The sequence below is a fragment of the Rhinichthys klamathensis genome, unplaced genomic scaffold (genome assembly GCF_029890125.1).
Source record: "Rhinichthys klamathensis goyatoka isolate OS25496 unplaced genomic scaffold, OSU_Roscu_1.1 h1tg000090l_1, whole genome shotgun sequence".
Classification (NCBI taxonomy): Eukaryota; Metazoa; Chordata; class Actinopteri; order Cypriniformes; family Leuciscidae; genus Rhinichthys; species Rhinichthys klamathensis.
Window position 1 is genome coordinate 345,429 of NW_026606629.1, and position 127,072 is coordinate 472,500.

Here is a 127,072-nt window from a genome sequence, read left to right on the forward strand (position 1 = left end):
TCATGAAGAAACACTCCATATTTATAGCCAGTTCCAGTGACGTCAAACTGACATGCATCTAAATATTCACATGTTTCTAAATCAGATATATGTACAATAAATGTGTACAATTATAATTTTCGGCAAAAAATAAATAACATTACGATGTCCAGAAATCAATTTCAATAGTTCATTGGGTCATTTTGGGTACATTTGTCATTTAATGAGATCTAATAACATTTATTGTTAGTAGCCAACTTTCATGGTCTTGTGGTAGAACTTTTGCCAAGCGTGTCAGAGGTTCCCTTTTGAAGTCACTACGAGTTACGCCGTGACGACAAATGGGGTTTCGCTTAGAAAGCCTATCAACTTCGAGTATTACAAAACGAGCCAATGGCAAGGAAATGCCATGGGTCTGCGGAATTTGCATAGCGCAACTCCGCCCCACGTCTTTTCAAAGATATCTCGCCCGTGTATTTCTGGGTATGGTAGACAGATTAAATCAGCTGATGGGCACGCTGCCTGGTGTGTTTGGGCTTAAATCACGCTCAGGCAGCATTCATGGATGCATCATGTTCTCATTGCGGGAACATGACCATCTCAGACACCTCAGTCCGCTCGCCGCCGAGGGCACCCTCCTGCGACTTCTACCCCTCCCGCCCAGCCCCAGCAGCAGCCTTCACCCGGGCCGCTCCGTGGAGGTAGTCGCAGGAAGACACCCCAGCCCGTGCCAGCCCCGCAGCCTGCCGAACACCAGGCGATGCAACGCTCCTGTTACGGGCAGCTCAGAGATGGGTTGCAGTTCTTTCCAGGAAGTGGTTGCAGAGCCTCTTCTTCCAAAGAACTGACATTCCCATCTCTGAGCCCCCAGAGGGTGTGGACAGCAGTGCGTGCCGCTTACGAGCCTCGCCACTCTCATCCCCCTCTGTCGCCAGACCCCTGTCAGAGCAGACCCCTGCGGAACGCTGGTCCTTCCCTGGTCTCCTCTGTCAGGACGTGGCATATGACCGTGCCCCCACACCAGGACGCTCCGCCTCCCACGTCCGGGCCGGTCATCCCGCCTCGCTGCCCCATCGTGAGTACGTCTGTGGTTCACATGACCCCGCTGGTTCAGTTTTGGGAGCTTCCCAATCTGTCCCGCTGGCCCGCGAGAACCATCAGGCTCAGCTATGCGATTCAATTCGCACTGTCTCCTCCCCGCTTCCGGGGAATCCGCTACACCGTGTTGGGTGGCTATGCCCCTGTCATGCGTGTGGAGGTCGCCACCCTACTGGCGAAGGGTACGATCGAGACCACCCCTCCAGCCGAAATGAAGTCCGGCTTCTACGGCCCCTACTTCATTGTACCTAAGAAGAGCGGTGGGTTACGGCCAATCCTGGACCTGCGCATCTTGAACCGATCCATTCACAGGCTTCCGTTCAAGATGCTCACAGTCAAATGCATTTTCGAATGTGTGCGGCCACAGGATTGGTTTGCAGCGATCGACCTGAAGGACACCTACTTTCATGTCTCCATTCTTCCTCGACCGTTTCTACGGTTTGCTTTCGAGGGGCGGGCATATCAGTATGCGGTTCTCCCATTCGGGCTAGCCCTGTCTCCTCGCGTCTTCACGAAAGTCGTCGAGGCTGCCCTTGTGCCGCTACGGCAACACGGGGTTCGCATCCTGAACTATCTCGACGACTGGCTGATCCTAGCTCACTCTCGAGACCTGGTTTGTGAACACAGGGACCTAGTGCTCCGGCACCTAGCCCGCCTGGGCCTTCGGGTCAACTGGGAATAGAGCAAACTCTCCCCCGTGCAGTGGATCTCTTTTCTCGGTATGGAAATCGACTCGTCGCCATGTGCGCGCAGCTTACGAGCGCGCGCAGACACTGCTGACTTGCTTGAGACAGATCAAGGGCAAGAGTGCGGTTCCACTGAAGTTATTTCAGAGGCTCCTGGGGCATATGGCATCCGTAGCTGCAGTCATGCCGCTCGGATTGCTTCATATGAGACCGCTTCAGCTTTGGCTTCGCGATCGAGTCCCGAAGTGGGCATGGCAACTAGGCACACTCTGAGTACCAGTTACTCCGACCTGCCGTCAGACCTTCACCCTGTGGACGAACCTCAGTTTTTTACGGGCCGGAGTGCCCTTAGAACGAGTTTCCAGGCATGTTGTTGTATCAACAGATGCCTCCACCACGGGCTGGGATGCCATATTAAATGGACATGCTGCTGCGGGCTCCTGGACAGGACCCCAGTGCCTTTGGCAAGTCAATTGCCTTGAGTTGCTGGCAGTACGCCTGACTCTGCACCGTGTGTTGCTCAAGAACCAATACGTACTTGTCCGCTCAGACAATACTGCGACAGTAGCGTACATCAACCGACAAGGTGGTCTACGCTCCCGCCGTATGTCGTAACATGCCCGCCACCTCCTCCTATGGAGTCAGCAGCATCTGAGGTCGTTCGAGCCATTTATATATCCCGGGTGACCTGAATCGTGCAGCCGACGAGCTCTCACGGTTTCAGCCTCTTCTTGGAGAATGGAGACTCCATCCCCAATCGGTTCAGCTGATTTGCGAACAGTTCAGCGACGCACAGGTAGATCTGTTTGCCTCCCACGACTCTTCCCATTGCAGCCTGTTTTATTCCCTGACCGAGGGCACGCTCTGTGCAAGATCAGGGAGGATGAGGAGCAGGTCATATTGGTTGCGCCTCATTGGCCCAACCGGACTTGGTTCTCCGAACTAGTACTCATCGCGACAGCACCTCCCTGCCCAATTCCTCTGAGGAAGGACCTCCTTTCTCAGAGACAGGGCACCCTCTGGCAACCTCGTCCTGATCTATGGAACCTCCACGTGTGTTCCCTGGACGTGACGAGGTGGGTTTGAGTACCCTATACCACCTCCAGTGGTGGCTACCATCACTTCCGCTAGAGCATTGTCCACGAGACATGGCTATGCGTTGAAGTGGAACCTCTTCGTCACCTGGTACCCCAGGAAATACCAGATCAGTGTCGCGCTTTCCTTCCTGCAAGATGGGTTGGAGCGAAGGCTGTCTCCCTCCACTCTCAAAGTGTATGTTGCCCCTATCGCCGCACATCACGATGCAGTTGAAGGTAAGTCCGTGGGGAAGCATGACCTGATCATCAGGTTCCTGAGAGGAGCGAGGAGACTGAATCCTCCTCGCCCTCCTATCGTACCCTCTTGGGACCTCGCTGTGGTTCTATCTGCCCTGCAGAGTGCTACCTTTGAGCCTTTACAATCAGTGGAGCTTCAGTTCCTGTCAATCAAGACAGCGCTCCTGGTTGCATTGGCCTCCATCAAGAGGGTAGGGGACCTGCAGGCATTTTTGGTTGACAAAGCGTGCCTGGAATTCGGGCCGGCCTGTTCTCACGTGATCCTGAGACCCCGGCCGGGATATGTGCCCAAGTTTCCCACCACTCCCTTTTCGAGACCAGGTGGTGAACCTGCAAGCGCTGCCCTCGGAGGAGGCAGACCCAGCCTTGGCATTGCTCTGTCCAGTACACGCCCTCCGTGCTTACGTAGACAGAACGCAGTGTTTCAGGACCTCAGACCAGCTCTTTGTCTGTTATGGTAGGAAGCTGAAGGGAAAGGCTCTCTCCAAGCAAAGGTTGTCTCACAGAGTGGACGCCATTGCTTTGGCATACCAACAGCAAGGTCGACCATGCCCCCTTGGTGTGAAGGCCCACTCCACCAGGAGTGTGGCTTCCTCTTGGGCTCTAGTGCATGGCGCCTCGCTAACAGACATCTGCAGAGCTGCAGGCTGGGCGACACCCAACACATTCGCGAGATTCTATAATCTCAGAGTAGAGCCAGTTTCCTCCCGTGTACTCGCTTCAACTAGCCGGTAACTAGGATCTGCTCAGGTGTCTTCGCTTGCCCGCCATTCCACTCCTCGGACTGGATACGTGCGATATTCTCCTCAGGTGAGCTTCCCCGAGAAGCCCTGACTTCCTCCAGCACCATTGACGTCAACGCCAGAGTTGTGTCACCGGCAGCTTTCGTGTTGGCTAGTGCCTCCATGTGCATGGTTCCCCTCTGGCGACCCCCACATGTGTATTTCCACTGTAAGCCTCTCCGAGCATGTGTCTTTCCCTTGGCAAGGCACCTTGCCACCCCTGGGGTTGAAAGATTCCACCCTGCGGGCTGGATACCCCAGTGTTCTCCATATGCAGCCCCCCCTCGGCTCATATGTGTATTCTGTAAGTCCTCCCTTCGGGCAGTCATTGAGTTACATATTTCCACTGAGATATGCTTCCCAGTGTACCTTGGTATTCCTGGGTTAAGTAGGAGTCCTTCGTCCATGCTAGTCTCACGACAGGGAGCTCAGACTTACGCAGGGCACTGGAAGACAGCCGAGGTGGCGTGATTAGACTGGGAACCCCATTCGTCGTCACGACGTAACTCATAGTGACTACGAAAGGGAATGTCTCGGTTACGTATGTAACCTGAGTTCCGTTCCATTCCGTCTCCCTGTCACTTCCGCTGTACCGCTGGAACAGCCTGAGTTCAGTCTCGGCTCCTCAGCAGGTAACATAACTGCATGTTGCCAGCGTACTTCCTTATATACCCACGACGTGGGGGCGTAGTTACCCTATGCAAATTCCGCAGACCCATGGCATTTCCTTGCCATTGGTTCGTTTTGTAATACTCGAAATTGATAGGCTTTCTAAGCGAAACCCCATTAGTCGTCACAACGTAACGTCTCCGTTCCCTACTCAGGGAGTGAGGGTTACATACGTAACCGAGACGTTCTGGGTTCTAATCCACACTCGTATAGTTTTTTTTCTCTTCAAAAACAAATATGTTTATCAGTGGTTGTGTATCAAGCAGAGACACGTTTGTGTGCATTTTGTTTTGTGATTTCACTGGAACGAATAAAGAGTCTGCAACGGCGTTAAGCGATAGATTGAAGCGCACGTCCAAGTGAAGACTGTGTGCGAGGCACAAGAGAACACTGTATCCATCAATAGCATGATAGCAGTGGCAACGAGCTCAGCAGCTTGGTTTAAAAACAACACATTCAGCGCTAGAACACCTATTATTTAACACACAAACGAAATTAATGCTCTGCTAGTTAACTGGAGATGTTTTATTTATTTGTATTAGGTAGGCTACATCTGAATGTTTCAAAAGTGGTGGGGACAATATCGACCCTGGCAAAAAGTGGTGGGGACATGTCCCACTCGTAAATTACGATTACAACAAAAATCAGTTCATGACCATATTAATAATCATTTAGGCTACTTTATGATAATCTTTCTAAAGCATTGGTTAATTTAAAATATATAAAATAAATAAATAAAGATGTACAACATTAAACACAAAAAATAAAGAGGTAGCCTAGGGTACAACAGGGCTAAAGGCACATCTTAAGAAAAATGTGCTTTTCACTGCTCCCATAATGCATGATTGTAGAACATCTATATATGTTTGTATTGAACATTGATGGAGCAACAGATTTTGTGTGAAAATAAATCTTATAAATGAATAAATCCACACACGGGGTAAAACCAGCATGAGGCAAAAAGCACAAATCATTTATACAAATACATTAGCTAAAATAATATGTTTTTAATGATCTCCAAGTTAATATTGTTCACAACAATCACTTGAGCAAAGTTTGTACTATTTTCTGTTTATTTTTAGCCTGTGTTTCCCCATACTGCCTTTGTGCAGCGCGATTTTATTCACGCTGCTAGGCAGTCTGGATACCATGGACCAAATTTTCGCCTCAGCGAGGGGATCAATCACAGAACGGGGAGGGAGCAGCAAGATGATGACGACATCTATGCGACACACCGAAGCAGTTTGTTTATACCTTAGTATGGATCAAACATGGCAGCAGACGCGAAGTTACCTTTCGATGCAGCCTTAGATATTGTTCTAAGTAGTTTAGAACGCAAATAAATCTCTGACCCATCGTCTTCTTCCTCGTCTAATTTCTTTCGCTCTACAGACGTCATCTGGTATAATTGAAACATTTGGCTATGAGCTACGTACATTTGATAGACATTCGTAGCACCCAATAAACGGCCCTGGGCATTCGTAAACCACGCCTCAAATACGAGAAAATGAACATGTGGTTCCCAGACCACGTCTCAATGTCAATGAGACGTGGTCTGACGTTAGCCAGGCTAGTTTATTTTGATAAATAAAATAATTTATTTTTGTTCAATAAATATACTGTCATTAAAATATAAAATATGTTCTTTCTATCCTCTTGTGTTATATGTATGGATATATTATGTAGTGAAAATCTCTTTTAGGCCACTGATTACCACTTGATGCCCTGAATTTGGCTTACTGTACCACCATCCTGTAATAGAACATAACAATTTTGTGAAGAAAAAAAACCGCCAACATTTCTGCTGATACAGGACAGTTTTAAAACCTATTTGGTGGATAAGATGTCATTTAACATTATGAATATTCTTTTGTTTTCTTTTAGATTTTCAAGGTTGGATCATTCACCATATAAAAAAAAAACTATCCACAATCCTCATTCACATGCACTGTTTATACAGATGTGTGATTGGCGAGGTTTTCTCTTGGGTGATTTTGTCAGACAGGATGATCGTTGTGCTGATGAATGCAGGGAAGATGTGAAGGTAGTTCAGTCTGTCCCTCTGTCTGTGCTGATGACATATGGGGTTTCACTACCACACCTGAAATCTGTCATGTAAATACAATCTTGTATAAACATGAATGACATTGTGACCATTAAATGTACCACTGATCCTTTTTTCTTCTACTTCTGCTTGGCTATTTCTTCTGTCGGTGCAATCAAAAACACAGCTGAAGTAACAAGCATATGTTGTGTCTGGCTTGGAAGAAGAATGTGGCATCTTTTCTTGCTGTTATTTGCTGTTCAGTAGCAGAACCCTGATTTGAGAAGGACAGACACAAACTCAGTCATTAGAGTTTAGACTCACTCGTACAGGTCTTTCTCTGCTTCTTGCTTCGAGGTAAGTTTCCTCTCATGGTTCTGACAGCATTATTTTGAAAACTATTTCTATTAAGTAAGATTGATAACAAAAAATTACAGTAAAGATGTTAATAATCGCTTCTATAGTTCAAATAAATGTATTATTTAACTGAAAAAAAGTTATGCATTCTAGAGATCACTCAGTTTTTATCATGTTTCTGATGAATGTCCCATTGGTGTGACCAACTTCAAACTGATTCATCATCCATAAACTTGGTTTCTCATAGTTTTTGTCGAACCTTTGTTCTTGTGCCAATTCTACACTTAAACAGTTCAATGAAGCTCATTTATAGATCATTTTATCTTTCTTCTTTAAAGAAAGGAACTAAATAGCCTTCACCTGTCACCAAGAATAATAGACTGGGGACCTTACAAAAAGTAGTATTGAAAAGTTTTTTTTTTGGGAAACCAATCTTGGACTTTAGAAATGTGAATACTCGATACTTCAGGAAATTACAGTTTATTGCAATTTTCACCCTTTGTTAGAACAAAAATGTACTAAGCGTATATTTTCAAATCGCACTTAGAATGATTTTGTAAGGGTGACACAATATGCAATGAGTAATGACTGCAAAAAATGGAGCTTTCACTTATTTTGGACTGTATTTTTCAACTAAAAACTTTTCGTTTCTTCAGAAACTTGAATTCTAAACTTCTAAATGACAGTATATTGAAATCGCAGAGCTGCATTAAGCCTATTTGACTGATAAGAGCTTATTAATTTCATTATGTGATATCATAAACCTAATGAAATGGCACTTTTGCAATCATTCTCTCCCATGATCATTCGCACACAGGGGGACGTGATGTCGCATATCCGTATATTTGTGCTCCTCTGCACCTTCCTGACGATTTTCTTCTGTGCAGCAGGTAAGATCTCACTTCTCCCATCTGCTGATGTGATTAACCATTCTTAAGGATTTGTTTGATTTATTACTTATTTAGTCTGTTCCAGCTTTAGCCAGATCCATTAACACCACCGGACTAAACAGTCCAAACATTTGGCCAGAAATTCTGGCTCAAAGCATTATGGGAGCTAATTACACAGGCCTTTTGCCAATAAAAAGTTTAAAACTAACTGTGGAAGTAACTAAATGTTATGTAAGAGTGCTATATCAGTCGAATCAGCACATGCCTTCACATGTTGAAAAGGTCAGTTGAAGGTTATTCCTTTGGAATTGCTTGATTGGCTTTGCAGCAGTCTTAAATATTTCAGATTCTTCTCTCATTGTGTGTGTGTGTGTGTGTGTGTGTGTGTGTGTGTGTGTGTGTGTGTGTGTGTGTGTGTGTGTGTGTGTGTGTGTGTGTGTGTGTGTGTGTGTGTGTGTGTGTGTGTGTGTGTGTGTGTGTGTGTGTGTGCGTGTGTGTGTGTGTGTGTGTGTGTGAGTGTGTGTGTGTTTCTTTGAGAGCTATAAAAGAAACATACAGTATTTGTGTCAAATATGTAAGGGTTTCTTCAGTTATGAAAACTTTAAGCCCTGTGGACTTAATAATAAATAATACATTTTAAAAAAGCATTATTTGGGACAGAATAATTTATTGACACCACAACTGAGAGACAGTTGTTTGTGTAAAATTGATAGGAATAATTTTCACGCAATAAATAATAAAATAGCTTATTTCATTTCAATTTGCATAATTTAACACAAATATATAATAATATTTGGTTTCACATATTTTGATGGTCCCTTTAACACATTCTGTTGCTGTAACCTTGCACCTACAGTACATATAACTCTCATTAGAGTGTTAGTAGAGTATTAGTGGACTGTTAGACTTCTAGGGTTAGAATAAGTCAACATGTACTTGCAAAGTTACTTATAGTTAGAAGTATGTCTGTTGAAGGAGCATCATGATAAAGAGTTATCAGATATTAAGCAGACAGTCTACTAACACTCTAATGAGAGTTAGTTGACATGTAGTTGCACAGTTACTTAGTCAACAGAATGTTCAATCAAATTGAAATGTTACCTAATATTTTTATGATGGACTTTCATCAAATGTCTGGGACTAAGACATTTTGAAAAATAAATAAATGAACATAAATGTGCCTGAAGTAGAAGATATACCCTTGTTGTTTCTATGTCTTGAAGGTTTTCCAGCTCACAGGGAGATCCGGGTGAAGAGGAGTCTACCGTACTGGAACCTGTGGTCCTCTGATTTCTACGGCTGGGTGGACGAGTTGCGATCTCAGAGCGGATATGACACGCTGCTGGGCTTGGCCAGAAACTACTGGGCTCACTTTCCCATTGCTGGTTTTCTAGGTTACGGAAGCACCCCAGGGCAAGAAGACCATCCAGTGCTGGAAGTTGAAGACTTAAAATAACATTGTCTTTTCCCACTGGGCTTCCTCTGTGAAAAGTTTCCCCTCCATTATATGCCTGGGTTATACTGTATCTATTACATGTCTTTTCCTTATGGAGCATCCCCTTGCGGCCTTACTCTCACCTTTGAATCATTTTTACAGGTTTTTCTCTCGCTCACCCTTCAAAGATGTTTAATGTAAGCACAACATTAAGCACATTTTTGCAAATCAGTACAGAAATAAATGCACTTTGCGAAAGACATTTGTATTTATTTTGCCAGAGTTTTGGAGTCCAAACTGTTTTATAATTACATTATTAATGTGTTATGATCAGGGCTTTGACATTAACACCCGCCAACCCACCAAATGCGAGTTGATTTCAGCAGTGGTGTGTAATGCAGTCACTACTACTAGCCACTTTGGTGGGTTGAATGTCATATATAATATATACAATATATATCGTGGCTAATAAAAATGCTGGGTGGCTAGTAACTTTGGAAAACCGCTAGCCTCAGTGGCTGGTGAGCAAAAAAAGCTAATATCAAGCCCTGGTTATGATGATATAACAATAATTCTCCAAATTAGTCATGCTTTGACACCAGTGACACACAAATTACAATAAATATATTGTAGCAAATTAGCTCAAAGGGAAATATGAATAATTAAGCATAACTCGTTATAATTAATTATAAATATCTGAATCGGATTAGATTGAAGTAGCAGAATTAACATTACAATCAATTAACCTGTTCGTCTAGCGAACACTCTTTAATAATGAATTTTATAATTACTTATTCAAATTAAGTACCTACTCAAGAGAGTATGCGATTTCGGAAGCAGCCAAAGAATAGAGCAGGGTCACTAAGATATTGCCCTTTTAACTCAAGTTTGGCTTGACCAATGAAAAAGGTGTAATTTCAAGTGGGGCAAAGTTTATTTGTTTGGAAGCTGACTCATTTGGATAATCAGAGTGAGTTTGCAAATTTGTGTGCCATTAAACTCTGCCCAACTCAGCCCAATTTTCATGAAATTAAGATAGGATCACTTTGAAATGAAACATGATATTATATAAGGTTATATAAACTAGTAGTTCAATCATAATGCATTCATAAACGAGTATACAAAGACAATGTAAAATACAGTAATAATACACACAATGTCCTGGGGTGCATGTTAATTCAGAGAAAGGTTTGTCTTTTTATGGGCATTATGAGTCTGATCCAATTGGGAATGCAGTTGTGATATAAACTAAACATGATAAACATTTTGCAACCATTTTCTTTTAACTTTTATGTTTTAAAGCTTTCATCTATAACTGAATTTTATTAAGATCTGAGTTTATATGTCCACAAAAATACAATCATGAATCAAGAAAGTGTAAATGCTGAAAGACGATAAAAGATTTAAAATGTCAAACACACAGCCCTTTAAAGATGTTTTTTTTTAAGATGATTCTTCTTCAGATTATTTGACATCACTGCTGTGATACAAATTGTTTTCTCACAAGCCTGTACTAAGTCCAAAATTGTGATTTACTCCCATGCTGAGGGTAAAGCTCAGTTGCAGAGTAATTGAATGGCATTAATGTTACATGGTGTGTTCTGTTTACTGATTTACTTGTCACGTTTCTTCGTGTTCTTTTATGGCCTCCTATACAGCTCCATGTTTCTAGGTTTAATTTTCTCATCAGGCTCTGTTATCTGTCTTGAACATCCGGCTCAGAGGGCTTTCAGTGAGTCATCGTCCAATCACTTTCTCACCATTTGATCATCTACTGCGAAATGTCATCATTTTAATTGAATATTCCTAAGGTTAAGAAGGACATGATGACACCATTTTCACTTTTGAGCTGACTATTCCTTTAAAGTTTGCCTTCACTCGACTCGAGTACTTTGATGTGTTATAATTATATACAGCACACATTTTCCTCCAGAAAGTCATTTTGTCCCTTTTTCTCCCATTTATTTTTTATGTTTATTGTAAGTACAACATTAAGCACATTTTGGTTACACTATTGCACGGTGTCCTTGTTAGCCTATATAATTATGCATTCAAAGGGTTATTCAGCCTAAAATGAAAATTATCCCATAATTTACTCACCCTCAAGCCATCCTAGGTGCATATGTTCTTTCAGCCAAACACAATCGGAGTTATATTACAAAATATCCTGGCTCTTCCAAGCTTTATAATGGGAGTGAATAATATGAGATTTTGAAGCCCAAAAAAGTGCATCCATCCATCATAAAAGTAATCCATACGGCTCCAGGGGGTTAATAAAGGCCTTAAGTGCAAAGCGATGCATATTTATAACTTTATAAACTGTAGTCACTAACTTCCGGTAACATCCGTCCGCATGTTCACGAGAATCGAGTTCCGACGTATGACGTAGGATGTAGGAGTTGTGTAAGCTTGGGTGAGAGTAGACGCCTCTCGCGGTTCAAACATATAGGGCAGGGCAACAAACTCAAGCTCCTCCGGCATTTCTCTTTAAAAATTCTCTTTGTAGACTTCTAATTCGTGACCGGTTCCGCGTTTGTCAAAACGTCATGAGTCACTCTTCGTCCAGAGCTCTACTCACGTACGGAAGCCATTGTTTCTAGTTGATAAAGTTTTAAATATGGATATTTTTCTTACAAAAATGCCTTTATTATTAAAAATGCCCTGGAGCAGTATGGATTACTTTTATGATGGACGGATGCGCTTTTTTGGGCTTCAATATCTCAGTTTCTATTCACTCCCATTATAAAGCTGGAAGAGCCAATATATATTTTTTAATATAACTCTGATTGTCTTTGACTGAAAGAAGAAAGTCATATACTCCTAGGATGGATTGAAGGTGAGTAAACTATGGGATAATTACAATTTTTGGTGAACTAACCATTAAAGTACTGAGTAATATTAATTAACATCAGGTACTTATTAAAGGGTTATGATTGGGTTTAGGGTTAGTTGCATGTAATTATGCACAATTTATAGGTATTACTAAAGTAATCACATGCAACATCTAACAAGGACACTAAAATAAACTGTTACCCACATTTTTGTAAATCAATTATTTAAAATGTAAGCACAGCAGTAAATACATTTTGTGAAAAGATATTTGGATTTATTTTACCAGGGTTTTGGAGCCTACACTGTTTCATTATCACATTATTAGTGTGTTATGATGATATTACAAAGTAGACAATAAGCTTCCCCTTATGTGGTGGTGGTTTTGGCATGAACAGCACAGATGTGACTGTTATTTGAAATATGTGAAATAATATCCTCAGTATGACACATTGCTTCAAACTGATTTGTCTTTTTCACTTTTTGCCCGCAGTTGCTCAGAAACACTGTTTCATTATTATTTCTTGAAAGTAAAATACCTTGTATACATTTTTGGAAAAAAAAAAATCAAAACAGTTTCTGCTCGATGCTTTTCCTCTTTCCATCACACTCAAACATTTGCTCTGTCACTCTGTTTAACCCGTGATGCATGACATTCAAAAGAGTATACAGATCTTTTAAATGTATTTTTGTATGGCTGAGGACCTTTAACCCATTCCAAGTATTCAATATGACTTTCTTCTTAATGTCATTGTGTTTTTTATTGATGATGACACAAATTCAACATCAATATGTTGTGGACTTTTTTGCTTTTGAGTGACTATCTTCTTGTATTCAATCATGTAATGCCTAACAGCCAATGCAAATCTCTGGTAAATACTACTGACGACATAATTGTTGCAGGAAAGTCAATATTGAATACAAATTCCTTCAAGTTTTGCATTATGTAAAATAAGGCAACCTTGCCTGCCAGAGAGGAATGGTGAAAAATTGAACATTCACAGCATGGACCACATTCTCATGATGGTCCAAGTCCATGCTGTGAACTGCATGGAAATTGAATTTGTGAAATAAAAACCATTACTTTTCCTTCCAGACTGTGTTTCCTTTTATTAGAGTGAAGCAGTTCTGAAAGTCGCTAAGTTCTGCATGTACAATAATATTTAAAGTTTTCCATTCTGAGAATCACTGACTTTGAGCAGACCAAACATTCACTTATGCAAAGTTAGGATCCTTCCAGTTTCAATAAGTAGTTTGTGTCTGCCAGTCAGTCTACATCACATATTCTGCTATCATCTCTTCTCGAAAGAGTACAATGCAGTTGGTACATTTTACATTTCTAAAATTCATTTTCAGCAGTGTAAAAATCCTGTGATATTATACACAATGTTTCATATGAAACATCACTGCAAAGTGAAAATAAACTATCGAGCTGCACTAAAAGGCTGGTCTCTAAAGACATGCAGAAGACAATAGCTTTTGGAAGAAACAAATGTTAAAAAAAACACTAAGACAACACTCCAGATAATGATCACAATCCAAGCTTCAACCACTTGTCTTTAATTAAAAGAGCATTGGAAGGAAATTACTAACAGTGATTCATCAGATGCAAAAGAAATCCATGCATATTCACAATCACTAATCTGAGCGCTTAAATAGAGCAAGCGAAGCAACAACTCCACTATGCAGAACATACACTCTTCACTGCATCAAACTCATCATCAGGAATCACAGTGCTATTATATGAATATGATGCCGTTAGCATAATCACAAAATCTACCTTCCAGTAATCCACAATAAATCAAAGGAGACATCTTTGTTCCCCCCACCGAAACAACAGATGAATCTCAGGATCTGGTAGTCTGATACATGTCCTTCACATACTGGTGATCCAACGCTATCTCACGACCAATTCGTATGAATTCGTACGAGTGATTAAAAGGTGGCTAATTCGTACTAATTCATACGACCTCACTCGTACGAATTCGTACGATTTGTCTAAACCCACGTGATGGGTAGGTTTAGGGGCGGGGTCAGGGGTAGGTCATTCGTACGAATTCATACGAATTTGGTAACTCGTAAAATATGTACGAATTAGCAAAAATCGCACGAATTTTTACGAGTGAGGTCGTATGAATTAGTACGAATTAGCCACCTCGTAAAATTCGTACGAATTGCCGTGAGATCTGGCTGGGTGATCCGTTTTTATTAACGTTACTGGAAGAACTTTTGGTTCTTTTTTCTTTTGGCTGAACCATGTCAGAACTTTCAGCCAAATTTCTGGAGCGTTCCCTGTTAGCTGTTCGGTAAATGCCTGTGCCCAGTTTCTGCTATCAAGGAACACCATGGGGAGTGTCTTAAATTAATAAAGTGGAGGGACATGAGTCATGACATCCCTCTGCTGATACTCCCACTCATGCAAGCCCATATAATCCTGTAGTCAGAAAAATACTCTAACAAGGTGTCTCGGATTTCCTCGGTCACAGCTAACAACCAGCAAATTAGTGAGAGCTTGTACTTCCTTCACCCTCTGGGTTTGTAGACTTAGCCTTCTGACCACAAATTGCCATTGGCTGTTTCCAGGCCCATAGGGGGTCAGCTTGACGAAAGGGGCCAACTTCACCTCCACAATCTGAAACAAACAACTCCTACAACTCTGTTCAGTCCAAACAACTCCAAACCACACATGCATCTGATTTATACAGATCACAGTCTGCATGAGCTGATGCAAAACTAATCTTGATTTGCACATGATTTTTGATCAGTACATGATTACAATTTTGATTCATTTTGCACAAAGTGGAAGTAAGTTGTGGATAAAACAAAGATTATCGGATTCGGTGTGTTACTTGCTGTTTCTTTGTAGTTATTTGTGAAAGTTGCGAGCGTGAAAATTGTTTAAACGAATCACTCAAAGTAGATCATACACCATTTTTTCAAATCCTAAAAGCTGGTGAACCTTGAGGGTTTGGTCGTTTAAAGCTTTTGGCAACAGTTACCTAAACTCAAAATGATTCAAGATGAGAAGGCTTAAAGAAGTCAAACTAGTCAACATTTGAAGTGGATCAAAAAAGTTCCTCAAAGTTGTCCTAAGACAAGAACGGGTATTGTATGTATAACTTTGATGAAAGGTTTTGAATTGATCCACTTCAAATGTTGACTACTATAGAATCAAGGGCTGCAACTCCATTGAATGTGGAAAACTACTCACGCTGCACATGTGTATTCACTTAAATTTACAAGGAGACAGGGTCTTTCTGTTAAGCTTACAGTAATTTGCCAGCTGCAGTTTCCGTTGGGAATGTTTGCGTGGGCTTCCCTCAGGCTCTCTCCTCCTCTCTCCTCTCTGAACGTTTGCTTGCAGACCAGCGCCGTTGTGCAAATCGACGGAGAAGAAGACAAGAAGTCATGGTTTCTGAGAAGTTTTACCTGCGCCTGCTCACCTTTGTGGCCCTACTGACTGTACTGGCTCTCTCAGGTCATTTTTTCCTCTCTTTTTTTCTTGTTCGTTCGTGCACTTTACCGTTTTTTTTTTTGTTTTTTTTTAAAGTGTCTGCTAAAATGTGCTTGCTCTCTAGTTATGTCTGAAGTATGAACGTGGGTGATTTCACTTGGAATTGAAGTGGAAAAGGTGGGAAAGTTCAGTAAATGTAATGTGGGCAGAATATTTTTTTCTTTGTCAGATCAGAGTGAATGTGTATAATTTTTTTCACTTCACAGCATGTTAAATGTGTGAAAGGAACACTAGAGCGAGCAAACAGCTGGAGAGATTTTTGGAGTTTGCAGGAGTTTTTGCACTGAAAGTTATGAAATCTCTTGTTAGGACCACTTGTTTTTCATCTTAGGCTTGTTATAGTCTATGATCTTCCTCCCTCCCCCTATCTAAAGTGTCTGATGGAATCACACTTTCCACAGAGTTGGAATGCATGAGAAACTGTTCAGTCCTTGAATGAAGGCTTGAAAATACTAAACGTAGTTGAAAGTTATTCACTTTTTTTTTTGAAGGATGTTCATTTGTGATGCTATTTGTCTCTTTGTACTGTACTGTTTTGTACTGTTGAGAGTTTAAATGAGATGTTTTGTAGGCTCGATTATTACAGAAAGCTGCACGATGACAATGTTTGAGGGATGGTCATTTGTTTAGATATATATAATTAAGTAATATTATGTCAATATTATACCATATTATATTATATTATTATAGTATAGCCATTTAACCAAAAACTAACTACCATGATAAAAGAGGGTAAAACAGAAAACCACATGAATAATCGGAGTTCATGATAAGTGGCCTATTTGTAAAACATGGCCAATCATTTTTTTTTATTATAAATGCACAGGATCATCATACACACAAACACCATCAGGATAACACACAACACTAAAATAATGCAATAAATAACAGGAAATCTAACAGAAAAATGTTGTTTACCAATAAAAATGAGAAGAAACTAAATTATATAAAAAATGTAATCACATGTGATGTGATCCTTTGTTTTTCACAATAAATTAGACAGTATTTTATAGTAAATTTTATAGTGAAATTTTTCACTGTATATGGTAAGGTAACTTACAGGTAACCAATTAAAGATGTTTGTAATGTAGCATTTTTACTGTCAATATAACATTTTTACAGTGTATTTTTTTAAATAATATTATGCACACACACACACACACATGCACAAGCACAAGCACAAGCACAAGCACGCACTTAATGTATAATCCTTTTAATTCATTTTGTGATATTTTCTAGATGTTGCTAGTGAGAACACCCTGGAAAAACTCTTGATGAAAAGAGGTGACTTTTTTTATTTATTTTTATTGCATGTTTTATTTTGTCAGCAACAAACTGAACAAAATCACCAATAGAGTGGTGCATGACGTCCCTTTGTAGGTCGACCGGCCGTTATCATAACACCGGTTCCCTCGACAAAAATCCAATAGCATTTTCCCACAGGCTTTTGGATTATCGCTAAAAACAAGCTCTGTCATCAACAAAAGTTTATGATTTTGTCCATCAAGTTAATTATCACAGATTAACACAGCTTTTATACATTTTGAAGCCTAAATGCAGTTGCCAGAAGTAAAAAGCTAGACTATAAGCGAACTACACCATGCACGGTCCCACAAATTCAACGTCATCATCACTAAGTTTAACTATTTCAGTCTTTATCTAAAAACATTTTCCCAGAACGTTTGAGTTAGAATAGTTTATAAGAGCACAGTTATTAGCCAAATGAGCCCGTAAAAGCGGACTGAGTTTACCTGTTCAGCGGGATGACGTTAAATCTCTTCGACAGCCTCTGCAGTCCCATTTAGCCCCTTGTTAGCAACCGCCTTTTTCAAGACTTCAAAAAATCATGAGTGGGGTAACATTGATGAATTTTATGTTGTAGAATAAAACATGAAAGTGTCTTGAGCTTGTGTTCATTTCAGCCATTTAACCAAAACCCCATTCAAAAAACCCATTGACTTCGGGACGATGGAACCGGAAAAATGCTAACAGGCTTCCGCGTTTTGGCCTACAAAGTGATGTCATACCTGCACCACTCAGCCCCCTGTGTGTGTGCTTTAACCAAATTTGTGTCCTCCTGTCCCGTTGCTTTGTCTCCCACTAGTGGACGCTGATGTAAAGCCAGCTGCAGCTGTGGCTGTGACTCCCTCCAAGGCCAAACAGTTCCTGGCCTCCCTTAAAAGGCCCAGAAGAAACCTGTGGGACCGCAGCCGGCCTGACGTTCAGCAGTGGATCCAGCAGTTCATGTACATGGGCTTTGATGAAGCAGTGAGTACTTGTGTCAGCTTTTAATATACCATAAACCAATTTGATATATAACAGCTCTTAAAATAGCTTCGGGTATAGCTACACCTTTATGTCATTTTTTACTTCTCACCAACATCAATGTAAGACAAATTATGCTACAATTTAAGACAGAGATTTATTATGCGTTTGCCTTAACTTTGTCTAGAGGTGTTTAAGAACTTAAAAATACTTTATAGATTCATCATAAAATACTGTATGTTGCTTCTTTATCACCCTTATGTTTCCAGTCAGTTTGTTTTTGAATAGATGTTTGTGGAAAATTCTGTCTTGCACGGCTGTTTTTCCAGCCTGCATCTGAACGGTTTGATGTTGCTTGCACAAATTTTTATTTTTTATTTTTTAATTGCCAACTCTGGCCCTCGGGATCCACTTTCCTGCAGGGTTTAGCGCCAATCAAACACACCTCAAAAAGCTAATCAAGGTCTTCAAGATTACTAGAGTTACAAGCATGTGAGTTTAGGTTGGAGCAAAACTGTGCAAGAAAGTGGATCTCGAGGGCCAGAGCTGCCCAGCCCTGAAAAACATAATTGAATACATAATGGGCATGAAATATTGATTTGTCTGGCAATTATCTTGTAACTGTGGACCACTGGGAAACAGCAGTCAGTCAGGTATAGAGGGTTGCATACGATCTTCATGGACACAAAGAAAATGCGACTGCTGAATGTCGTAATTGACCAATCAGAATCAAGAATTCCTCAGGTCCGTTTGATTTAGTTGAATCAAATCCCATATGGGATTGACCTGTTACAAAAAGGCTACAGCCAATTTAGGCTTCCAACTTAAAGGTTCTCTAAGCGATCCTGGGTGACGTCACTTCTTGTTGACGTTCGAACTATTGTCAAACAAAACGGAGGCTAGCTAGACCCTCCCTCCTCCTCATCCGCACACTAACCCCCCAAACCACACCCCCAAACCCTTCTTGTCGGTCATTGGCTGGAACAGTTTGTTATGTTTCGGGGAGCGGGTCGCCGCAGTTTGTTTTTGTTGCTGTTTGTGGAGCCTGGGCTGTCTACAGAGATCGCGTTTCTTTACAGTGTGTTCAGAGGACAGGCAGCCAGCGGATAGTGAGGAGATGTTTGCTGAATGTGACAAAAAATGTGTTGGCCTAAAAAATGTGTGACATCGCTTAGAGCACCTTTAAGGTGCAACTTTTTATAAAAAGTTATGTAGGCTACATTTGAATAATTCCAAAAGTGTGTGTGTGTGTGCATGTGAAATCAATTTTGAACTCTCTTAATGCTCTACCTTAATGTAGTTCAAACATAAAGGTATTCACCAAAAGTAGGCTATTTTTCACAGATTCTCTATCCTTGAGGGATTGAACCCAGCTAACAAGGAACATTCAAGGTTGTCTTAAAGTAATGAACAAACGTTCTTCCAGTAGTTTTAATACATTGCATTCAGAGTTATCTGGTTCTTAATAATGTTCTCAAAGCACTTTTGTAAGCACAAAAAATGTTTGTTTTAGTTGGACATTTTTGAAATGTTACTAGTTTGTTTCAGAACATTCAAAATGAACGTTTCCATAATGTTTGAAGAATGGAATGTTTTCTTTACATTCACATTACAAAGAAATAATGTGTAAATGTTTTGGGCATTCAGAGAACATTCAGAAATAACATTTTCATAACTTAATGGGAATGTTAGAAAAATGTTCTTAGAACATATTATTGTTAGCTGGGATAAAGTTTTCAACTGAGAACCGCACATGACATATGCATAAATTATAGATCATGGCCACTAGTTAAGAATTCGTTCCCTTGTTTTAATAAATTGTGGCCACGAATTCGTTCCATCATTTTAAAAAATTGTGGCCACGTTGAATTAATATTTTTCCTCATTTTGATTGAACTAAAACAAGGGAACAATGTGGCCACGGTGTAAGGAGGGAACAAATTATTACAGTTGTAATCTAAACTATTCAACCCCCATTGCAACTCAGGTTTATTGGCAAAATGTACTGACTTTGCAAATGCAACAAAAAAAATGCAACTTTTAATGACTTCTGCAGTCTCAAAATTATTCAACCCCTTCATGGCAAGAATCTTTAATACTTAGTAGAGCACCTGTTTGCTGTTTAACCTGCTGCAAATGAGATAACATTTTCTGGCAGCGTTAACAGAAGACAGCATTAACAGTTAGTAGCGTTTCTTAGGAATCTTATCACATTTCTCATGAGCAATGGCCTCCAGTTCAGTAATATTCTTGGGTTTGCGTGCTGCAACCGCCTTCTTCAAATCCCATCAGAGATTTTCAATGGGGTTCAAGTCAGGTGACTGTGATGGCTACTGTAGAATCTTCCAGTACTTCTTCTGCAACCAAGCCAATTTGAGGTTTGCTTGGGATCATTATTCTGTTGGAAGCTCCAATGACGCCCAAGCTTCAGCTTCCTCACTGATGGCATGACGTTTTCACCTAAGATTTCGTGATACTTCAATGAATCCATCTTGCAGTCCACACACTGCAGGTTTACAGTGCCAGAGGATACAAAGCAGCCCCAGAGCATCACTAGCCACCATCATGCTTAACTGTAGGCAACTGTTTCATCGCTCCACAGAACAGAAAACCCCAAATTTATGTGGCTTCTTTATATGATTATGACTTGGGTCAGTAGTGGTATAGACTTGGAGTTCTGGCATGGAAACCATCTGCGTTTAGTACGCACATTACTGTGCAAACTGAAACCTCAGTGCCTGTTGCCACCAAGTCTTGCTGCAGGTCTTTTGCAGTCACTCAAGGGTTTTTCTGAACCTGCCTTCTCAGAAATCTGGTTGCTGTCGTTGATAGCTTTCTTTTTCTGCCCCGTCCAGGTAGTGTAACCACTGTTCCTTTAACTTTGAACTTGCGAACTATGCTTTCGATGGTGTCTCTAGGAACATATAGTGCCTTCAGTATCTTTTTGTATCCTGTTCCTTATTTGTGAAGGGCGATGATGTCTTCTGTTAACTTTTTGGACTATTCTTTTGACTTCGCCATATTTCTAACATGCAGTCAAACGTGACACTCAACAAACCTAGCCAGTTCAGATATTTCACGTGTTCTAGATCAAGCACACCTGGTGCAACTAATGAAGCCCTTGATTAGCTGCATAAGGTGTGCTTGAGACAACACCTGTTTTGCAGATTTTTGCTGTTGTGAGGGATTCTATTCAGGGGGTTGAATAATTTTGAGACTGCAGTAGTCACGAAAAGTTGCATTCTCAGTTAAATTTGGGGAAACCACTTGGCACATTTGTTGTGTTGAGCTATTGCAATTACCTTTGTTTGATTTGTTCATTGCAAACAGCTGAAAGCTTAATTTTCTGCCAAGAAACCTGATTTGTAATAGGGGTTGAATAATTTCAATTACAATTGTGTAATGTGTGCACGATTTAGTTAAAATGAGGGAACAAATTAGTAAAACATGCTGACATATTAGTAAGTAGTAGAAACAAATTGATTTGTGGCCACAATATACATATTTTTGTTTGTCTGACTGTCATGTGCGAAAAACAGCTATTGTTACTGCAAAAACAAATTTTATACATATAAACTCATTGTCCTTGACCCTTATCATTCACAAGGGCATAATTAAGCTCACAGATATCCGTCACCATGATTTTGTCAAGTAAGACACATTCCTGTGTCAACATATTTTGTTGATCCTGGAACAACATTCCTGTCCAAAATTCTGTCCTAACCCCATCCCTACCCCTAAATCTAACCCTACCCATAACTCATCCCTAAAGAGGGAAATGAGAGTTGAATAACACTGACATAGAAGCACCTAACCCTGGTTGTGAGCCTAAATGTGTGAGCATAAACTGCAAACTTGTCCCTCAAATCTGATTGGTTGATTAGAATGTTATTTCACCCACATATATCAGTTTTAAAAATGTTTTGGGCACATCTTAAATAGTACATTGATTAAACAATTAATTATACAGTGTGTAGTACAGAACGTCAGATGGTACAGAATGCCATTATTTAGTTGTGACATCTTATTTCAAACTTTGATTTATCTCATTGATTGGACCTTTTTCCCTCTCATTTCCTTCAGAGACTTGAAACTGATCTCGCCTATTGGATGGACCACCACCAATCCAGTGACCAAGGTCGCCAGCATCACTATGATGAAAACTCTCCCATAGGACCTCGGAACGCTGGGTCATACAGGCATGGAGCAAATGTCAACTATGACTACTACTAAAAGACCATGTCCTCCCAGAACCACGTCACTGCTGCCCAGAATACAGTTCTAAGACATAATCACTCTGATTTACTGCACAATGATGTCAGCTTGCTTATTTTGTAACTTGTACTCAATTTTGTAAATTGTAAGAACAGATAGAACATCAAAATAACATCAATTTGTAAGGAATAGTTCACACATAAATGAAAATTCTATCATTACTTTTACTCCAAAATGACAAATCCCAGAAAAAAATATCATAAAAGTAGGCCATATGATAAATTTGTGATAAAAGACTGAAATGTAGTTCATTACTGATAATATTGTCCTCCACTGTAGGATTTTAGAGCTTGAAAGCCCCAGTCTTCATTCGCTTTCATAATAATGAAAACACATTTTTTTTTTTTTATAATTTTTTTTTTTTTAAAACAACAACTTATGGGTTGGGAACATGAGGGTCAGGAAATGATGATGGAATCATTATTGGGTGAACTATCCTTTGTAGTTGCATAGACTGTCAATGGAGCAACAGAAATCTTTCATCAAAACATGAATTTGTGTTACGAAAGTCTTGCATGTTTGAAACAACTTGACATTTTTTTAGTGAACTATCCTTTAAGGTCTTCTATCTGGTGTAGTTTTAAAAGTCTGGAAGCAGTGTTACAATAAAGACCACAAAAACTAATTTTTCATAACCGTTTTTTTTTTCGTTCTCTTTTTTTAAAGAAATGAATACTGTTATTCAGCAAGGATGCATCAAATTGATCAAAAGTGACAGTATCGTGTTACAGAAGATGTATTTCAAATAAATGCTGTTCTTTTGAACTTTCTATTCCTCAAAGAATTTTCAAAATGTATCTCAGCTTCCTCAAAAAATATTAAGCAGCACAGCAAATCATCATATTAGAATGATTTCTGAAGGATCACGTGACACTGAAGACTGAAGTAACGATACTGGAAATTCAGCTTTTTGAAATGTTAATTATATTTTACAAAATTAATGTTATTGTATTTTGATCATATAAATGCAGCCTTGGTGAGCCAAAAGCGACTTCTGTCAAAAACATTAAATATACAGACCTCCATTTTTTTTATGCATCCAACAGTGGTAAAGGGAAGAGGGGAAAAAAGGGATTATGAATGGAAATGCAGCAGTGAAAAGCAATAAAAATGGGAAATGATCAGCCACTGAGCAGAAGGACAGAGATAGTGAGATTAAAAAGGGAATACAGTGAAAATCACAGTAAATATTTTATTAAAATATTCTTTTCACCTGAAATCAATTATAGATTCAAAGTTCTGTATGAAGTTTCACAAGGGTAACAATAGATTTTACTCAAAATCATCACAAAGGACATTTTCCAAAGCTTTTCTTTAATCCGTGTCCTCAAATTTCAGGACAGAGCTGGATGAGGTTTCCTGCTCCAGACCAGACATTCAAGATCTTTAAATAATATGCAATCGCTAATTTCCATAATTTCCTGCAGGCGTCCATTCAAAAAAACAAAACAAACACACTGCTAGCTTTGACAATGATAAAAAAAATCAAATAAAAAAAATAAGAATAAAATAAAAAAAAAACCTAGATCACATCAATTAAAACGGCACAGAATGTAAACACAACAAAAATGCACAAGATGATCTAAGCTTGCTTTAAATAACAGACAGATGACTGACAAACCAAAGTGCAAGGCAAAGTTTGTAAATTGGATATCTTTGAGGCACATTTGACTGAAAAACAAACTCTTTAGAGACAGCTTTTTGCCTGAGCCGCTTTTCAAAACATTTGCGCAAAAATCATGAGAAAAATTCCTTTTTTATCTTCAAAAAGATGTATCAGTAAGTGGGAGGTGGGAAACCCACACTGTAAAATGGCTGCTGGATGTCTAAGGTCCTCCAGTATCCCAGCATTCCTGAGATGAACACAACTGATCAGTTGTGTCTGGGTCTTCCTTTTTTCATCCGTGCAGCTTTGGGTTTGGGTATATACTGATTATTGGCTTGATGCTCCAGCTCTCTGCTGAAGTACTGGATGGTTTTGTTCAAGCCTTCCTCCAGTGGCACCTGCAAACACACAAATTACATTTTAATAAACAGACTGTTTCAACTCTGAATTATGATTGGATCAACCACAAATGAGACTGTTGTAAAAATGACATACATACTATGGGTGTGTCAGGAATCCTTAAATTTTGAGGTGCCCAGCCATTTATAGTGGTCTATGAAACCATAGTGGACATTATCGACTGCACGCATTCAATCCCACAATGCACTGCAACAGCTAGAGAATACCCACAATGCACTGCGAGGGTCATGCCGATTCAATTGCAGATATATTTCTTTGCTTGTTTTGGATCTGGGGATGCTGTACTATTGCAGAAGAACAGGACCCCCCTTCCAAACATTCATTTTGGCAATGATTGTAATAATCCAGTGAGATTTTTGTATGCACAATGAGTCTGACAACAGCCGGTATGATCTGATCTCACCATCATAGAGTCTGTATGTGATTACATGAAGAAACAGAAAAAACTGAGACAGACTAAATCCAGAAGAACTGTGGCAACGTCTCCAAGACGCTTGAAGAAACCTGCCTGCAAAGCTACAGTACTGTGAAAAGCTTTAGGCACTTGTGTAAAAATGCTGTAAAGTCAGGATGTTTTCAAAACTAATGTCATAAATAGATTTTATTTATCAATGAACTTTTATGAACTAAATCAAATCAATATTTGGTGTGACCACCGTTTGCGTTTAAAACAGCTTTTGTCCTCGGTACACTTGAACATAGTTTTCCAGATAGCTTTGCAGGCAGGTTTCTTCAAGCGTCTTGGAGACGTTGCCACAGTTCTTCTGGATTTATTCTGTCTCAGTTTTTTCTGTTTCTTCATGTAATCCCAGATGGACTCGATGATGGTGAGATCAGATCTCCGTGTGGAGCACCGGCTGTTGTTAGACTCCTTGTGCATACAAAAATCTCACTGGATTATTACAATTATTGGCAAAAGGAATGTTTGGAAATGTAAACTGATATTTCCTTCTGACACACTACAGCAAAAGATATAAATAACTGGCTTTTTTGTGTGAAAATAGTAATGTGCATGCAATAAGACTTTTGTACAGTACTGTATGCATGCATGGAAGAATGGATGGAAGAGTATGTATGGATGGACGGATATATGAAAGAATGTACTGTATGTATGTATGCATTTATGGAAGTATATGTATGGATGGAAGAATGTGTGTCTGTATAAATGGAAGAATGTATGTACGCACGTATGTATACTGTATGCATAGATGTATGCATGGATTGAAGAATGTGTGTATGTATGGAAGAATGCATAAACGTTCGTATATACTGTATGCATGTATGGATGTACTGTATGTATGATGGATGGATGAATATGTAATAGCTGATCCCGGTCATAAATCAAAAGTGCAGCAACCTGAGTTAAAAAAGTAAACCAAAATAATAACAAAATACAAGCACAAACAAACAACACCCCAGATGGACGGCCAGCCACACACATCGGCGCCATCTTGGTTGAACTTGCTGAAAGCTCATTTAGTGTTGGCAGCTCATAACAGTTAAACTCAATGTGGTATATGTGTCTCTGTGGTGTCCGATTTGTCAATATGTGCGTTTATTTTATTTTTTTAAATGTAAAGCACTTTGGTCAATCACGGTTATTTTAGCAGGACAAGATGAATATGGATTCATGGATGAAAGAATGTATGCATGTACGTTTGTATGTATGTATAGATGGATGGAAGTATATATTAGGGATGTCCCGATCAGGTTTTTTTGCCCTCGAGTCCGAGTCATTTGATTTTGAGTATCTACAGATACCGAGTCTCGATCCGATACTTATATAATACATAAAAAAAGAATAAAGAAGAGAGAAAAAACAGATCCAGTATGTTCCTTATTTTTTATTTAATTCACCTTATTTTAACATTCAACAACTCTGTTAACAAACAGAGCACTTCTGTGAGGTAGCTTGAACAATCAAGTAATAAATAACATAAAATCTTCACTTTTGGACTTTAGTGCAACAGTAAATATAGATTATAGAAAAAGTCTAATATAAAAACAAATAGCACCTCAACTTAAAATACCCGGCAGGCATGTAAACAAAAAATAAAAAATGTTTTAAAAGTGTATAAATAAATAATGAGAATATATATATATATATATATATATATATATATATATATATATATATATAAAATATATATATATATATATATATATATATATATATATATATATATATATATATATATATATATATATATATATATATATATATATATATATATATATATATATATATATATATATATATATATATATATACACATTAGGGGTGTAACAGTTCACAAAATTTGCGGTTCGGTTCGATACGATACAGCAAAAAGAAAGAAATGCCATAGAAATTTCCTATTTATTAAAAGAAAAACTATTTTTAAATAAGTTTGAGTTTTCCTACATCTTGAAACTTTCAGGTTTATAAATGGGGGTAATCTTTGAAGGATGAACAAATAATGTTTTGGTAATCACATTAAAAATAACATTTAAATATATATTTATATAATATTTGAGTTTTGAAGTGCAACATTAAATCCATGTTCATTCACGGCACAATGTTTCTCCTGGTTCCCACGTCAGCGCTGTTTGATCTAATAGAGATCTACGGTTAATAACGGAGACATTTGAATGCTTCTCACTAGATCTCGCAGCGATGTTATTACTTCAGTGGCGAATTCAAATGTTTTCTTCACTGGATATCTTAGCACAGTGTCGCTTGATCTCGCGCTGCACAGATGTTGCTGGTCCGAACTGATAAATGGTCCGTTAAGCACAATATAATGAGTAGCGCAGTTTCGTTCCGCTTTCATTACGTTTGCCATTTGATGTTGCGCAACGTTGTGGTGGTCGCGCCAGCGCGCAGGAAAAATGGTCCTAGGAATCGTTCGGTTTGTATGCGTACCGAACCGGAAGCCTCATACCGAAACGGTTCAATAATTACGAATACATGTACAGTTACACCCCAAATTTACATATATCCGAGTCCTGATCGGGAGGTAACGTCCGATTCCGATCGAGTCTGAAATCACGTGATCGGGCACGATTTCCGATCGCGTGATCGGATCATCCCTAGTATATATGCATGTATGGATGGATGGATGAAAAAATTTATGTATGGAATGATGTATGTATGTATGTATGTATGTATAGATGTAATGGAATAATACCTATGTATGGATGAATGGAAGAATGTATGTATGTATAGACGTATGTATGGAAGAATGGATGGATGTACTTATGGAAGGATGTCAAGTAGGTATTGAATGGGTAAAACAGTGAGATGTTATGATCAGTCTATAACTCACCACAGGTTCCCAGCCCAGAAGCATTTTGGCCTTGCGGATGTCTGGCCGTCTCCTCTGTGGATCATCCTGTGCTTCTGGAAGGAACTGAATATGACTGCGGCTCACTGAGGAGACATTCAGCGGCTGGGTGTTAATTCAGATTCTAACACCCCATTTGCAATTTTATAGAATTTCTACTTACCAACTAAACTCTTAATAAGTTGTGCAAACTCCAAAATGGTGTGTTCCTCTGGATTGCCCTAGAAGAGAGGAGCGGGCGGGCATGAGGAAGAGAGATCAATAGTGTTAGGTGGGAGAAGGTCTTAATATAGCCTTCATAATTTAATGACTAAAACTGAAGTTCCAAGCAATTCACCCTTTGGACAATGTGCCCAGGGTTAAGTGCTATCCGTTCAATTCAATGTAACACAAAGGCAGAATATTTCTGTAAAATGGGCTTAAACTAGCTCTGAAATGTGGAATGATGTGACAGGCAATAGATTGGTCTTTTTAGATTTATACTATCTGTCCAGTCCATTTAGAACAAACAGTCATTTACTAGGTTAACCCTTTAAGCCCTGAAGGCATTTTTAGAGTTGTTTTTTTTTCCGGAGTGACATACACAAAAGTAAAGACTCATAACTCCAAAAGTAAAGGAAGGAGAGTCAAAAGGTAGGTATTGATTGATAGAAAACTTTGTACTTTGTACAACTATGTACATTTCATAGAAAATATACATTTTAATTACATTTGGACATTCTGAGACATGCTGAGAAACTGCTGATAAAAGACACAAAAAAAGGGAAGGGAAAGCCACTTCTCTCCAGGAAAAACATCAGGGACAGACTGATATTCTGCTAAAGGGATTGGACGGCTGAGGACTGGGGTAAAGTCCTTTTCTCTGATGAATCCCCTTTCCGATTGTTTGGGGCATCCGGAAAAAAGCTTGTCCGGAGAAGAAAAGGTGAGCACTATCATCAGTCCTGTGTCATGCCAACAGTAAAGCATCCTGAGACCATTCATGTGTGGGGTTGCTTCTCAGCCAAGGGAGTGGGCTCACTCACAACTGTGCCTAAGAACACAGCCATTAATAAAGAACGGTACAAAAGCATCCTCCAAGAGCAACTTCTCCCAACCATCCAAGAACAGTTTGGTGACGAACAATGCCTTTTCCAGCATGATGGAGCAACTTGCCATAAGGCAAAAGTGATAACTAAGTGGCTCTGGGAACAATTTTGGGTCCATGGCCAGGAAACTCCCCAGACTTGAATCCCATTGAGAACTTGTGGTCAATCCTCAAGAAGTGGGTGGACAAACAAGAAGTTGATCGACAGCATGCCAGGGTGAATTTCAGAGGTCTTGAAAAAGAAGGGTCAACACTGCAAATACTGACCCTTTGCATAAACTTAATGTAATTGTCAATAAAAGCCTTTGACACTAATTAAATGCTTGTAATTATACACAGAAACATCTGACAAAAAGATCTAAAAACACTGAAGCAGCAGAAGTTCGTGAAAATTTATATTTGTGTTATTCTCAAAACTTTTGGCCACGGCTGTATAAAGTTTTTTTGTATTTGACTTAGTACATCAAGTTAAACTCTTGCCAACTAGCTGAAATAAAAAGTTGTATTATTTCATTTAAGTAACTATTTTTTATGGTTTTAGTTCCACTTAACTCTAATAAGCCCATACTATTTTTGTTTTCAATTTGTAGGGATAAAATTATAATTATAGCCATTCAACAATATTATAACAAGTCAATATGTGAATGGTCTGTAAGGCTTGTTAATTTAAGCAGAATTATAAACTCACCAGGTTAACTGGACTACTGATGTTACTGTTCATCAGGGACACCAGACCGTTCACCAGATCACTGGAGAAAAAGAAAATCGGCATCACAACACAGTGCAGTGAAAGAATGATGCAGATGTGATGACTTAATGTGAAGTGACGGGGAAATGAACGAAAATAATGAATAAAATGATAAACTATTGAAACTCATAAATTCAACAGAGGCATTTGGCAATTTGCAAATCCAGTTGAATGAACGAGTCACAGTTCATTTCCTCTTCAGGGCATTCAGACACGCATATATGAATTCCTTTAGTGTACGTGTGTGTGTGGGTGTGTGTGTGTGTGTGTGTGTGTGGGCATGAACACAGTGGGGCAGCAAAGAGCTCGCTAAATCACCAGCACAGCCATTCAGGTTCAACATCAGATATTCTGTTCAATGTAGGTTTTTCTGCAAACATCCAGTGCATTCAGTCTCACACGCTAAGACCATTTATAACACTTCCTTTCATCAACACCCCAAGAGCTGTCATCTACACATCTACAAGGACAAACCAAATAAACCCTAGCAGTACAAGTCCATTGAAATTATGATGCTTAAGATCACTTCCTTTTACATGCTAAGGGTTAATTGGATGCAATGGAGATTGTGAATAATGAATAGTTGAGGATTGCAAGGTCTGTTCAGGAACTGGGAAAGACTTTGCTAGAACTGTTTTGACTAGCACATTTATATTTAAGTAGGGCCTTGAAAAAAAAAAATTGGTGGGAAAAAAAGCATTGTGCAATTTCTCTCAGGTGTCTGCCTCCAATCCCTTCTCTAATAAATGCCCAATTACAATGAGAAGTGACAAAGCATTTCTTTTGAATTGGACCCAGTAGCCCTGCCCACTGTGTAATTACATTGGCCCAAAATTCCACTGTAGTTTAAACACCTTTTCTTTTGATTAGCAATTATTGTGTCAGGTGGTGAAGCAGTTTTGTGCTCGACACAATGATGGCTGTGTGGTTTGTTTTTCGATTTATGCCTGGTTAGAGAACTGTGTTAGTTATCATTCCAACATGTCCTAAAATTTTAAATGGAACTTTTATAGTATGACGTGTTTTGTTGTTGTTGAAAACATACCTCAAAGGATAATTTCAATATTTCTTTATCTGCCTCTTTTGCTCTGCTCTCTTGTTCCGTTATCCCCCACTGATATGAATGTGTGAACTGGTGATTTACATGAGCAAATGTGTGTAGCAGATTCATGCAAACTTCTAAATATGTTTAGTCAATAACTTACTAAATGGCAGTTGCCATCATTTGTGTTTAGCTATTCATAAAAGTCTAAGAAAGTGTATGACTTATAAACCAATAAATTACAGCAGGGAGCTTGGTGCCACCACACAGACCTTTATATTGTGGGAGGCAGTCCTAAAGCTATTATTATGTAGGATGGAGTAATTTGCATTTGTAAAAATAGCAGGAAACCAGTGGGCTTTGTGTTGCGCTTCTTACCACAAATTGTCTCAAGCTATTTGCTTCATACTCTTGCCTAATGCATGGGGGGGGGGGGGGGGGGGGGGGGGGAATCTTCAGAAAATCTTCGGAATAAACAAAAAGGTTGACGGAAACATCAAACATCACATTTACTCATACTTACAGTTATCAACTGTCTTTTTCAACCCCCCCTAAGTGTTAAATACTCCCTACGGGTTTGTGCTTCACACATGAATTAGACCTCAGAATCACATTGTGTGGCTTTGGCTTGTTGAGGAGAGGTTTTCTAGTTGCCAAATGATAAAATAGGTTAAAAAAAACCCTACGTTTTATACTGAAGAGGGGCTTGCACAGCATAGTTTGAAATCCAGGATTTCTTGCTTGCACGTGTCCAGTGACATCAGGCTGCTCTGTCCACATCCAAATTCACACAAACAAACCATCACATAGAGTACACCTAATTGTATGCAGGCCACAAATGCATACTTTAGAAGATCTAACAGCTGGTTTCATAAAAGTTTGCAAGGCTCATGAAATCTTTGATTTATTTGATATTCAAAGTCTTGTTTAAAAGATATAGATTTGCTGTAAGCTGACAGTATTAGAAGTATTATATTGTTTGCCTTTCATTATAATGCTTTTTTCACAGAACTTTTTTTCATAATTTTTCATTAGACAGAACTGTTAAACAAAGACAGTACCGTAAATGGACTGCATTTATATAGCGCTTTCACAGACAGTAATCTAATGAAGACACCTGTCTTTATTAGCTGTCAAAATAAAAGTCTCTGTGCTTTCAAAATAAACGCCCACTTCTGACACTTATCGCAGGGCCTAAAAATAACTTTTTGCCACACCTGCCAAAGGCCGATTACTTAAGAAAATGTACTGGCCATATTTTTTTACCGGCTTGAATTTAAGATACCAGTGAAAAGTCACAATCATCTATTCCAATTTTAATACCACAAATAAAACTACTAGCCTAACTAACATAAATTTAAAAAAAATTACAACTAACTAACTAAACTAACTAACTAACTAACTAACTAAACAGTCAGTAATAAAATAAAATAAAATAAACAGTGCTTTTCAGGTTTTTCCAGGTAGGTCTGACAGTTTTCAGGTACAGAAATTAAAAAAAAAATCTATAAAATAAAATTACACTAGATAGTCTTCACTGTATACATTAAACATCCATTTTAATTAATCCTTATTAAAGTTACAAAGGTTATTCGGTAAAGAGCAGTGAGTGACTTTTTCTTTGTCCTTTGTTGTTTAATTAAAAACACAGACAGCAGCAGAAATATTAGGATGCTGTCACTTTAAAGCCCCCCTGTAGTCAATCATTTTATCCCAACATGACACATTTAAATCTTTTTCCTGTGAAAAAAAAATATTCATGCCTTAAAATAGCTTGAATACAACTCTACAAACCTTGCTTCATTTAGTATACGTGGACCCATGAATATGCCAATTAGCCCCGCCTCCACTCACTCACGCCAGCTCACAAATTCACTCTGCCAACTTATTGAAGTGAACTATCCACAATGGTATCACTCTTTACAACGTCGGACACATAACGGTAATTAATATGATTAGCCTTTTGCTTGACTCTGTTATCAAACAGCAAATAATGTGTTGCTAATGTTACACAAACCATGTTCATGTTCACCATCTCAGAGTCAGACAGCTGCCTTCTAAAAATGGTCTTTTTGTGTTCCATACATCTAAAAAATACAGGTTTAGAATAACATGCAGGGGAGTAAATAATGACAGAGTTTTTCATTTTAGACGTGCATTGAACACTAGCCCCAAGAATTGCCTTTGATCTGTCTATACAGTAGGAAAGACGGATGGTGAATTGGTCTCTTTCCCTTTAATAACACTATGAGATCAATCATACTGGTCCATCCTCTCTTCACTAAGTGTACACTGCTTATTTGAGATAACACTCCCATATTTATCTTTATGATCAATCAGACAAGGGCTGCAAAGCTATCACCTTGAACGGCGTGGGCTCTGACCCTGGGAGAGGTATCAGAGCCTGTGAAGCGACGTTTCCAAACTATGTTTTCCTCCAATCATCTCTCCCATTCTTTTGTGTGATGGTTGACTGATGCCTTTTCCTCCAGAACAAATGTATATTAATATTTAAGTTTTGGTATTGAAACTGGTAAAAAGGATTGTAAAATTTCAATTTTTGTATCAACTGCTTTAATTTTGGCATTGTAACATCCTTATTTGTAAAGTAGGTAGGCTTCATCTTGAGTGTACACACTTAGCATGTTTGGTTTGATTAAATTAAACTCTGGTGTGAGTTTGAATAAGTGTGAACGCTGCCATCTGAACCCTGGTGTGCACCAACCAGCAAACCATGACCCACTTTTCCAAACAAACTGCTGCAGTTCGAGTGAAATATGAACGCAACACAGACCAAAGCTTTCTAAAAGAAACAAAAACAGGACTTGATGTGATAAGATCGCGCATTGGCCACCTAAATGCGCGCTCAATCACAAACAAAATGGCCCTAATAAACGATATCATCGTGGACAAAAATGTGACTTGTTTTGTCTCTCAGAGACCTGGCAACAACCCAGTGACTGCATTAATTTAAACATTGATGTTTAAATTGCTGCTTTCGATACCATCAACCACAATGTTCTAATCACCCGTCTGTCTGCTATTGGTGTTTCTGGCACAGCCCTGAATTGGTTCCAGTCATACCTCTCCAACAGAAGGCAGTTTGTAACACTTGGTTCACATCAGTCTTCCAAGTCCCTTGTCACCCGTGGTGTCCCCCAGGGTTCTGTACTTGGGCCCCTCCTCTTTCTCGTATACATCCTCCCTATTGGCCCAATTATACGCAGCCACGGTCTTAACTTCCACTGTTATGCAGATGATATCCAACTCTACTTTACCACTACCTCTCCCACTGATCCACCACCACCCTCCCTCACTGACTTAAAATTATGGATGCAAAACAACTTTCTTAAACTCAATACAGATAAAACCGAAATTCTGCTGATTGGCCCTAAAAGCATCCTCTCCAAATCTCACAGTCTCACTCTCAACATTGATGGTTCACCTGTCCACCCTACCCCTGTTGTTAAAAACCTTGGCATTTTGCTTGACTCCACCCTTAGCTTTGATCCTCATATCAAATCTCTCACTAAGACTGCCTTCTTTCACCTCCATAACATTGCTCGGCTAAAATCTCTTGGCTATCCCCCGCTCCAGACTTTCCACCCTGGGTGCAGGTCTTTCAGTGCCTTGGCCCCCAAACTCTGGAACCGCCTCCCACAACCTCTTCGTGACTGTGCTTCTCTTCCCTTCTTTAAAGCACATCTCAAGACTTTTTTGTTTAATGATCATTTCTCCTCAACAAACTCATAGCTTCATACAGATAACTTTTCTTTGTTGTATTGTTTTGGTTGTTTGCTGTTGTGTTTCATTGCCTTTCCACTATGTAAAGCGACATTAGGTTTGTGAAAGGCGCTATATAAAATAAAGTTATTATGATTATTATTAATAAAAAGGACAGAATGCTCAATGTGGTTCTTTTGTCATATGAGTTATGTTGCCTGTTACAGTTCAATACAGGCGTTGGAACCGCATCTCCTTGCATCAGATCTTCGTTTGTGTGCAACTGAGGAATTCCTGGAACTGTTTTGACTAATTTACTCATTTTAAAAGCTCTTTCTGATTTCTTAGCTGGAAAAAATATCATCATATGTACGCACATAAAACAAGAGCATTTAGCGGAGCACCCAGCATTGTTTTGGACGTTTGATAGGTTCAGTCGCTAATATGTCATAAAAGCTGTTTTGTTTTTTATCTTTAGGAATGGTGTTAAAAATGACAGTGTGAATACTAAGTGAACCAGGACTAACTGTATCATTTTCTTTTTTGGTTTGGACCAAAAGAAGCAAACTACAAGTGTGAAGCCTAAAACTGAATTAAAAATTGAAAGAAAGAAAAAAAATGTCTTGATAAACAGAGAAAAAAGCTGATGTTTATAACAACTCTAGCACGTTATGATGACTTACATAACTGATAAACATCACAGATACTGTAAGTTTAATCTTTCTGGCCAATATTATATGGACACCATGTGTTTAAGGGAGAGCAGATGAAAATATATGCTGCTTATATAGGATGTCTTTGATGTGCTAAACTGCTGCTTCTACATTGTTTTGAGCGTGATGCAACACAACAGCTAATCCTGAGTAGGTTAGGGCAATCCTGCTCTGATCTGTATCATGTCACAATATCTCCCAGTCTAAATATTTGGTGGTACATTTTGAATGACCTCATTCATAGAATTTTGTACAATCTGCTTATTCCCAACTGAGTAAAATATTTACACTTTCTCATGAAACTGAGTTGAAATGTTCTTCTATTTGGTTGGAATCTTTCATCTAGAATCACAAGTGCTGTACACCAGTTCAGTGATTTAGAAATATAAACAAGTCTTTAAAATATTCTAGAAATCATTTACAGTACATTGATGTGTTTGATGCATAGCCAAAGCACTGATACTGAACATTGATCTACTAGTTGAACTACAGGAACTTCTTTCTCAGACTGAAAAAAAACATTCTCTTAACCCACCTCATCAATTAAAAAATAAAAGAGTCAAGAGAGGTAAAAAGCAGATTTTTTCCCTTCTTCCCAGTAAATGCCTCTTAAAAGATAGCTATAGCTTTGTGTTTAAAGGATTGGCCTGTATCCAACAGTTTAAACCAGTGGCAAAAGAGATGTTTGATTACAAATTAGGATTTAAGCTGCTCTACGGCTCTGAAAAAATTTATAGCTTGCTAAAATGAAATAGATAAATATATATATACACACACACACATATTTATATATATATATATATATATACACATGCTAAAATTAAATAGATAATATATATATATATATATATATATATAAATATGTGTGTGTGTGTGTATATATATATATATATATATATATATATATATATATATATAATCTATTTAATTTGAGCATGTATATATATATATATATATATATATATTATTTTTTTTTTTTTTTTCACAACAACTTTATAAGAAACTCCAAAGACTATATAAAGAAAAACGTTCCTCTAAATATTAAACTCGAGGTAAAATGGCTTTGCAACATTGCCAGGCAGTACAAACTCACCCTTAATTTCCTTCTGAATTATTATGCTGTTTGAATTTGCCCGGATCATGACTTCAATGAACTCCCCAGTGTCATCAATGCCAAAAACATTACCCTCAGTAGAGTGGCCAGTAGTTTACATATGAACAGATGGTTAAAAACTGGGTAGAGCTTTTAGCAACTCAGCCAATGTCTGCCATTTAATACGGTGACCTCAAAGAAGAGTCTGAAAAAGATTCAGAGAGGAAAGTTGGAGAAATTCTGCGGTCATTCCCGTGTCTTATATTGCACAATCCTAATTAAGTGAACTTTGCACATCCAGGAAAATGTTTGATCTGCTGAATTAGTGAGACTTCAAATAACCCACGATGGCTCTGTTCTCTTACCCCACCGGAGTGTGGAAAATAAATACCTCTAGAATAGATGAAACTGGCTTTATTAAATTACACTCAAAATGTCGACTACAAACATTGCCGTAATTTCTTTTGAGATCATTTCTTCCTTTCTGTTCCCTGGAGGTGGAAAAATGATGAAATATATGTGATGGTCAGATGAAAAAGGAATTTAAACAATTCCGCACACAAATGGTGAAGGTCATACAACACTAACAAGGTGGCTCTGCCAGACCACTACCCATTCTTCCAAAATGTTATATTCAACCAGACTATTTTACTGCCACGCAAAAGAAAAACACAGTAACTATGCCAACAGACTAGGAAAAGTGGATATCCTTTTCCTATGAATCCGAGCATAGTTAAGCCAAACCTGTCTGCCCCCAAATATATACATCCCCCCTAAGTCACCCCTTCCAAAAAATATAAAGGCAGCTATATATTTTCCTGTATTAGAATCTATTTATACCATAAAAATTATGTGTAGAACATCTGGAAAAGTAGGAAAGAATGATTTTAAATGTGCTGCTCTTCACAAAATTACAGCTTTTTTTCAAAGATACATTCATATGTGATATGAATTGAAAGCGTAACTAAACGTTTTATCATAACATCAATCAATCAAGCATTTCTTTATGAGCTGGTATGCACCTTATGCTGGTAGTGATGATTGGCACATTACTAATAACTGATAAATTTGCTTCCAACAAACCACCCCATCATCAGTCTGTACACAAACACTGCAGCCGTTTAAAAAAAAAAAGTTCAGCCTTTGAAATACCTTCAATGCAATTACCAGAAAGCATAAGTAATCCCATCAAAAGCAGATCTCCGTCTTTAAAAACGCTATGGAGCAATCTGTCAGGAACGTCTGTTTTTTCACCAAGGTTCAATTCATTTAGACAAAAGATAGGACTGCGCTGAAGCAGTCAGGCTCATTTTTATACTTTTTTCCCTGTTGACGCGTTCCATTTATGCACTTTTTTTTGACATTACTGAGACCAGATGGGCTTTCTCACTACTCTTATCATTCACAATACCATTAGAAAGAATAATACACACAACTAGAGGCAACAAAGACAGATAGAAATGGAAAGGGACAGATGGATGTGTTGCATAATTCTTTGTTCGTGGCTGTAGCTTTAAAAAAAAAAAATCCATATTGCTTTAAAAACACTCCAAATGCCTTGAAGGTTACAACAGTGGAGTTGAAGCTTTCATTTAAACAAACAAAATGCTAGTATATTACTTTCCTATATTTCATTGTTTTTGTGTTTTCAAAGCATTTGTTTTGCTGTACTGTTGTACTGGTAATTACGCATCATCATTTCAACTGTGTCAAATACACATACTCTAAGAGCTCTTGGGAGGTATGAAACAAATGAAAACACAGCGATACTTCTATTTTAGTTTTATATTAGTGCTTACCTCACATATTGGAAAGCTCTTGTCTGAGAGCCTGAACCGTAAACCTGAAAAAGGTGCAGGAGAAACACACACAGAATTATAATCAGAGTCATCAGAGCACATGCAGCAAGAGCTGCTACAAAGCGACTGAGGAACAGTCAATCTGTGTGTGAAATCCTCATGTGACCTTAAGTGTTTACAATAAGGAAGCATGCACATTTAACAGAGTTTCTTCAACTTTGCACTTTTATATCCCTGGGGTGCATTTCTATATAAAAACAGATTTAAAGGTTTTTCTTTTTGTTATATGAAGGTCTTGGAAACATTTACCATGGCTTCATAATTTTTCGTTACTTTCCAATGCCTTATATGTATAGGACAAAAATAAAAAAAATAATTATAGCATGACATTATGCATAAATTGTGAAATATTATTTAATTGTGGGTATTTAAAATGAAATTACTTTTTTAAAATGTAATTTCCACCACTGTCATTTTCACCATAAAACAATTGGTGATTTGAGATGACAGTTTGTGATAGGTGAGAATTCTGTATAGATGCCCACTAGAAATTAATTGTAGATTTGATTAAATAAATGAAGTGTTTTTTTTTCATTTCACAAGGTTTTCACTCAATTCAGTTTCACACAGACACACATGAGTGTTACTTCAAAATGCAAGTAACACCCGTATGTGTGTCTCATCTGTGTGAAGTTGAAATGAGTTGAAATGAGAGTTGCTGTAGAGTTATGAGGTGTAATTAACACTGCACATGGTTCATAATTTTAATGAGGTGAACGGGTCTTACCGTCAGTGGCTCTCCCTGTAAAGCCTGCAGAATGAAATTACTGACCACTCGCCCATCATTCATGTGCATGCGAGATCCAAAGGTATTGAATATCCGAGCCACCCTCACCTCCACTCCTTCCTGCGAGACACAGCCACATGCAAACCTCATCAACACGAGTTCGGGTGCAAGTGTTAATTGCTTAGTGAACATGCAGCAATATTCAGTGAACAACACATTAGGATTACATGCAGATTAAGCTCAAAATGTATTCCTTTTTCTTGAAAATATTGTATTAATACTTGAGATCCTTGTATCAATACCTTCACATTTTTGTTTAAAGGTCCGAGGCCTCTAATGAAAATGCATCTATTTTGGTTTCTTTTCGGTTTGAATCAAAATATAAGCAAAACATTTATTGGAAGAATTCATGTAAATGTCCATGGATTTCAGAATCCATTAGTATTTGGTCTGTTCCTCTTTTGCTTTATTTACAGCAGCACTCGAGAGTCAAGCATAAGTGTCAATCTGTACAAGTATGTATGGATGCCATTTGTAATTTAACAGTGTCATACGGCATCTTATTTCAAGCAAATGTGACATAAATCATTAAATTTCCCTGGTCCACCTGTCAAAATTGTTGAAACTCTCCCATTAAAAACCACGTGGCCACACACAAACATTTCCAAGGTGTTGGTCATAGCTGGAAAGCCTGTAGCTCTGTAAGTAGTACCACAGGGGAAGACGTGCTTTTGCATCATGCACATTTCAGTGCTTCTGAATGGCTGGCATCCAATCTCACAATATATTTTGGGCTGAAAGTGCAGCTATGTTCATTTCAACAGCTATATTAATATAACAGTATAAGCCTTAAGGCAGCTTTAAGGTCATTGGAACTACTATTTCGGCTTCTCTGAAGTGGAATGATAAAACAAATAGTTTTCTAAGATGGTTCAAAAGGTTTGGAGTATCAAAAGACGGTGTGTTTCATTTCCACACTAATAACTACCAATACTCAGCTTACTGAAATAACCAATTTTACTGGTTTACAGGCATACCAATACCCCAGCAACACAAGAAAACCTTGATTACAAGAAGAAAATCAGGTTATTCCCCAGCAGCGTCGTCAAAACCTAATCATCCGTGTATCTGACTCTGAGTGTTCCACTTGTGTAGTCCATGTGAGCTGTGATGTTAAATAAAGCATTAAAAAACCAAAATGTTAGCAGAAAACATGTATGGACTCATTTTCCTCTCGTTTTAACAACTGTACCACTTAGGCTATACATCAGCTGGATGAGATGAGAACACATTTTTTGGAATTGTCTTGGGTCATGTCAGAGTCAGAGTACACATCCTCTTATTTCTTCCTTTTCTGTTTCTTCAATGCCATGTCAAACTGACACATAACAAGCCTATAAGTTATCCTAATTGTTATATGACCGGTTGTGAGGGACAATATGAGTATGACATTTTATACCAGTTCAAAGGAGAAACATTATGAATAAACAACAGGTCCAATATCAATATCCACCCTTAAATGATGTATATTTACACATATAGGGTGACATATTGGTACTGTACACGCCCAGCCTTTCTTGAGATTTTACTGTTTGTCATCTGGACAGATACTGTTCATATACAGTGGTAACACACAGCAATACCTTGACGTGCTGACTTGTGTTGGCAAACATTTATTTGATTGTTTTATATTCTGTTTGAATTTTATGTATAATAGGCTACTGACGCAGACCCTGTTTACACCTGGGATTAAGATGCGTTTTGGTCGATGGACGACGCTAAATACAGGTGTAAATGGGGTCTAAAACGTTTTGAGCTTGTCCACTTTTGACCGCTTCCAGAGGTAGTCGAAAACGCATTCAACTGGATTGCTTTCGTTGTGTAAACACTCATGTGATCGAATGCGCAAACAGACCGCCTACTGACCTTACGCGTAAAACATTATTATGGGAATCCCGCTAGACGGACGGAATTTAAACTTTGGCTGGAGACCCAAGTTTAGTTTTTAGACAAAAAAAAAACTTAAAGCACAATGGTCTCTCACCATTCCTGATTTCTAACACACACTCACCACGCTCAGCGTGGTCTTGTTTTTCCGTCGTCTCTGGTTGCGTTCGTGTAAATTGTGCGAGCTTATTTTGTCAATTAGATCAAAAAATCAAAAACAAAACAAAAAACATTTACCCGCCTACAGACCCTCCCCTCGAAGAAATCAGGACAGAATTGGACAAAAGAGAAGGATTGAAACACCAGGTGTAAATTGGAATGTGTCTCCCCCGTCTACTTGTGATCCGATCGACCAAATTGCATTTTAATACCAGGTGTAAACAGGGCCTCAGTTGATTTTAATAAAAATGTCTACATTGGCTGATGTTGATTAAGTGAATGCTTCAGTTTAATGTACAAAGACCATAATAAAAAGGCAAGCACATCATATATGACCTATTTTCAGTTTGATTCATAGATTAGGCTATATCAAATGGACAACAATCAAATGGATACAGACTGCTTCTCAAGGTTTGTTACAAGTCGGTTACAAAACTTCTGTTTAACTGCTAATAAAATTAGTTGTTGGCATGGCAATAAAGTATTGAATTATTATTTTTTAATATAAATGAAAATAGCATTAACATTACATTAATTTTTCCTGGACCTTGATAATCACAGCGCTATTTTTCAACTACTTACGACAATGTCTGTTCCTAAAATAATTATGAGAGACTGTTGACGTATATGTGGACTAAAAGTCATCCAATTATGCTGACTCATGCCTGTTTTTAAAACCAGTACAAATTTGTACAAGATGACAGTACAAATCTAGTCAAGTCTAAATTAGTACTTTTGGTTCCGCAGTGGAAAAAGACATGATGAACGACATGATGATATGTGAATGATTACAGATTCATTTTTTAATTGAACTATCCATGTAATGTTTGCTAATGTTAATAATAAAAGTAATGATGTAGTGTCAATCTGGCATGTTTATTTTATGGCATCCCTATAAAGACTAAAAGTGTGGTGGGACGTCCGAAATGGTTGACCACTTATGCTCTAAAACACTCTGGGTTTCTCATCACAAAGTAACAAATCACTATTGTCCACAATGGTTAAAAGGCCAGAACACACGGTTACACACACACATTTAAAACATTAAATAATAATCAAAAGAGAGATCACAGGGAATAAGCAACGTGAAGAAAAGGTCAATGATTAATTATTTCTGCACTACTAGCATTCTCATTCAATAGAGCTGCAAAAATAATGCTTTCCAAAGACTCATAAGGACCCTTCTGCACCACAGAGCCACAGTGTTTCAACTTTTCAGGGAATTTAAAATATGAATGGCTTACTTAGTCATCTCTGCACAATAGGCTTGGTCAGGGCAAAATATTTTAACATGAATATCTTACCACTGTTCCCATGAGCAATACGCAGTACCCACAGTCCCACACTACAAGAATGTCCATGTAATGACCATGAAATCGAAATTAACAATTCTTTTTTATGAAATGTTGCAGTGTTTATTAATGATTTATCTATGAACTGAACTAACAGCTCTAATATGAGCATGCAAATAAAACAATACAGCTTATAACTGCAAAATATGATAATAGCTACATAAATCATTAAACACAGTCCATGTCATTGTAAAGCCTGTACTTGTGTCCACATCAAGCACTGGCCTTGGAACAACGTAAGAGAGGTATAGAGAGTTTACCAAGAATAGTTGAATGTTTTAGGTTCAGTAGTTCTATAATTATCTCTGTGGGCATGAATAAAAACATGAAAACTCTCATAAATAGCATTATAAATGAAAGATGGGTGGCGAAAATGCCAGAAAACACATAAGGACAAAACAAGGACAGCCATAAGTGCCTTTTTAGCAAGGTAAGGCACCAGCCTGATTGCAAGGCTATCATGTGATTGCATGGGACGCTTTAGTTGCGATGATGAGTCTGTGTGTTACCACTGTTCAGACACAACGCCTGAAGCAAGTGTGTGATGCCACTGACTAAAATGTTAGGTAACTCGAGTAACCTTGATCCTTTTGATGAAAAAATAAATAAATAAATAAATAAATAAATAATAAAGTGGCCTGTGCACATGCACAATCGCAAACCAAGTTTGAGTCCAGCTCAAGTCATTTTCTGATCCCAGGCCTAGTTTTCCCATATGCACTATTCTACTATTCTTAAATTGTCACATTTGTAAATGAAAGTCGGAGAAAATAAAGAACAGACACACTCACGTTACGGACTGTAAAATCTCATTAACGTGTGGCAAAGCACATCACATTTCGACCTAAATTGAGATCTTCAAAATACCCTGGAGCAATACTGTGGGGGATACTTTGTAAAGGCTTTCAATCAGTTTGAATATGGACTGAGAGAGCTCTTTTGATCAATGATGGGTCTACACAACTCCAGAACATCTGATGCCTGGGGTGACGGTGGAGACACAGAGCTGAATAACAGGTAATGCCAACAGAAGAAGGAACCTCCTAAAGGAAAATTCCAGAAACTGGTGTGTTTGTGAAGGATGGTGATGTAATGGGAAGAGGGACAGCAGAAGGGACTGAAAAGGACTCATTAAGTAATTTAGAAAGAAAGACACAGATAGAGATTAAAGGTGACAGATCAGTGTTTTACCAACCTCATTTTAATACATTTATAAATGTGAGGGATCGAGATGAGACACCAGAGATTAAACCACATATGAAATATCTACAGAGTGGATTTCCAAGATAACCACTCCAACTAAAAATATCAAGTGCACACATCATGTGATGTGGTGTGTTTGTGGTAATAACACAATGCCATCAGAGCATATCGCACATGGTTTTGACACATTGTAGCTGCGGCTTTCACTCGGGTTAAAGAAGTTCCTGAATTCCGCTCCTCTATATTTATTCCTTTAGCAGACACTTTTTTCCAGTAACTTACAAATGAAAATAGTAGCACAATATATCGAAATGATCAGAATACTACAAATCATGATTTGCATATTGCAAAAGCTTGCAATAATTGAATGATTTCAATACTTCAAAAAGTTATGAAAAGTCTGTTTTAGGTAGCAGGGAACTGTTACTTGGCGTTGTGTGTGTGCACTACCGATGACTTATGCAAGACAATCAACAAGCCGGTGCTCTCATAAATCTAGTCTGAGAAGATAAGTTGGCTGCTGTCGACTTGTTAGTGCCAAAAGAATGTGAAACGTACAATCAGGGAATCTCCCGATCATTTGTTTTTTGATTTAATATTGAAATCAGAACAATTTGAAAACGGTGCCTTTTTCGTGTTTCATTAAAAGAAAAAAAAAAGAATTCCGCATGATTTCTTTCAGCTTGATAATGGTCTGCGCTTCACTACAATGTAAATACATTCGCTTCATGCTGCCCAGTGCGTCACGCAGCTTTGCCACACAGATTTTGATAGTTTGTCAGATTAATAAAACAGGCGATGTGCCAAAGATAGGCTAGGGAGTAGTTGTGGGAGCACATGGGAAGTAAATTAATATTTATGAGATAATCTAATATTTCACGCATAGTTTGCCAAATTTATGCCTACACAGAAGAAAGACTTGTCTAGGCTCTGCCCCAGGACGGTTTGTGTCGAGCCATTTGTTTCGTTTGGTTGTTTGATGAGAAAATGTAGTTGCAATGAACACTTTAAGAAACCTGACAACTGTAGCAGCGGATGACTATTATTGTTGCGCGGAACTGAGGAACAACCGATGACGGTTTAGTTATTCCAGCCCATGCAGAGGTTGAATATTCTAAGATGTTTATTAATTTTCTACCACTGAATGTATAAACTAAAAATCAAGTCGAATTCTTATTTGTTCAGGAAAACAAAGAAACCTTTAATTTTTCACATATTCGACCCGTTTTAATTAACTAGTCATGTTAATATCATTTATTGTCATCAACAACTGATGACGGCATAGTTTTATGTTTGGTTGACCAATCAGTGGAAAGGGGCGTTTAATTCCCACCCATGTAGAGATTGAATATTCAAGCTGTTTATCCATTGGTTTTATTGTGTTTTCATTTGGTGAAAGTGTGATGAAAATGAAAATAAAAACATGATCCAAAAACACAGACCCCCCATATTATGTACGTTGGTTATATTGTTTTCAGTTTTTAAATATATTTTAATATAAATTTAATTTACACACTCAAATCATGATCATCTTACATACCACATTTCGCATTATTTAACAATTTATTTTTTTAAATATCGTATAGCCCTAGTGAACAGCATAAGCAATAATTAGCGCTACCATACCACATGTCCACTGAGCATTAATATAGTATCTAGATAAATATTTGAATGGATTTATCCATTTAAACAATGTATACATAACAACTTTGAGAAGCATGTTTTTGAAAGTGTGAAATTAAGAGATTTCATTTATAAATCTTACTCCAATCACAAATGAGTGTTAATGTGTGGTCAGAGGAGAACGGAGTCTGTCTGTAGTCAGAAAAGAAAAGAGCAATCAGATGAATAGGGAAGTCAACTGCTATGGATGGAAGGAAGCATACAATTTCAAGAGTGAATAGACTGAAGATTAAGTCTTTATTGAGCATGAATGATTGCATGGAATGATTGCACTTCCACCAGCCCAATGATTTTGCCTCAGACACAGATGTTAAGATGGGTGAGAAAAAAAAAAAAATATATATATATATATATATATATATTGAAATAGCTAGGGGAGGGAGTTGTACAGAAATGAGACCGGTCAATTTCTAGGTCTACCTAATCTAATATTTGACTACTAGCTGCTGATATTGGTGAGATACTTCCCGGTGAAAAGTCAATTAATACTTTGAAGTAACAGGAGAATATTGCAGAATGGCTTGCTTCCTACAAATAAAAGGTTGTTATCTTAAGAGGAATAATCAGATGCTATTTTTAAACAAGACAATTCTCCTGCCCAAACTGTGAAGACAACCAAGAAGTGGCTTGAGAACAAGTCCATTAGGCTGATGTTTTGAGTCCAGATTTGAACCCTATAGTGCATAGCAATGGCATAGTATGAACTGCACTGTATGAATTACATATACAGATTCTTAATAAAGCTATGAAAAATATTTAGTCAAGAGTAGTAAATAATTATTTTTCTTTTGCTGTTTGATTAACATTAACGACAAGCTTACATGAGGCTGCTGTCACTTTAGGACCTTCTGCATCGATCCAATATAATGATAATTTCACCAAACGCTTTACTTTCACTTTAGACATAACTGACTGTGTTTACCTGAATACTCACCAAGATGGGCATTTTTGACAAATGTGTGTATTTGACTGTTCAAGTGAAATAAGCCATGAAAGTAAACTGAATTCAGCACTTGTGCTATTGTTAATATTTGGTCTCATATTAAACTCAACACGAGCTGGGAGACATTTTTCAACTACTCATGAACTGTTTGAAGCCATTAACATTGAGTGGAACAACACTGACTCTTCTTCCTGTAAAAAGCTGTCTGCAAGTTGGGGAAGGCTATTCCTGTGCAATTCTTTCTAATTTCCTGACCAATGATTTATGATTAAAATGGTTAAGACTATTAAAAGACCACTAAATATTTTGCCATTTTTGGCTTGGCCTATTTTTTATTTATTTTTTACACATAAGAAAGAAAGAAATACAGGTTTAAAATGAGAGTGAGTAAATGATAACAATTTTCATTTTTGTGTGAACTATCATTTTAAGTTGTGTTTCATTGGTATATGCCTGATGAAGGTCGTAAGACCGAAACGTTGCCGCTAAATTAAAGTTTTATTTGCAAGTACTGATAGCGTGCGGGAGTTCCTATTTGTAAGTTGTGTTTTATGCAAAAACAAAAAATCAGAAAGATGTTTGAACAAAACTGGCCTATTATCCTCACCTTGCATAAAGGGTGGTTAACAGATTATTTTTAAACAAACAAAATGACAGTTTTAAATAACAGAAAAATTACTTTTATTTTTCTCCAGTCAAACAGACTTTATTTTTCTCAAATGTCACCGAATTTCCTTTTAATGTCAGTGTCAGATGCCACATTTGCCAGATGCGACACATCACTGATGATATTCAAATCAAACTTGTGAGGCAGCATTTCTCATGTGTTGACATGTAGAGCGACAATATGTGGACTGGTGGAACAGTGAATGCGATAAAGACAATCTGAGAGTGACACCAAGTGAAGAAAAACAGATAAAATCAGCTGCACCAAAGGGTGGTGCCAATCAATCATATCAGAATGTTCAACCAGCAGACACAGGCAGCAAATGAAGCTGTCACAGAGAATCAGAGAGCCAGATGATCATTGTGATCTTGCCTATGTCTCTCAGAGCCCAAAGATATCAACATTTAGATAATGCCAAGGTGTGCAAGACTTCATTTTGTCCTAATTATGAATGTATTTATTATGTTTAGCTCTTTAAATGTAAGCATTAGTAAGTTTAATTTAGCATCTAATACTAATCCATTTTAAAGGTACACTATATAACTTTTATTTGTTCAAAATGTGCAAAATGTATATAATGAGTGAGTATCCATACTCCAAACAGTGTTTTTGTCTTTATAACACGCAATTCGGACTTTATAACTCGCAATTGTGAGTTTATATCTAGCAATTCTGACTTTATAACTAGCAATTGTGAATTTATATAATTCATATCAGAATTGTGAGATGTAAACGTACAATTGTGAGAAAAAGGTCCAAATTGTGATATAAAGTATCAAAGTTTTTATTTTTTATTCAGTGGTGGAAACAAGCTTCCATATAAGTCTGATGCTCTCACCTTGTGTTGACGTTGTGAAAATTCAAGGTCTATAAATTATGCGTGGTGGGCCACATCCCACATGTAATATATTTTAATAGACAAGCTGCAGGCCGTTTCAAATTCATACCCGGGCCACAGGCTGGATTTAGACACCCCTGCTATAAGGGCTTCCCGCACAACCTTTCCTTTACAGTCTTTCGTCAGTCCGCAAATATATGACGCTCTCTAAAGATGCACTCTTCCCTGGTTGAGAGCACGCGCAGCAAGATCCTCAAGCAATGCCAGGTGTGTCATCATCAAAACCAGTTCAAACTAAATAAATACCTTTTATACAGGCACAGATTACACATTTCATTCACCAGCTGTTTGCGTATCCGTGTTGGTATACAGAGAAACCTCGCAGATCAAGCTATAACAAAGATTTTCTTACTATTTTACTGTGTGTATAATGAAACATATTTAAGATGAAATATCTATATATAAAATGTAATCTTAACACGTTTATATGGCACCTAGAGTATGTGATTTTTTGCTTACGTGTGGTTTAAGTTACTCCTACTTTTTTTTTTTTGTGAATGTAGAATACATTTTAGTACAAAAATAATCAGTGAATCATGATTTTTGTTTTTGTAAAAACATTCATATGTACACTTCCAACACAAATATGTGCATATGAATGCTTGCTGAATAACAATAGCCAAAAATGCTGCAAATGGTTTGGCTCATCATTTATGATTCACATTCAGTTTTTCAGCTAACCGTGCTACTGTTGCCAAGCTCTCTTGTTTTTTTTCCACACAAATATTTGTCAGTCCTCCAAGCATCGAAATGCTAGCCCTTTGATGTACAATCAATAGCTGCAATTCTTGTATCATTATTTCAAGTTCTTAGCTTCTTCCTCTGGTAATTGGCTCTTACACAATACGTCTACTTCTATGGTATGCTGCTCGGGTAAGAATGCGACAGCAAAGAACAGAGTAGACTAGAATAAGAATGGGATGGCACATTTTTCAGCGCAAACTCCCAGGCGTCTAATTCTCTACATTAATACACCCAGAGAGCAGAGTGAAAAAAAAAAAAATCAAGTGCAGAAATCCAGTTGTGACTGTTAATTTCGTTAGCTATTTTTAAATTTAGTCTTAGCAAGTGGTAAATGTACCTTGCCCTGTTTTTGTTTAGTCAAGTTTTAGTTGGCTGTTTTAGTCACTAAAATGTCACATATTAGTCCTGCTGTATAATGGTTCAATTGATAATTATTCTTTTGTTCAAAATTATAAAAGCGACAATTAATGTCATTTGAGAAATTTATTTTTACATTTCATCAGAATTATTGCACTTTCACCTATAAACAAAAAAGAGAATGTCAATCCATACTCATGGTTAGGGTATCATCCACTTTCCTGATTTATTATATGCTGTTTATCACATAAATGAACACACTCTCTACATTATTAAAACTGGTAACACAAGAAACTTCTCTCAAAAATTAAAAAGGTGAAATTCCTAATAGTAATTCCTAGTGCTGGGCGGAATACTGGTTCATACCGAATACCGGTGTTTATTTTTGTTGTGAGATGAATTTTTAATATATAGCAAAACCAGTGTATGTCCCTTTAACAACGATTATAACGCGGCGCGACACTGTTTGAGAGGGGTTGCTTAACACTGTTGCGCTGTGGTATGTGTTCACTAAGCGTGACGGTGAAGATGGATAGGTTAAACTATAATTGATAGCTGTCAAATTATATTACAGTGTTTCCCTTACATTGGTTCACAATACCAACACAGCCTTTTGGAAAATCTATTTGTGGTTGGCATTGACATCATTGAATAAACATGAGCACTGCGCGTTTCAAAGTCACGGGTGTTTTCATATGAATGTATCTGAAGTGAACTGACGGTCTTTAGAAAAGTTTTGATGTTATTTCAATTGAATCTTTCTTTATCTTTATCAGATAAAGCAGCGTTTATGAGCGCTGCGCTGCTTTGTGTACAGCCGTTACCGGGGAAACCGCTGTTTCTGACGCTCCTAAAGCGCCTCCTGCTGGCCTGGCACCTCTTTGTAAACAGCCTTGCAAACCTGTATAGTGTGAATTGTTTCTACAATATTCACTCATGGCAGTAAAGTAGCCCATTCTAAGTCAATCTACAGCAGTATTTCCTATCTCTGTCAGTCAGAATATGTGGTTAACACCCAGTCATGCTTAAAAAAAAAAAAAAAAAAAAACTCATATACCGTGAAACGGGTATAATTTAGAAAAATACCGTTATATGGATTTTTGGTCATATAACGGTTATAGGTCATCGCTGAGAAGGTTTGATCGCCGGTTTAGTCGCAGCAAACAGCGCAAGCGGCTCGTGAAGGAACACAGACTGACTGAATGAAACTTTCATTTAAGCAGAATATCTCAAATGAGAACCGCTGAACTCCAGCTTGTTTGTTGATGATTGTGTTTTCAGATCATCGCCTGCGCTTCCGCAGTGCAGAAAAAGTTTGTGCGCATGGATGCCATATTGCAATGATTAAGTAAAACATTGGGCAGAAAAAGTAAAAGAAATGCTCTGATTGAAGGATTTAAACTCTAGAATTAAAATTTAGCAACCGCAAGCATGAAAGCTCGTAGAGCTGCAATATTTTGTCGACAGAAATAAAGAGTTTTTGCTAAGGTTTTTATTTTTCAACTACATTTTAGCCTTGTCCTTTTTCATCAAAGGCTTTGCATGCTGATATAGTCACAGACATTGTTTAATGACCTTGGTGTCGTCTCGTCATCGTCTTGGTCATGGACAAAAAGGTCGTTGATAATTTTTTTTTTTCTCAATTTCACTCCTACCTGTTTCATGTAGGCATAGCACATCGTCTCAGCAACACGCTTTCCCTCATCATAACAGGCCCGGGGACCAATAGGGTTCACATGACCCCAGTACTCCTCATTCTGGGGGTGCACCTCTGGGTCTAGCAGATGACACAAACACAGAAATATGATATATGATACACCGCCCTATGGATGAAATATAACAAAAATATTTAACATTTTAAAACAAGAGGGAGAACTATAAGTGAGGAAATTGAAATATTAACTAGAAACATATAAATCCTTCACATTTGACCAAAATGTTGCTCATTAAAAATATTTTTGTGATGATACAAACTTGAGCAGTGTGCTGGATATTATGTTTAACCCTCTGGTATTGTTCAGTTGGGAGTCACACTTGTAACTGAAATGTAACTTTCTTTGTAACCCAAATTCCTCCCTTTTTTTCATATTTTTTGTATTTCCCATTAATTTCCTATACAACACAAGTGTGACTAATTTATTTATTTTTTACGATCATTTAGCTTTTTTTTTTTATTAAAGGTATTGTAGGTAGGAATTTTATAAAAAACTTTTTTCCAAATTTGTTTAAACTTTCTGTATATAGCAATGCATAATTAAAATGTAAGTACTCTGAAAAAGAAAGTATAAAAATCGAGTGTTTGTAGACCTCTCACGACTGTTTTAAAGACAGCTCATTATTTCCATTCACTCCACCCCCTCCCTTCTGGGCTCCTCCCAAAGCCACGCCCCAAAAACACATGAACGCGCGACTCCGACCGCTGAGCTGAAGACGCATTATTTACCTGAGACGAGCGGAGAGGAAGGAGCGCAGTGCATGTAGTGACATCATATCAGAATCACATGTAATAAAAAAATCTAACTTTATCATTATGAAGATAAACAAATAAGATGTATTTTAGTACTCACTATCAAGCTAGCATATTGATATTGGTAAAGTTTAAAATATGTATTTATTGATTCGCTAACGAGCTAGTTATCTATAAGGCAAAGCTAAAAACAGGTTGCACGATACACGTTTTTCCATTGCCATCTTTTACACTGTGATGAAGATGAATTTCGTGTAACATTCATAACATAGGCTATGGTGTTCTGCATGTAAGAGTTTCCATGTTGAAAGCATTGTTGACTCTGATGATGAGGACTACACAGAGACAAGTACCGCATCGTCAGCTCGAGGACAGATCCGGGGTCGAGGGCGAAGCAGAGGAGGTCGTCACAAGGCGTCACTTTTCAGCCCCTTGAGGTCTCTCAGTTCTCGCCATCGCTGGAAAGCCACGCCGATATTGAAACGCGTTTTATTTCGTTGTTTATCCAAAGACTTTTTGTTCATTACCTTTTCTAGTAACGTTACTGTCTTCCTTTTTTTGCCTTCGCGAACTGCATATGTGAATTTTGATTGGTCTTTCTCTGCCATTGTTTTGCTATTCTTAGGTTCCGTGCCTCTTGAATTCCTCAAATCAAACGGGTATGGGCAAGTGGGCAGGTCCTGTGTGGCAAAAGGGTGGTTGCCATGGTTGCGAGAGAGTGACAGTCGCCTAAGCCAATCCTTTGTTTAGTCCCGGATGGAAATAATGAGCTGTGTTTAGTGCCGATTAAACGGTCTAGAGTCATTCGACTTTTATACTCTTTTTATCAGAGTACTTACATTTTAATTATGCATTGATATATACAGAAAGTTTAAACAAATTTGGAAAAAAGTTTTTTTTTATAAAATTCCTACCTACAATACCTTTAATTCCACAAAAAAAAATGTTGTGGTCACATAGCACCTGCCACAAAAGTCACTGAGTTTCATACCATTCAAATGAAGTAGAATTCTTTTAGAACAAAAACAAATTTTTGAACACCACCAGAGGGTAAAAAAAAAAAAAAATTGTGCATAATACATAGTCATACATGATACATCTGAAATAAATATTTAAATTTACATTTCTGGGTGAAGAAACAATTTTGACATTTTTATAAACAGTCTAAATGCATTTGTTTGGCCTTAGAACAATACCGTACACAAATAAATGAATTAAAAAAAATCAAAACATTTGATCTAGGTCAGTCATAATGGACTAACATTCAAACTAATGCTGATGATCAATTGACAAAATAAAGAGAGCTATGTCATGCTCTCAAGATAGATAATTGCAAGTACTTCTAAAGAACCTAAGACCTCTTATTTCTCTGTCCCTCTGATGTGGCTCTTAAAGACACTACTATCATAATTACTGAGATTATGTCAGACTAATGCACATGGGGATTGCTGTGAAACAGCCTCTTAGATCAGATTGCTGTACACACAGTGATATTTCTGAGGAATCTTCCGCACTGCACACTGTTCATTAAGTCAGCGCTCTGTGTATTGATAGATCTCAAAAACGAGTATGAGCAGACACTGAAGAGTGAATGAAAAGCTTAGCTATTTGTTAATAAACTCTGCCAAACGCATCCTATATGAAATTAATTAAGCAATAAGGTACGAGAGGGTGTGCTGTATCGTGAATAAGTCACGGCTGAAGGGCGTTGTTAGGCACGACGCAAAGCGGAAAACAGTTACCACACAATACAAATATTAAGGTTAAAAGATATGTATTAGCGCAACTTTCATGAAGTAAAATCACTAAAAGTCTTCCATCCGCTAGAAAAAATTAGTCCCTGACTGTGAACAGCAACAACGTTTCAATGTGTAATATGCATGAAAGCTCAAATAAAAACAACTTAGGAACCGTTCTCAAACGTTTTTTTTTTTACAACACAATATGTTATATTTCCTCACACAAATATAGCTTAACTCTCAGCATGAGAAAACTTTCATTTTCTGTTTATTCCGTTATTTTCTCTCTGCACTTATAAATAAACCTTACTAAATATTTACATAAATAAAAACACAAGGGCACATATTTTGATAAGTCTTTAAAGTCCCACTCCGATCATATTTTGAGCTATTTTTAAACATTCCCAGTGGTCTTTAAATTATGATTATGCCATATTTAGCCAAAATCACAAAACCTGTGCCGTTTTCTGGGACTTCGCTTCAGCAGAGCTGCAGTAGCTCATTAGCAATTCGCCTCTGCGTTGTGGGCGGAGCCGTTGGCACGGAGACGACCCTCCCCCTGCCCGTTGCTGAGAGCTCTGTCTCTCCCGCTAGCTTACACCCCCAATACCGGTGGGGCAACAGTATTATATACACGTTAATTATTATTATCCGAAGTTAATCAAAGTTATCACCGATCACCGATCATTATTTCACTCCAAGACGTCGCGTGTGGAGACGCCCAGTGGAGTTACTACGTCACAACTCCAGTCTATTTTAGCCGGCATTTTAGCGTCTGCTACTGATTCACAGCCATTTGAATGTAGAAATACTCAGAAATACAACTTTGAGCTTATTTTTCTCAAGATATGTCCTCTAACATCAGAAAAATGCCACAAGAACATGTTAACACCTAGAAAAACATTATTTTCATCGGAGTGGGTCTTTAATCTATTTTATTAATGTTATTAATTTAGTTGCTAGAATACTGCCTAACAAGATACATTTTTTTCATTGTTGTTTATTTAAATTTATTTGAACATCTCCGTTTATTGTGCATGCATTAAATATTTGTTTCATTTCAATCGGCTCCACTGTGGTGATATTTGACGCGGTTCTCCTTAGTTGGGGCTCAGCCTTTTAATTCTTACGTTTTCTTCTTTGTTTATGTTGATAAGGGTGGTTGCTAAGGGTGTTTTGCAGTGATAAATAGAACCGTTGGGTGAAGCAGTCATAGCCGTGTTTTATCGTGAATAAAGCACAGCTATTGACCAATCAGAATCAAGGATTGGAACGAAACGTTTTATAATCTAATATATACAACATAAAAGTAATTTTACAACTTGCATCTGCACAAAAGGATGCAAATGCGCACGTGAACTTGACCGTGCTTGTAACCGTCTGTTGTGGATGCGTTCTCTCCATAACAACGCACTGAAACACGAGCAACTAAATCAAATAATTTACAACATTATATTGCAATAGTGATCTCATTATAATGTTATGTATATGACTGCTTTCCTGTAGCTCAAACAGTAGAGTGTTGGTGCTTGCAACGCCAAGGTCATGGGTTCGATTCCAAGGGAAAGCAAGAACTGATAAGAAAGTACCTTGAAATGCAATGTAAGTCTCTTTGGATAAGCGTCTGGACCAGGGACGTGCACAGGAATTTTGTGGGGCAGTTGCTCTGACCTGAAAAAAGGGCACTACCCCCAAAACTCACGGGCTATATGAAGGAATATATTCAGTTGAATTTTGCCCATACAAATTGCCTTATCTGATCGTGTTTATGTCCAAACGCAATGCCTCATATTATGGTCTTATTATTATTTAAAAAGATTGCAAACGTCAAAGATGACAGGTTTATGATATACAACTTTGTAAACAGTATACAAAATGTATTAACAATATGTTAAATGTCACCAAAATACACATGAGAAAAAGAGTTCCTCATAGTATTGTTTATTGGTTTTTAATTATTATTATTATTTTTTTAAAAATAAATAATCTGGATTGAATTGACAGATGGGGGAAAACTCGCTTCTAATAAAAAAAAAAAAAAAACGCTTAGATTTCGGAAAAAATACAATCCTTTTTTAACCTTTTGGCTTCCCGTACATTCAATTGTGCTTTTTGCTCATCTGGGCAACTACGCATGATTTGTAGTATGATTGCGTAAAGGGAACAGGAATTCCGGTAAGGAACAGAATCGACTGCTACACCCAGTGCCGATCCTGACCTCCCTGGGGCCCTAAGCAAAATTCTGCTAAGGGGCCTCTACCTGACCTGTGATGTCGTCAGCTATGTAAACCATTTGCCATTGCCACAGTCACACCTGACACTTCAGCGCTCCCATACAATCCTCCCTCCTTTAAACAAAACAGTCAAAGAATAAGTACAACAATATAGAACAGAATGAGGTTCAATAACACAATATTTATTGAATAGAGTATTTTCTATAGAATGTTAAGATAATAAGTGAAAATTATTAAGTAAGTGAATATTAACGTAAACATAAATAAGAAGAAAATAATAAATTATAACCCTGAGCTTTGGCTTTTGGGATTAACTTTGGTTCTTTCTACAGCCTGGGCATTTTCGGCATCAGTATGATTTTTTAATTTTTTATTATGGATGTTGAAGCAATTCTTGATTTATGGTTATTATTTACTGAGGGATGTGCATCCATTTTGACCAGTATGTCCAGCTAATCAACATTTTTAATTCAATATAGCCTATAAATCAATAGTCAATCAATGTCAAATTGTCAATACATTGCTTATCTTGCATAATTAGTGCAGTTGTTTAGAGTTTTTAACTACACTGAGACTAGATAATCAGTGTCTTGTTTTAAAAGTATGATGTGTACTTTGATTGGGAGTGCCATCATTCACGTGCATGTATTGTACAGTATGTCTGGTCTCCACATATTTCTGCTTGAAAAATGCGAGTTTCATTTCGGCAACGCGCATATGAACGCACGATAACACACGCGACGCGGTTATGTTTTCCGAGCTGCAGTAAACAAACACCGTTGCACTTTGTCGTTTATCAAAATCAAACGTAATAAATAATTGTATTTCACTCTCACTTTTGTCAGCCACAAAGTGATGCAAGAGATGCACTGCCTGCCCAGCTAGGTTAGCAAGACCGAAAAACATCAAACTTTGCTGACATCAAACTTAGAGAGGAGAGAACACAAGTTTACCTGATTGTTGTTCCCGCAATGCACTCTCATGGTTTTTTTCTTCTTCCTCTTTTCGTGACCAGAAGGATAGTTTCGCTTCATTTTGTCGTGGATGTTGTAGCTACACATTTGACGGCGCGCTATGACTATGACACGTGTCCCTATGCCGGTCGCGTGCAGTCTATGGTCGCGTGCAGCGTTTGCCCTTCATACTGACTTTCACTTTCGGTGCCCGAATGGAAGTGAATGAGGCTTTGTGATTTTTTTTTTTTAATCTAGGCCTACGTGAAATTCTGCATCCATTGTACGATTTAATTTTTTTCTCGGAAGGGCAACTTGAGTGAGAAGGGCAACTTGAGTGAGAAGGGCATATGGGCAGTTGCCCGGGCAACCTGAGCAACCCCCCTGTGCACGTCCCTGGTCTGGACTGCATGCTGTCCTAACCAATCAGACATCTGAAACCACCCAAAATGCCGCCAAAAATCTTTAAAAAAATTATGTCTTTTTTTAAAGTCAAGGCGATCATCGTTTTCATGATTGATCGGCGCCATCATGTCAGAGTACTCGTGGATATCCCTACTAAGTAAGAAAATGGCTGCACCACCCAGGTAGGCCAAGAAAATATACAGTAAGCCGAACAAAAGAGAGGTAGCTGTAGAAAGGAATTCATCTCTGTTCACTGTACAGATAACTCACAAAATCAGAACTGTATATGGTCTGCTTAGGGTTACCAGGAAACAAGCGTGACAGTGGCGAGGGGGCGTGGTTCAGCGAGGTCTGCAACGGGAGAGTCAGGAGATGAGCGGTAAGTAAGTGGGTCAAGTACCAAATGACATACACCTGTGTCTCGTTGCAGTAATTGACGTGAAGGGAGCGGATAAAAGCCACCTGGAAATGGGATTCAAGGAGAGAGAGAAGCTGTGAATGCTCAGGAGAGCTGCCTATGAACTAAGTTGGACTGAGTTGGAGTTGGAGAGAGCGCTGTGAGCGCGACTTTTGTTTGGAAGTTTAAATTATCAAATTAAAACACACGAGTCTCAGCAAGCAGTGGTGATGAAACCAGGAAAGGAAGAAGAACACCGCCGCCATCATGAAGAACCCGTCAGGAAAGCCGTTTGCGGACATCATTCAATCACTCGAGGGACTCCACTAGGAGAACCATCAGGCGCTACTGGACCTGAGGGCGGATCAGGAGTTGCGATTCCAAGCCCTCACCCAAGCGCAGCAGGAGGACCGCAGGCTGTTCCGGAGCTCGCTAATCCCAGAGGTTCGCCCACTCACATGTTATTGAATAAGATCCCACAGGACGATCCCGAGGCCTTTCTGGACCTCTTCGAAAGGACTGCCGAGGCATGTGGGTGGCCACAGACAAACTGGCCGGTGCGCCTCATCCCATTACTGTGGGGGAGTCCCAGGAAGACACCCAGCAGTTTCCAGTCCAGAACCTCCTCGTATACGAAGATCTGAAGCGAGCCATCCTGCAGAGAGTCGGCCTTAGCCCAGCGTCAGCGCTTCCGGTCACTGGACCTGGGCGAAAGTGACAGACCCTGCGTGATGGCTAGCAGCTCCGGGATGAGTGTTGACTGAGGGAAGCGACGTCAACCACGTCATCGAAAAGGTGGTACTGGAGCAAGTCATCGATAAGGTGGTTCTGGAGCAATTCATTGCGCGGCTCCCCAAGAAAACGTTGCAATGGGTCTAGAGCCACCGCCCGACGTCGCTGGACTCGGCTATCCAACTGGCAGAAGACCAGATGGTGGCGTGCTGCGGGGTCGGCGAACCCCTACCAAAGGTTGCTCTCTCTCTCCCCTCCCCTGTGGTTCCCCCCTCTCTCTCTTTCCTTCCAAACCTATCCATTTCCCCAGGTCCAGCGGCAACCTCCCTCCTCGATCCCCGCCCCGCTGGAGGGGTGGAGTGCTCAAGAGACTCCGGGTGGACCGAGAGCTCCGCCCAGGGGGACATCAGCTCCCGTTTCTCCGCTCACATCACTTCAATCTCTTGACCCACTTCCTGCCACTAGGGCAGTGGGGAGGCCTGGACCGGCCTGTTGGCGTTGCGGGGACTTTATAGACAGGTGTTCAGTTATGGAAGTGGGGACCCTTATCCGGGTTCCGGACGTCCTGCCGGCCGCCCTCGATCAAGCCGGGTTGTACCAAATACCTGTGAGTATAAAGGGGGGTACCTATCAGGCTTTGGTGGATTCAGGCTGTAACCAAACCTCCAGTCATCAAAGCTTGATTCAGCCTGGGGCATTGGATAAAAGCCGCATGGTTTAGGTGAGGTGTGTGCACCGGGATATGTTGATATATCTATATTTCGGGGTCAAAAACATAAGGTAGAGTTGGCAGAGCGCATCAGACATCCGCTAATTTTGGGAACGAATTGGCCAGCTTTTAATCAGTTATTGGGGTGTTTAAATGCGGATATCTGTTGGAAAAAGGAAGAGAAGGATAGGATGGCGTGCAAGCAGGTGGGAGAAGCTGATCCGGGACCGGTGAGATATGAACCAGGGGCACAGAGCGCGCTGGAGAGGCTGAACCTCTCCAGCCGCGATGACTTTCCCCTGGAACAGTCCCAGGATGACACGCTGAAGAACGCGTTTGAACAGGTCTGTTCTATCGACGGACAGTTTCTCCAACAGGCTCGACCGCCCTCCTATCCTTATTTTTCGATTATAAAAGACAGGTTGTGTCGAGTGACCCAAGACGCTCAGTCAAAGCAAGATACAACACAATTGTTAGTACCAAAAAGCCGTCGGGAAATGCTTTTCCAGGCGGCTCACAGTAATCCGATGGCCGAAAATATAGGACAGGCAGCAACGTTAAAACGTCTAATGACCCGATTCTTTTGGCCAGGCTTCATGAGAATGAGCGCAGATGGTGTGCGGCTTGTCGTGAATGTCAGCTGGTAAATCCACTGGCCTCTCCAAAAGCACCTTTGTGCCCTCTTTCACTTATGCAGGTCCCCTTCGAGAGAATTGGCATGGAGCTCATTGGGCCATTAGAATGATCGGCACTTGGGCATCACTTTGCATTAGTCCTGGTGGATTATGCAACGCGATAATCCTGAGGTGGTTGCGCTTCACACCCTTTCTGCAAAGAGTGTAGCGGATGCACTTTGTTTAATCTCCCGAGTGGGAATCCTGAAAGAGATTCTCACTGATCAAGGCACAGCGTTTATGTCACAAACCTTACCTGAACTGTATGAGTTATTGGGCATTAAGTCGATTCGCATCAGCCACCCACAAACAGACGGTCTGGTGGAACGATTTAATCGCACATTGAAAAACATGATTTGAAAGTTTGTTCAAGTAGACGCAAAAAATTGGGACAAATGGCTGGAACCCCTCTTGTTCGCTGTGCGCGAGGTCCCCCAAGCCTCCACGGGGTTTCCCCCCTTTGAGGTTCTTTACGGACGTCAGCCCCGTGGGGTGCTGGATGTACTGAGAGAAACTTGGGAGAAAGGAACTTCGGATAGCAGAAACAAAATTCAATATGTCATGGACCTGAGAACAAAACTCCACACGTTGGGGCGGCTCTCTATGGATAATTTGTTACAGGCCCAGACTAAAAGCCGGTTGTACAAGAGGGGAACCAGACTACGAGAATTTTCACCGGGAGAGAAAGTACTTGTATTGCTCCCTACGTCCAGTTCTAAATTATTAGCTAAGTGGCAAGGACCTTTTGAGGTCACACGGCGAGTGGAAGATCTCAATTATTAGGTAGTTCGGACGGACAAGTGCGGGGCTCATCAGATCTACCACCTCAATCTCCTAAAAAAATGGACGGCAGTGAGCAGAGAGGAGGATCTTGGGCCAGAAGTGAGCACCAATATCCAATCTCTCGCTCTGGAGGTGGAGATCACCTCTCACCCTCGCAGCTCACTGATGTGGCCAGGGTGGCCACAATTTGCGGACGTGTTCTCGCTCTGCAACGGGAGAGAGAGGCAGGAGATGAGCGGTAAGTAAGTGGGTCAAGTACCAAATGACATACACCTGTCTCTCGTTGCAGTAATTGGTGTGAAGGGAGCGGATAAAAGCCACCTGGAAATGGGAATCAAGGGGAGAGAGAAGCTGTGGACTCGTGTGTGAATGCTCAGGAGAGCTGCCTGTGAACTAAATTGGACTGAGTTTGCGTTGGAGAGAGCGCTGTGAGTGCGACTTTTGTTTGGAAGTTTGAATTATCCAAATAAAACACACGAGTCTCAGCAAGCTGACCGTCTTCTTCCTTCCATACTTTGAACATTGTTACAGTGACTTTCCAGTAATCCAGCTGTTTTACAGAGTGACTGTGACTGACTGCAAAACCTTGAAAACAAAAAGTAGACGATCCAACTTTTTTCTTTCAGAGGGGATAAACTGGGCACAATTTAAAAGGCCCGTTCACACCAAGAACAATATAAGATATCAACTATAAAGATAGTTCTTACGATAACTATTTTAGCATCCACACTAAAAAACGATAACATTTTGTTTATTATAAGCGAGTACTGCAGTTATGTCGTCTGCCACTTTAAAAGCTCTTTAACGTCTGATGGATTCTGATTGGCAGTCAAAGCTTTAATTGTTTATCAACTGGGAATTTTTTTTATGTGATTCCAATGATATAATTTTCTATTTTCAAAGAATTATTATTTCAAAACAATTATTACAATTTTACAGTTACAGTTATCATAGTTAATCACATCATTGATCACATCACGCCATTTACACAGAGTAAAGCAACTCGGTTAGACAGAGATGTCATGATGGGCAAAGACACAAATAATCAGAATAATAATATTTGGACAGTGCAGCTTTGGTGGAAACCAAGTGGTAAGAGCGCTGTGATCCATAATCACGCTTGGTAATGAACACCCTTGGACACAACCGTAAAGATTAAAAAACGGAGCACTGCAATAATCTAAAATAAGACTGGGAAAACTGCAAACAAATTTGTCTGGATCAAACTGAAAGGTTATTATGTGTCAAAATACACTGAGTTGCAGAGCCATTACAGAAGTTGTTATTGATGCAGCTGTATAGATTAAGAAATTATGTTGCCAATTCTGGTCAATCATTTAACTCTGGTGAGAAGAAATTATTTTTAATGATCAGTCTGTACATGTAAAGTTAATTAATATTATAATAGTTTACATTCAAATTATATAATTCCCTCAAAGTATGTTTATGTTCTCAAAACAATTGTGCCATTCAGAGTAAAAGAGTGGTTCTTGGATTTCAATGCAATTCAGTGTTCTTGGTTCATTAAAAAGGCAGATTTTGAAGGCTTGAGCAATAACCCTAGCTAAAGCAAGATAAATTTTTTGCACATTCAAACAAACAATCCTTTAAAGCAGCCATCATGAAGAATAGTAACTCATAACCCTCTGGGGTTGTTCGTTTAACAGTCACACTTGGGGTGTTCGGGTCCAAATGGACCCAACGGGCAGGATTCATATTTAAAAAAAAAAAATCAAATTTTTTTTTTTACTTGTTTTTTATAAAAAAAATTATTTTCTTTTTTGGTGTTTTGAGATATTTTATGATTTATAATGAATATTTATGCAATAATTATGACCCATTTTTTCCCATTGAACATAATAGAATTTTTTTTTTTTTTATCAAAGCTGTATTACATTTTAGAGTGAAGCCTAGGCCTCATGAAAGCAATTTTTGAAAAAAATATAGATGCCATCTGGTGGACACACTGAGCATTTTTATCACACAATAGCACGTTTTTACCACTAGTGGATTTACAGCTCTCTGTAGAAAGGCTTGGGGATTCTAGTGATTTTTGCAAATATATACCAATTTTTTTTCAGGTTGTTGATTTTTAAAATATAATAACAGATTCTCAAAGACTATTTTTGTCTTGTTTTTTGTTTGTTTGGTTGGTTTAAATGGTAATTTGAAGTGCCAGTTTTACTTTATAATACAGATTATTATAAATATATAATACAGTGTGTGTGTGTGTGTGTGTGTGTGTGTGTGTGTGTCTGTGTGTCTGTTTTGCACTCTTGATGTTTTAGAGATTCACCCCTTCACCGTTGAGTCATTTTTCTGCTTTCTGGCTGATTTGTATATTGTATGCACAAAAAAACTGTTTTCATATTTTTGACAATTTCCCATTCATTTCCAATGGGGGTCATTTGGACCCGAAGGTCCTAAGTGTGAGTATTTTTTTTTTTTTTTTTTACAACCACTTAGACTATTCAAATAGACTATTCTATTTGAATAGTCTGTGTTTTCATATTGAATAATCTATGTTTTCATATTTTTGACAATTTCACATTCATTTCCTATGGGGGTCCATTTGAACCCGAAGGTCCTGAGTTTGACTATTTTTTTTACAACCACTTAGACTATTCAGATCCTGTCCCCAATTTTTGTTGTGTGTTCACATACCTAATACCATAAAAGTCACCTAGTTTCGTAACATTCCGATGAAGCTGTGATTTTAAAAAATTCAAAACAGATTTATGTAATCTGAATTTATGAGTGTGTATGTGTATAAAAGTGTGTGTGTGTGTGTGTGTGTGTGTGTGTGTGTGTGTGTGTGTGTGTGTGTGTGGATGTGTCTGTTTTGCACTCTTGATGTTTTATAGATTCACCCCTTCACTGTTGTGTGCTTTTTTTATGGATTGTGGCTGATTTGTAGATTGTACGCACCAAAAAACTCAGTTTTTTCACATTTTTGCCAATTTCCCATTCATTTCCTATGGGGGTCCATTTGGACCCGAAGGTCCTGAGTGTGACTATTTTTTTTACAACCACTTAGACTGTTCACATCCTGTCCCCAATTTTTTTGGGTGTTCATATACCAAATACCAACAAAGTCACCAAATTTCGGACCATTCCGAAGAAGCTGTGATTTTTAACATTTTTTTATTTGAATGATTCGGGTCCATTTGGGCCGAACAACCCCAGAGGGTTAAGCAGTTTGAAGGCAATCAATAGCACAACAAATAAATTGATGTCATTGTCACTTTCTAGTGATAATGGTTTATTTTCTTGCATGTGATAAATGGCATTAGCAAGAGAGAAAACAGAAAAAAAAATCAGCATGACAAACAAACAAAACATTAACTGCACATAACCAATTACTACGGATGGGTTGAAAATATTGATTTCTCAATTTTAATCGATTCTCATTTTGATAAACCAATATTGACTCTTAAATGCCTGAACAAAACTTCACCCATTTATAGCGTGCCAATAAAATAATCACAATAAGTTGTGCTGTGATAAATATAAGTACCATATTTACTTATGATATGAGACAGTCTCAGCTTTCAAATTTTGTCGGTTGTATTAAAAATTTCAAACAATAAATATCACTTTTGCACTCTTTAATGTGGCATGACAGATCTGTCCTATGACAGTTATAACAGCCACTGTTTAAATATTTATTTAAAAAAAAAACTAATTGGGAGAAAAAACAATTGTCATTAAAATTATTATAAAAACTACATTCTTTGTGCAATTAAAATGTATGTATACAAATTTTTTAATTTTAACCTTTAATATAGTAATGTACCAACTGACAGGGAGCCCTAAAAAGTTTACAGCATTAGTTGAAAGAGATTTCTTTCTTTGATAATTTTTTTTTATTGTACCCGATATATATATATATATATATATCCAAATGAACTGATATTGGAATTGAATCGAAAGCTTGTGAAACAAAATTTAATCGAATCATGACATTTGTGTCAAAGCCTAGCCCTATTAATTACCGGTAAGCTTTATTTCTCTCTTGGATAGAGATTCCTAATTCCCAAATGAGCTGATTATCCAACCATCAAAATGCTGAAGATCAATTGCAGTTTCCTCTCAGTTGTTAAAAAAAAGAAGTAAATATACTCATTTCAAAGAGATGTGGGATCACACAGAGAAGATGTGGGATCACACAGAGAAGGTGTGGGTGAGACGGGTCACATTAGGTAATCTGGTAAACACTTTTGCCATTTCAGGTGCCACAACCTCTCAGCAGTGTAATTATTGCTTAGTTAAGGGGAACTGTTTAATTAATTGACATGGCCATAATATTTAATTTCCTTTTAGGACAAATTATGTGTGTTGTGACAATTCAATATGAACTCAAAGAAGCTTCCACTACATCACTTCTATCACCATGCTTCACAACTGGGATCGGGTTCTTTATTATTACATAGAACAGCCATAGAATCCTACATTTACCAAAATCTTTTCAAATCCCAGACTCATGCACTCTCAAACTGCCTGAAGCACTTCATCCCTGTCTCTTATAGCCTTTGATCTCAACTCACATTCCTAAAGCCATATACCTAAAGTGCTAAAACTGCTTGACTACAGGTCCCTGATGCCTACAACCAGGTTCACAGATATTCTGTCAGTGTATGAAATTTTAGGTCGCTGTTCTGGAATGTGACTACTTCTACAACAAACATCTAATGAAAAAAACCAATAGGAGAACAGAAATTGATGTGTAAGTGCGTTTAAGAGAGATATAAATAATATGTTATGATATAATGTCCCCTTCCCATTACTGTAAGCATTAGAATGGAGACATTTGTACACATACCTCCATACACTTCTGAAGTGGAGGCAAGGAGCAGGCGAGCTCCGACTCGCTTGGCCAATCCTGTGGACAGAGAGAGACATGAACAAATCAGTTGTTAAATTGTATCTAACCAGATAGAGTCTGCCTCATCAATCAATATGTGACTCCCATTGGGTGAGTCAGAAACAACCAAACCAGACATCAATCAGAAAAAGGCTGCAAGGAAAAAGCAAAGACCACCCCGATCAGGATATCAGCCAGAGAAAAATAACATTCAACAAATCACCTCTTTCACAGCTTAATGTTTGAATTGAGGTGTTATATTCTCATTATTTTTTGAAAAAGAAAAAAAACAACATTTAGATTACAAAAGGTGTACAATATGAACGATTATCTATAGACTGATGTCTTGAGATTTGATTTAAGCTTATGTTTCCCTGACATAGTAGCCTGGGAAAACCCAGACAACTTCCGGCAAATTTAGATTTGCTCTGAAAGTTAGACTGGCAAAGAGCTCATTCAAGCCCATTTCCAATCCGTCGAAATTGCGGCACCAATCAGAAACGTTGGGGCGGGCTTTACATGATGACGACAGCGCTGGGATTTTGAAGCAGATTTTGTAGCCTACATTACAAAGATGGATGGCGCCGTCGAACATCACTCGTTCCAATCAGCTATCGCGTCTGTTTTAAGCAATTTGAACGTTTCCTTTTAGTTAAAAACCGAGCAAAGAACAACACACGGAAATGTTTTTCCGCCGCTCTGCATACGTCATCTCCTTCATCGCTCTGATTGGGTTTAGGTCTATCCGCGACGTCCGTTGGTGACGCCCCTCTGGAAATGATTTGTCTATGACACTTTGCCAGACCATAACTCAGTTACAACTGAGAATGGTCTGGTTTTAACCAGGCTACTGACATAGACAACTGGTTAGCAAAATTAACTTCAACGTAGTTAAAAACGAAAATGAAATGCTCAGTGAGTGGAGCTAAAAGGTTAATGCTCTATTGCATTTGAAACGTATGGAGCTGGTTATGTGACGCAAACCTCAAAATGTATTCGCTTACGCACTACGGTTAAAAGGTTTTGAGGTCATGGTACTGTGCAAGGAATTGTGTATAATCAATAAATCTTTATTAATGGAAAATATGTCCTTGTAATCACAATCTGAGTAAAAATGGCCAAATATATCTATCGTATATTTTAGCTGTTTTGCAAAAAATATAGCCAGTCACTTATTTCCAATGAGCCTGGGTTGCATTATCTTAAAATGTGTCCCCCTTATTATTTGTCCCAGTTGTCTTTTTTTAAACCGTGGCTGTTTTTTTTTTTTAATATGGCATGTCAAGTTTAAACTGTTTCAAGACCCTGCAGTCTGTTTCTTTCACTTCTGAGCACCCAGGTACTATACTTTAACTGGCAGCTTAAGGCAAAATCAAAATATTGATTTAAAGGTGACACATTATGCCCCTTTTCACAAGATGTAATATACATCTTTGGTGTCCCCAGAATGTGTCTGTGAAATACCACCCAGATCATTTATTATAGCTTGTCAAAGTTGCCCCTTTTTGGGTGTGAGCAAAAACGCGCCGTTTTTGTGTTCCTTTAAATGCAAATGAGCTACTTTTCCTAAGGGAAGTGTCTTTATAAGACAGCTGTGACATTTTTTTGGTCAAATAGTGTTCTGGGCTCGTCTGTGCAGCCATTGACGGGACAGTTTGCATGCTTTCCTCGAACTTTTGCCATCGTGTTAGAACTGGTTACACTGATGTCGCTTCCGAAAAGCAAATGGCGGCTCCGTGGGTGGAAACGTGCAGTTTAAGGGGCGGTAATATTATAATTAGATCCTACGTAAGAAGGGGAGCGAAATCTGATCTGTTTATTTTTTTACATGCTTGCAGAGAAAGTCCTTGTCAGTACTCCATAACAATTTTGGACCTTAAGACCTCTTTTAAGGGTTAAGATGCTTTCTGAATTACTTAAGGAACTTTTCTTTAATTGTAATAGGAAACACCCACATTTCTAAGTATTTTTCATGAATACGAGCCCAGATCTTTTGAATGGTCATTACAGATGAGACAGCTGAGGTGCAAGATTCGACCTAATCAGTAACAGTAGAAGAGCACAAGACAACACAAAAGTAAAATGGTAAAGCAAAGGCGCTGGTGCATCATGCTGAATTCAGATATTCTGTTCAGTTTGAAGCACAAGATAACAGGGAGCCTGATTAGGTAAGTAATACCTAAAACATTGGAAGTGTCTTTTCGTGGTGGATGCCAATTGTGAACGTCTTATGACAGCAGCCATTGGAATTGCTAACAGCTGTTACTATGGAGATAAAAGGACCCTTGATTTGGTCACTTATGGCAGATACCCTTTTCCATGACACATACACACACAAAATGGCTTTGCACTATCCCCTAAAACCTGCTGGTCTTGAACCAGAAACCGCTAATGTCATTCCACCAACGTTTCAAAAGTTCACAATAACTTTGTAAAAGTAATACATTTGAATTGAGCAGTTTAATCAAAGAGGCACAATCGCTTTATATGAAGAACAGATTTAATGAATATTCACATCTAAAAATTAATCAACACACATAAACATAGAACATAAAATACTGAAAACGGAAGCTCAAATGTGCTTGCTTGACTTTCAAGAACCGATGAGGTTTGTTATCCAAAGTCACACAAGTATTTCTTGAGCATCTAGCAAGTACGGGTGATATTTGATGTGCTCTATGTATGTGCATTGATCCACGTTTATGTGTATGTGAATAAAACCCTGAATTAAATATTTTCTTCAGAATTGAATTAAGCAGCTGTATTTCATATGGATTACGTATGATATGGATCATGGACATTTTAAAGTGTCATACTTTTGGTGGAATGGACTATCATTGGAGGGACAAAAATATCTTGTGTTTTGAAGATGAACAAAAGTCGTATGTGTGTGGAATGACATGAGGGTGTTTTGGTTACTGATGACAGAATTTTTATTTTTGGGTAATACTCACCAAGCATGTTGAGAGTACCAATAGTATTCGTTTTCAGTGTCTTGATAGGGTTGTACATGTAGTTGGGTGGCGATGCAGGCGAGGCCAAATGATATATCTGGTCAACTGAAAAAGAGGGGTGTAAAAAAACAGAAGTTGAAAAGTGAGAGGGGAATTGTTTATTGAGCCATTTTCCATTTAGAACCAATCCTCTTGCCAGAGGACAGATTGGACAGATAAAAATCAAACACACTTCCATTTACACCAATATAAACATCATCCAACTGTACAATGATTACAGATACTGAATATGGCCTAAAGCTAATCCAAAACAACAGCCCAAATAGATGGTTACCATCTGCCCATTCATATGCCCAAACAAATGAGCTGTCTTGTTAATGCAAATGATTATTTAAAGAGGGTTTTATGGGTAAATATCTTAATCAGTCTTTGAATCTATAATTAGGAACCAAATTTTAAAAATGTTGTGCTTTTCCAAGAGAAACTTATGAGTAACTCAGCAATGGGACCAATGCCACAAATATGAAGGCTTACTGCAACTCAAACTGGATGGAAATGCACACACAGACATGGCAGAAAGGTCATTCTCATTATCATTAGTAAATGTTCTGTCTACTATATGCAATCTGATGTCAGACCAGGCATAGGCAAGTCAATATAATGGATGGAGAACATAAACAGACAAGTTCTCATTCAACCTCCCCCAACTTAAATGTAGCGATGAGCAGAGATCAGTTATAGAGGGATGAGGAAGGAGATGAGTCAAAAGAGTAGATGACTGAGGCTCAATAGGAATGAAAAATCAAAGAGCAGAGACACACTGGTCCTATGGTTAAGTTGGCATGAAGGAATGGTGCAAGAGTCATTTAAGGTCAACCCAAGGAGTCTATCAGGCCAATAACTCATTGGTAAATAGAGAGATGTGTTACAAACTTTATTACATTGAGTGTTGCCCTTTTTAGCCTGGCCTATGATAACATGCATGTAGTACCATATTAATGTATTCACATACTTTATTATGTTTACTTTAGAATTACAAAGCCATTCAAGTAATCATTAATAATAAGCGATAATCCTGTACATTACATTTAATGAGACACTTAGTCTCATTTAGTTAAACATTAGACTCTTTAGCTTTGTTGATTTTGAAAGTGAACTTATTTTTATTTTCACAAAAATTTGTTTGAGATCAGACAAAATTTGGGCCCAGGTCTACCTAAATGGTCTTTCTTGAGGATATAAGTGGACACCCAAGAGCCAGTGTCACTTAGTCAGTCTCAGAATTTCCATCTGAAACAGAAACAACCAAATCGACAAAAAAGTGGGATATACAGTTGTGCTTGAGGACAAGTGCTAGTTTACTTTCTACTTGCAAGTTTAAGTGCCTCAAGCAAAACACTTTGGTAACACTTTATTTTAAGGTGACATAGTTACACGTTACTACGTGTACAGCTATAGTAATAACAATAAATTATGCATAATTACAAGTAATTAATTCTAAACTAAACTCTATAGTAAGTACATGTGGTTAACTAATATTACTCATATTACTCAATCTTACATTTAGTACAATGTAACTACGTCACCTTAAACTACAATGTAATCAACACCTGAATAGCTTTTAAAGACTCAATGACATGAACAAACCCTGCAACTAGCTCTTTTATCAGAAGGGCTCATTAGCTGCTTTTCCACTGTGGGGCCAGTGTGAGCCAGGGCTAACAACGTGTCGGGTGGGGCCAATAGCCTCGTACCTCAAGTGCAAGGCCAAAATCAAACTCATTTTTTTATGTTTGATTTATGAACATTTCTGTACCACCCCACCCAGACAGGTTGCTGGCCCCTGCTTGGCCACCCCTAAGAAAATATGCTGGCTCCGCCATTGCTAATTATTTAGCAATGGTTAGCATAAATCGCCTTTAGTATCGTGTATTAATATATTTCTGCCTCATATGGTGATCAGAATTCCCATCGGATCACAATTGGAAGTAATTTTAGACACTCGCTAGAAGAAGAAGTGACAGTGGTGATGCAAATGGCCCTGGCATGCACAACACAAGCACACTCGCTTTTGGCCCAACAGTGGAAATGCAGCTATTGTAGCAGCCTGGTCCCTTGTAAACCAAATTTTGACTGGCTGAAAAAATCCTGCTCATGGAAGCTGCCAGACAAGTATGAGACAGTCCATGGGCATGCTGTCAGAGGCTGAAAGTGACATCTAAAGAGCCTGCTGACAGACTATCTGCTAATTGACCTTTACGTCACAGTAATTTGACTGGCTTTATTAAATACAATCAAGAGTGACATCTATTTAGCATTTCCTGTGAAGCACAAATTCCATGATAACATATTACTATTAAAATCTCAGTACAAATGCCATATCTAACTCTTAAAAAACAATTAATAAAATAAGAAAAACATGTTCAGTTTCTTAGTTTAAATGTCAACATATCTGTGACAGATTTTAATTTGTGTACAATGGCACCACAGTAACAAAAACTAAACTAGGCATTTAGTTTGCTAAACTTTCGACAATTTGTTAACATAATGGTTATATGGGTTGCCAGAGACTGCCAACCAGAAGTAAAAATATGCCAGATAAAGAAAAAAGAAAGAAAAGTGGTTTAGCATATGAAGAGTTTGGTTCCAAAACGCAATAAATCCATTTAGATGAGTAAAAATGTGTTTTCTTTACCAAGAAAGTGGAAAGATGAAAACCACTATTTTCTGTTTCAAACTTTCACATAGCATTTGTAGGTCATAATAACAAAACAAAAAAAATTCAAATCCAGGTTTTGATTTTCAAAAAATTCAAAATGCAATTAATCCATTGAATCAATATATATATATTTTTTTCATATTGAAACTGTTGAAAATCCACAACAATGTAAGTTTATTAGTATAATATTTTTAGTAAGTTTTCACAGACAAAAACACGTACTTTCAAAGATTCACATATTATAGTATAAATTTTATATCACTTGTTTAGGCCTATAAGATTTTTTTAAAGATTTTTATTCAACCCACAGCCCTGTTGAGCAAGGTCACCACAAGCTATTGATAGGTAAAGGAATAGCTATCAATAGCTCACAGTGACCTTGCTCAACAGGGCTATGGGTTGAATAATGCCAGAGTTATGCTTCAAGTTTTAAACAATGAATAAAAAATCACATTCATTTTATACACTGAATTTGTTGTCTTGTGCATACTATAAATCCATTGCATTAATATAATATATGTGTAAAACTGTTCAAAATAGAACTGTAAAGAAGATTGAAAACATTTTTCCTCCTCCCGAGTGCCTCATCTTCTTATCTTCCTCACGTAAATGATTCGATTTCGATGCCTTACGTTTCTTACCCACCGCAGAAACAACCACAGGTTCATCAATGCCGTCAAAATTATTCATTTTTTTGTTTGTTTTTTGATCGAAAAGTACAAAATAGATAAGAAAAACTAGGAAGCCGGGTGTATTTAAGGCGCTGCCGTTACTGTTTACATTGCGTGGAATGGTGCGTTGTGATTGGTTGAGCGGATATATCGCATTCTGCTGAGAAGGGAGACTGGCGTTTGTCGCGGTTTGGAAAGAAAGGGAGAAAACATGACAGAATAACACGGCGGATATCGCATTTTACTTAAAATTAAACATTGACTTTTCAATACCAACCAGATACAATACCGATTTTTGCAGTAACTAATTTTTTTTTTTTTAAATGGCGTTTATCGCGTTTTGGAACCAAACTCTTCATATATAACCTTTAGGCCTGGTTTCACAGACGGGTCTTAAATTAAGCCAGGATTAGGCCTTAGTTCAAATAGGATATTTTAGTTGTTTTTATAAACGTGCCTTAGAAAAAAAAACATTACTGGTGTGCATCTTGAGACAGAACAATGGCACTGACATATTTCGAGATATGCAAGTGTAAGTTGATTTCAGTTAAAACAGCTAACACATGCATTTTAATCCAAGGCTAGGCTTAAGCCTTGTCTGTGAAACCGGGAGTTAATGTTATTTTTTAAGGTTAGAGGTCATGTGTGTACAGGACCCCATTGTGCCGGCTACAGAAGTTGTAACACTGCCAGACAAAAAGGTGCGTGTTGATTGTGTTAACAATGCTGTAAGATTAATGGTTTGAGCATGTACAAGATTTGGCCTAAGAAGTTTGTGGTCAAAGAGTTGGGCAAATCATAAAGTTCTGAACGAACTGTTGCAGTGTCGTTCATGCGGTTTCATTGTAGGCCTAACAATGTGAAAGTCAAAAATTGTGAATATCCACTCTAATCTAGACAAACACTGCCGAGTAATAATAGCATTTTGGCGGAGAATGAGATGTGTGGACCACTGCGATATGAAAAAAAAAGATGGAAAGCCATTGTGTTTGTGAATCGCTGTGGTACATTTACCGCTGAATTCAAACAATTTGACTGTAATTTAACGGTTTTCTTGTGTGAATGTGGTTAATGTCACAGTTGAATGTGTCAAACCTGTACTTCATCAGGGGTTGAAGCACACTGCTGAGATTTTCCATTACAGACATAGCAGTCATTGTTTTTAACTAGCTTTCCTCCAGCTTCTCCTGGTTTGATTAGCAGAAGTGGTAGGTGTGATGCTGCCTGACAAATAAGGGCAAAGAGAATGACCTGAAGGTCCTCTAAGCTCTACATCCCTTCATTCAAGGATCCATTGTCGAGTCAAATCACTGACAGTGACTGTCCTCAAACCGGACTGAATTTATGAAAGCAGCCTCCCTTTAATGCTAGTTGTTTTTGTCAGTCCCCAACTCTTGAACTTTCACATTAAATCTAAATAATTTCCTTTCTTTGACAGTCCTCTTTCAGTTCCCATAACAGTGAACTGAAACTTCACTGTTATTGGAACACTCTCATCCTTCACAGAAATACCTTGTAATCAGCAAGTGGATTTCACAGACAGTCATTGAGTGACAAGTAGTTTCTATTATTATTATTATTTTTAACTCACTGCTCGTACATACTTTGTACCTTTTACGGGGAAATAAAAATGAACATTGCCAAGTTTGCCTTCTATTATCTGTCACATTTAATTTCCAGTGTTCACTATTTGTATTTACTTACTCACTAATATTTCTTAAACATTTTGCATGTTCACAAGTGAAATATCTAAGGATTCTTAATAGCTAGTGCAAGAGAACAAACCATAACAAACCATACATCTGTGTTTTTTTTATAATAAATATCTGTGATTTTAATTTATAATAATTTAACCATAATCAATTATCATTCAATTATTCAATTCCTCTTTTCTGGTTTCCTCTGTCATTCCCTCAGGCTCATAGAAGACTTTTAGTTAATACAGTTAAGAGTTTCGTTAACTGATTTGGTATCAGAAAAGATTTGCTGTTAACTGGTTTTGGATATCAGACAAAACCCTGCTGGTTGGTTTTGGATACCAGACATGACGGATATCTTCTGACGGGGTCTGGTAAAGAGACTGGATCCAATATTCATGGTGTGGAGATTTGATTTAACATTTTACATTTGTGGTTGGAAGGATGTTGGCATGATCTAACACAAGGCAATGCTCTACAGTCCAAACGCATTGCTATTAATGTGTGTTTACTAGGGATGTTAATGATTAATCGATGATCGATTAATTGTCGATAATAATTTAATCGATAAAAATGTGATCATCGATTATTTAAGGTCATGCGCATGCCACGAAACACGTAAAGCAGACCCGAGGAAAAATTAAGAGAGCACGCCGGAGTTATGTTTGGGACCATTTTACTTTAATAGGCTACACCTTCATGAGCCTACACCTTCAAGTTTGCATGTGCATTCACAGCCTTTTGTTTTGTGCAAGTGTAAATTGTAATATTGTGTTTATTTTGTGTAGACCTATATATATCCGATTCATCTCATATATGATGCATTTGGTTAAGAATTAACGCTGTATAAAGCACGCCGGTGATCATCTTCAGCTTCAGCGCATGCAGCTCAAACAGCAATGCACAACTAATAATAACTATGATTGGGACTGTCAAATTACATACCATTATAAAGGGAACAATATTGTAAAAAAACCTTGTGAATTATTTGGGTTTAATTGCCGTGTTTCAGCGCGTTGCTCCAGGAAGAGTGCATTCACAACAAGAGTTACACATTCTGAATAGCACATAACTTAGTTCAAGCTCACTTGTGCATGTGTCATTTTTTGCAGATATCATTAGTAATATTTTGTATATATCTGATTAATCTCATATAGGATGCGTTTTGTTGAGTTAAATAACCCGCTAGAAAAGAGCTTCAGTTTACCGATGTTCATTCAGCGCTAGGGATGCAGCGATTACCAGATTCCACAATTACCCGCGCTTTAAAACGTCACGGTTAATTAATCGTAAAGACTATGCTACACCGAGTGTTCTGCACAGAACGGAACTTTTGCAACTAACACAAAACGAAAACAAAGTTACACCAGCAGTGCACCAGCTTAATGCCGTGCTCGTCAACCACTATGGCAGAGGGACTAGCAGCGATGCTCTATTTCCACCGAAAAAATGCCTTAAGGGCCTGTTCACAGGTCGCGTCTTTTGCGCGCTCAAGTTCGTTATTTCAAATGTAGGCGCACGGCATGCGCGCTCATAAGGGAAGCGACGCGCTCGTTTTTTCCAAGCGCGTCCGCGCCGCATCGAGATAAAAACATCTCTACTTTTCATAATGCCGCAAGCGCACCTTAGGTCAAGTGACAAGAACCAACACAGCAACGACAGACGCCTCCGGAGCGCAACCGCCCTAGCGCTTTGGAAAAAGGAGAACGCGGCGTGCAACTTTCAGCTTTCAGTGCAACGTAAAAAAACAACAACAAAAAACAGCGGAATGTTTTGGTTGCGCAAGTCTGTGGAAAACAGAATGTGACGTGCTCTCAAGAGTTTCAGTCAGTGAACATTTAACTTAATATCCTATTGCTTTCTCCTGTAAATGTTAGGCTTTGTAGTTTTAATATGCCCGGTGTGAAAACACTAACATAAGATCAGGGCCGTGTAGACTTCTAGGACTACCAATTAACTGCATTTCAGTTATTAATAACACTGCATGAGAGATGTTCTCAGTTTCTTTCTATAATTTTTACTTAAACTTCAAACAAACAAACCAAAATAATGAGATTATAATAGATGATTTTCTAAAGGCACATGTAAAATTTGGATTAATAATTTTAAAAAGAGTATTAAAATAAGTACAATAATATTGGAGTGGATAACATTTGGACTATAATTGTTTACTTTTAAAATAAATACATAGTTAATATTTAGCTTACATTTAATTCAATAGAGCCAAATATTTTGTTTATTCTTATTTTCATTGGGATTTATTATCCCTTTATTTGTTTTTAAGTCAAATACCAACAAGATATTGTTTTCATGTTTTCAAGTTTTCTACCTCAGGTTGAAAATAAATTTAGAACAAACTAAACACTTAATCATTTTGTGATCTATTTCAATCAAAGAGCCCTGGCCTGCAGCCATTGACTTAATTTGTTATTTTTTAAAGAAAAATGCTGGATGATTACAAAGCACTTCTCTTTAATTCCAAAGGAAGAGATTGATTATTGTTTGTCATTTTATAATTTTGTACTGTGTTGTGGCAAATAACACATTCAAATCTAGTGTTGAGTGTTCATGTGATATTATACATGTAGTGTTGTGAAATTAATTGATGCATAATAATCGTGATAATCGTTAAATCGTGATTATTTCTCAGACAATAATCGTACTTACAAAATCTGTAATCGTTGCATCCCTATTCAGCGCATGCAGCTCTAACAGCAATGCACGACTAATAATAACTATAATTAGGATTGTCATATTACATAACATTATAATGAGAAGAGTAATTTAATAAATCATTGTGAATTCTTTGGGTTGTTTGCAAGCAGCAGAAAGCTGCCTTATGCGACACACATACAGTAAACCCAAGTGTCGTTTACTGTGCATAATAGCACCAAATTAACCCGCGTTCCATTTTCTATCATGTGCTGTGCATGTTTGTGATGACGTAACGAATGCAAATGCACCAGGGTTTGACAGAATCAAGTTGAGTGTGAAACTAGACCAACGCTGTGGGGGGTACCAGGAACAATCCCGCTCAGACTCGGACGGCAAAAAAACAGGCCCAGTGAAGAAAAACCCTTAGTCTTTATAATCGATTATCTGTGATGAATCAAGCATCAAAAGCAATTGGTGGTGCTCACCTTCAATATAGAGAGGCTCCACCACATCATGGTTGATCAGCTCAAAGTTCTCATGGCCGATCCAGTGCTCTACATTGCGCTTGCGGCCAGTGAAGAAATTATCCACAACAGTGACCTCATGACCATCCATCATCAGCTTATCAGTTAAGTGGGAGCCCACAAATCCTGCCCCACCGGTGATCTACCAGAGGAAAGACTGTATATCATTTCATAAGCCAAAATTATTGACGTACATAGAGTCATACATGACTTTCTATTTACTTAAGTTTGAGAAATATTTTAACAAGTTGCAATCAGATGGGATTAAAAAGCATGGGGCTAAATCAGCACAGGGAGTAATCAGAGGAATTTGAGCAGTGTTTCTACTCCCTACTGTTTCTTGTTTCCTCAACGCTTCTACATTCTTCCACTCTCAATTATCTGTGTGCAACAAAGCCTGTTGAAAAGCTCCCTCTGAAATAACTCTAGTTATTTCCCAGCTGCCAAATTGGTTATGCTTCAATCTGACACTGTAACCTTATAAACGCAGGAGATTTTATTTAATAACATTTTCATTGGAGGAGGAAAAATGCCAGCGATCTATCAAAAAGTGGAAAATGAACAACGAAATGTCAATAAACTATGATGACCACCTGTATGCCATATATATCTTACAGACAGACAGACATGCATTATTGAAGAAGCAGTTCTGTACACCGAAGAAGACTTGAGAAAAAGAAAAAGAAAAAATCCTCACCAAAATCCTCTTTCGGTCCTTCTCGGATAAGAATTTTACAGGTGGGTACTTCTGGGTAAAGCTGTAGAATAAAAGAAAACCTTAAATGAGCAAGTTTCAAGAGTATTTAGATGTGTCTTATATATGTCAAAAGCACCACACTATTCAGTCACACACAAAAGCATTAAAAAACAAATTTTAGCTGATGAAAATTATCCACATTTAAACATTCCATTCTTCTTGCTACTCTATCAACACATTCCAGTACAAATTCACTTGTCAGTATTGAATATGTCAGTATCTGAGCACAGAAACTCAAAAACTCTAGGGGGATGACTCTGTGCTTGTGATTCTCTCATCCAATTACTCTTGAGTTTCTCAGCTCAGACACAGAGATATTGTAGACACTCTCCCTAGTCCCCAGACTTCACTGATAACGTCATCACTGATTATTTCAATTGTCTCACTGGTCCCAAAGAGGACACAGTCCCATAGAGATAACTCTGATCAGGGTTTTTCCTTTTTTTTTTTTTTGTATGCACTCACAGTGAAGCCTCATAGAAAAATCTGTACCAATGCATGTAGAAAATAAATATTTTCTTAAGATGATCTGGTTTAATTTCCTTTATTCTGTAAACCTGATTTCATGTCTGTAGCTTGTGTTGCTGTTGCTATACTTGTCTTGCATGGGGAGATGCATTATATCCATTAGTGCTATACGTCATATTCGAGTATAAAATATCTTAAAATATAATATATATATATATATATATTTTTTTTTTTTTACACTTATATATATATATATATATATAAGTGTAAAAAAAAAAATATATATATATATATATATATATATATATATATATATATATATATATATATATATATATATATATATACACAGGTCCTTCTCAAAAAATTAGCATATTGTGATAAAGTTCATTATTTTCCATAATGTAATGATAAAAATTAAACTTTCATATATTTTAGATTCATTGCACACCAACTGAAATATTTCAGGTCTTTTATTGTTTTAATACTAATGATTTTGGCATACAGCTCATGAAAACCCAAAATTCCTGTCTCAAAAAATTAGCATATCATGAAAAGGGTCTCTAAACAAGCTATTAACCTAATCATCTGAATCAACTAATTAATTCTAAACACCTGCAAAAGATTCCTGAGGCTTTTAAAAACTCCCAACCTGTTTCATTACTCAAAACCGCAATCATGGGTAAGACTGCCGACCTGACTGCTGTCCAGAAGGCCATCATTGACACCCTCAAGCAAGAGGGTAAGACAGAAAGAAATTTCTGAACAAATAGGCTGTTTCCAGAGTGCTGTATCAAGGCACCTCAGTGGGAAGTCTGTGGGAAGGAAAAAGTGTGGCAAAAACCGCTGCACAACGAGAAGAGGTGACCGGACCCTGAGGAAGATTGTGGAGAAGGACCGATTCCAGACCTTGGGGGACCTGCGGAAGCAGTGGACTGAGTCTGGAGTAGAAACATCCAGAGCCACCGTGCACAGGCGTGTGCAGGAAATGGGCTACAGGTGCCGCATTCCCCAGGTCAAGCCACTTTTGAACCAGAAACAGCGGCAGAAGCGCCTGACCTGGGCTACAGAGAAGCAGCACTGGACTGTTGCTCAGTTTTGCATGTCATTCAGAAATCAAGGTGCCAGAGTCTGGAGGAAGACTGGGGAGAAGGAAATGCCAAAATGCCTGAAGTCCAGTGTCAAGTACCCACAGTCAGTGATGGTCTGGGGTGCCATGTCAGCTGCTGGTGTTGGTGCACTGTGTTTTATCAAGGGCAGGGTCAATGCAGCTAGCTATCAGGAGATTTTGGAGTACTTCATGCTTCCATCTGCTGAAAAGCTTTATGGAGATGAAGATTTCATTTTTCAGCACGACCTGGCACCTGCTCACCGTGCCAAAACCACTGGTAAATGGTTTACTGACCTTGGTAGTACTGTGCTCAATTGGCCTGCCAACTCTCCTGACCTGAACCCCATAGAGAATCTGTGGGATATTGTGAAGAGAAAGTTGAGAGACGCAAGACCCAACACTCTGGATGAGCTTAAGGCCGCTATCGAAGCATCCTGGGCCTCCATAACACCTCAGCAGTGCCACAGGCTGATTGCCTCCATGCCACGCTGGATTGAAGCAGTCATTTCTGCAAAAGGATTCCCGACCAAGTATTGACTATTGAGTGCATAACTGAACATAATTATTTGAAGGTTGACTTTTTTTTTGTTGTATTAAAAACACTTCTTTTATTGGTCGGATGAAATATACTAATTTTTTGAGACAGGAATTTTGGGTTTTCATGAGCTGTATGCCAAAATCATCAGTATTAAAACAATAAAAGACCTGAAATATTTCAGTTGGTGTGCAATGAATCTAAAATATAAGAAAGTTTAATTTTTATCATTACATTATGGAAAATAATGAACTTTTTCACAATATGCTAATTTTTTGAGAAGGACCTGTATATTGTTCTTCACAATGAGAAAACAATATAGTTATTTTAAGACCTGTTCACTGAAAGATTCTTTGAGGAACCAAAAATAAATAAAAAAAAATCACTGAAAAAAACAAAACAAAAAAAAAACTTTTGGAACCTTGATTTTTAAGTGGCTTAGATTATCAGAAATAAACTAAAAAAATACACCCTAATAAAATACAAGGAAGCTGTGAATTGATGGTTTTGTTGAGCGATGCCAGAATGAATAAAATGGACCACAGCACATGCTGATAATGCTGGTGGAACCCTGTTACAAATGTCTATCCAAGAACTGTTTTTGTTACTTTGGCCAAACTAATTTGAAAAGTAGGTTCATTTCACACTGCTGCCATGACACTTGTGCCTGTTTGATGAATCTCCTAACACAGGTAATATACTCTGAGATTATGTCAGTGCCGGGTTTAGTCGGGGCCCGGGGCCAATCAAACAGCATCAAGTAATCTCCTTTAGGTCTGGCTGAGATGCGGCAAAGTGAAGAGAAAAAGACAGCCACTCTCTCCGGAGACCTCACACCTCATCACTGAGGAGGACTGACAAAATATCATGGTGCAATTTTAACCCCATCCTGACATGCCAATCAAAGCTTGACGCACATTGTGCCGCAGCTTCCTGTCTCTTCCTCTATTCAACCCTGCTTACACTTCTCCAGACTGGCTGTTTTATGACACTTCCTTCGTAATTACCGGCTGTGAAATGTGCTCATGTCATTTCTAACCTATTCAACTAATTACTTGCTCATCAGGGCTTTTTCTCACAATTGCACAATATATCTATGAAGTGTGGATACATAAAAAAATAGCAGATATAAAAAAGGAAATGTACTGAAATCTCAATGGGTTTTATTATGTGTAAAAGATCACGGTGTGATACCAAGCACGGCAGGACTTGAAGCTATAGCAGTGTACGTTTTTGGGTGCAGATGAAAAACATACCTAAGCTCAAGTTCCCGTATCTTCTCCCTGAGAGGTGCCACTGCCTGTGAGGAACAGAGTGAGATATGACAGTGAGAACGGGACAGGAAGGGCAAAGAAAAGATACATGAGACAGAGTAAGAAACAAAGAGAACAGTAAAAGAGGTGATCAGAGAGATGTATAGAGAGTGAGGGGACTGCATTAATTACCCAGTTGAGACTGGGACATTTAAAGCTTAAGGAAAACAGAACAGATTAAATGGCAGAAATTTATGTCTGACTTAGACACAGTCGTCAAGCACGATCAGCCCTCAAACTGATTTACAGATTAATCTGAGAACAGCTGTAAAGTTATGTGAAAGGAAGGAACAGAAATAGTTAAAGTCCCCCTGTGGTGAAAATCCAGATTTAAATTTTGTTTATATTTCTATGTGGTGTTTGTAATATGCTTTAAGACAAACCATGTGCAAATTCATAAGTCAATCAACACCACTGCTGAGTTTTTTTTACCTTAAAACTGCAGTGAACCAAAGACAGTCTCAAAAACGCAGTTTGAAATCGCTGGTGTTTCTGACGTCACAAACTACCTTGTAACCAATCACATCAACATGTGATCATCAACGAGTGGATCTCTGAGGTGGTGTGAGTGAGTGGAGGCGGGGCTAATTTGCATATTCATAGAACCGCGTATAGTAAATGAGGCAAGGGTGTAGACTTACATTCAAGCTATTTTAAGGCATGACGATTTTTTTCAAGGAAAAGCAGTTTAAATGTGTCATTTCGGTGAGTTTTATGGGATAAAATTATTGACTACAGGGCTATAACAGATTATTAATCTTGTAATCAGAACTCTCTCTTTAATTAAGCCACTAATAAGAAGAAAGTTAGGCCAGCACCAAAGAAAAAAAATTCAGGACTGACTACAGCCTGATACATGTAATTAACTTTGATCAATTTAACCAATTAGCATATCATGTAATTTATCTGATTGCTTTAATTAATTTAAGCATTATTCCTAATTATAAGTCATGGTCAATAAGTAATCCTAACTTCATTAACATTCCGAATGACAGTTGAAACATCAGACATTTGCCCCAGAACAACAAGATTTAAGATCTGGGTCGAAGGACATTTCCAAACTGTAACACTTCTTTAAATGAAATATCAAACATCAGACAGGAGAATAAATGTCATCGTTTCTAAAAGCTATCGGAGATGCTGACAAACAAGCCTCGGTAGGTGTTGACACGCTTTGAACCTTAAGGTCAGGCAGATATGAGAAAAGCGATTTCTAATGAGCTTCTGCAGGCGATAAGCAGACATTTGGGATCTATAATGAAATGATAGAGATTGCAGTTATAGCACTGACTTTTAATGTGAATCAGCCTCAGTCAAATTAAATGGGTTTCATCCAGTTTCAAACACTTTCGCAAACATGCTGCATGGAAATAATAAATATGACAAACTAAAGATATAGAAATCTACACAGTGGTTTTCAAACGGTTCTAGGTGGTTTCTTACAAGCCCAAGTCTCTATGATATTCTGGTTGCTAGTTACGGTTCGGTTCTCTCCTTCAATGTAAGCCAATGCAATATGTTCACCTGTTTTGTCATCCACTAGGTGAAAATGGTACATCTGATCGCTCATAAACATAACAGGTTACCTCACCTCAACAAGCCGCTTGATTTGAGGTATCATTCACATCAATAGCACTACGGTACAGGAAGAGTTACAATGTGTCAAATTTTAAAAGCAACATGAAGAGTTATTCGTTTTGTACTGTTGAGTGTACAAGGATATTTAAAAAGAAAAATAATAATGAGGACTGGATTTGATTGATAGATTTTGTATTTTCAGTCATCAGATTAATTTACATTGTGACTGTGTATCAGATGTAATCCACTCTGTCTGTGTCTGCAAACTAAAGGTGTGTGCCAAAGGTGTGTGCCCATTCAGATGTATGGCCCACAGAAACTGATTGGTGTGAATGACAAAGAATCAGGATTGCTCAGGGTGGATTAGCCAGTTAGATCGATCTCCTGTGGGAGGTCCTAACAGGTTTCTATTGTTTGTAGCCCATAGGCTATGTCTTCATGTATAAAGTTATGTCTCACAGACAGAACTTTGGGTTAAGATTGTTGAAGGGCGACATGCTAACATCGCTGGCTGCTGAAGGACTGCTACACTACAAACCTTCAATAAATTATTCTCCCCACAAGAACTCTGGTCAAGCTTACTTATTTTATGTATTGGAGAAATCTAATACATTGGCGAGCCACCCAAACCACTGCTCGGCCAAATACACCAACATCTAACAATTTGATCCATTTTGAACAAATTGGAGAGTGAAACGTTGATTCTGTATTCACTGACAGGTGGTTTGAAGGGCTTGGTGACGTCAGACCAAAAAAAAAAAAAAAAGTTTAGCATTTTAATGAAACCCTCTAAAACCAAACATTTTTTGAGAACTGATGAATCAATAATAATCATTAATACAATATATATATATTTTTTTACTTCATCGAAAGTTAGTGATATTTGTGGCAGCTGCTATGTGTGTGAAAAAACAAAAAATAATTGTGGACATGAATAGAAAAGGCTAAATGGCATTACAAAATCCTGATAAAAGTAAGCAATTATCTCTAAAAAGACTTACAAACAAGTGGGAATACACAGATGTTTAAACTTGACACTTAAGTAAGGAATAACAGAGGGTTAATGTTCCAGGTTGTTCCAGGTAAAAATAGCCTCCTTGGGTTTTACATCACGCACAGTTATTTTAAAATTATTTTTATATACAGCAGTGGCAAATTAAAAAATAAATATATTTTAAATATGAGGAAAGAACAAAACACTAAACTTGGTTAAGGTTTTTATCTGACAAAATTATTTGGCAACTACAGCTATAGATTTTATTTTAATATGCAAAATAAATGTGCATAGTTGCATAGCTCACAGGAAAAAACATACATTTACTACAACATAATTGTTAATATTTAATTGGTTATCTCTTGTTTTTGCATGTATTCATAATTTCTATTGTATGAGAGTCTGGCCAAAACGTATGTCCACACAATTTGGCAGGTTTCATTGTGTTATCACAAACAAAACAATTGACTCAAAGCACAACTACATAATATGATTACAAAATCTTTAACCAATTTTAAGTCATCTTTTAATAAAGGTTGAAGATATCATTTTTTCTAGGCCCGACATCACTTTTGGCCTCTACTGTATTGTATATACCTGTTTTTTTTACAAAACAGCTTAAAGGCCCATTCACACCAAGGACGAAAACTATAATGATAAAGATATAGATCTAAAAATCGTAAAAAAAAAAAAAAAAAAATTGTGGTTCACACCACAAATGTGACCCTGGATCACATAACCAGTCACATGTAGCACAGGTATATTTGTGGCAATAGCCAACAATACATTGTATGGATCAAAATTATTGATTTTGCCAAAATCAATAATCATTAGGATATTAGGTAAAGATCATGTTCCATGAAGATATTTTGTAAATTTCCTACCATAAATATATAAAACATTTATTTTTGTGAGTGAATGCAGCACAATCGCGAACATAAAATGGACAACTTTACAGGCGATTTTCTCAATGTTTCGATTTTTTTGCACCCTCAGATTCCAGATTTTCAAATAGTTGTATCTCGGCCAAATATTGTCCTATCCTAACAAAGCATTCAGATGATGTATACATCTCAATTTAACCCTCTGGGGTCCAAGGTGTTTTGGGCTCCTTGAGATGTTTTGACATGCTCTGACATTTCTGCTTTTTTCAGTTGCTTATATATGTGTACATTATTATGATATTAATGGCACAGGTGAAATTACACTCTATTTAGCACACACAGGACTACCATAATATGTGAGCAACATGTATGTACAAGTTTGTATTTTTGAGAGAATATTGTTTATGCGTGGTTATTGAAAAAACTAAAAAATAAAGTTTTTGAAATAAGGACACAAAAAACATACTAAATGTGTGTCCACAAGACTTTTGACTAATGGACGTTGTCGCCTAGAGTTTTTGCTTCAAAATGATCTGAAAATCATCCTTCCTAATCATTCACATAAAACAATAGATTGTTTTAAATTGTGAAAAACATTTTTTTGTTTGCCAAGGCAATATGCGGATGGGCGGAACGGCCCAACCCCTATCATGAATAATTAAGTGGTTCTCAGACAGTGACCCTGCATAATAATGAGCCTTTCATTCAGGGGTGTCACACAAGAAAGAATGCAAGGACAATATATATATATATATATATATATATATATATATATATATATATATATATTGTCATTGCATTCTTTCTTGTATATATATATATATATATACACACACACATATATATACACTCACCGGCCACTTTATTAGGTACCCCATGCTAGTAACGGGTTGGACCCCCTTTTGCCTTCAGAACTGCCTCAATTCTTCGTGGCATAGATTCAACAAGGTGCTGGAAGCATTCCTCAGGGAGTTTGGTCCATATTGACATGATGGCATCACACAGTTGCCGCAGATTTGTCGGCTGCACATCCATGATGCGAATCTCCCGTTCCACCACATCCCAAAGATGCTCTATTGGGTTGAGATCTGGTGACTGTGGAGGCCATTTTAGTACAGTGAACTCATTGTCATGTTCAAGAAACCAATTTGAAATGATTAGAGCTTTGTGACATGGTGGAAGTAGCCATCAGAGGATGGGTACATGGTGGCCATAAAGGGATGGACATGGTCAGAAACAATGCTCAGGTAGGCCGTGGCATTTAAACGATGCCCAATTGGCACTAAGGGGCCTAAAGTGTGCCAGGAAAACATCCCACACACCATTACACCACCACCACCAGCCTGCACAGTGGTAACAAGGCATGATGGTTCCATGTTCTCATTCTGTTTACGCCAAATTCTGACTCTAACATCTGAATGTCTCAACAGAAATCGAGACTCATCAGACCAGGCAACATTTTTCCAGTCTTCAACTGTTCAATTTTGGTGAGCTCTTGCAAATTGTAGCCTCTTTTTCCTATTTGTAGTGGAGATGAGTGGTACCCGGTGGAGTCTTCTGCTGTTGTAGCCCATCCGCCTCAAGGTTGTGCGTGTTGTGGCTTCACAAATGCTTTGCTGCATACCTCGGTTGTAACGAGTGGTTATTTCAGTCACTGTTGCCCTTCTATCAGCTCGAACCAGTCTGGCCATTCTCCTCTGACCTCTGGCATCAACAAGGCATTTCCGCCCACAGAACTGCCGCTCACTGGATGTTTTTTCTTTTTCGGACCATTCTCTGTAAACCCTAGAGATGGTTGTGCGTGAAAATCCCAGTAGATTAGCAGTTTCTGAAATACTCAGACCAGCCCTTCTGGCACCAACAATCATGCCACGTTCAAAGTCACTCAAATCACCTTTCTTCCCCATACTGATGCTCGGTTTGAACTGCAGGAGATTGTCTTGACCATGTCTACATGCCTAAATGCACTGAGTTGCCGCCATGTGATTGGCTGCTTAGAAATTAAGTGTTAACGAGCAGTTGGACAGGTGTACCTAATAAAGTGGCCGGTGAGTGTATATATATATATATATATATATATATACAAACAATCAAAATATAAATGAAAGCCAAAAGCACATTTTTGTCATACCTGGAAACAAATCCTGGTCAAATGCTATATGGGCCATTCTACAGAATTGGTTCAAAGTTACAGTTGGAAACATCTTGAAAAGAAAATAGTCTTTTTCCATAAATGTCTTATAAAGTATTATTTTTTTAAAGTAGACCAATACAATAAAAATAAACCAGTCGCATTTCAAAGTCGCTCGCGAAATGACCGCCAGGTGGCGCAAAGGGACATTTATCAAAACGTAAGTGGGGCTAATGTCAATTAACAGTAAGGATGCAATTCTACAAGTTATGGTAATTTGCAAATAAGCCTACAACAAACATTTATTTTTAAACAAATATTTTTAAATATGCAACATGCACGTTTAAACAACAAACAATACAATCTGAACCAGCGCTTCCTGTATTGAGACATGCAGCGCGTTTCAGTTACGATCCTGGTTCCAGTGGCCTTAATACATTCACGGCTTTTTAAAATGTCAAAAAGCGTTTTGAGATGGTTTTGAATGAAATATTGAAGTTTATTTTTAGGGTATTTTGGCACACCACGCCGAGTGGCTATGCATTATTCTAAAATCTGGCTTTATTCTGGCATGTTGAATTAGAGTTTGACAAACGCGGCGGCGCGTTCATTTGAATTTATTTTTCTCATAACAGCTAAAAGAACTTACTGCGTAATTGTTGGTCATACAGATAAGATATCATCTTTTAAAACTGTAAAAGGTCTACTTTTATTCATGTAGGCTAAAGTAGGCCTACACTCACTGGCTAACGAGAAAACGTTTTCTCGCTCATGTGAGAAACAGACGTTTGGGCATTTCTCAGTGAGAAAATTCATAGCCGAGCGGTAGAACTTACAGTCCGGTCATCAAGATGACACGGGTTCAAATCCCGATCAAACATGGTCTACTGTAAATTTTATATTTCTTAATGCAGAGAGATTTGTCTAGCTCTAAAACTCTGTTACACCATACAGTTTTTGCTTATATTTATTAAATAAAATTACCATGCATTTCCATTTTACACTAAGGAACAATAGTATCCAACAGAACGACTTTGCATCTGTATAATAATAGGCTACCAATCGTAATTTCAAAAGCAGTTCTGTTCTGTAAAAAAGTAATTTTATATATATAGCTAGCCTATATATAGGCTATATATATATTTTTTTATTTTTTTTATTAGGCCTATTATTATTATTTTTTGATTCCCTACAACCTAGAGTTTTTAAAAACATGGTTTTAAGTAAAGTGTGATTTGCCAGGGGGGACAGGGATTTCCTTCTGGTCTAAACATCCCTGCTTCTGCTGAATTATTTGAATCCCCACACCCCTCCCTCCACAGTAATCAATGCTATAGGCTACTTCACCAATAGACCATATCAAATATAAAATAGAGATATGCAACAAGCACGTTTAAACGACAAACAATAAAATCAAAACCAGCGTTTCAGTTGTTCATTAGTTCAAGTGGCCTTAATGCATGCACGGCTTTTAAAATTTCACAAAGCCTTTTGAGATTATTTTGAATGAAATATTGAAGTTTATAATTAAGTGTTTTGGCATACCACGCCGAGTGGCCCTATAAATTTTTCTAAAGTCGGGTTTTATTCTGGCATGTGAGTTAGTGTTCGACAAACGCGGCGGCGCGTTCATTTAGATTAATTTATTTTTCTCATTATTACAGCTAAAATAACTTAATAGGCGACTCCGTAATTTTTTGGTCATACAGATAAGAGTAGAGTAGCTTACATCGTTCAAAACTGTAAACTTGTATTCATATTAGGCTAACGACAAAAACAGTATATCTGTCATCTCTGTCTCCGGGAACTGCGCGTCACAAAAATGAACCGAAAGCCACTTCAGCTCAGTCACGATAAGAAATCGGCTATGTCTAAAGCCTTTAAATGTCTAAATATTCAGGCTAATAAATATTATCTGATTATGTAATCCATATGAAAACGAGAGGTACAGAGGATCTACTCAAACATACCTGTAAGCGCTTCCCAATGAGAAAATGACAAGACAAGGGTGAAAATCTCGCTCTAATTAAATATAGGCTAAATCGCCCTGAATTAAAATGTAAAAACAGATCAAATAATGTATTTGTCGAAATGTTGCGATATTGTTTCATTTAAGTTCATAATTATTCTATACATGTTATTTAATTTAGCAGCATTACCACGAAGCACCGTGGTTCGATATTTATTTGAATAATAAAAAATAAATAAAAAAACTTAATTCACAAATTGCATGCCTAAGGATCCAAAGATCCCTGTAGAATTTAATATTGAGTTGAACATTTTGTTCCTGACAACAAATTAACATGCGTTTTTTCAGATTATATTTAGTTTTGCTTGGAAAAAGCTGGCCCAAGCCAGTTTTATTTCATCAATTATTGAAATAATGAAATATTTAGTAATAAACTTTTATGACAGAAATATCACTAGGCTACATGTAACTTAAATCATTTAATTCCTTCATTATCAACACTGTCTAGAATAGCGATTTAAGTGTGAATTGCGACTTCTCTTTGTGTTAAGTCAGCCTCAGACTCAGATAGCCTGTGGGGGGTTGGAGGGACAGTTCAGTGTATCGTGCGCGCAGGACAATAGGCCTGTTAATGTTCCTCTTTCATATGGAGAGTGTCGGATAACGCAGCAACATATACAGTATTATCAGCTGATGTGTTTTTACCCTGTCCCTGAAATGTTTAATTTAGAGAGAGACTCGGCGCGCGCAGCGAGGGAGACTAAATAGACTTGTTAAAAAGAAATTCAGAGCGAGAGAGGCAAAGAAAAACGCATGTTTTTAATTTAATTATGTTTCTTTGGACAATTTTCGTTTTGTACTGTTTTAATTGTTTAACATAGCTGTCATTTCTTTGGCAATACAAATTTAAAATGTCGCAAGAATAAGATTAGCCTAGTGTTTCTTATTTTGCATCGCAAAAGAAATAAACTCCAAACCCGATGCAACCCTGTTTTAAATTAAAAAAACTGTCCCGACACTTTATTTAAACCTTGAAATGTTCGAACTTGGTTTCAAACTTAAGTAATTTTAGTGTTCTTTTACATTACACAATAATTTAGCAGACTAAAGACGAGCTTCTTCATTTTCATTTTCTGATGCAATCGGCTGACAATCTTCCTTCATCAGTTTTTGTCGTTTGTGCAGCGGCTGCGGTTCTACAGGAATGTAGCAAATTTATGTTGTAATGATAATTAAACAAAACTCTTGACTTTAAATAAGTAAACAGTTAGCTATTTAAGCATCAAGGTGGTCAAATATAAACGCTGTCGGCCAACATCGGTTAACAACATATATGCCACATTGAGATTCGATCTCGGGTCGCTTGAAGCTCATGTTATTGCGTTGATCACTGAGCTATCGTCTGTACACTGTTAAAACTGATGTCTTATGCTCTTGTAAAGCCTCATTGATGTAGCCTAAATGTTTTTATTGCAATGTTTTATGTTTTCATTATTTATTCAATTTCATTTCAGTAGCCTAATTTCAGTATTGTGATTATGAATTATTTTAACTACGTTTCACTTGTTGAATTCATCTGCTAACGTTACCAGCTTTCAATCGCTCTGAATGAGCCGCAGATCACGCATTAGAGAGAATAAACGAACACTTTTCAGAGTCTATGATTGTAGCGCCTCTTAGCGGTAAAAGGCAGCAAATACACCCCACATTTTACCGCCGCGGTGGAACGGCTGATGTGGGCATTGTCATGGCTTGCCTCAACATTTGCGTTTGAATAGCGCGCGTCCGTGGGCGTGTCAGATTAACGCGTAATGAAGTGTAATGAGCTGGGGAAAAAAATACTGGCACTCTCTTTTCATACAGATTACATAAACTGAGAATATTTGTTTTTTATATAAATTACTTCATTGAAAAGAAGAGAATTCAAGCTTCATAAAGAAAAATCTCTCGTGCCTGTATGACAAGTATTTGCAAAGTTAGAGTTAATCTTAGGACGCGTTTCAGAATGGACTGCACTGACAGAGAGAACGCAGAACGCGCATCATGTTTATTTTTCTTTATTTGGCGAAAAGCACAACACTTTGTTTTTATTGTGAGGTTCCACAAAAAAAATACAAACTTAACAGGATCTAATGATGTATAACACTTATATGTAAGATCAGAATCAACAAAGTAATTTGAGTCTCTTTTGCACTGATAAGGAAAAAAGTGAGCTGGTATCGCCGGCGAGACCGCCGACCCCAGAGAGTTAAAGGTGCCCTAGAATGTTTTTTTTTATTTATTTTATAATGTTTACTGGGTTACCCTTATAATGTTAGTATGTTTTTTAGATAAAAAATAATCATAATTTAGAAATAAATGGCATTTTTCCTAGCCTGCTTTTAGCCTCTGATTTGAACACTCTGTTTGAAGGGGCGTGTCTGCTGTGGGATTCAGTGTAACCGGCCACTGCTGTGATTGGCTGACATGCTTGCAAATGAAATAGCTAGTACGCATTACATGTGAAACTCTCTCCCGAATACTTTTACTACTGCTATTATACGTTTTTACTATAACAGCTATCGAGATTAACGAATCGTGAGATGTTTTTAAAGTATTTAGATCTATTCCCATCACATAAAATGTTGCCGTGATGAGCATTGAGCAGATGACAGTGTGTTGATCGCGAGAATGAAGATCTTATCATTGCAAAGCAGTTTCTGCACTCTCTCTAATGCTTTCCCCAATGCAAACACGATGATGTAAATACAGTAAGAGCTTCGTTGTGCAGTAACGTGCGTCATTGATTTCATAACGAGTTTGGCAAGTGTCCAGATAAACTCGCGCTGTGTGGAAAGATTGTTCTTTGATCGCTTTCTGTATCTAATTTGTTCACAATTTAAATACGATTATTTTCATCCTACTAAAAGAAACGATGTGAAGCTGATATTTTAGTCACTGGCTTGACTTACTGATGCATAAACAGTATTGAACGATTTTGAGAGAAAGATTACCTGTCTGAACTTGAACAATTACTCATCTGAAAGTGTTGCTTGGTAGCTCGATCCGAGGCCAGCTCTGTATTGGTCCAAGTTGAGGAAACACTCGGTGAAATGTTTGGAAATTTCCAGAGAAAATAAAATTAACCCATTGTTTCTTCAGAGGCTCAGATGAAGGAACTAAAAAATACTTTTGTGTTCATGTGTACATCCACACTGAGCAACTGCCATGCTTCGGCTGCGCAGTTCCGCCTGGCATTGAGGGCTGGCATTATGCAAATATTTGGAGGCGTACATATTAATGATCCCGACTATTGCGTCACAGTCGGTATTGTGTGGAGAACCGACCGTTTTTCAGGGGTGTTTTTCATAAACGTGAATTAAATGAGAACGCGAAAACAGTCCAGTTTGAGATTCACTCTATGTCTTGTCCATGCACTGAATTCTTGTTATTTGACTATACCAAGGTAAATTAAATTTTGAATTATAGGTCACCTTTAAAAAAATTTACCCATATGGCTCGTTTTGTGGTCCAGGGTCACAAATATCATTGAAATCACTTTCAGAACGATTTTTTTTTCCCAACTGGTGAATGTAAAAACCTTGACAGCCAATTAGAATCCATCCTGCTTTAAAGAGCTCAAGCATTTCAAGGTGCAGCAAGCGATTTCTGGTAAACGCTGTTGATATTTGATATCTCCAAAACAAACATACCCCCCTACCCAAAAGGATCACACCCGTCTATAAGTGGTGTCACTACCACCATCAATAAGTGAAAGCAATTTGTGTTCATATGATAATTCATGTCAAATGTCTAATTGTTATTTAGCTCGTCTACTCCTCCGTCATCTCTTCCATCCAAAAAAACAAAGAGCTTTTAATGAACAGCTCCCTACATAACTCGAGAGGCCAAGTAACTAATATACTACAAATGTGACAAGATTAAGGGGTTATAGTGATCACTAAAATCGGAACCAAAAGACAAACCATACATTAGGAGTATGTTCACTCTTCAGACACACTTTGGGAGCAGATGCTTGAAACGGGCGGTTGTGGAGGCTTAGATGTTCCAGGCTTATAATAATAATAATAATAATAATACAAATGAACAAACAAGCGAAGATGGCATATGAGTATATTCAGACTAGGCTTGCTACGATAGTCGGTGTTGACGATGTTACCGGTGTTCAGAAGCAACACCGGTTACATCACCTGCCCACCACGGCACCGCCCCTCACCGTCGATTTTTAAAAATAAAATAATTTAGTTCAGTTAGAAAACAGACACCACAATTAAAAACTGAACGTGTCTGCTTAATAAATCGTGAGCCAAACGAGAGTCGCAGCACAGATCAGCAACGAGTCCGATTTTATTTATCACGAGAGTGAGGAGCTGACTAACAAGACGATGGCGGAATATTTGGTGTCAAAGCAAAATGTAAAATTGCCTATTTAAGCGAATTTGCTATTATACAGCTTTGTGGTTGTGTTTTTCATTAAGAACAATAGGCTAATTAATAGGGCCGGGACTTTAATGCGTTAATTAAGATTAATTAATTACAGACTTTAACGCGTTAATTTACACAAAAAAAATTTTTTATCGCACTTATTTTTGCACCGCGGAACGTTTCTCACTGGATGAGTTTCGGCGGACCGATTAAACTGGAGCACCAACTAGCGTTCATGATGAAGAAGCTGACGAGATCGCTTGCTTCATAGATCGCCTAGATCGCTTTGGTTGGCCCCGTGGATGGGAAATTTTGTTATAAAAAACGAACGGATGGAAGCGTCGATAAGAGCATCGTTGTGTGCAAGTTATGCAACAAGGAATTCGCTATTGCTATTAGTGTAGCTATTGCTACACTTAATGGCAAAAATTGCACTGGTCTGCTGGACTTGGTTGAACAAAAATAAACAATATGTTGTTGATTAAGCTTATGTATTGTCATTATTCAATGGTATACTAAAAATCCATGTGAAAAAAATTACTTCCTGTTCTCAGGTCAAATATTTATGCAATTAAAATGCGATTAATTTCGATTAATTAATTACAAAGCCTCTAATTAATTAGATTAATTTTTTTAATCGAGTCCCGGCCCTACTAATTAACTCACCATTCAAGCAATCCGCCGTCGAATTTGCGCTAATTTAAAAGCGAAAATAAAATGCGCACGGGCATTCATAACAGTGTGTGTCCATGGGCGCAGAGCTTAAAGTCTTAAAGTCTGTCCAGCACAGGAAACTTCTCCGATATTAATGCAGGTCCTATCTCTTGCCTGATCGTAACCCTTCTTTTTAAAGTTATATTTCCCCTGGACTTTTCCTCTTTTGTATTTCTGCTAATATCTGTCTTGTACACCGAGCTCTCCTCCTCCATCATAAGTGTATACGACCATTACTGCTGATTGGCTAAAAGTGTGTTTTGGTGCTCGGTCTGATGCACTTATCAACAGCATTTTTCAAAAATCGCTTACTGCATCTTTAAAGCGGCAAACGACGAAACTGCAGCATGCGATTAAGTGTGGACACTATTATCCTTATAGTTATCTTTAAAGTTATGGTTCTTGGTGTGAAGGGCCTTAAGGCTGGAATACACTACACAACTTTTGACCAGTTTTGTTTGTTTTGCAGTCAAGCCGAGGCAATGTGATTTGCCGAAAGTCAGAGCCAGACTTTTGAGTCGAAGTTGACACATTTCAGAGAAAACTGCATAGTGTAATGGGCAAAGACTCGGATGACGTAAAACATTTTGAGACAATTTTAGAACACATATTGTTTCCATTTGTAATGCGTCTACTAGCAAAGAGGTTTGCTGTGTCCGGAACAACTTAAAAGTCTGGTAGTGTGTGATCTTCAGTCGTTTATGATGTGATGTATGATGCCTAGTGTTTTAAAATCTGTTCAAGTTGTGTGCTCTTTTCAAATAACAAAGACTGGGAAACATCTCACACGTAGTCAGGACAGCATCGCAAGCAGAGAAACGGTATTTTGGGGGTTCCAAGCAGAGCATAACAGCATAACATAAGATCACCACAGCTTGTTACTTGCCCCCTGACTATGAAACGTAATTGCTATCGAAGGCATGAGTAATTAAAATCTTAATTATATTGCGCTCTTGGGTAGCTGCACAATGTTTCTAGAGAGCTTGAATTGTGGATATCAGCTGTTAGATTTATATATAGTTTCCAGTAATACTGAGGTAGATGATCATAAAAAACTGTGAAAAGCTGAACTAAAAACACACAACTGTGTAAAAAAAAATATTGAAACTTGAAAACAAACATGGACCGCTTGTGCTAACAAACCTCATCTATCCTCTGTTCAATCTTCATTTCTCCGTGTTCCTGTATAGACCTGTGGGAAACAACAACAGACGGCTTTATCACAGCCACACAGATACACAAACATTCACACTTGCACAGCAGAGCTTACTGAAGCACACAATACTCTCCCTCAGCTCAGTCTGGACACATGATGAAGACGCTCAGTCAACAGCGCCACATGCCTGAAGTTGATCTATAATAAAGCTTGTTTTCAATCAATCTCCCTCTTTGGTTTCAAGTCACGGCCCAGTGAACAGGTCTAATCTCTGTTTCTGATTAACGCACAGTGCAGTGGTCCTTCACAGGGGGCTTGAGATACGTGGGCTTTGCAATACTTAAAGACAAGGGCCGCTCAGTATCGATGCCTAACGGAAAGTGACAGTTTCAAACACCAGTCACCAACAATATACTACATATCAATACATACGAAGATAAGATAAGAAGAAAGAAAAGAAAGAACAGGATTTGATTTGATTCTTCTTGAAATGATTTGAATGTGGAACGTGGGTGTTGCATTAAATATCATTGGTCTAAATCCCTGGAAACTAATATTTTAAAAGTCCCCCTGTAGTGAAAATCCAGCTTTTAATGTCGTTTATATGTCTATGTGGTGTAATATGTAATATGCTTTGTAATATACAAACCATGTGCAAATTTCGTAAGTCAATCAACACCATTGCTGAGTATTTTCACCTTAAAACTGCACCAAAGGTCTCAAAAACGTGGTTTGAAATCGCTGGTGTTTCTGACATCACAAACTACCTTGTAACCAATCACATCAACGTGTGATCATCAACGAGTGGATCTCTGAGGTGGTGTGAGTGAGTGGAGGCGGGGCTAATTTGCATATTCATAGAACCGTGTTTACTAAATGAAGCAAGGGTGTAGAGTTACATTCAAGCTATTTTAAGGCATGAAAAAAATAATCAAGGAAAAAACATTTAAATATGTCATTTTTGTGACCAAAGATGAGTTTTAAGGAATAAAATGATTGACTACAGGGGGACTTTAAGGGTCAATATTGATTTAATTTTGACTGTTTACATATTTTAACATTTTTAAACCTATTCTGCAGAATACTTTCCAGCACAATCAATCCATTGCAACTAAGGGTGTCGCAATATATATCAGTATTGACGATAACCAGGATATTTTTTATATCGTGTTTATACAACACATGCAATATCATAAATAATCTAACATCAGTCTGGTTGACACTGATGTTGTCTGGTTGACATAGTAGGTGGTGCTGCTATTGCGCCTTGGCGCTTGTTGCCAGCCATCACAAAATAGAAAAAAGACGACACAGAGTGTACCTATCACAAAAAATCATGTCGAAGGAATTGACAGACAAAAGCGTAACACTCTAGCTGTGCCTGAAAAAAGATATCCCACCAGTGTGGGATTTTTTGGGATTCTGTAATAAAGACACCCCATTGACACATAAGTATGCAGGAAGTGCATCTGTGCACACCGACTGGCATATCTGACATCTACTAGTTTTTCCAACATTTACAGAACAGATCAATTTTTTTAGCAGCAAACTGAGCTTGCAAATACAAGAAAAACAAAATATATCATAATTACCTCATATTTGTGTAGGTTCCCCAGACAGCTAAAAGAAGAAGACATGAGACATCAGTACCAAACCTATAACATTGATTCTCAATACACAGATACACAGTTTTACATTCATATCCATTACAACATTGTTAATAAATACACAGTCAAGCTGTTAAGGCCGGGACACACCAAGTCGACGGTCGGCCAATGTCAGGGCGTTTTTAAGAGTTGGTCGGCGTTTTTGGGAAAGAACTCTGATTGGCTGTTCAGTTTAGAGAACGAGTCAGTACACGAGAAATGCAAAAGTGATGAAAGCGATCAAAGAAATCAAGAAGTCATCTTACCTGAGCATTCAAATGCACTAATATTTTTACTTTAATATTTTCATAATAACATGAGTCAACTGGAATGAAGAAAGTGATCAGTGTGATTGATATTCAAAATGGTATGTAGAAAATACACTATTGATACCTGTTGATGACAGATTTACTTACTCGCAGGTGCCGAACGCACATGCTGGTTGATAGTCGCCTTTAGTCCTTTTGGTGTGTTCAAGTACAGCTTTTTGGCCGAGACGCAACCGACGAGAGGCTGACATGCTCTCGTCGCCTTGAGTTTTTTTGACATCGGCTTGGTGTGTCCCTGGCTTTAGACCTTTAAGCAGGGGCTAATAAGTCTTTTCAGTTGAAAAGTGAAGAGATATGTACAGTTCATGTCCAATATTTATAGCAGAGAGTACATGCAAGTGAAAATGTTTGTTTAAAGGGTCATGAACTCCCCTATTTTAGCACAGTTTAGTTCTCAGCACAGTTTTGAAAAATGCTACAAAAACAAAAAACGGGCCGTGTTAAGCTGCAAAGTGGAGAGAGACAACACACTTTTGTTTTGCTCTCACAGAGTTAAAAGCATCAAAGGTCCCCCACAAATATGTGCTGCAATTCACCACTGCACAGATCAAAAGGAACAAATATATTAAACAAGGGTTTTGTAAGCTCACAATAAATTACACCCTATAATTCAAATGCACACATAAATGCACAGCCGCTTGCTTTTACGCTCTGCATCGATAATATATGAATGTAGCACTTTTAAAAAGTTTTTCAGCATTTATATGCCATTTGATCGGTTACATCAAGCTCTAACGATGTCACGCAGAAACTCTTACAAAACGAAAACAAACACTCGACACTTGAAATTCATGAAAGCATCTCTACTAATTATGATGATCTCACAGTTTGAAGCGTCTGTTATGGGAAAGCAACACATGTTGGCGTAAAAAATGAAGAGTCTCTCATAGGATAAGAACACACAGTCTAATGAATAAGTATGGACACGGATGAGTCGCTAATGTACTATAATGTGGCACAAGGAAGATTTTAAACCCAGAAGATGAAAATAGCTCAAAAGCTCAAAATTAAGCAGTTTTCTCCTGCAATTAATTAACTGATGCTAACATTGTCTTTTATAATGTGCAACACATACACACCTGTTAAAATCTCAAACATGTAGTTTAGTGCTTAATGGGCCTTTAAAGATGTAAAAAATAATAAAGGAGAGGCAGTTCTTAAGTCAAGTCGAAGGCAATACGAACAAACACAAGCACACAAATGATATAGCCTAATAAAAGTTAAACTTCTATTAACATGATATATGTAATAAATCACAATCAAGTACCTCTTCAAGATCGGGACGGGCAAAGACGGGCCGTTTTTGAGTGTTGGTTGGCTTAGTTTTTCAGTGTGTTCAGCACCGTTGGCTCTAGGCAATCAATAAACTATCTAATCAAAGTACACGCATGTAGAAAAAATTAATCTGAATTGGGTATGTAAGGTCTAACCTTCATAAATAAATCATTATTTTTATTACATTAATAATGTAAACATCTGCCCTTCCCTCATTCCTCTCTATAACATGCACACGGATATATATCGCAAAGACAAATTACTCACACCTGCCAATACACATCAAACAGCTGAGTAGAAATTGAGCAAGTGAAAATCACAACCATAAATATCAAACCATCCTCCCTGCACACTTGCTCCAGGCCATACGATAGAAGAGGAATCTAAGGCAAAAGGTGAGTGTAAACCGAAAACCTGTAATTATGCAAATCCCTCTGTTCCCAATCTGGCCAGTTCTTTCCCAGAGGCCTTGCTGCTGTCACCGCAAATTCCTGTGTGCAGCGTGATTTACGGCAGGCTGTTTTGTGCAAGGCCAGCTTGCTGTATGCCACCTGATGCCATGCCAATGCAAATATGAAAGGAGAAAAAATAATCTGAATCACACAATCTATTTGAGGGGGGCAGAACCAGAAGCCTGATAGAAAAAAAATGGGGACAATCGAGGAGGAGAATTGTGGTCAATTTATTCATCCTCATGTCGTGAATTTCTTCTGTGGCGCATAAAAGATGATATTTTGATGATATTACAATGGAAGTCAATGGTCACCAAAAGTGTTACCAATATTCTTCAGAATTTCTTCTTTTGTGTTCCTCAGAAGAAACTAATACTGGTTAGGAACGACATGACAGATTTTCAATTTTTGAGTGCCTCATCCCTTTAAAGTGGAAATGAAGCAGTCAAGTCTACATTATTTAGTAAACAGATTTCCACTCTAACCAAAATAATATATCAAACATGCTAAATGTAACCACAGAAAAATATGTTTTGTTGTGGCTTTTGTAGCAAGGGCGCTGCCATCTTGCAATACGACAACCTGTGACGTCACAGGCTTGGTTGTCTTGCCTGAGTTCAACAGATACAACAATAGAGAGACAGTTAAAGACAGACAGTGGAGGACAGACAGTGAAAGATGGAAACTGGAAAGCCACAGGGCATCAGAAGACAAAAGGGATTGCCACTATTGCATTGCTCCTGCATGTAAAAATTAGTTTTACAGTGTTAAAGGCAAAGGACAAAAGAGTCCATTTCCATAAACTGCCGCTGAAACGAAGGACGGTACTGCTTCGCTTCCCAATAAACATGCAGACACATCCCATTGCCTCAAGATTTCCATAGTCAAACTTGGATATAAAATATGTTGCCAAAATGACTGTCCAAAATTAAAATGAACCACAAGCATTATAAACACCCATTTGTCATTCCAAAACATACAGAGAAGCTGATGCAAACCACAAAATAAATGTTTCTTACCGTGATTCCATATTTGCCTCTCTGGACACCATATTTTAGATCATTCCAATGGATAATATCCAATTTTATCCTTTTGCATGTGTGCAATAATGTTTTTCTCGAGTCCTGATTATTATTATTTTTTGACTATTTTTTATCAGCACATTGCCTTGCAAATAGCACTAGAACCCTCGATTAAATGCTTCCATGAAATGTTCTTATAAAATGTATCTTTGAAAGAAATTTTGTGAGTACAACTGTTGAAGAAAATGGAATTGAACCCAAATTGTAGGTTCATGGTGAAGGTAGACATTAGGGCTTTTCACATTGCACTTACCCCCGGGTTATCGTCTTTCTTAACCCTGCTTTTAACCCTGGGTAAAGGAACGTTTTACAATTGTAATTTAAAAGGTGGGTTAGCACCATTTTTTACCTAGGGTTATGAAACCTATCTTGTTGTGTTGACTGCATTGCGGTGCCAAACGTGTACAGTGTGAAATGATGCAGTGTTAAGAATGTTAAAACTAGATGCTTAGCAACCAACAACCAATCTATATTCACGTCCTGGGCCGTCACTGAAACAATGTGCGATGCATATAAACGTTTCTGCGTTTGATAAAGAGCCCTATTCTTATGATGACTGATTGTAAGAATGATAAATGCATGTTGATGTCACAGAGATGTCTTATGTTTCTCTTTCTAATTTTCTTTTTGCCGTAATCGCCTGAGTAGACATTTCATTAGGCTGTCTTTACAGATTTATTTAGTTATTTACAACATTTCTAGTGCTGTTTTTTTTTTTTTATATATACACATACATATATATATATATATATATATATATATATATATATTATCATCATGTATAATATTGAGCTACCTTTCCTGTAGCTCAAACAGTAGAGTGTTGGTGCTTGGAACGTGAAGGTCATGGGTTCGATTCCCAGGGAAAACAAGAATTGATAAGAATGTAAATGTGTACCTTGAAATGCAATGTAAGTTATTTGGGTAAAAGCGTCTGCCAAATGCATAAATGTAAAGTGTAAATCATGGGAGCTATTTGTTATTCTTAAATCACAGGGATTAAAAACGAATTGGTTCATTTAGAGAAAAAATGCAATTTTTTCGCCCGTTCTGGTTCCATAGTTACCAGTTAAAAGTTAGAACAAAATAAAATGCATATAAAATTATCTTATTGACATCTTATTATCTTTATATATATATATATATATATATATATATATATATATATATATATATAATAAATATAAAATTATATTTTTATATATTTTTTTATTCTTTTTAATATATATATATATATATAATAAATATAAAATTATATTTTTATATATTTTTTTATTCTTTTTAATATATATATATATATATATATATATATATATATATATATATACACACACACACACACACACACACACATACATACCGGTATATATATATATATATATATATATATATATATACACACAAATTTTAAATATATATATATATAGTAAATTTCCCGGAAAATAGCTCATAAACCACTGATACACAAAATTAGGGCTGCAACAACTAATCGATAAAATCGATAATAATCGATTATGAAAATCGTTGTCAACGAATGTCATTATCGATTAGTTGGTCTGCTAACGTCACGGGGAGCGTTTACTGGTGATTGGTTGAAACAGGCCAATCAGGATGCTCTCTGTCTTACACGCGCTTCATGAGGCACACACGCAAGGTCTCTCTCTATGAAGGTATTTTTGGTGCACAACAACTGAACGCCTGTGACAGTGGAATTTGTAGTTGTAGAGAATAGCCACACATGTGTATCAGTAAATGTGAAGTCACAGAGATAAATTTTTTATGAGTTGCACACTTGTAGACTTTTTTTTATCTTCCACAAACACAACACAACAGTTACACCTTCTCAAATTCTTCATTGCAGGTGCACAAATCCTATTCTACAAATCACAAATTAAGAAACTCGAACGCTCACATTTTTGCTACAGTTGCTGCAGTGAATATGGTGCAAAACGCATTTACACACCCGCATCAAAAAATGTGAAGTCACAGAGAACTTTTGCTTATCTGCAAATCAGTATGTGAATTCATCCAATGAGAGTTGCACACTTGTAGAATCTTTTCTCACAAAGGTCTTGTATATTTTTCTAGCACAAACACAAGTAGATAACTACAGCTGCTTGAATCTGCTGCGACGAATCACAAGCTCTGTTTTTCACTTTCAAGTGACAAGTTTCGTACGCTCCGCCTTTTGCACCAAGTGCACCGTGAAATGTGGTGCAAAAGTGAGTTGTGCATCTGTAGAGGCAGTGGGCGGAGTCCACATTAATATCAATGAGTTTCCCGGGCATGCGCGTGCAACTGCTCATTCTAGTTCACGCTCCTCGTTTCTCAGCAGGTTTAATGGATTATTTGAAAAAAGGTAAATATAGTTTCAGCGCGAACTTAAACTGCAATTGTGTTTCGTTTCGTTAAGTTCATGTTTTTATTTATTCGTCACTGACTGAATGATTGCTGGCATTCACTTCTTGTAGGCATAAAGTACAGCAAAGTTCAACTCGTCGTATAAATTGCACCTTGCGAAGCTTTTAAAATGTGGCTTTTTGTTATCATTTGTTGATTGCAATAAATTAAATAAACCCTCATAAATGTATCCGTTCCGTTGGCTAACACTTTAAAATATATATATATAGGCTATAGCTATAATATATCCTGGTGTTATTGTTCTTAAAATCTTGTTCATTTAAATAAGCCAAATCATTAAGACCAAACACAAGCATAAATGTGTTGCTTTAATACATATGTACAATTTGGATTAAACAAAATTGTATGGACAAAAGTGGATAAATTACATTTGATACAATTAGGTTACTGTAAATGAGGGGGAAAAAACACAACATTATTTTACGGAATATAAGGGCATGCGCGTGGAACTGCTCATTCTAGTTCACGCTCCTCGTTTCTCAGCAGGTTTAATGGATTACTTCAAAAAAGGTAAATATAGTTTCAGCGCAAAATTAAACTACAATTGTGTATCATTTCATTCATAATGTTTTTATTAGTTTGCACGTTTTGTGCATTAATTAATGACTAAATGATTGCTGGCATTCACAGTATAGGCTATAAAGCACAGCAAACTTCAACTCATTCATTTAGTTGTGCTTTTCCTTTGTACATTGCAATGCTTTAAACTGCCTTTTGTTATCATTTGTTGAATGTTACTGCAATACAAAAATAATACTAATATTAAATTAAGACAAAATATATTTTTTAAACATTAAAATAGAAAACAGTTGATACAAATATTTCACAATATTACTGTTTTTAGATAAATGTACCTTAGAGGTACCTTACCTTAGACCCTTAATACCAAACATTTGATCAGTAGTAGGCTACACACCTTGCAATCAAAACATTCAAATTATGTAACAATATTATTTTGAATGTTTTGATTGCAAGGTGTGTAGCCTACTACTGTTCAAATGTTTGGTATTAAGGCCAGTATGTATGTTTGTAAATATCTTTTTTAGAACATCAAATTAGTGGCTTATCATATTCCGTAAAATAATGTTGTGTTTTTCCCCCCTCATTTACAGTAACCTAATTGTATCAAATGTAATTTATCCACTTTTGTCCATACAATTTTGTTTAATCCAAATTGTACATATGTATTAAAGCAACACATTTATGCTTGTGTTTGGTCTTAATGATTTGGCTTATTTAAATGAACAAGATTTTAAGAACAATCACACCAGGATATATTATAGCTATATATATATTTTAAAGTGTTAGCCAACGGAACGGATACATTTATGAGGGTTTATTTAATTTATTGCAATCAACAAATGATAACAAAAAGCCACATTTTAAAAGCTTCAAGGTGCAATTTATACGACGAATTGAACTTTGCTGTACTTTATGCCTACAAGAAGTGAATGCCAGCAATCATTCAGTCAGTGACGAATAAATAAAAACATGAACTTAACGAAACGATACACAATTGCAGTTTAAGTTCGCGCTGAAACTATATTTACCTTTTTTGAAATAATCCATTAAACCTGCTGAGAAACGAGGAGCGTGAACTAGAATGAGCAGTTGCACGCGCATGCCCGGGAAACTCATTGATATTAATGTGGACTCCGCCCACTGCCTCTACAGATGCACAACTCACTTTTGCACCACATTTCACGGTGCACTTGTTGCAAAAGGCGGAGCTTGTCACTTGAAAGTGAAAAACAGAGCTTGTGATTCGTCGCAGCAGATTCAAGCAGCTGTAGTTATCTACTTGTGTTTGTGCTAGAAAAATATACAAGACCTTTGTGAGAAAAGATTCTACAAGTGTGCAACTCTCATTGGATGAATTCACATACTGATTTGCAGATAAGCAAAAGTTCTCTGTGACTTCACATTTTTTGATGCGGGTGTGTAAATGCGTTTTGCACCATATTCACTGCAGCAACTGTAGCAAAAATGTGAGCGTACGAGTTTCTTAATTTGTGATTTGTAGAATAGGATTTGTGCACCTGCAATGAAGAATTTGAGAAGGTGTAACTGTTGTGTTGTGTTTGTGGAAGATAAAAAAAAAGTCTACAAGTGTGCAACTCTTAAAAAATGTATCTCTGTGACTTCACATTTACTGATACACATGTGTGGCTATTCTCTACAACTACAAATTCCACTGTTACAGGCGTTCAGTTGTTTTGCACCAAAAATACCTTCATATCTCTCCCTCCGTTGCTCTGCCGCGCGCTCGCGCTACACGGTTTGGAATTGGAGCAGTCTCTTCTGTCTTGCTTGCGCGCTCAAATCCCGGGAGTTTGAACCATAGACAGTATAAGGTTTGAACTAATTTGCGAGCCGCTATCAATATGCGGGTGACTTCCAGAACTTCCGGGAGACTTGGGATGTCTGTATTTTGCGTCTCGAGCATCAGGTTGCACAATCAGTTCGCTCGCAACATAAGTGATGGATTAAAATAGTGCTACCGCAGAAATATTAAATTAAAACGGTCTTTACAAAGCGAAGCACTAAATATAAAGGCAGTTAATAACACCAGCAGTAAATTATTGTTTTTTAGTCACTGTAGGCCTACTCAGTGGTTTTCAGCGAATGTTTGTGCACTAATGCATCATTTTTCCTGTCTTTTTGAATCAAGCCTGTTAGCTTGCTGTGTACCTCCATTACGTTCTCTTTATATAGCATTTGTCTACTATTAAGTTTTAATTGTTTTTCAAACGCGATCTACTGCAGCTCTATGTTCACACGCTTGTTTTCAGTCTTTCTATATTTATTTCTACAAATTATCCTTATAATTCAATTAATTTTAAATAAAAATTAAATGAATTATATATTTGAGATGTTTTTAGTTTATATCTTCACATCTGAACAACATGTCTGTAAATTTGTTTTAACAAAAATTGTTAAAACAATATGTTGGATATAAATGTTTTTTTTTTTACATTAATCATGGTTGTCAACTTGCCATCAGCAATTATCATTAAAAACAATGCAAATATTGATATTTGTAAAACTCAATGTGTGGCTTTTGCACCCTCAACCTAATCCTACCCTATTCCTATAGTAAGTACATGTAGTTACTTAATATTACTCTGTACTTAAATATATAATTACACTGTAACAAGGACACCTTGAAATAAAGTGTAACCGGGTTTTATTTAGTCATAATAAACAAAAAATCTAATTTAATTTTTTATCCGATTAATCGAAAAAATAATCGTCCGATTAATCGATTATCAAAATAATCGTTAGTTGCAGCCCTACACGAAATGAATGCCGTCCAATACCCACAACAACACATACAATGGACTTAAATGACATTCACAAATTGAAGGTTTTCAGATAAAAAAAGTGTTAAGAAAACAGAAAAAAAAAAACAGATACACAATGTCTCAAATGACAAAAAAACTAATGAAAACACAAACAATACCAAGGAGATTGCTGCTAAAGTTCATTTCATACTTTCATTTGATTTCACCAAAAAGAGTCCTGGATTCACAATACGTCTCAACACAAATGAAGTTCTTTTTTTAAGTATTCAATTTCAACAAAAGAGAAAGGAGGGGGCGAAAACAAGAAACAAAATAATTACAACACGCGATTGACTCGCTCATTGTGTGTGCGTGTATGTATGTATGTGTGTGTGTGTGTGTGTGTGTGTGTGTGTGTGTGTGTGTGTACAGTGTGTTGACTGCGTGAAGCAGGCTGCGTTGCGGCCACCACAGAACCTTCAGGGCCTGGAAAAGTGTTTGGAAACTGGGCGTGAGGTTAAAAGATGATGTATATCAGTGTTAATACCTGTGGCAGGTGAAACAGGCTGGAGTTCGGTTGCAACAGGCAGGCAAACCGCAGAGCTTAATCCTCCGTCACTTTGCGATCGCACACGGTCAGCACACACAGAAAATCCGGCAACAAATAGTAGCGACTGGCCTTCAGGCAGCGTGTGTCCCACTTAAATATCCTGCACGTTTTGATTCTCTCTCTCTTTTATATCATTTGCCCTTTACTTCCTCATTGGTTTCGGCCCATTTGGAAAAGTAGACTGTATGGATTTTTTCCGTATCACAACAACTTTTAGAAATGGAAGCTTCTGAAAGAGCTTAAGTGAACAGGAAATAAAATAATACAGACTTTAAAACATGTCCAATTACATCTGGTCAAGTCCTTAGTTGTAGTGGCTGAATTATTTTTAGTGCTGCCAGTCAGTAGGCATGAAAATTATGTTTTGGGGCAGGTGGGCAGCAGCGGAGGACTGGTTTGTCAAGGTCACTCTCTTTGTGAACAACTCTATGAGTCCTGGGGTCTCTTTAGGGATCAAAAAAATAAATAAACTGGAACAGTCATTTCTCAAAGTAGCAATCCACATGACCCAAATTCATCTTTCTGAATTTCTCCATCCTGGTTTTGGGGTCTCTAGTGATGTTCGGACTACATAATATGTGTCAGTGATTGCAGTTGTGTGTATAAAGTCTTGGCTGAGTATTAACTAACGCTCAGGTTAATGAAAGGGTTAGTTCACCCAAAAATGAAAATTATGTCATTAATGACTCATCCTCATGTCGTCCAAAGCCCGTAAGACCTCTGTTCATCTTCGGAACAAAGTTTAAGATATTTTAGATTTAGTCCGAGAGCTTTCTGTCCCTCCATTGAAAATGTATGATATACTGTCCTTGTCCAGAAAGAAAATAAAGACATCATCAAAGTAGTCCATGTGACATCAGTGGGTTAGTTAGAATGTTTTGGAGCATCGGAAATACATTTTGGTCCAAAAATAACAAAAACTACGACTTTATTCAGCTTTGTATTCTCTTCCCGGTTCTGTTGTCAATTCGCGTTCAGTGACGCTGCTGACGTGTATCTGGTGCGTCCGTGTATTCGGGTTCAAATAAATATGGCTGGGCAAAAAAATGCAAGTCTTCCTCTGTGTCGAAATCCTTAGACATGTTTGCGAAGATTGTTTTGTTTACAGCGTGCGTCTCCCTCAGACTGTAAACGAAGCTCGGGCGCACCAGAGAACACGTCAGCAGCGTCTTATGTCATCAGCGTCACTGAACGCGGCTTGACAACAGAACCGGAAGACAATACAATGCTGAATAAAGTCGTAGTTTTTGTTATTTTTGGACCAAAATGTATTTTCGATGCTTCAAAACATTCTAACTAACCCACTGATGTCACATGTCATGGACTACTTTGATGATGTCTTTATTTCCTTTCTGGACAAGGACAGTATACCGTACATACATTTTCAATGGAGGGACAGAAAGCTCTCGGACTAAATCTAAAATATCTTAAACTGTGTTCCGAAGATGAACGGAGGTCTTATGGGCTTGGAACGACATGAGGGTGAGTCATTAATGACATAATTTTCATTTTTGGGTGAACTAACCCTTGAATGTATTACTGTATTTTAAAGCAATGTACAACACAGTTTCCAAGGGCCTTAAAGTGATTTTCATAAAGGGATAGTTTTTCTAACCCTTTTAAATGTCATGTTTTGTGTCAAATTCTTAAAATTGAATTTGAATAAACAAATAAACTCAGTATCAGCAAAAGCCGTCTTTGCACTTCAGAGCACAAGCTGCGTCTAGATGTACACACCGTTTCATCCTGCTCAGAAGGGGCATGAATAAAATTACAATGGCATAAATAATGTTATGAGATAATGTTTTAAAGAATGTTCAATAGAGAAATATGAAATAATGGTAAAAACCAAGTGATACTCATAGTCCGTTTCACCTGACAGGGCAATTGGCTTTATGCACAGCTGCACTACTTCCTGAACTTTAGCCAGCTCCTTTGTTTCCTGTCTGCCATTATTGGACAAACTGATTAATCCAGGTGTGCCTGGCCTCAGTAACAATAATCAGGCACACCTGGATTAATCAGTTTGTCCAATAATGGCAGACAGGAAACAAAGGAGCTGGCTGAAGTTCAGGAAGTAGTGAAGCTGTGCATAAAGCCTATTAGGGGAGGGTTTTTGTCTTCCCAGGTGTGAAACACATCAATATTCATGATCATTCACACCTTCTTGCATACAGCCTTTCTGACAAAACATTCCTTACAAATTTTAAATCAATATATTGTTTTACATGAATGAGTGGGCAGGATGATTTTCAAATCGTTTTGAAGCAAAGAATTCAAGGCTACAAGATCCAGTTTTCAAAAGTCTTGTGAACAAATATTCAGTGTAGGTTTTGTTGCCTTATTTCAGTGAATTCAGTGACCTTATTTTCACTTAACATTAGGGGTGTAACGATACACGTATTCGTATTGAACCGTTCGGTACGAGGCTTTCGGTTCGGTTTTCGGTACGCATTTTTGAACCGAACGGTTCGTTGGACCATTTTTCTTGCCGACCAAAATTTCATTATTTCAAATGTTGGCGCGTCACGCGTGGCAAGCGCGCTCATAATGTCTGGCGTGACCACAACATTGCCCAACATCAAATGGCAAATGTAATGTAAGCGGAACGAAACCACTCGTTATTGTGTGGTTGACGGACCGTTTATCAGTTTGGACCAATGCAGCGCGAGCCGATCTTAATCATCAGCACTGTTACTACACAGCCAAATCCAGTAAAGAAAGCATTTGAATTCGCCACTGAAGTAATAACATCGCTGCGAGATCTAGTGAGAAACATTCGCATTTCTCTGTTATTAACGGATCAAACAGCGCTGACGTGGAAACCAGGAAGAAACATTGTGCCATGAATGAACTATCCAGTGTCCACAGATCAGCAATATTAACCATGGATTTACTGTAGTAACACTACTAACTGTAACCATGGAAGTTTGGCAGGAATAGTAGGCTATAATGCTTTCAAGTAACATCACGTCGGTTTTATTTTGACATTATGAATACAATTGCTGCCCTCAAATGTTAATCTGAACTAAAATAAACCTTTGTTTATAACTACTATAATATTACATTTCATTTTGTCCAAGGAGCTGTTTTGTTTTATAAGCTCCTAAGAAAAGTCAAGTATAGCTCCATAATTGCTCAAAGTTAAAAAAAATATCATACTTTATGATGTTAGTTTTAATAAAAATACAATTAAAAAAAATTAAATCAAGGACATTTCTCTGGCATTTCTTTCTTTTTGCTGTATCGGAAACGTACCGAATCGTACCGAACCGAACCGTGACACAAGTGTATCGTATCGAACCGAACCGTGAATTTTGTGAACCGTTACACCCCTACTTAACATGCATTTAAACAATTTTCTCAAAACTACAATCTTTTACACATTATTGTAGCAGAGATTGTACTGCATACAGTGTAATCAAACTTTAGCCATGACAATTTTATAAGTAACAGAAATAAGCACAAATGTCAGGACGAAACATCTCCAGGGCCCAGAAAATACCTCCGACCCCATAGGGTTAATGATTTAAAAACCCCAATGATGAGTGTCCACAAATTTTAGTGCAGCATAAAATAAAGGAAAAGCCTGAGAACTACTGAACTACATGTAAGATGTATCACTTATAATTAATCAAACATCATTAAATCAGACCAATAACTGTGAACGGCGCAGTTTCATCTAGTGCATAGTCAAACACACATGACATGGTTCATGGTAGGGGTGGGGGGTAAACTCGATTCTTAAATGTATCGCGATGCGGACGTGGACGATTCTGAATCGAATCACAAATGCAAAAATCGATTTTCAAATCTTAATTGATAACGTAATGTTGACGGAACGCAAAAGGCGCCTGGACAGTCTGTGGCGTACAGCTGTGCACATAACAGAAATAATGGTGGAGCGAGATATCCAACCGGCACCCTCTGCATTAAAATCTAGCTTAACTTTGGCTTCTATGAAGTTGAAGGGAAAAAGGACCTGGACAAGAGCCACACTTTATGCAAGTAGGGCTCCAGACTGCAACCAAATGGGCGACAAGGTCTCACTGGTGCGACCACCACGTTGTCCAATTAATAAGAGCTGCAACTACTATTACATACGAGAAACATCAAACGAAACAAAAGTGAAACGAAACCGCACTATTCGTTTGAGCTGCGCAAAACGTCAGAACAGGTTTACTCGTGGGCCGATCTCAATCACGCATCACTGTTATTACACAGCGCTGGGAGATCCAATGAGAAAGCCTTTGAATTCACCGCAGAATTAGCCTAATAACATCGCAACGAGATCTAATTGGAAGCATTCATCAAATTCTGCGCAGAATTCTGTTATAAACCACACGTCAGATCAAACCGCGCTGACGTGGAAACCAGGACAACCTTAAAAGCTTCCACCCAACTCGGAAAAGGCAAAGCGAACAAACTATCAAAACATTTATTGCCAAATCACTTTCGTTTGTTTAATTAATAAAATATATTGGAAGTAAATGCATTATGGATCATTACAAATACTTTGCTTTAAAAGTACCAAGTCACACAATAAGAAAAAACAAATCTTTATAGAAAAAAAAAAGATGCATCGATAATGGTTTTATCATCGCAGCACAGCGCTCTGAATCGTAATCGAATCGAATCGTGAGGTGCCTAGAGATTCCCACCCCTAGTTCATGGTGTTTTCAGCGTCTGCCATCTCACTATATGAGGACATCATGAACACGTGAACTTTATTTTGCACATTACAGTTCGGTACAGGCATCAGAACCGCGTCTCCTCGGAGCAGATCTTGACGGAGGGATTTAGCCCAGCACACTGTTTTGAATGTTCGGTAAGTTCCGTCGCGAATTACGTATAAGTAATTTAAGCCGACCAATCAGGTTGTGAACATCCCTATGCCTTTAGGTTCTGTATCTTTAGGTTCTGTGTTAAAATGCTAATGTGTACGCTACGCGGAAAAGGACTAAATGTTTTTTGGGAGGGTCCAGACAAAACGAACCAAGCGAACACCTACAAGCTACAAGTGTGAAAACACCCAACAAGCTGTTTCACTTGAAGAAATTGTGATAAAAAAGATATTGGCTTTGTAAAGTAGAATTCTTCACAAAATAAGAATAATAAAATGATTTTTAAAAATCTTTTCATTTTTACAGCAAACCTCTGTTGTGCAACTCTTTGTTTCCCAAAATATTTGTGAAATGTACAATAATAAATGCACAAAAAAAAATAACATTACGATGTCCAGAAATAATTTTAGTAGTACATTGAGTTTCATTTAATGACACAGAACTCATGTTTAATGTGATAGTTTCGTAGATTCACATTAAATTCACATTAAAGTCCTAATGGACTGGTGGTCGAATTTTTAAGTGTGCCAGAGAGGTTGTGGGTTCTAATCCGCCGTCGTATAGGCCTAGTTCTTTTTTTTCTCATTAAAACCAAAGATGTTCATCAGTGATTATAAAGAGCAGGGACACGTTTGTGTGTATTTTGTTTTGTGATTTCACCAGAACGAACAGTGAGTCTCCGCAACAGCCTATAGTGCTAGATTGAAGAGCTTGTTTGTGAAGCATGAGTGCCAAGAGAACACTGTTGCCTTCTGCCACTAATAACAGCGGCAACAAGCACTCGGCATGATTTCAAAAACAACACATTCCAGCGCCAGTTAGCCTCTTATTTAACAGAAATGAATGAATTGCTAATCAACTAGAGGTGTATCTTTTGTATTAGGTGCATCCGTGCTGCCAGACGTTTAAAAAAGTGGTGGGGACATGTCCCACCAGCAAATTACGCTTATGGCAAAATTAAAAAAAATTAAAACAAAATAAAAGAAACTGTTATATTTTTATTTAATAATATTTTAAAAGATTAGAAGATTTTAAATCTAAAAAGAGTGTGGTTATGTTTGTTAAAACCAAAGAGGACCTTAAGCAAAATGTCCCTTCATTCTATGACCAAAGTATTATATGTGGTGAATAAATTAAAATACTTGGGTCACAGTGCTGTAAATTGTATGGACAGGCAAATATGCTGGCTCATAAATTGTATATGTGTAGATACAGATGAAGAGATCTTCTTAGATCGTACTGTACTTCACTTTATACGGCGCACCTGTGGTGTAAATAGGTAAAGGTAGAATTAAAAAGCATATAATGATGCATTAAGAATCTTGCTTAAGCTCCCATGGTGAAGTAAAGTCTAATATTTGTATCTAATAATGTCCCCATTACATGCTGTTAAGGAATTGTATGCACAATTTCATATGTGATTAATTGATTAAAAAATACAATAATGGTTTTAAATGATCTTACATTTAGTGATACAAGGTATTTCTCCTGTTTTTGGAAGTGTTGGAACCAAAATTTGCACATTTTTAAATTATAAAAATTAGTTGTTGTTTGTAAATATACAGGGTTTTTTTTTCTGAAATAAAGAATGGATTGAGATTGAATTGTTGATATTTCGCTTCATGTGATTATTTTTTTAATAAGAAGAAAAACACAGACCCCCCGCCCCCCTCCCAAAAAAAATACAATATTCCATGACCTTATTATTGCATAAATTGTATAACTTAATAAAACATTGTATTTATTACATTTTGTTTTATGAATTCAGTTAATTAGACATGTTTTAATTCAACCATTAAAATGGGAAAACACGTAATTTGGAAAAATAATAATAAAATGGATTTCATAGGGCTCTAAAAATGTAATTTGTGTTAAACTTTTAATAAATTGATGTTAAATTGAATTGGGAGAAAAACATTTATTTCATAGGGCTCTAACTTTACATTTAAAGTTCTACATCTACAACCAAAATGACGATGTGGCCGATATATAAACCGGTAATTACTGCAGATTGAAGCTGGCACAAGAGTCAGGCTGTTTTTGAGAGGATTATCCTAGAAAGGGCATCGAATCCAGAGATGTGGAGCATGGACAGGGGAAAGACAGGGATGGCAGCAGCAGGTTAGGACAAAGACAAAACCTAAATAAGAGTGACACAAACAAACAGATTTTAGTGAAAATAAATCCCTGTAAATCCCCTAAATGGCAGAAAAACCTCTAACAAATGGGACAAAAAACATCTTAATGCAATCTTAATAACAAACTATTTTTTTAAATGAACTGCATCATATGCAATTCCATAACTAGGTCGAATCCCCTGTATTCCTTAACAGCCAGGAAACTAGGTTACGGGTTCTTGTGGCAATTTGAATGTGTCCAATGGCAGCTCAGATGGGCTTAATTGATGTCACTGAAAACTCTAAAAGTCACAGGTGATCTGGGGATATAGCAAAGACTAGCAGGGTTCATTTAGCATGGAGGAGATGAATGGATTGCATTAGTGAAGAGGAAATTGTCAGAAGGGAAAAATGTGTGAATATTACCAATAGTGGTGCATGATGTCCCTTATGTCTCTCTGGATCTAAGCACATTGCACAGGCAAAGTTCGAAGGAAAGGAATCATTCTTTTTCTATAGTGAAAAAGCTAACCCTCTATGGTCTTATAGACACAAAGTTCTGTGGCTTTTTGGTGACTTTCTGCTCTATGGTGCAGAAAGTTTAAAGATATGTGTCCTGGTTGTGCGTGCTCATGCTGTGCACACTGCTGTGCTTTACTAAGAGATAGCCAGAGCACTGACCATTAGCCGATTGATTTTCAATGATCCTCTGTAATCTCCTGCTTTAATCTCCATCTCTGGGGCTTTAGACACATAAACCAACACTTCACAGCATTGACCCCCATAAAGCCTCATGGAAACCTCAGCTGGTAACTGGTCTCCTTCTTTGTCATACATCGATCTTACTCAGGATTAACATGCAAATCATTAGTGGCTGACAGAGATAAATCTTATAAAATGACTTCTTATATAAAAAAAAGCACCATGATTTCTACAAAGACTGCGATTTAATTAAATAAATATGAGCTGCATGTTTGCGAATTATATGTTTGCGAAAATGGGGGCACCTTGATGTATTTAAAAAAATATAACCCTATGACAACAAACTCACAAAAACCTTACCACTACAGACTTGCTAACAACTATAATGAACAAAGCAAATAGGCCTATGTTTTGATTTAAAAAAAACTCAAATCAGCTTTATATCTTTACAGAGCTATTGGTCGTGATATATGATGTCATGCTCTGCAGCGTCTTTAAATGAATTCAACTAACAAAAAGTAATATACTCAAAATTAAAAAAATATACAATACAATATACTCGACTTTAGTGCAAAAATATCATTCTATTAATTCAGCCAAGAAGTCACGCCGTGACACATCTATCGACCTGTCACACGTCTTCACGTGATGCGAATTCGCAGCTTAGAGTTCACCAAACTTGAACTGGAAAGCAGCAAATTGCAAAACTTTTTGCAGGAGCTTGTGTTTGTGGTCTGACGCATTCGCATGCATATTAATGGAAGTCAATGGAACGAAAAGTGTAGTGTGACTGGCCCTTTAACACATAAAGAATAAAGTCATAGTTACTTTATCCATTACCATTGTCTTCTGTGTATCCGAATAACTCATTGTGTCATTGCGTTCATGATCAGACGTACCGCTGTATCAGTGTCCTTATTTGCACCAACATTGACCGCCAGATTTCAGTGCTTCCCATTCATAGACTGTATATGAATGATATATTTAAACCAAAAAATATATTTAAACTTCTCATAAAAGGTCTTTAATGTCGTATTTTGCGCCATTGCTGTCAAACAAACTAATATCGAAAGCGCGATTAGGCTTTATGTCCTTATCAAAACACTTGCCCTGTCCAAATACCCACACTTGCGGTCTTGGCCACTTGAGAGCGCTTGCACGCGACAGGAAGGAAGTGCGCAAGACTGTCCCATGTCTTAAAAATGCACCCTTAATGCACACTAAACCCACACTATCTTGTAGTTCGGAGCTAATACATTACCCAAATTATCGAAACAAATTAGATAAATTATCTGTATAGCAGTACATATGGCAGTTTCCCCCGTGGTATCAAAAATGGTATATTTTTCAAAGTATCATCGAAGTTGGAAATTCCAGTATCGTAACAACACTAGTGAGAAAATAGAAAAGGGGCTGTAACTTAAGTGGCTCAAAGTAGCCTACACAAACATGGTTTATGCAGTGCAAAACATAATAATACAATTATTCAGGCCAATGATGGCTAGATAATACTTTTTCAGAACTGATTTAATTCATAAAGAGAGCTTATCACACACTGAAATGTTCCAATCTCATTTTTCATGCATTATGCTTGTTCTCCAACCAAAGCTGAATTACAGCAAATCCATTTGGTACTCTGTTCTGTAGCTTTCGGCAGTCTGTAAAAATCTACCTCAGATTTCTTGTCAAATAGTTGTACTGTCAATCTCAAAGCTCTTTCCCATTTTACATGTGTTTTTCGCTACATTTATACTGAAAACCAATGCTGCCGCTCAGTCTTTTTGCCAATTAGTGGGTGTAATCGCAGTCACTCCGGCTGACGGTGACGTCACATGCATAACCTCTATTTTAGCATTTATGCTGTGAGTAAACCAGTTTTGTCAGTGGAAGATTACTAATTCAATTTGTTTTTTTCACAGTTCGGCAGACAGACATGTCTTGTGCAATTTTGTATATTTGACAATGAGAAGACTGACTGACCATCTTTCACAACATTCATGCCTGAGAACCTTTTGTAAAATAAATGATTTTTCAATACTGTTAATACTTGCATCATTTTCTTTCATAATTGCTTTATACCAATCTTTTTCCCTTGTCTTATATAACTTTATTAATTTGAGTTTAATCAACTTAAATCATTTACGGCAATCGGTTTCCTCAAACCATTTGAGTAGGTATATAGTTGTTCAAACTTGATTAGATTAATTAAATTAACTCAAACCAGTTAGTTTCAATTAATGGAATGAACTTGAAATATTCAAGTTACAAATGATTGACTAAACCAACACTATATTATGAGTGAATATGACTCAATATATATAAGTTCACAATACTCATATGCATTTGTTTTTAAACTTAAATGGTTTGAAGCAATCAGTTTCCTCTCAATCAGTTTGAGTTGAGTTAACTTATTGGGTTTTACAGTGAAAGTCGGTCAGATTCTTCATCTAATTGTGTGTCTGCTAGACAAAGGTCATTGGAATAATTGGAAAATGTTTTTTTATTGGATTATTATTGGTGTTGTGACCCATGGAAGCTTATCTGCAACGTGCCCTAGAGCTGTCACAACACAAAGTTGACCATTTCATATTACAGATCCAAAAATAGGTTAACAACAGCAACAACACTCTCTCACTCTCAGGGAGACAAACAGACAAACTCAACAGCACACATTATCAACAGAGTTTAGATATAATAATTAATGGGCTTGACTAAATGAGTTCAATGTCATTGGTGATAAAAAAAAAAAAAAAGAAGAGGAGGAATGAGAAGCAAATGGGTCCCATTTTAAGTGCTGTATATAAAGCAGCTGCAGACATATCGGTACATGCAAATTCTGATACACAGTCCAGGAACATGTAATTATGACACTGCCAAAACAGTAACTTCTAAAATGTTATAAACTCATCTTATGAACTTAACTGGCCAGCACATTTACCAACACAGATATGAGGGTCAGAGAGAGAGAGAGAGAGAGAGAGAGAGAGAGAGACAGAAAGAGAGAAAAAAAATTACCATGGTCAGGATTCCCACACTTTTTGACCAATATATTTACATGATTATTCATGTTGTTAGTGATGCGAACAAGGAAGACTGCAGCAGGGTTATTAGGTAAAACTAAAACCATAAAAATAATTTCCGTTACTTGAAATAAAATATAACTGAAATAAATTATAAACTTGATTTATTCCAAATAGTTGGCAATTAAATATAATATTTCTCATTTTCATTTTTTTTTACTTGATGTTGATGTATTTAAAATAACTAAATTTGAAATAAATATTAATAAAACACTTTTTTAAAACTAATAAAAATGACAATACACAACAAAATTACTAAATTATGCCTACTCAAATAGATGCATCTGTATTTTAACTAAATTAAAATACAAACGGATATACAAATATAAAAATTTAAGTTAGAATCTTAATAAAAACCATACAATGTCTCAATTATACTAAAATAACACTGGATGCACTCCCAGATTAAATAATTTAAAGAAGGAAATACATTGTTTCATGGTTTTTAAAGGCCGGGAGATCACAATTTTAAAATTAATTGATATGATTCAGTGACACTGGAAACCTTGCAAAGTACCACTATATTTTTTGTTTGTTTGTGTTGGGGGTGGAGGGGTGGGGTAATACCACAAGTCTTTGGGCATGTACCTTAGGAATACCATGACATGTGCCATGGTATTCTATGAAGTGCCATTTATACCATGCTTCAGTTGGCCCATCAGATACCATGGGCTGAACTGGTACTCAAAACTTTTTGGGAAGGAGGCGAGATATACATTTCCTTAACTTTCCATTATTAAAATACACTTTTCGAGATGTTATTAAAGTACATTATTTTCAAGGAGATATTTCCAAGTTCCCCATTATCGTAGAAACAAAGTAGAGCAGATAGACAGCAAGTAGGTATGTTTCATCTCATGTCAGTGTGTCAGTTATTGTAATATACTCACAGGCGATGTAAGCAATGAGAGCGAGGGCGATCAGGATCTTCATCATTCTTCTGTTAATGACTGTGATCATCCAGCTCATCCGCATCATCCTCCAGCACACACGGCATTGAGCTCTTCCTCACATCTATCACATACTCATATACTTATGAGATTCAAGCCTGGTGCTTTCAAATAAACACTGGGGACGCGCTTCAGTATTTAGTTCCCAAATACAAACGATAACTGAGTTATAACCTACTTATGTGGTGTTAAAGTTTTTTATATAAACAGCAGCTGCACAAAGCTAAATAGGCTAAGTTAATCTCAAAACAATGTCCGCATCAAAACAAAATATGCAAGTAAGTTACTCCAGCGCGTTTATGTTCAACAGGTGAATCCAGTTTATCGCTTAAAGAAAGTAAAACGGCATCTTGGTTAAGAATTATTCCTCTTAGGTCAGTTAGCAATGTAGCGTCATGACTGTGGACCTGTAGCTAGAGATGCTAACTAACTACTGTAATATCATGCAGTATAACTGGGTTCGGTTTAAATCCTGTCGGTAGTCCAATGTTTACTTTTTATCGATAATTTAAAGTCATTTATCAAGAGTCCATCGGAGTAAGTTATATATTTAGCGATAGAGCGATAAAACGTCTCCACATCAGATGTTCAGAGCAGGATAACATAAGCGATGCTTTCTGCTGTCGATTAACCACCCTGCCGCGATAGCAAGTAATTAAAACTATTTTGTTTTCTGCTCAAATAGATGCATCTGTCTGACGAGCTCGTGTAAACATTTTTATATTTTATTTCTAGTATGCGTAAATATAAAAAGACGTAGGCTTTATCAGTATGCTTTCTTGTGCGTTGTCAGGGGAAAGCAATCGAGCACAAATTTGTTCACCATGAGAACAGTGGCTCATTCATGAATAACATGAGTGGAGCGATGGTAAAAAGTTCAGTGATTTTCCACGTTGACTCATACACCCTTGTGCTTCATTTGACTATTTGTTGGTCTCTGTACTGCCCTAAGAGAAAAACAACACAATGTTTACTTTTCCCCCCCCCAGCACAATTTCCAAAGGCAATTTGCATAAATATTGCATAATAGTTATGTCAGTTTTCAACTGAAAACTTCTGGATCTAGATTTTACATTGGAAATCAAATGTCTTTAAAAAATCAAACACTGACATGTATTGAAATCACCATGAACAACAATATGCAAAATAACTGAATTGAAAAAAAATACAGTTTTGTAAAAGTGTGATTTCAGACACATACAGGGCTAAATTAATTGAAACTGGGAATGTTTGTAACATGGGGAGAGCAGTACACCACAAATTCCACCAATAAGGGAAAATATGATTCCTCTGATCATTTCAGTGTTTACCCACGCCACTTCCCTCACAGATCCTATATGAATTGTTGTCAAGGCTTTAAATAGGTACATGCAGATTTTATAAAGAAAAAAAAAATTTTTAGCCAGGAAATATTTTTTTTTCTTTTTTACTAAAACTATATTTTGTTTAGTACTTAAACACTTTCTCATGCAAAATGTGATGCATTTTTAAACTGCTAATTTCAAACCAGTATGCTAATATGGCTAGCTAAACAATGGATGAATGGGATGGGGTGGGTTGTAACACAACCATCCCGCTACATACAGTTTAATTATAGGAACAATTTGTGTCTAATTGTTACAACTTACCCCATCGTGTGTTACAACGTACGATGGGTACTTTGTATAAAAGTTTGAGTACTTTAGCTAAAAAATTCAGTGAGTTACAGATGCTGAAGCAAAAAGTGTTACAACCCTGTCTGCCCTAATAGCCATGTATTACCAAGTGGCACGTAAAGTGTGCACACCTCCTTTGACTTTAGCACTGTATTTGCATTTGACATTTCTTTTGTTTTTGTGTTTTTCTTGTGATCTTGCTTGGAATCATATATGGAATTTGCCCACAGCACAATCACTAGCATTTTTGAACATGGAGGAACTTCACAACCCTAAATAGCAACATTTGTATTTATACAGTACTTTTAATTCTGTGGAAATGTGTTATATGTAAACTAAAAATTCACAGTTGCTTGTCATGGCAGAGCAATAGGAAGATCTGTAAGAATGAGTGGTGGTGTTAGGGGAAGAAACAATAGAGTGTGTAAAAATGAACAAGCAGTTGTGAATTTTCAGTTTACATGTAACACATTTCTACAAAAATAAATGTATAATTCCAAAGTAGGTTTCGGTGTCGGTGTATTACAGTATTGACTTTTCCTAGTAAATTTGAGCTGTAGTAAGCACAATGCTGAAGATTCGGAGCATAGTTAAAAACACGTCATTTGCTAATGCTAAGGTGTTTTTATGACCTCTGATAGGTTGAGAGTCACTTGTTTATTTATACATTTCACTCCTTTTGGAAGCGTTTAAATGTCTCTGATGGATTTATCATGAATTATTCCTTCTGATTTAATACCAGAATATCTAAACACCCGTGTTGAGTAAAATATAATTTCACTGCTGAGTTGCTGTTTGAGTCATTTTGCGATTTTACATAATTTCTGAGTAAAACGATAAACAAGAAAAAAAAATTAGGAAAGAACTTGAATTTATCTTCCTGGAATTGATTGGATGGTGAAAAGTGAATGTTAGAGGCAGCAACTTTGCTAAAACAATGATTTTAAAGTAATGGCTATTGGTTAACATTATCCAATAAAGCTTGTGCAGGCTAATATTAGAGGAATAACACTGGGAAAAAAAATATTTTCTTACCTGGTATTTTAGTTATTTCCAAATATCTAAAATCAAGATGCATTTACTTTGCGAAGCAAAATTACTATTAAGCTATTAAGTCTTGTTTTCCAAAACAGAAAAATACATTATAATTAAATGAGTTAATGCTTAAAACAAGAAGAAAAAAAGAAAATATATATATATTTTTTTATTATTATATATATTTTTTGCAGCAAGGAAAGTCATTTCAAAGGAAAATAATTGTATGTTTAATGTTATTGTATAGGTTTGTAGCAAACACGAAAATCAAGACGATGATGAAGGATCAAAAGTACTTTAATATAACTCTCAGGTAACAGGAACAAAGATTAAACATCCACAAAGAATTGCAGGATCTCAGAGGCTGTATCCGAAAACTTAGGCAGCTGACTTGTTGCCTCGCTGCCCTACCAGGCAATGACTTTGCAGGCAGCGTTTGCGCACAAAGGTACCTCACAAAACTGATTTCGGACAGACTTCTGAGGCAGTGTTACGGTTTAATGATCTACAGCAAAATAGAGTGAGCTTTGGTGAAAACTAAGTAAATATTTACAATAGTACAATAGTAGAATACTACAATAGTAATTTCTCACTAGAAATGACATCATAAGTGGAAACCATTGATCAAAAATGTACATTTACACACAAACTGACGACCAGTCGCAACTTTCAGACGCCATCTTTATTTTCTAGCTCAACTGTCACAGAATGGAAAGCACAGGATTCTGGGATATCAAAGGCAATGAAGGATACATCTACGCTGCCTTCAAAAATCTATCAGATGAAGGTAGATCATCAGGAGACAGGAAGTGAAACTAACATTGCATTCGGATGTGCCTTGATGCCTTCCGACCTTGGAATGTGTCCTCCGAAGGCAGCATTTATAATTTTTCGGTCGCAGCCAGAGAGAACTTAATTACTGGTGATAACCAAGTGCACACAGCTGAACTAAATGACAAATCAATTAACCACCATGACAACAAACTAAAGGGAATGTTGCAAACTGAAAACAAGGTCCAAAAAGAGTGGGTGTGACAATAATACTTTACAGAATATATGGGCAAAGAGGGAGCACATGCAGTGATTCATTGTTATGCGTACTGTCATTATTATTTCCATTTCCATTTCCATTTAGTCATTTAGCAAACGCTTTTATCCAAAGTGACTTACAAATTAGGACTAAATTAAAGCGAGTCATCGCGAAGAGGCAAAAACAACGCAAGAAGTGCTCAAAATACAAAGTGCAGGCATTTTTCAGAGTAGCATAAACCAGACAAGGGAGGATTAAGGGATTTTTTTTTTTTTTTTTTTACATTTTATGAGGTTAAGTGCTCACGGAAGAGATGAGTTTTCAGTTGTCTTTTGAACGTTGAATTCTGCATTCCGGATGGCGGTGGGGAAATCATTCCACCAGCATGGAACCGTGAATGAGAATGTTCTAGAGAGTGATTTTTTGGCTCTCTGTGATGGTACCACGAGTCGTCGATCATTGACCGATCGTAGGCTTCTGGTAGGGATGTAGACTCGTAGGAGCGAGTGAAAGTAGGAGGGAGCTGAGCCTGTGATAGATCTGTAAGCGTCAATGCCTTGAACTTGATGCGAGAAGCGAGTGGTAGCCAGTGCAGAGAGATGAACATGGGCTCTTTTGGGCTCGTTGAAGACGAGACGAGCTGCAGCGTTCTAAATCATTTGTAGAGGTTTAGTTGCACAGGATGGAAGTCCAGCCAGTAGAGCATTGCAGTAATCCAGCCTAGATATGACCAGGGCCTGGACGAGAAGTTGTGTTGCATGCTCAGTTAGGAAAGGCATGGTCTTCCTGATGTTGTGCAGTGCAAACCGGCATGATTGAGTTGTCTTTGTAATTTGGTCTGTGAAGGTCAACTGGTCATCAAATATTACTCCAAGATTTCTGACCGACCTTGATGGGGTGTGTTATAGATTTGTTTCCCTAAAACTAACTATACTACCATACCTTATACGCTAGTGTGTCTATATATATTGACATTAGCTACGTTAACACTTCAGCGAGTCTCCAGTCGACTACAGAATCCACTCCCTAACTATACTTCAGCGAGTCTCCAGTCGACTACAGCATCCGTCTAAATCCTATACTCCAGCGAGTCTACAGTTGACTACAGCCGAGTCGATAATTCAAACATACTTGTTTTCTTGCTGCGCAGCTTAAATGACAGACAGACTTGAGTAATTGTCCTTTAAATGCTCTTTTTTACGGCCGGGAGTTCTCGAGCAGTTCTAAGAGAATCTCCCAAAAAGAAGCAATAAGCATGGCCGGTGGATCTCAGACAAATCCCATTGAGAATCCCACCGAAAACACAGATACAACAGTTTTTATAGAATAGGGAGGTATGCCAAAATTACATGATACATTACATAATTTCCCTACAATTTGATTGGTTCTTCATTACTTCATAATCACAAGGTTTCAAACCTAGACTGTCTAGTTTCATTTCCCAAACTATGTTACTTATACACACACACACTCAAAGTCACAAGTTTTCCATTGGTTTCGTACATTATTCTGTTAAAATGTTAGATGTTAATACAATATTTAAAAACACAGAACAGAACGTTTTAGTACATGGTGTTTCAAAGTGTTAGCATGTTAAATAAGGTTAGATGTTAGAAACATGGTCAGTTTAATATACAGTCTAAAATTTCCACGACAGGTGATTGATGATGAATCTAGCTGGATGGTGAAGTCGTGTTGTAGAGATGGATTGGCAGGGAGGACGAGAAGCTCAGTCTTTGCCAGGTTGAGCTGTAGGCGATGTTCCTTCATCCATGCCGAGATGTCCGCCAGACAGCTTGAAATCCGTGCAGCTACTGTGGGATCATCTGGTTGAAATGAGAGGAAGAGCTGTGTGTCATCAGCATAGCAATGGTAAGAGAAACCATGTGCCTGTATGATGTGTCCCAGTGATGTGGTGTAAATGGAGAAGAGGAGGGGTCCAAGCATTGAACCCTGGGGAACCCCTGTGGTCAGTTGATGTGCTTTGGATACCATGCCTCTCCATGCGACCTTGAAGGTTCTACCTGTGAGATAGGACTCAAACCAGTGGAGAGGAGTACCTGTGATGCCCAGAGATGAAAGGGGGGACAGAAGGATCTGATGATTCACTGTGTCAAAGTCAGCAGACAGATCCAGGAGAATGAGAACTGAAGATTTGGAAGCAGCTTTTGCGGTCCGTAGGGCTTCTGTGACCGACAGCAATGCAGTCTCGGTTGAATGCCCTTTCTTGAAGCCAGATTGGTTGACATCCAGCTGGTTGTTCAGAGACAGGAATGATGTTACTTGGTTGAAAGCAACTCATTCAATAGTTTTCGCAACGGATGGTAGGAGAGAGACAGGTCTGTAATTCTCTACAAGTGATGTGTTTAATGTTGTTTTTTTAAGCAGTGGAGTTACCCGAGCCTGCTTGAATACTGTAGGGAAAGTGCCAGTATGGAGGGATGAGTTGATGATGTGTGTGAGTGCTGGTAGAAGTGTGAGAGAAATGGCTTGTAGAAGGTGTGAGGGGATTGGATCTAGAGGGCAGGTGGTAGGATGACTGGAGAGGAGACGTTTAGGTACTTCTTCCTCGGTTATTGGAGAGAAGGAGGAGAGAAGGTTATTGGCTGTGGGTGTGGTTGGTCTGGGTTCCTGTGTGTGTGGAGCTGAGAACTGACTGCTGATAGTTGTTGTTTTGTTGGTGAAGAAGTTAGGAAAATCATCAGCAGTTAGCGAGGAGGTAGGTGGTGGTGGAGGTGGACAGAGGAGAGAGTTGAATGTCTTGAAAAGTGAACGAGTATTGGAGGCGCTGTTGATCTTGTTGTGGAAGATCAACCAGAAAATTGCTCATCGACAGCGATATTTGTTTTTTATTTTTATGTATATGTAGCAGGATGCAGTTGTCTGGCTCATACCTCCCTAAGTGATGCTTAATTTGCTACAGCTGTGAGTGGTCCTGGGCAGTTAACTTTGAGCCAATCGTGAGGGCTACACCCCTTTTATAAACCGGGACTTTTATTTTGACAAATGGTGTCACCAGTACGCGACTTGTCTTGTTTACCTGCCCAGCGACCTGATGTCTGCCTGGTTATCGGTCTACCGTAGCGCTGCAAAATCCCCGGTGCGACAGCAGCCCTTTCACCAGCTGAGTGTGTGCCCTGCAATCAGAGCTAAGGGCCTGTGAAAATCATAGGGAGTGCTATTTAACCGGGGGTGCGGCCGCAAGTTGGCTACATCGACTCCGAACATCTGCTGCTTTGCTTAAACCTATTTCCTGATGTGTTGCCTACGGGCTTTCTTCGTCGTTTTCGGCTGCTCCGTCCCACGAGATCGATGAGTGGGACCCGGGGCTAGTCCAACTTAGCGAGTGGCTGACCTGTTCCACCGTTGCTTGCCTCAGTTGGATTTCTCAACTCTCCCTTTGTTGTGAATGTCTGAGTAATGTTGTAGAACGTGTTTGATGTATTGGCATCACTTCTTTTTGTTTGTTTTGTTCTTTTTATAGGTTAAAGTTGTTTGTGTGTTTATTTTAGTTACGCTGTTGTCTGGAGGCCTTTCCCCCTCTGCTGATGTTCAAGGGGATTGGACAGCCCATTTGTTATGATTGTTTTTGTTTGATTCTGTTTTTGTTTTCTTGAGTTGTCCACACTGACGGGAGACCGTGGAAGTTGCTGATCCTCAGTGTGGCATGTTTCCCTTCAGTTATTAGTTGGTATGGTTTATTGTCGTATGTTTGTTTATGTGAGGGTTAGTATTTATTCATATTGTAGGTTTGTGTAATCCCTCTGGGTGGTCTACTGGACCAGTTCATTGTGATCTGTGTGTATGCAATTGTGTAACTCTCGTGTCTTCCTTTTGTCTAGGTGCTGAGAGCGGCCAGTGGGAACAGTGCCCATGCGGTGGTGGATCCCTTGATGTATGCAGTGGTTGTGTGTTCACCAGTGTGGTTAATTTCCTTGAGGTGGGTGTGAACCCGACACGTGTGATTGGGGTGTTTCCCATGGATGCTCATTGCTGGAGTTACTAGTCTCCCACTGGCGAGCTTCAGCACGACTTTGTGTGTGTGTGTGTGTGTGTGTGTAGGAGTGAAGTTGGTGTGTGTCTTATTGCTTGATGTAGTGTTTTTCCTTTTGTTTGCTGTGAAACCTTCCCTTGTGTGTGTTGGGAAATCCCAGTGTTTTTATTGTGGAGCTCATAATTGTGCGTGCTGTTGATTTTTAAAAAGAAAGCAATAAAAGTATTTTTGTACTGGACCACAGTCTCTGGCTAATCAATCACCAACTTGAGTGCCTTGTTAGAATAAACAAAATGGCTAATTCTTTGGGTGCAAGTCCCATCGTGGCGTAGTCTGCTAACTGTCTGTTATCTATATATCCATTGTGCCACATATAGCAATGTGTTTGAGTTTTTTTTTTTATAACTGTGACTGACTTTTTTGGTGTTTTATTTGGAATAAAACATCAAAAAAGCAATTTTTAAAATAATATATTAGTGTGTTTTTAAGAACTTTAATTACATTCTCAAGAATATTATGATTCTTTTTTCTTTTTTTTTTGCATCTGTAGTTATTGTTAGGGGTAAACAGTTAAAGACCCAGCCAGAACCAGATATGATGAATGAAGACCCAGAGTCAGAATTATAATAAAAAAAAAAAAAAGATTTACTGAAGATAGTTTGCAGTTTCATCAGCAGAAGTCAGCTTCAAAACACTGTGCTTTACTATAAATAGCTTATTATCACTTATGACACAGGCTCAAATAGCAGCTTTCAGCTTACATTGAATGAGAGAGAGACTCTGAGGCATTCAGGATTGGTGCACTGCACTCTCATAAACTTCTAACATCAAACTTTAGCTACCATCTTTTAACTCTAGCCCAGTTTAAGGCATCTTTGCCAGAAATGACATGCGTTTTCAAATAAACATAATTTTTATATATTTTTGCAACTCACATTTGTTGGAGTCATTAATTTTACATCTGATTGAATACAACCTGTATTCATCAATTCACTTATAAAAATTATTATTATAGATCTTTCCTTCCAAAGGATTCCCTTAAGACTTCAATCTATTGACCTTATTTTATCTTTTATTCTTTCTCAGACGAAAACTTTAATATTGTCATTTAAACACTGATCTACTTTCAAACCCACATTAATACCAGAAATTTCTGTCACTTTATCACATTTTTAAACACCTTCTCAGTGGGCATTTACAGTTACATGCTAAATGGCCCTGCTGACCATAATTAAAACACTCCAATCAACTACAGCATCAGACACCTTGCCTATAGTTTGATCACTGTGAGCTTGCAAACGGCTCCAACTTACTGATAAGCAGTTCTCTGACTGTATTCTTTTTACAGTCCACCAGTGGCAGATTCAATCACAATAGCCATATCATAATCTTCATCATTATAATTGGCAGAACATTAATTTCCATATGCTGCACAGAAATGCTCAAAATATTCTAAGAGGTTTTCACAATGTTTCTGTTTAACTTCAGTCACATTTGTCCAAGGAAATGATCCCCGACGAGGCTAAAACTCTTTGTTTGTAGCCAGTCAAGTTGTAGTTTAAATTTCCAAACAGAATCAAAACATTGGCTACCATTTATTTAATAATTTCTGCAAATTTATTTGAAGTGAGAGCTTCAGAGAACAGCTGCTTACAGCGTTTGCTCTCTTCTGTCTCACTATTTGTTTCAGGACTGTTCAGGTTATTGATCAAGTTTCTTAATTTTTCTGCCATATCTTAAATCACTGTTCATACTCACCAAGGAGGCGATCTTTGAACAACATAGCTTGGCTTCTGCATGATGAAACTGCAAAGTATACTCCAAAATGACAGTTACATATACTGGTCCACACCAATTTGGGTCACAACTTTTTTATTTTTCTCTCGGAATCATTCCTGATGCATCCCTGGCAAACAACCCTACGTTTGTTAGTATTTTTATTTTAATAGCTTGATCCCTAACTGCCTGATTCCCTATCTTGATCCCCTATCTGAGATTGAAGAGATGGAGCAGGTTTGCGGCGCACTGGACCTACAATCCAGGGACGTACTCTGCTAGGGTGGTGCTACACAGAAATCCCCACAGAGCACGTTTCGCTTGCGCTGTCTGCTGCCGTTAACTGTAACGACGCTATCAGCAACTTCTTATACTCTCAGCATAATTATTTACCACTTACTTATACTTTAGTATAATTAATCCTCACTCTCCTCGTCGGAGTGAAGCTCTTCAACTCTCCTTCTCCAATCTCTTCCATTCAGATAGCCCTATCCAAATAATAAAATCTTACTACCTTGTTTGTTGATTAGCCAGGGATGTCACCAAAGAATAATTGCCCGCGCATACTCCACCAAACTGTTAGGGGTAAACAGTTAAAGACCCAGAACCAGATATGAAGAATGATGACCCGGAGTCAGAATTATAATAAATTAAAGAAAAGATTTACTGAAGATAGTTTGCAGTTTCATCAGCAGAAGTCAGCTTCAAGACTCACACGGGAGTTCGTAGGCCGCCTCCCTTACAGTGACAAAGATCACAGCAATTTTACCATTCACCAAGGTCTAAGCTATACGTCCTTGCTTCAGGTTGCAGTTTCTAATTGGCTAAGAACACATATAGTCTAAGTGATTTTCCTCACATATACAGATAGACTGAAGCATCTCTCCATAGATTATGCAGCTGACACTCAGACCCTGAAGTTAGACACGTCATGACCTTCCAGGTCGCAGATTTGGATTGCTGGGCGCCAACATGTCAAAGAAAACAAGTCAATCAATCTCCCATAATGCCAGTGGTTCCTTAACCTGCAACCAAGAAGACTAACACACACACCGACACACAGCTTTTCCAAAGTTGGATTTGGCCAGGCTCTATAAACAGGAGAGTCGTCTCAAAACATCAAT

The 127,072-nt window shown here is 37.8% G+C and overlaps 3 protein-coding genes across 4 annotated transcripts; 2 read left to right on the forward strand and 1 right to left on the reverse strand.

Annotated features, from left to right (window-relative positions):
- Nucleotides 1-7,755: 7,755 nt before the first annotated feature.
- LOC130085827 (otospiralin-like) lies at nt 7,756-9,532 on the forward strand. Its single transcript, XM_056251788.1, has 2 exons — nt 7,756-7,839; nt 9,063-9,532. The coding sequence occupies exons 1-2, from the start codon at nt 7,776-7,778 to the stop codon at nt 9,293-9,295; spliced, it is 297 nt and encodes a 98-aa protein (XP_056107763.1). The 5' UTR covers nt 7,756-7,775; the 3' UTR covers nt 9,296-9,532.
- Nucleotides 9,533-15,396: 5,864 nt separating this feature from the next.
- Nucleotides 15,397-22,485, forward strand: ecrg4a (ECRG4 augurin precursor a). 2 transcript variants are annotated; one of them, XM_056251786.1, is made up of 4 exons: nt 15,403-15,581; nt 16,857-16,901; nt 17,722-17,885; nt 21,966-22,485. In XM_056251786.1, the coding sequence occupies exons 1-4, from the start codon at nt 15,512-15,514 to the stop codon at nt 22,113-22,115; spliced, it is 429 nt and encodes a 142-aa protein (XP_056107761.1). In that variant the 5' UTR covers nt 15,403-15,511; the 3' UTR covers nt 22,116-22,485. The 2 variants fall into 2 exon arrangements, with proteins under 2 accessions (XP_056107762.1, XP_056107761.1); XM_056251787.1 differs by lacking the exon at nt 16,857-16,901 and having other exon boundaries at nt 15,397-15,581.
- Nucleotides 22,486-23,735: 1,250 nt separating this feature from the next.
- uxs1 (UDP-glucuronate decarboxylase 1) lies at nt 23,736-117,003 on the reverse strand. Its single transcript, XM_056251779.1, has 15 exons — nt 116,399-117,003; nt 95,259-95,286; nt 93,654-93,702; nt 79,759-79,802; nt 76,329-76,389; nt 75,593-75,773; nt 67,366-67,470; nt 64,370-64,429; nt 50,110-50,231; nt 38,502-38,621; nt 37,715-37,758; nt 29,285-29,345; nt 27,673-27,730; nt 27,492-27,595; nt 23,736-24,161 (listed from the first exon to the last, which is right to left on the reverse strand). Exons 1-15 carry the CDS (start codon nt 116,484-116,486, stop codon nt 24,030-24,032), a joined length of 1,257 nt encoding a protein of 418 aa, XP_056107754.1. The 5' UTR covers nt 116,487-117,003; the 3' UTR covers nt 23,736-24,029.
- Nucleotides 117,004-127,072: the final 10,069 nt, after the last annotated feature.

What these genes read in the sequence shown, in the direction of transcription:
- LOC130085827 (XM_056251788.1), top strand. Translation starts at nt 7,776, where the DNA reads ATGTCGCATATCCGTATATTTGTGCTCCTCTGCACCTTCCTGACGATT. An exon ending in GATTTTCTTCTGTGCAGCAG is followed by an intron (nt 7,840 to 9,062) that starts GTAAGATCTCAC and finishes TATGTCTTGAAG; the next exon opens with GTTTTCCAGCTCACAGGGAG.
- ecrg4a (XM_056251786.1), top strand. Translation starts at nt 15,512, where the DNA reads ATGGTTTCTGAGAAGTTTTACCTGCGCCTGCTCACCTTTGTGGCCCTA. An exon ending in AAAACTCTTGATGAAAAGAG is followed by an intron (nt 16,902 to 17,721) that starts GTGACTTTTTTT and finishes GTCTCCCACTAG; the next exon opens with TGGACGCTGATGTAAAGCCA. An exon ending in ACATGGGCTTTGATGAAGCA is followed by an intron (nt 17,886 to 21,965) that starts GTGAGTACTTGT and finishes CATTTCCTTCAG; the next exon opens with AGACTTGAAACTGATCTCGC.
- uxs1 (XM_056251779.1), bottom strand. Translation starts at nt 116,486, where the DNA reads ATGATGCGGATGAGCTGGATGATCACAGTCATTAACAGAAGAATGATG. An exon ending in CACTTCAGAAGTGTATGGAG is followed by an intron (nt 50,232 to 64,369) that starts GTATGTGTACAA and finishes GTCATCTGCTAG; the next exon opens with ACCCAGAGGTGCACCCCCAG. An exon ending in AGAGCTTTCCAATATGTGAG is followed by an intron (nt 29,346 to 37,714) that starts GTAAGCACTAAT and finishes CTTTTTCTCCAG; the next exon opens with TGATCTGGTGAACGGTCTGG.